At 45.2% G+C, this 143770-nt stretch overlaps 1 protein-coding gene and 2 long non-coding RNA genes across 6 annotated transcripts; 1 reads left to right on the forward strand and 2 right to left on the reverse strand.

Moving 5' to 3' along the window:
• Positions 1-9523: 9523 nt before the first annotated feature.
• On the reverse strand, positions 9524-12982 carry LOC140633570 (uncharacterized). Its single transcript, XR_012031151.1, has 3 exons — positions 12084-12982; positions 10827-10975; positions 9524-9827 (listed from the first exon to the last, which is right to left on the reverse strand). It is a non-coding gene; the product is annotated as an uncharacterized lncRNA (long non-coding RNA).
• A 1783-nt stretch (positions 12983-14765) lies between these two features.
• On the reverse strand, positions 14766-28626 carry SPRY4 (sprouty RTK signaling antagonist 4). Of its 2 annotated transcripts, none has more exons than XM_072826288.1 (2): positions 28406-28626; positions 14766-19436 (listed from the first exon to the last, which is right to left on the reverse strand). In XM_072826288.1, the coding sequence occupies exon 2, from the start codon at positions 19387-19389 to the stop codon at positions 18490-18492; it is 900 nt and encodes a 299-aa protein (XP_072682389.1). In that variant the 5' UTR covers positions 19390-19436; positions 28406-28626; the 3' UTR covers positions 14766-18489. The 2 variants fall into 2 exon arrangements, with proteins under 2 accessions (XP_072682389.1, XP_072682390.1); XM_072826289.1 differs by lacking the exon at positions 28406-28626 and adding an exon at positions 27475-28342.
• Positions 28627-28647: 21 nt separating this feature from the next.
• Positions 28648-121069, forward strand: LOC140633572 (uncharacterized). 3 transcript variants are annotated; one of them, XR_012031153.1, is made up of 6 exons: positions 28648-28915; positions 51362-51445; positions 84273-84367; positions 100308-100531; positions 100912-101013; positions 119751-121069. It is a non-coding gene; the product is annotated as an uncharacterized lncRNA (long non-coding RNA). The 3 variants fall into 3 exon arrangements; XR_012031152.1 differs by having other exon boundaries at positions 28650-28915; positions 100912-101018; XR_012031154.1 differs by lacking the exons at positions 28648-28915; positions 51362-51445 and adding an exon at positions 83441-83534 and having other exon boundaries at positions 100912-101018.
• The last annotated feature ends 22701 nt before the right edge of the window (positions 121070-143770 follow it).

Consider the following 143770-nt stretch of genomic DNA (forward strand, 5'->3'; position numbering starts at 1 on the left):
CCTACTCATCTTATTTCATTTAGTCTTCACAATAGTCCACAAGGCAAGTACTAGTGTTTTCTCTACTTTTCACATGTGGAAACCAAAGTACAAAGGAGTGAAGTAACCTGCCATGTCCACCCAGCTATTAGAAGCGGGATGGGGAGCCAAGGCGACCATACAGGATGCCAGAGGGGTGCCTGGCCAGCCTAGGGCTGGGTGGCTACATGGAAGAAAAAGATGTCTGAGTTGATCTTGAAAGTCTGGTAGGCTAATAATAATAAGGCCAAGCAGGAGGGAGCAGGGGAATAGCGCATGGAGTCCCTTCTACTTGGGGCTTATTCTTTCATAGCTGTGAAAGGTTCAGCACATGACTTGGTTTCCTTGGTGATCTTTTTTTTTTTTTTTAAGATTTTACTTATTTATTCATGAGACACACACACACACACACACACACACACACACACACACACACACACAGAGGTAGAGACACAGGCAGAGGGAGAAAGAAGCTCCTTGTGGGGGCAGCCGGGGTGGCTCAGCAGTTCAGCACCACCTTCGGTCCACGGTGTGATCCTGAAGACCCGGGATCAAGTCCCATGTTGGACTCCCAGCATGGAGCCTGCTTCTCCCTCTGCCTGTGTCTCTGCCTCTCTCTCTCTCTCTCTCTCTCTGTGTTCTCATGAATAAATAAATAAAATCTTTAAAAGAAGAAGAAGAAGAAGAAGAAGAAGAAGAAGAAGAAGAAGAAGCAGCTCCATGCGGGGAGCCCAATGTGGGACTTAATCCCAGGACCCCAGGATCATGACCTGAGCCAAAGGCAGACACTCAACCACCGAGCCACCTAGGTACCCCTCCTTTGTAATCTTTATTTTTTTACTTTTTATTTTTTTAAATTATTTATTTATTTATTCATGAGAGACACAGAGAGAAAGAGAGAGGCAGAGACACAGGCAGAGGGAGAAGCAGGCTCCACACAGGGACCCCGATGTGGGACTCGATCCCAGGACTCCAGGACCACACCCCGGGCCAAAGGCAGGGGCTCAACCACTGAGCCACCCAGGGATCCCCCTGTAATCTTCAAAATACAAGTCCCAACTGAAACAAACAAACAAAAAAACCCTATCTTTTGTTTTTAAAAAACCAAAAATTATTAAAACCTGATAGTGACTTCTAAGTGTGCATAATCCTTCCATCTTCATGGAATCTACTGATATTTTTCTAACCATTTCTTTCTCTATCAATCAAATCACTAAGGAAAATATTAGAGGACAAAGGAAAGAACACAAGAAAGATGTATCTCTCTCTAGATTTTGGAAATCATCATTTATTAATGATCTTGTTGTATTTCACTCAACCTACATTTTTCAGTTGTATCCAAAAGAATTTATGAGGCTTTCACAAAGGCCTTGAACTAATTCACACTTTTGTGATAGTAATTCTATCAAAGAGGAAGTCCAGTGAACTTGCTCTTTGTGAATCTCTGCTGGCTTCTGGACCACAGTTTTCTTTTCTAGATGCTTGTAAGTCACTAGTTTATTAATATAATAAAGAATTTTACCCAGGGTGGGTGCCTGGGTATCTCAATTGGTTAAGCATCTGTCTTTGGCTCAGGTCATGATCTCAGGGTTCTGGGATTGAGCTCCCTGTCTGTCAGGGAGCCTGCTTCTCCCCATCCTCTGCCCCTCCCCACTCCCTCACTCTCCGTCCCCTGCTCATGCTCTCTTTCAAATAAATTTAAAAAAAATTTTTTTTTTGCCCAGGACCAACAATGTATTCATTGGCTTCAGTTTGATGAGTATAAATACTTAATAAATTCTTTTTTAATATTAAAAAAAGATATGTCTTAATATGATAATTGTGAGGACTGAACAAAAGAATGTAGTAGTACTACATGTGTAGTATGTAAAGTGCCTTCTAAGTGGCAGGGTACATAAGTGTTCAGTAAATTCATTCTTTCATTCATTCATCCAACACACTTTTATTAAGCACCCACCATGAGCCAAGCATGTCCTTGACATTAGGAATATAGTGGTTAAAAAGACAACCTCCTTGCCTTCTCATAGAGTTTACATTCTAGTGGGCAAGACAGACAGTAAAAAAGTAACTAAAAACGTATACATAATATAAGAGCAGGTGGTGATGAAATGTAAAATAGGTTGAGGGGAGGTGGGAGGTTGAAGTAGGGACTGTTCTAGAGAGGGAGGTGAGGTAGGCCTTTCTGAAGAAGTGAACAAGCAAAATCCTGAATGAAGTAAGGGAATGTGGTATGCAGATATTTGGACAAAGAGCTTTATAGACCAAGGAATCAGCAAATGCAAAGACCCTGAGGCAGAACATGCTTGTTCTTATGCCATGTGGGAGGAAGAAGTGAGTATAGGAAGGAGAGTCAGAGGAGATCTAGTCAGGGACAGATCCTAGGGAACCCTATTCGCCTCAGACAGTGTTTTAAATTGGCCTTTAGATACTGTTTTAAATGAAATGATAAGGTAGTAGAGAGATTGTGAGCAGAGGGATGACTTCTGATTTTATGTTAGGAGTTAGTTGGTCCATGCCTTCTAGTAACACTCAATCTAGTGGGAAGAAATGATTCTTAAAAAGCTAGCATGATTAGTGAAATGACAGAAAAATCATTATACCAGAATTTACTATGTGCTGGGCACTCTTACCTAATTTAATCTTCACATGAGGCAGGTACTATTATTCTCCCTCTTGTTTAGATGCAGACACTGAAGCACAAAGAAATGAAATAACCTGACTAAGGCCACCCAACTGCTCAGTGTTCTCAGTAAATTCCCTCTGGCCACTGTGTCAAGAATCATCTAACTTGTAGGGGCTGCAAGGGACGGCAGGGAGCCGTGATAGGAAGCGGGTGCAATAATAAGATGAGAGAGAGGATGATGGGTAGCTTGGATGATGATGGCGGTGGTGACAAGAGATGAGATCCTGGATACATCTGAATGTAAACCAATACGATTTGCTGCTGGATCAGATGTGGGGTGGGAAGTAAAGAGAGAAGCCAAGAACGAGCCCAAGATTTTTGGGCTGAGCTATTGGGTAAATTAAATATTTACTGAGATAGAGGAAAGCTGCAAGGAAGGAGAGCAGGTTAGGAGAGAGTCATAACTTAGGCTTGTTTAAAACCTGTAAATTAGTTGGATGAAACTGGTCACTCTTTCCATGCTTTTATTGTAGTTGAGGGGCATCTTTAGTTAAAATAGTTAAAAATTGCTTTTCAGTCAGGTCCTTCCCCATCCCTTCCCTGCACCCCCCACCCCTAACTCCACCCCGAGGTTCCAGAGAGAGGCTATCCTTGTGTGACCTTCTCACATTGTTTTTACACCTTTAACTTTGTTTTGGCAGCTTTGACCTGAAGAGAACAGTTTCACCTCAACTTGTACTGGGGTCAAGGGGAGGCATCCTGCCTTGAACTCTCTCCCTGGCTCCCTCCCCACATCACCACCCCAGAAGCACTTTTTTGAATGTAGATTATCATCCCCCTGGTCCCAGGAAAGGTCCAGGTGGGTTGGGGGCCTGTGCTGGGAAGTGTGAAGTCTCTCTCCCCAGCCAGAGGAAGCCTTGGTGATTCAGTGAGCTGAGGTGCTATCCTTAGGAAGGAAAATAGCACACAGCAGGGAGATCTTTATCTGAACCATTTGTCTGCCTCCCCCCTGCCCCCTGTGAAGGGCTTCCCTGGGGGCTCACAGCCTCTTCCTGCTCTTGCCAAGTGAAGGGGGTGACTGAGTTGTAAAAACTGCCAACCCCCCTCATCTTAGCCATGCTTTATTTGGGCAGTTCTTACAGATTCCTCTTTGACTTTCTTTTATGGGGTGTGTGTATGTACATGTGTGTGTGTGTGTGTGTGTGTGTGTGTGTGTGTGTTGTAGGGACCTGGCTCGGGGAGAGCCTCCCACGAAAGACCTTTTCTTTATCCCATCGCTCAAACCTCAAATTTCTCACTGGGCTTTCAGCTCAAACATCACTTCCTCAGAGCAGTCTTCTCTGACCACTATGTGGGTCTTTCTCCACCAGGTCACCAGATTTCCCTGTAGCACTTTTCACTCACTAAAATAGTGGAGATTCACTGACCTTCCACCAGAAGAGGAATCTGCTCTGTCTGTCCCTCCTTTCCCCTCAGGACTTCCCAGGCACCTCAGACACCACACCTCCCGGTGTCTCTCTCTGGATCTGAGTGAGCTCTCTTCATCTCTCCCCCTGCCCATGTCTCTGCGATCTCTCTCTTCCTGTCCGTCTCTCTGTTTCTCTATTTCTTTCTCCCTCTTTCTTTCTTCTTCCTTGTCTCCCACTCATCCTCTCTCTCCTTGTTCTGGACTTCTTTATTGTGTTTTTACCTCATGGTAACTGTTGTATGTATGTACTCTTGCTGACCCCTAATAGGGGTCCATGTGAGATTGGTCATCCTTGTGCCCATTTTTCAGATGGGGAAATGGAGGCTCATGCTGACTTTGAGACTTGTCTGTTCTCACAACCGGTGTATGGTCCAGCCAGGATTTGAACCCAAGTCTTCTGATGCTTATGCCCTATGTTTGGCCATGGTTCTGACAGAAAACAAATGCTATCTTCTGAGGACATGCTAATCTGCATCCTGCTGCTCCAACAGATGAAGATAAGGCTGTGAAGACCAAGAGGGTGCCTGGATGGTTGGGCTTTTGAGGTCAAACCTTGCAGTTGCCCCTTATGCACACTCTGCCCCTTGGAGTAATGGGGAGCATTAGAAAGAAAATGGGTCAACCTCCACCACAGTCTCCCAGGCAGTGTTCTCATTCATTCATTCATTCATTTATATTCATTCATTCATTCATTCATTCATGAGAGACACACAGAGAGAGGCAGAGGCAGGCAGAGGGGGAAGCAGGCTCTCTGCGGGGAGCCTGATACCTACAGGACCCAATCCCCCGACCTGGGATGACGCCCTGAGCCGTAGGCAGATGCCCAACCACTGAGCCACCCAGGTGTCCCTACCAGGCAGTGTTCTCAAGACAAGTCTGGGGCAGCTTTGGAAGTAGTTCCTCCCCAGCTTGCCTGACCTGGCAGGGAGAAGTTAATGTTGGAGAGCAGGTGAGAAGCATTCACCTGACACTGTGCTGCTGGCCCCGAGTGGGCTGGTGATCATTCTAAACAAGGCTGGCTCATTCACACCACTGAAGCCCAGAGAGGCAGGATGGAGACGGATTCTAGTTATTTATATCTACATCCCAGACCTCAGAAGGAAAATTCCCATACTTAGACATTCCTAGATGGCCCGCGACACAGGATATTTAAAGTAACAATGGGCCAAATTCTTGCTCACATTTTTGGCAGTGATCCAGACTGAAAGTCCACAAGAAAGACTTGGGCTGTGTAGCTTCAGCAGAGGGGGGAAAAAAGACTGTTTCTAATTCGGGATTTATTTAAGATCTGACTTCCCCCTTCCTTCCTGGAATTACAAGGAAAACATGATTTTGATTTCAGAGACAACATTCTGTGTAATCTACTTTGGAAGCTTTTAGGAGTTGTAACTCTGTGGGTACCCCACTTGAAAAGAGGGGATGTTAAATCAACTAATAGGATACACTTTGAAAAACAGTAGAACCCCTCCTACATTTATTTTTTTACTTGAGGGCGGAAATAGCTACTACCTACGGGCAGTCTAGTAGCCAAACTCTCTGAATGCTGATAACTGTATAGAACTGGACATAGGGACTCCTGGGTGGCTCAGCATGTGATCCTAGTCCCACATTGGGCTCCTTGTGGGGAGCCTGCTTCTCCCTCTGCCTATGTCTCCGCCTGTGTTTCTCATGAATAAATAAATAAAATGTATTTTTTAAAAAAAAAGAACTGGACATAGCCCTCCACAGAAGTTATTGACCCATTTAAGACCTAACATGGTAGAGCTGCCTGGCCGACTCAGTTGGTGGAGTGTGTGACCCTTGATCTTGGGGTTGTGGGTTCAAGCCCCACCTTCACTGTAGAGATTATTTAAAGATAAAAAAACAATCTATGGGGATCTGGATGCCTCAGTCAGTTAAATACCCGACTCTTGATTTTGGCTTGGGTCATGGTCTCAGGGTTAGGAGATTGAGCCCCATGTCAGGCTCTGTGCTCAGTGTACAATTGGCCTGAGAATCTCTCTCTCTCTGCACCTCCCTCTGTGCACATGTGTATGTGCTTTCTTTTTTTTTCTCTCTCTCTCTCAAATAAAATCTTTAAAAATACATATAAATAAATAAATGTTTAAAAAAAAGACAGGAAAATAAAAGACATGACATGGTAGCATTAGTTCCAAGGAACATCTCAGACTTGAAAATGATGACTTCTTGTACTTACAGTTGTTCAGAGGATTTATAGTTAAGATGACTTAAGGCCTCTCCCAAACTTCAGATCTTTCTAAATGCCAATCTTCTCAAGAAGTATAGAATGTATGAACTCTGTCAGCTAGGATGCCTTCGACTATAAGTCATGAAAATTATCCAGCTCAAACTGGCTTTAATTATAAGAAAGATGTGTTCCATTATGTGAAAGAAGTCTCCACGTATAGTGGCCTCAGGACTGGCTAATTAGGCAGCCCAGTGATGTCACAGTTTCCTGGGTCTCTCTCGATCTTCTCTCTGCCATCCGGCTTTGGGCTCTTACCCTCAGATCGGCTGCCTTCATGGTACTAAGATTGCAGTTCAGTGTCCCAAAGACACTACAGTGTGTTCCTTTCTTCCTTGTTTCTCATTTTATGGGTGAAGAAACTTCCTAGAAACTCCTAGATTTTTCCCTTGCCTATCATTAGTTGTCACTGTAATCTGTGTCCATGCAGAATCAGTCACTGGCAAGGGGACTGAGGCCAACATGATTTGATTATACTTCTTAGGGTTTATCTGTGACTAGAATTACTTTTCCCTTAGTCAAACAGTGAAGGGATGGACTCTGGAAGAAACCTGGGGCAGGTCAGGCAGGGTCTTATAGTCTTTGGTAAAGAGTTGGACTTGCATTGAGTACAATGGGAAGAAACTAAAGATTTAAGAAAATTATGTATTAAAAGACTTTTTATTTTGAAACAATTTTAGCTCTATGGAAGAGTTGCAAGAATAGTACAGAAAATTCCCTGTATTCTTCACCTAGCATCCCCTAATGTTAGCATCTTTCTCAACCATAGTATACTGATCAAAACTGGGAAATAAACATTGGTACAATACTATATAAATTTTATTTAATTTTTCCTTTTTTCCGCCATGTTGTATTTAGTTCTCATGTCTCTGCAATTTTTCAGTCTTGCTTTTCATTGCCTTGACACTTTTAAAAGAACACGAGTCAGGTATTTTGAAGCATGTCTCTCAATTTGGGTTTGTCTGCTGTTTTCTCGTGATTCCACTAGGCTATGGATTTGGGGGAAGAATAGGAGAGGTGAGGTGCCCTTGTTGTCACATGATTACAGGGAGTATATGACATCAGTGTAACTTATTACTGTTGATGGTTAACTTTGATCACTCGGTCAAGGTGGCGTCTGCCAGATTTTTCTCCGCTGTGATGTTATTGTTGTTCTCTTTCCATGCTCTGTTCTTGGGAGGCAAGCCACTAAGTCCAGCCCACATTCAAGGGTGGCGAGAAACTGGAGGGTTTTAAGAAGGGCAGTGACAGGGGCAACTGGATGGCTCGGTCAGTTAGGTGTCTGCCTTTGGCTCAGGTCATGATCCCAGAGTCCTGGGATCGAGTCCTGCATGGGGCTCCCTGTTCAGTGGGGAATCTGCTTCTCCCTCTACCCTCTACCCTCCCCCAATGCTCATGATCTTTCTTTCTTCTCTGTCTCTCTGAAATAAGAAGGGATTGGATAAATAAATGATGGTTATTGTGGAATACATTTCTCTAAATAGTACAGACCTGGAGCTGATGGCTCAGCGAAAGCTGTGTATGTTAAAGACAGCAGGCTTTCAGGTCCTCTCCTGTTTACTTTTGTGGTCATCTTTAAGGAGAATGTCATACCATCTAGGATTTTGTCCTTACTCAGAGATGTGCGACATGGCAAGTCTTCTGGGAAAAGAGGAACTTCCTGTACCCGAGGAAAAGCATCAGCAGGCTGCCCTGTGTGCAGCCCCACTCCTTGCACCCACCATACACACACTCACAGGCCAGCAGGGCTCCTGTTCTTGACCACTGGCCTCCTTGGGCAGGGCCAGCAGAGGGTGTGTGTCCTGTGGTCCAGGTGAGGTTTGTGGCTGGATGTGGAAAGCAGAGCTATCACAAGGGGAGGTGGGAACAGGAATGGTAAGGCTGTAAAATGAAATGCCATGCAACACCACCTATTAAACACAAGAGTGTGGAGCTGTAGAGATGTGGAAGGAAGTCCATCCATGTGTGCTGTGTGGAAGAGTTTTCTGCAGTGTGATCCCACATACGGCTTGAAAGTTGGAAGGATAGTCTCTGCACCCTCATTGTTGAACAAATGAATGGTATACTCCAAAATGTCAAACCGAAGCTGGGAATATGGTAGGGGATTTTTTTTTCTGTTGTTTTCCTTTTGGCAAATGTCATGTTATTTTTTAAAAATATATTCGACTCTTTAAAATATTTTTGAAAAATTAAGTGCCGCCTTGATTCTTGTTCCTGAAGCTATTCAATAATAATTTTTCTTATGCTGGCCTGGTCTAAGTAGTTTATGTTCGCTATTGACTGTTAACAAACACTTCTGGTAACCATACCTGTTCTAGAAAGGCCAGAAGAACCAAGTGGCATAAGTTCCTAAACTGGCTTCTTCTTTTTCCCTTTGGAGATATCCCGTCTCAGGCAAATGGTGAAGGGAGCTCAGGGCTAGGAATTTACCAGATTCGTTTTTGCAAATTACTAGCCCCAGATACCTTCACAGTCCATGAGTGATTCTACAGCAGTATAGCCAGGCCGTCTTAGTTCACAGCTAGGGCTCAGGCCTCCCCCATTCTCCTCTTCAACCACCCCCAGTTGGCTGCCTAGATACCATGTTGATGCCTCTTCCCAGTGTCCATGGGTGGGCACACAGGTAGGAAGGCAGGAGTTCAGGAGTCAGGCCTGTGTGACCTTGGGCACATGACTTTAACTTCTTGAGCCTCAGTTTCTTCATCTGTAAAATGGGGGAAATAAAAGTACTAATTTGGAGTAAGGATTACAGGAAAAATGGGTAAAAAAGCACTTGATTGGTATGGTGCTAGGCATGTGATAAATACTAGAATGTCAACTGTATTAAGATGGAAACTGGTCTTATTCATATCATTATGATTATGAGATGGTACAACCTCTCACATGGCTAGCTTTAGGACAGAAAGTCTGAGGCCATTGTTCATCCCCTCCCACCCCTTTTTAAGTACGTTCCACTCTGGTGGAGCCCAGCCTGGGGCTAGAACTCACAACCCTGAGATCAAGACTGAGCTGAGATCAAGAGGGATGCTTAGCTGACTGAGCCATCTAGGCGCCCCTTGTTCATTCCTTTTTAACCGTCCTCTCAGGGTATCATTAATTGATTACTACACTTGACAAATATTTATTGACTGCCCCTCGTGTGCCAGATGCTGTGCTGGAAGCTTCCCAGAGGATGTGGGATATATTGAAAAATTGATCCGCTGGATGCTCAGGGCAGTGGGTGCAGCTTGAGAGGAGAGAGCCCCTGGATGCTAGAGTGCTGCTGCCCATCACTGGCAAGATACCTCATTGGTTTACCTGAGTGGACCATTTCTGTGTGTGCTGTGACAAAGACCAGGTAGCACGGAAGTCACGAAAACAAGAGGCCAAGTTTATCACCCTCACAGAACACGTCCTCTAGTGGGGATGAGACATGTCATAAACAAATAGACAGGTGGTCAGGTCGCTGCATACTGCAGAAGTGGCAGGAAGAACTAAGTAAAGATCAGAGAAAGAGAGTCAGGGTAGGACAAAGTGGGCTGCTTACTGAGGGTATCATTACAGTCAAGGCCACTTTTGGGGAATTTTTTGTGGGAGACACTATAGATTGGCTCATAAATACTTGAAAACAATAAACTGTTCCTCAGAGAGAAAACCCAGTTCCTATTCGTTTTATAGCTAACCTGTTGGGTGACCTTGGATAAGCCACTCAGGGTCTCCCATTCCCATCTATTTATCAGAGATGGGTGGCTTGAACCAGGGATTCTTCACATTTTAGGAGGGGCACATGCCCCTCTGAGAGACTAAGTGTCTCTCAGACAAAAAAGCACAAACATAGAGAAATTTGTCTAACAATGTCAACGGGCTCCCTTTAAACTCCCCAAATCCTATGCTCCATGAGCCTAGATGTCCTTTCTGGGATTGACTCTGTTACCTGTGTCTGAGTGACATGCCTGCAGGGTGGGCAGCCTTAGGAAGCCCTCTAGATGTGGTTTGGGATATGATTTGGGTTAAAGTGCCAAGGAGGCCAATCAGACTTGACACCAGCCAGCTTCAGGAGTGGACAGCCAGGCAAGTAGTATTTAAAAAAAGAGAGAGAAAAGCAGGCTGGACTAAGGGACACCATGGTACAAACATGACCCATTCCAGTGGGCACTTAAACCAACGGGAACTGGGCAGTAGAATGGGAGGGGATGCTGTGGGAAAAGTAAGGGGACCCTGCCCAGTTTGGAAAGGGCAGTTACCTTTCAGTTCCAGCCAGTTGTACCATGGGGAGGGAGGCTCAGAGGCACCAATTATTTTTATTTTTCTAGAGAAGTCTTATATCTGAGTTTGGAGACCTTATTTTTCAAGTGATAGCCAACAGTTATTGAAAAGACTTGGACGAGCAGTTTGTGATTTCCTCCCTCTATGGTCCAGGCTGCTGGTAAGATGGAGAAACTGAGGCTTAAGAATAAATACCAAAAAAAAAAAAAAAAAAAAAGAATAGATACCTAAATTCCTCTATTCCGTGTCCTCCCACATGAGCTCCGTTTTCGTCTCCGATAGTAGTAACAGCATTTATCATTTATCGAGGTTGTGCACATCCACTATCTCATCCTCCAACTGCTACTGGCAGGGCAGGCATTCTCTCAAGGTCACACTAGTAAAGATGACAGAACAGAGACCTGAGCAGTAGGGACCCTATGGCTCAGTGCTCTTCTCACCACATCACAGTAAGAGTGGCCTGTGGAAGTGGTAATCACTATCAGAGAACCCCAAGCCTTGTGCCCACTCTGGGGACTAGCCCTGCCTGAATAGATACCTGTTCTCTAATCAGATTAGACCTGGCATCTCCAAGAGCTTTAGTAATCTGGGGCTGGCTGGAGCACTGCCTGGAAACCAACCAAGCAATAGCGGGGGAGGGTTGGGAGGAACACTGCTTCTAACATGGGCTCCTTCTACCCTTGTCCACCCTGACTGCTTTGGCTCCCTGATCTGTGCCCCCTCTCTTTACTCCAGGACTGGCACAAAGCATGTGACTTTGCTGAGATGTGCAGAAAGGGCTGGCCTATGCCCTTACCTGTGTAGGCATCTCTCCCCATGCAGCTGCTGTGGCCGCACCACCCATGAAGCCAGCAGAACACATTTGTGAATTACATGGGGCAACTTCTATCTTCCTCTTTCCCCTTTAAGAGTCTCATGCCTGGCCGCTACAGCCCAAATAATTCCATAGTCTGGGTAAGTATTTCCTCTTTTAATGGCAGAAGAAATCAGGAAGGCTAGCCAGGGGCCATGTTGGGAGGGTTCTTGTAAGGTCATGTGGGAAGGAGGATCCCTCCTGAGATCAGTCTGGAGAAGTGGCCTCAAAATTGAAGTATCATGCTGTGGTGAGGTAGTTAGACCAGAATTCATCTTTTAATTAGTCTATGTAATCTTGGTTAAAGATTACCTACTTTGCCACCTTGTACAGAAGCACCAGTGGAAGAAACCTTTCTGGGGACATAGGGAAGCATCCTAGAGGAGAGGATACTTGGGTTGCATTTGGAAGTTAGAATAAGATGGGCCCACCACTTATCAGCTGTGTAGCCTTGGGCAAATGTCTTAACCTCTCTGAGCTTCAGTGTTCTCATCTACAAGACTGATTGTGTCACCTAACTTGACTATCTTTAAGACTGTAGACGATAACGCAGCATCTTTGCTCCGATGCAGTATCTTTTGTAATGATTTCATAAGGTCACTTAACTCTTGTTACCCTGTTGAAAGCTTACCAGAAGACTGCAGGTATTCCAACTACTGATCTCAGAGTATCATCTGGAGCTCCATTATCTTGCTTTCTGGATGGCAAATTTTTCTGACCACTCCTTCCCTCACCATTCCCCAGGAAGGGGAGCCAGTCCTAGGTTTACCTGAGTCTCTTCGCCTAGAGAAAGGAAAAAGGCCAGACCCAAGGGAGAAGGTAGAGAGGAAGGGAACACCGGAGGGTTCCAAACCTTGCAACAGTTAAATGTTAATGTAGGTGTCGGCATAGGAAGTGTCTTCTAATGACAGAAGGAAACGAGGGAGTTTGTCAATCATCTCCTGCTTAACAGATACAGATGTATTCATAATTATCCCTTGCCTCGGGCCTTGAGGCCCAGGTGGGCTCCAGAAGGCCTGTGTTCCTGCCAGACAAGAGTCCTTAAGGAACATCATGTAGACAATTGGAATGCCATTTATCGTGCAAAACACAATAAAACCCTGAGCTCTCTTCCTGTCTTAGAGACCCATAAATTATGAAAATTATACCTGCCCCAGGCCATGGACATATTGTTTTATTAAAGTTCCGATGAATAAACTTCAGGCTCTTAAAAATGTCCTCTCGGCTTTCATCTAGCACACACCTCCAGCATGGAGCTGTATGCCTGGGTTCGTTTGATTACCTCACAAACATACTTTGGAAAATGGGGCTTATTTCTATTCCAAGCTCTGGGTTCAGCAGGCCGGAGGGGTCAGCTTGGGGTTTCCTGGCCATACAACAGAGTTGCCAAGGGGGTATCTTGAGGTTTGCCCCCACGTCCCCCTGAGCAGGGATACCAACCCTCCGCCTTTGTGGCAGGAGCACCAGGATGGTGGTGCCCTCTTAGGAGTGTGTGATTATCAGCGTGGAGGAGAAATTCTGCTTGTTCCTCATTTATTTATTTTTTTTTTAATTTTTTTTTTTAATTTATGATAGTCACAGAGAGAGAGAGGCAAAGACACAAGCAGAGGGAGAAGCAGGCTCTGTGCACCGGGAGCCTGATGTGGGATTCGATCCCGGGTCTCCAGGATCGCGCCCTGGGCCAAAGGCAGGCGCCAAACCGCTGCGCCACCCAGGGATCCCTGCTTGTTCCTCATTTAAAAACTCAATCACTTGGGAGCCTTTTTACTCTATCTTCTGCTTCTAACCCAAAGTGAGCTAGAAGTCTTCAATTCGGTTTTCCCCACCCACTCCCAACCATGTACTGGGCATGCAGGCACATCTCTGAACCTGTGTCTGCCACATAGAGTTCAATTCAGCAAATGCTAACCCTTATTATTACCTAAAGCCACTTCATTACTGGGAGCCCAGGGGACAAAGGGCCAGTCAGGGAGGCTAGTGTGGAACCTTTTCTCTGGACATCAAATTTAAAAAAAAACAAGTGCATGTTCCTTCAAACAGCATTTGGATTAGTGAGATCCTAAGCACCCAACACCCTGCATAGGTTTTTGTTGTCTTTATTCTCCAAACCCAAGAGATGAAGTAAAACCAAGGGCAGGTCCAACATCAGGAAAACCCAAGACCGAATCAAACCTGATATACAGCAATCAGGACTGAGAGGATTAAAAAAGTACCTTCAGTGTGACACTTACCTTGTCAGCACAGGGAAACTTTGGAGCACACATTACTCTTCACCCATCATTTGGGAATGGGACAGGTTATGTGGTCTGGCCAAGGAGGCTGGAACCTATCTTTTAAGTTAGAGAGCAGACAGGACAACACTGAGGATGAACATCCTTTGTGCCTTCTCAGGCATTGACTGGGGGGATCCTGGGAATGGGTCTGGCTCTCTCAAAGAGGAGCCTGAGGCTTTAACTAAGAATTGGAAGAGGCCAGAATTAGACTCCAGAAAAAGCAAGAACTGGAGCCAGGGCTCCTCATTTTCCCCTCCATCTCCCTTTCTGCCATCACTGTTGCTTGTGTGCCCATGCTTAATGGCAGCAGACAAAAAAAAAATAAAAAAATAAAAAAATTCAGTAATCACTCAATTCCTTTTCTTTCAGAAAACAAGAGGCATGTGTTCACATGTTCAAAATAAAGTTCCCCCAGGTACATAAACTGAAAAGTGGCCAGGTCTTTACCAGTTATTTTTGAGGGGTCAGGGTAGGGGCAGAGGAAACTCACGGAAGGTCCATTAGAAGGGCAAAGGTAAGGCACTAAATGGATGGAAGACTTCACAAGTCAAAGTAACTGCTTTTGTACAATATCCACTAACCTGATAAAAATAAGGAACCCATCAAGGGCTTTCTGTTTGCCTTCTTAAAGCACCTGTGTGTCTGTGTGTGCTGAAATCTGCTTTGGGGGCACCAGGGCTTACCAAGAGGAGTTGCAGAATTTTTCTAACCTGAGCAGGCACCTTCTCTGCCTCCCACTTTCCCTGTTTGAGTTTTGTCATCTGTCTGTTACAAAGACACTCCTGTGTAGGCGAGGAAGATGTAGCAGCCTGTGGCATAAGTCATCTATACAAGAAAGTGAGGCTTTCCTCTAGTGGGTAGGAGGGCGTCCCAGAGGCAGACCGAGGGACCACTGTGGCAGGAGGCCCCCTCTCTGCCCCCTTGTCCTGCCAGAGCCAGGGCCGCATTTCCCCTTGATGTGTGTTCTTTGACAAACTCATGCGGAGTCTTGCTGGGGGAGGATGTTGGGGATGTGAACACAAACACACGAGAAACAGCAGTCCTGTGTATATTTAACAATATATATTTATATATATTTTCTAGATCAGTACATTCAGTTTTTAACTTGTTTTTTTCTTCACAAACAGAAGAACTCTTACAATAGTAGACTTTCTAAAATAAATACTATTAAAATAGAGCTTCAAAATAAATATTCTATACAAAGGAAACCTTCTGTGGTAACTTTTGTTGTGGGATGAGAAGGGGCTACATGAAGAGGGACCAGAAGAAGTAGGAAATGTGGTGAGGTGGGAACCTCGGAACAGCTTTTCTGTTTGTAACACGAAACCAGACTGTGGGGTGGTAAGAAGGAAAGCAAGAGAAGACACCACACAGACTTACCCACAGCAAAAATGGCAGCGCAAGATTTGTCATCAACTGTCACAGTAAGCAGAGGGCATGGAAGTGCTTACCGAAGGCATGAACCAGAAGGCCGGTGAAGCTTGGGAGATGCCCTAGTGAACTGGTGCAGTGCAAAGTCGTGCTGCCCGGCCTCCATCAGCCATCTCCCGGGGCAGCGTGGGAGACTACGAAGCTTCGAGACGATGGAATCTGGATGCTTGGTTCTGACCAGTACCTTCTGTGTTGTGCAACCTTGGGCCAGTCTTTATCTAACCGGGCCCCACTTGGCGTACACTTGGGGACGCACAGACTTCACAATGCTGAAATATCTAGACGTATCATGTGAAGGTCTTCCACTTCTGTTGGCTATCAAGGGGCCCACGCGAGCAGCAGGGATTGGTCTTCACCTCCTTCCAGCCAGGGACTATGAGAAGCCTTGGTTGCACTCCAACATCTATCTGGAAGGTCTTGGCTACCCTAGAGCCAGTTCTCAGGGTACTTCTTGGGAGTGTTGGGCCTTCACAGACCCACCCTCAGGGTGGGAGCAGCCACGGCCCTGTCCTGGACCCAGGCTTGTGGACCTTACCCTCTGTTCCAGGCAGAACCACCACCACCCATCCCAGGTTGAATGAAGTGGGAACCAGCTGGCTCTTTTCAAAAAAGGTTAAAACGAGACATAATCCAGCCAAGCAAGCCGCTGCTGACAAACACACAATCAGCCAGAAGCACCCAGAGAAATGTGTCAGGTTTCTGAGCGTTCAGTCCCTCAGTGGCCCTTGCCTGGCCCCCAGGGCCCACGGGCAAGCCAGTCTTGTTTTTTTGCCAAGAAGCCAAGAAGAACATGCTGAGGGCTTGCCCTGCAACAGAGCTGGGAGAACCAAAGCTGCTTCACTGCTTCCCTTACCACTGAACACAGGGGGCACCAGGAGCTCGGCACACATCCATCTAGCAGGTTAAATGCAAACCAAAAAGAACAAGCCAGAACAGGGGAAAGAAAAAAAGAAAAAAGAAAACCCAAACCAGAAAAATCTGTGTTTACAACTATGTACACAAAAGTCAGGGTTCATCAGGGGTCGGGAGGCTGTTTGCCAGGAAACAGGGTCTGTGTAGATAGAGGGTCGGTGGGGTCGGTGTGTAGTTTGTGTGTGTGTGTATACACAGCTTATGTAAATCAATTCTCCACAGAATGGGTGTGTAGAACACCAAGATCACCAAAGTGCAACTTGCCACTGGGTCAAGTTTCCCATGGAGACATTTGAGAGGGGCCGTGGGAAAACTTCTGAGGCCTTGCCAAGAGTGGACGCGTGCCCTTCCGTTTTGGGGGTGACCTCTGCACACCTGTTCTGAGGAAAACGTCTCCAGTCCCTTCAGTACGCATCTGATACATTCAATTAGCAAAAGTGGTTGGCCAAATGTTTTCCCTACCATTCCCTCCTATTTGTGCAAGAACATGTATACATCCATCATGACTGTGGCAAGGGTAGCTACATGAATCAGCTTTAGGAAACGCAGATGCAATATTTCATACTTTTTACAAGCTAGCAAATGTTACATAAATAAAGCCTAAAATAATAAGACCCTCCCCTCCTTTCCTCCAATCAATAAATACCTACGGTTACGATTAACTTATTCTAAATCATAAGATGTTACTAAGAGTCTTCAAGAAGGAAAAAAAAAGTCCTTGAGAAGCATTGGGTGCATGCCAATCACAGCTACCTGCCTCCTTGCCTCCTTCCTGGAGGCGGTTCTGTTCCTACAGAACAAACTGGAAATGCTACACATGGTCTGCCTTCCGCAATTCCAGGTTCACCTGGGGTAGCTTTATAGACCCAGGCCACTTCCTCTCACAGGGGTGGGGCGACACACAAAATATCACAGGAAGCAAAAACCCCTGCGCAATGGCTGGGGAGGAAGGACCAGACACAATACAGCTTTTGCATGCAACAAGTACCTACCCACTGGACGTGCTGCACTTTTGAGTCCTTTAGCACCTTGAGAGAGAGTTGCTACGTCTTTGGGGGCTGTTGGGAGGGGTGGTGTGGCCACGCACAGAAGCAGGGCTCAATCCCAAAAAGCCCCTGGAGAATCTCCCACCTCCCTTGCTCTTCTTCCTCCCCCGCCAGGGCTTCCTAACACTAAAATAGACTCTTTTTTATCATCTGTCTATTTACATTAAAGATACAGACACATCACTGTACACAAAAGGCTATGACAGCAAGCAGCAGAATCAGAAGAGAAGGAACCCACACCCAGCTTGGCTCTACCGTCGCTCTGCCAGTGGGAGGTGTTGCCTCTCTTCTTTGCTGTTAAAATCCTCTTCTTGGTGGGAAGGGGGACTGTGTTCCTTGAGGTTGTTTGCCCCCCAGATTTTGAAATCAGCCCTTCCTGGGGGTGGCCCAAAAGGAAGCAAATGTTTCGTTATTGTTTCTTTTAAAACACCGTTATAGCATCTGGTTTAATTGTTCTATAAAAACATAATGACTGGATCCAGAGACCACAGCCTCAGACTCATTGGCAAAAGATATTTGGTCTCGCATGTGCCGTCCCAGTCTTCTCTACCCACAAAATTTCTGGAAAGGATCTGGGTAAAGAGAACTTGGGACACATAGTGGCAGGTGAGTCTGTGACTCGGTAAGAACCGAAGGACGGTGTTATGAGCTGAACACCCCCAAGAGTTAGTGATGAAGTTGGAAGGGAGAAATGCACTGTGTAGTGGCTCCTAAATCCATTTGCGGCTTCAGGGAGGCGGAGTGGGGAAGGAGGCCTAGACACACTGGCCGGCCTCTGCTCTTGGCAGGGGGGTGGGGGAGTGTCCCAAGTATATACAACAGGGATTGCCATGGTCTTCGCCTTCCCCAAGCTATTGGGGCAACCTGGGGGGCTGGGGGAGGAGGAAAAGTATACACGTCAGGGTTTCAAGGGTCTTCTTCAAAAAAGGTCCCTTGGTCACTCAGTTAGTGATTCTTCCCAGGCAGCCAAAGAGAATGGAAGATAGGGAGAGAGGGGGAAGGAGGGACTGGGAAGGCATTCAAGCAGCTGCAACTTCCGGATATGTGTCCACATCTGTGTTCCGTCTTCTGAAAAAGAAAAATCCCCTCCCTCCCCCCGCTAACCACTCCACGCCCCTGCCACTGTCTGTCTACCATAAAGTTCCAGGACCCTGAAAAAACAAAAAAACAAAACCCAAAGTGCTTCTTCATCCTCTTGGGGAAGAGTGGGTGGGCAGTGGTGGTCTCCGTATCTTCAGAAGCTGAGGGTGGGAGTGGGCAGACCAGCAAGCAGCCCCAGGACACTGAAACCTCTGGCCTCGCCTGGCCCTGGTCTTCTCAGGTGTCAGAGGGAACCAGGTTTTCAGGGGGAGCGCGGGGGCTTCAGCCCACAGCGTCAGAAGGGCTTATCGGGTCTGCCGGCCGTGGCATCCCCAGCAGCTGCCTTGCAGATGACGCTGTTCGTGTGCTTGCAGCGGCAGCCGGGGCGGCGCAGGCGGTCGTAGCCACGCTGGGCCAGCTTCACGCAGCCGGTGGCAGGCAGGTAGCAGAGCAGGCACGGCAGCACCAGGGAGAGGGCGCCCATGAAGGACCAGCGGGCGCAGCAGTTTGAGCGGGAGCAGGAGCAGGGGTGGTCCGCGCAGGAACCCTCATCGTCCTCGTTGGTACAGTGGTAGAAGACGCCTTGCACCAGGCACATGCAGGTGCCGTAGTTGACCAGGGTCTGGGCTGAGCACAGGCATTCCTGGTTGCAGACCCAGCAGGAGGGCAGTGTCCGGGGGGATGCGCACTCCTTGCACTTACACTTCCCACAGGCCTCACACAGCAAGAAGTGCTTGTCCAGCTCAGGTGGCGCCGTCGGGCCCTTGAGGTCCAGTGGCTTGCAGTGGACCACCTTGGGCTGGATGCGCACAGCCCTTGGGGAGGCCTGATCGGCCACAGGTGGTGGTGCCATGTGGTCCAAGAGCCGCTGGTCGGAGGATGTGCTGCTGCTGCTGCTCACAGAGCTGGGGCGCCCGCTGAAGGAGATCCAGTGGTGGGTGATGTCCTGGTCGCAGCGGGCAGGCGTCGGGGCCAACTCTAGGGCTCCACCCCGGGTCCTCTTAGGGCCAATGGGGGGCACCAGGCCGGGGTTGTCTATGTAGTCATTCTCCACGTGGCTGGTCTTCATCTGGTCGATGGGGAGGATGGTGAGTGGGTGTTGGAGGCGGCCGTGGGGCATACGGCTGTCAAGTAGGGGCTGGACCATGACTGAGCTGGGAGTCAAGGGGACGCTCTGTGGGATCGGGGGCTCCATGGGGCTGGAGGTCCTGGACTGTGCAGAGGAACAGGCTTCTAGGGGCCCTGGGGGGGGGAGGAGGTGGGGAAAAGGAAGAAAGAGTGGATTCCAGGCATCAGTACTTGGCCTGTTAACACGCCCACCCCCCATCAGGTCCTGGGGGGTCCAAATGAAATGAGAACTGGATTCTCTCCGTGAACTCTCCAGCATCGAGGCTTAGATGATTAATAATAACAATTAATAGAGAGTGGTAGAAATAAGACTTATTTAGCACTTAATGAGCCATGTACTCTGCTAAGCACCATATATATTACGTCATTGACTCTTCACTCTAAAATGTAACTATTATTATCCCTCCTCTAGTTACAGAAAAGGAATGTTCAAAGTAACTTGTCCAAAGGCACACAAAAGTCAACAGAAATCAGCAGGAGTTCAAGCCTAGCCCGTTAAAACCCATTCTTGTGAGGGCTGTGAAATATACTCTATTTTTAAGATAGATAGCTCAGTGGTTATAAACACAGGCTCTGGAATCAGATCCAAGTTTGAATTCTCACTGCTGCCTTGGCAGTGTGCCTTAGTTTTGTCATCCTTAAAATGGGTTCTTGTGAGGATTAAATGAGAAAATACTACCCATTACCTAGCATCATGCCTGCCAGTAATCTGTCATTGTTCTAGAGTGCATCAGCTTTTTTTTTTCCTGAACACCGAAAGGACTGTGTCAGGCATTGTGCTGAGGATGAAGTGACCGTGACAGATCGCCCCTATAAGCTCCCACAGAGTATTTCAGCTTGATAAACAAAAGAGTTTATTTCAGATAGTCACAAGAGAAGGAAGGGCTGTATGTGATGCCTGCACATCCAGGATATTAACTTATTACTACCACTTCTAAGGGCAGCAACCTCCAGTGGCTAATAACCCCTGGCTAGGTGCACTTCTGACAACTTGGATGGGAAATCCTCTCGAGGGGCACTCACATCACCCATTTCCAAGTGCTGAGCTGAACCTTCAGCCTAAATGCTATTTACTAGAATAGCTAAGCCAACTCTGGATCAGTTTCTAATTTCACCGAGAGAGTGCAATTTTAAGTTGGAATCCCGCCAGAGATTCAACTGCAATGCCTGACACGGAACCCCAGGAAGTCACTTAAATCAAAGAGCGGAAACGACTTGGTTCAAATTTAGAAAGTGCACATTGTTTTCTATTAGAAGTGCCATTTCCTCGCCTGCTGACCTTTACATTCGGAATTCGGCTGGAGATCAATTTAAAGAAATAGCAGCAGAGGGCCAAGACCTCTGCCCAAGGGGACACAATTTGGAACCCAAGAGAAAAATTAGACTCTGGGAAGAGTCCACTAGGGGGTGGGGTGTGAGACAGAACAAGGTGTGAACAGAAGGGAAAGATAATGGTCTTAAAATAGGGGAAGGACACCTTGCCCCAGGTGAGTCATCCATACTTATCAATGTCTACACTGAGGAATGAAGAGGCAGGTGGAAAAAGGCATTTAGGGCAACTCAATTTTATACTCCCTTACTTGGAAACAGTATTTGATCAGAAGTGATAAAATTGTTGGGGAAGGGCTTCTAATGCAAGAAAGCATCAAGTCTTTTCCATAAAGCTCATTGCTCAGTCAACTGTTATTTCCCATATGCATAGGGCAAGTGCTATTGGCTTTGCTCCCATGGCTCTACCTACTTAAAAGATGCTGGGACTTCTATGCAGTTTTTTCCATGTTGGAGAAAGTCTGTTTAATGGCAACACCTGTCTCCTGTCTCCACATTCCCTCCAGGTGAAAGGAGAGCATCTTTTTCAAGTGGGAGACTTCCCTGTGCAGGGTTAGCTTTAAGTGTCTGGCATTTCTACCACCAAGAATGGCCATTTCCCAAGGCATTCTCCTGTGGAGACCTTGTGGTCAGGATCCAGGGCTGGATGGGGGGATATGAAATATTCATCTATGGAGAGGAGTTGTTTCAAGAATCCAGGCAACCATGCACTGGGCATAACTTCAAGGAATGCTACCTTAGCCCATTTATTCTTTGCAGGGACTCCAAAGCTTTGCTTCTAGAAATGGGTTTAGGGTCAACAGACAAGGGTTGGGGGCTCCAGTTCCCTGCCATGGGGACTTTGCCTAGAGGAAAAGGTGTGACTGGGCATAAGAATGCAAAATGCTGATGGAAGCATAGAAGACTCTCTGGCACCTTAGCCAGAATCCCCACCCTGGACAAAGACAACATGATTCTCTTTTCCAGAAGCTTGGGTCATGAATGCTCAGGGTCCTGTCAACAGAACTGTCAGTGGCAGTATTGCCCCATGTAGTTGGGCTTTTGTCTCTTCAGACTAGGATTGGGACCTACCATGCTGTTGGAAAGAGTAAGGGGAAAGAAGAGAATTATCTGCTCCCCAGTTGTATTCCTGGAATTCTTAAAAAAACAGCCACATATTTTTTGTAGATAAAACAAAAAGGATGGGCAGCCCGGTGACTCAGCGGTTTAGCGCTGCCTCCAGCCCAGGGCGTGATCCTGGAGTCCCAGGATTGAGTCCCACGTCAGGTGCCCCGCATGGAGCTTGCTTCTCCCTTTGCCTTTGTCTCTGCCATTCTCTCTCTGTCACTCATGAATAAATAAATAAAATCTTAAAAAAAAAAAAAAAAGAAAAGAAAAAGGGCATGGGCAATGCTCAAGGATTTTAATATGCCCTAGAATCAGAAGGCACATTAATGGAAAAGTCCCACCAGGATGCCAGGGTGGGTGCAGCAGCTGCAGGCAATAATGGGATGTTGGCCTTAGCAGGTTCCCATCACCCTCCAGAAGTAGGTGTCAACATCTGGGCTTGCAGTTGGGGCCAGACATGGAGGTGGGAATTTGGTCCACGATGACTTAGCTCTCTTGGGACATGCACCCAAGATGGCTCTAGCAGGCATATTCCAAAATGCATCTTCCCTATCATAACCCTGATGTCTGATTCCTTCTGGACACCAGCTCAGCAAAAACCCATGGCTGCCTCAGAGCGGCAGTGCTCAAAACCCTCCTCAAGCCTCATTGCCTTACTTCCCCATTAGCAGGGATTTCTAGAGGAGGGTTGAATTCATTTGGCTAACAAAGAAAAACTACTTCCCGGGCAGCCTGTTTGATAACCCCTCACATAGCTAAATGAAGTCTCAAAACAACAGCAACAACAACAACAACAAAAAAACCCCAACCCTCAGTTGGTTTAGAAGATCAATCTCTACTCACTGGGACACACCCAGCTTCCAGTCTTAAGCAGTGCTGATGAACTTAAGTGCAGTTTAATATGTACTCTCTGCTTCCCCTGCAAGGAAGGAAGAGATTTATAATATAAATAGGAGAGGAGGCTTTGCCTCATTTAGGCTTTCTGGAAGACTGATAGCCAATTTGGAAGACTGTGGCCAGAGAAACAAAGCCAGCACTCCACTTAGAGAAGCACCTCTATCAAGTTTTAGGTGGCATTATTATGGATTAGCAGGAGGAAAGGAAACTTTTACCTCCACTCCCAACTTCTCATAATAAATAGTAATAGTTGTGGAAGCAGCGAATATTTATGAAACATATCTTCAAATCAGGCGGCCTGTGTTAAGCCCTCAGTGATTTTCTCATTTAATCCTCACCCCATCTCACCTTGGAGAATAACACCATTATTATGCAAGGAAGAAAAGAAGAACAAAGGGTCATCCCTGCACGTAAGTGATCAGGACAAGATTCTAACCCAGACAGCAAAGGCTCCAGAGCCTGCAGCCTCAACCTCCCAGCCCTTACAGTACCCCGTGGGTATTCATGTGAAAGCAGGAAAAGCACCAATCACATTCACAGCCATGAACTCTACTAGTCTCCCCAGTCTGCCACCAGCCCTCAGGGAGCCTCTTCAGGCCGTTCGCGCGGCTCTTAACCAAACCAGCAGGGGTTACAGCAGACTGGCTTGGAGGCTGGGGGTTTGAAATCGGTCATCACAGATAGGCCCAGAGCTCAAGTTACCTTTGCTTCCATTTCAGTTTTCTTTGCCATCCCTTCTGTCACCTCATACACTGCTATGTTACTACGTGTGTTCATTTTCAGTTTTTTTTAAAAGTCTCACTTGTAGGATCTCACCACAAAGCAGTCTCTAAAAGGAAGCGCTGGAAACGAAGCGAGTTCCCTCCTTCTCCTACAAAGCTGAACGTAAGGGTCCCCAGGGCACATTCTCAGATGGGCTTTCTGTCCGAGGTCTGTGGGGAAGGGAGGGAGGGGCCTGAGTACGAGGAAGCCAGAGGACAGCCCCGGAATACTGAATCAGCAGGATATTAAAAAGCCCAGAGCACACAGTCCTGTCTTGGCCGCCTGGCGGGTCTGTGGTGTTCGTACCTGTGGGAGGGGCTTAGCATCTGGATGCAGACCTCACAAGACAGGCTGGCTGAAAGGAATAAAGGGACGTGTGAAAGGCTCATGCCACCCACCCACCACTTCCCCTTAACTTACCCTGGGAAGAGGAGTTAGGAAATACGTGGAAAACCTGACAATTGTGCTTTCAAAACTATAGGACAGCACATGACAGACCGGCAAAAGGCTCTGAATGAATGGGTCATTTCGCACTGCTCCATTCAGTGTCGGCAGGCAGGCAGGTCCTTCCAGCAAGGTTGCTTAACCCTTTATCAGTTCAGAAGAAAAGGCCTCTAGGCTGTCAGGGACCCCACCCACCACTACCACTTGATTCTTTGTGACACCATCCCGGGTTAGTTAATTAAACTCCAACCAAATCAGGACGTATTGCTTCAAAAAGACCTTAAAAGGTGTGTGTGGGGAGGTAGGGTGGTGGTGAGGAAAACCAGGGACCTGCCTTCCTTACACCCCACTGAGGAAGACCAACTCTGCATCTCTTCAGAGAACAGCCCCTGTGGAAAACAAAGCACTGCCGCAGCTGGATTTGTCTGAGAATCCTTGTGGCTCCCCCAGCCCTAAGGAGCTCACCTCTGGCCATAATCCGTTAGAGATCACCAAAGAAAACAGCTGCTTTTCGTCCCTTTGTCCCGTCACAATCTAGCAGTTCCCAACTCACTCCTATTCTCACCCACAACCAGTCAGCTGAGCAGCAAAGCCCCAGCACAAGCAGGGAGGAGTCTGAGAGGTCTTGCTGCACTTGGCTCTGGGCTGTTCTAACTGGCTTTAAAAGTTGGTTTCAAGATCCCCTTAAAGAGATACTAGAGGTCAAGAGTGAGGAAAGAACAGGGCTAGATGAAGCCTGTTAGTCACCAGCACGGTTTGTCCACAGTAAAGTTTGGAGGGGACCAGAAACCTAGACCCCCCCAGGGGAGGGCCCCCTCTCACACCAAGACCATTTATCTCACCACCCTCCACCATAAATTCCAAATAATAGATTTTAGCTTACTTCTGGGATGGGGCAGATGACCACTCTCTCCTCCTTCTCCTAACCAGAAAAAGAAAGACTACTGGACAAGGGAAAGCAGCACTCTTTCGCAAATGGCCACCTGCCCCAGAACAGCCTCTTCCCTTCTCTACTAGATCCAGGACATCTGTGCTCCCTCCCCAGTGCCCTTGCTTCCTCCACGGACTGTCCTTGGAAAGAACAATCATGATCACAGCTGAATGGTGGAGCCTCTTAAACCCAGCCACATATCCCGGATATATCCCCAGCCTTGTCAGCTGTGCGGATCTGCAGGGTAGCCCCAGACCCCTGAGAGCCAAGAATACCCCGCCTCTTACATCATGTAACACCCCACACCTCCTGTGTAGGAAGTGGCTCCCTTAGTACTAGGTCCTTGGATGAGGTGCCCAGCACAGCACAGCCCTCTTGGGAAGCCTCTACCCACCCTACCCCTCCCCAACTCTGCAGTGTAAGAGACTAAGGTCCAAGCCTAGCAGGTTTCCTAGCTCCTCATCTGCTCTGACCTGGCCTCTAGTGTGGTCTGAAAGGAGTAATACAGTTTTCTGTATGTTGCTCTTCTCATCACCGCCTCCTTTCTCCAGCTCTTTTTAAAGACCGAAAATATATCCCAGTGGGTCACTGCTATCCCTTCTATCAGGGGGAATCAAGGTATGCCATGAGATGGAAACTTTCCACTCTTGCTCTTCCCCCCTTCCTTAAGAAGGCTTTCATAGTTACAATCCCAAATCCAAATTTTTCAACTGTATCCCTACGTCCAGGTTTGTGTAAGACTCCTCCTCTAAGTTCTCCTCACAAAGGAACTTCCAGCACTGTAGGACCAACATGACAGGCACTCTGGATTCAGAACCAGATTAAATGCCTTGGCTCTCTAAGAACAGTTAACTTTTTTGACTAAAGAAAGTGGGCTCCTTTCCAAACTTCCTTGGTACACGCATCTGGGTCCTACCCAAGAGGATGGCCTAAGGAAAGAAAAATGCTCTGGGGGCCCCAAGCTTGGGGTTAGATGTCACACCAAGGGGTTTAGCATCAGGAACTGGATGAGAAGTCCCCATGTGTTATCCCAAACTATTAAATTGTAGGGTACAGTATGTCTCAAGGGCCACTTTTGAAGGTGTTAATGGGTGCCTTTCCCCCCCTTTCTTTTTAAATCACTTACTTTCAAATTTTGCTTTGGAAAGCTGCCTTCATTGGTTATTCAAGTCAGCCAAACCTCTAGGCAGAGGCTACTGTCAGTCAGGCTTACCAGAGTGGGAAAGGGACATGGGGATGGAGATGGAGAAGTGGGTCCAAGAATATGCCGCACAGAGTGTGGAATTCCAAAGAGCCTCACCTCTCCACCTATTCTGGCAGGATTAAAACAAAAATGGCACCTGTAAGCTCCCAATGATCACCAGTTCCTAGTTTCTGTTCTGCTTTAGCCAGGAATCATTCTAGTTTCTGTGTTCGGTCTCCTCCCATCAAGCCTAACCAAAGCTTTAAGGAAATGTTGTCATTTCAAAATGATGGTAATCTGGAAAAGGTCGTGGGAATGAGGAGGATTACCATTCCACAAAGAGGAATGACTTCTGAGTTCAGAATCTAAAAAAGGAATAAGAGAGGTCTTAGGAGTCTTCCTCACCCTAACTGGGCAACATTTGTCCATCAAGATTTCAGAAATATGCCATCAAAATGCCTCCTACCAGGTACTGGCCAAATGCAGCATCTTGGTTGATCACCGTGTGCATGGCTCACATTAATGGATTTGTCTGAAGCCTGCTGGCAAATGAGGTTGCTCCCAAGGGCTGGCAAAGAGGACTATAGATTTCACTGTAGACAAGTCTACATCTTTTCAACCCTTCTGCTGAAACAGAGCTGAAAGGGTCAACTGCAGCATTCCCTTTCCTAGTCCACCCTACACTCACAGACTAAAGGAAAAAAACTGAAGATTTCAGATGTTTATGCTCCATTCATGTGAGATCCAGAAAAATCTAAACATTGTGAAATCAGCAGTGCAATATTGGGTAGGGCCTCAGGCCAGAGTGAGCTTTACTAAGATTGATAAGGCCATATTTCTTTCAAATGCTCTAGGCCTTCACCTTCCAGCTTTTGTAGCCCCGAGAGGCTCGTCAGAAAGATCGGAGAGCCTTGGTCAGCTAACCAGACAGGCATGCACTTGCTCCCGCCCCTCCCCAAACTGGAGAATCACGCCATTAATTTGGAGGCAGGAAAGTGGGGGTTCCCATTGATCTGGGCACCCCACTGAACCCACACCTTTCCTCTCAACGCTAACCATGCCTGGGGGTTCCTGGAGCCTCAATGGGCCAGAACGCAGCCTCCTGCCCTCACCGAGCCTTGGCAATATGGATGCCCATCCAGCAGCTGGTGAATGAGGCAGCCAGCAGCTCTCCCCTCTAATCACCACCATCCAGCCCCTGCAGCCCAGTTTGCTTCTCCGTCCATCACTCAGCCGTCAAGCCGAGCAACCATTTTCGCCTCCCTTGCCTTCTCTGCCCACAACCCCCAGCCCCAATCAAAGAGAATTGAGAAACTGTCTTCTTGCACAAGAGCTGCTACTGTCTAAATGCTTTTTGATCATCTTCATGGAGGGGGAACTGGGCACAGCCCTGGCCCCAGTGATGAAGCCAAGCTCCAGCTGCCCTGGCTGCCCAAACCCGCCTTTGCCCCCCTTCTTTACCCCTGTGGCCTTGGAGATTCAGAATTTTCAGAACGTACCGTCTCTATCCTTCTCTCTGCTCGGTGATGTCAAGCCTGGTACCACCAAGAAGGAGGGAAAGCGGGAACCTTATCTCTCCTACGCATGTAACCTCTTTCTCCAGCTCCCACAGGCCCGGCGTTATGTAAACGCACCTTCAGCCCCCACCACAGCCCCAGCGCGGCCAGGCCCCGGGGCCTGGCACAGCTCGGTGCCCGGAGAAGGGAGGCACGAGGAGGCCGAGGAGCGTCTGGCCCTGCAGAGGCCGGGGAAGGGGAAGGCAACTGCAAGGTAGTTGCACAGCATAAAATGCAGCAGCAGAGCAAAGGTCAGACGGCGAGGAACCGCCTCGCCAGAGAGGGAGCAGAAATGCCCAGTCCTGGGCCATCCCCGTGTGACCATCGAGGGGGAGGCAGAAGGGTAGAAAACCCAGTCCTTCACGGCTCCGAAGGGAAAAGAAAAACCTACGTCGAGCATAGGCCGCTGCAGTGGGCTGGGGAGATCTGGGCAGAGCTGGCACCGTGGGCACGGAGCCCGGGGTGGGCAAGCCGCCCAAGGCAAGAGCGCCCGCCGGACCCAAGAGGTGGCTCCTGACCGAGCCCAGAGCCTCCCATTCCAGCGCTCGAGGCAGGAGGGAAGAAACCAGGCCAGAGGCAAACTCCCGGGACACGCACGGGGCTTTCGGAGTCTCGGAGTGGGGAAGCCGGGCTTGGCAATGCCCCGGGGTCGGAAAGTCCGATGCCAGGCTGTGAACACCCCCGGCGCCGAGCCGGCCCAGCCGAGGGCGTTGGGGAGCTGCGGCGCACCGCAGCGGCTCGAGGAGGCGCAGGGAGAGGGAAGGAACACTGAGGCGCGCCTAGAAATAGCGCACCATTTGCCCCAGCCGGCGGGGGAGTCGTGTCGCGACTCAGAGGGGGTACTTTCGGATCCCGAAACCGGCCAGGGACTTACTTTGAGGAGCCGCAGAACCACAAGCATTGCTCCACGCCTGTGTAAATCCCCGAAGCCGGGAGGGTCAGACGCCGCTGTTCACGCAGACGTCGGCGGGAGGAACCGATAGGACTCCTTGCGCTCCGCGCGCCAGCTCCGCGCTGTCAGCTCCTCTCGCTGCCTCCGCGGCGGTGTTGCAACCACTGCCTGGGAAAATGGCTTTTTTATGAATGGGAGGGAAGGGAGCTCCAGTGCGCACGCGCTGCATTCGCGATTCTATGAATGGGTGGGCACAAGAGACCCCGCGCGCGCATGCGCCGCGCTCCTTTTTTTATGAATGGGGGGCCGGAAAAGAACTTAACCCCTGATTGCTGGGGCTGATTCTAGCTCCTCCAGAGGCCGTCGTTCTTTTACAAAAAGGGGTGGAGGTTGTTGTTGCCTTTTTTTCTTTTTAATGAATGGAGGGCGGTGGCGACTGCAGCAGCTGGCTCAGCTGCGCGGGCTGTGCCCCCTCCCAGCCTGCGAGAGGAGGTAAAGGCCACCTTCACGCCACTGCGGGCCTCGGCAGGAACCGTCAGTGTCGTTGGGGGGCGGAGGGGGGGGGCACTGCGGCCTCTGAATCCCGGGCCGAGTGCTGGGTGGGGAGAACTCATCAAGATCTAGGGATCTCCTCCCGCCGCAGGGAGGGGGGGAGGCGGGGCGGGAGACGGGAAGACTCCTGCTGGGGGGCCTTATCTTTCTCTAGCCTAGGGGCCTGGGGGGAGGGGTCTTGAAGCTGCGCTTACGAAAAATTCAGGAAATGTCAAATATCCATAGCAAGGAGGGGCATTGTGGGGGTTGCTTGAGTGAATCTGGTTCCATTCCTAAGACTGAGTCTTCCTTGAGTGAGTACAGGCCACCCACCCCCACTCCACCATTTCTTGGGTGTGGACAGCGACAGGGCCGAGGCCTCTTCATCTCCAGTAGCCCCCCACCCTGCCCCCCGGCGGACGCTGGCTATTCGGCTTGAGGCCCGGCTCTAGCCTTGCAGCGCCAGCCCCCCACCCAGCCCCGCCGCCTGCCATACCCCGGTGTCATGTCCTCAGTGCCCTGGCGCCTACCCGCCCTAGACTGCCCTGACAAGCAGCTCCCCTCTCCACCCCTTTGCGTTTCCCAACTCTCAAGGGACGTGGGCCTGAGGAGCCTCTGTACACCAAAGGCTACGGCCTTTTGCTGCAGTGGGAGCCTTTCCCCATTCACCCCCATCACCTCCCCTCCGAGAAAGCGGGAACAGCCCAGAATTGGCCAGGTGGATGGGTGGAGCCGGCCGAGCAGAGGATGCTGCCGGAGTGGCCATAGGATTAAAGAACAACAGGGTTCTTGAGCCGCGAAAGAAATGGAAGTAGCCAGGGATCCTTTCTTTGCAGTTAATGATGCTCTGTCAGGTGGGGGGTATCGCATCAGCCCAGGCCCTTGAAAAGAAAAGCCCCCGCCATTAGGCCTGACTCTGGGAAGGCGGGGAGCCCTCATAACAGCAGCAGGCCCAGCTCCGCCCAGGAACCGAGGAGACTGTAGCCTGGGGCAGGGGTGGGGGGTGGAGGGATGGGAAGTGGAGGGGGGTGGAGGGTGGCTTTGATGCTGGGATGAGAGCTAGGCCAGGGCCTGAATTGCCCGTTAAGTTTGTCTTGCTGGTGTTCTGGCTTGACCGCGAGGTTGTGAGCTGTCTTTTTCTTTCTATGCCACCAAAGGACTGCGCTTGGCTGTTGTCAGAGGAGCCAATGAAAGGCTTCCAGTCCAGGTCAGAGGTCTGGCCTTGGGCTGGAGCTGGGACTGGGGCTCTGGAGATGGGCAGTGAAGGGACATTTTGCAAACCCAGACCAGAACCCAAAGTCACAGAGTCTCGGTCTAAAATGTCTTCGTGCTACTCAGAGGTAACTTTGCAGTGTGATTTACTTACTTAGCTCGGGGAGGCAGAGCCCCCCTCTTCTAGAGGACCACAGTCTTTCCGGAGCTAAGACCTTACTTAAGCCAAAAGAAAAACTCTTTGTATAGATAAGTTGATAAGGATAGTAGTTGTTCAGGTCTCACCTTTGCTGGTACTGAAGTTCAGTATCATTATTCCCATTTGTCAGATGTAGAAAGAAATTGAGGGCAAGGGTCCTATACCTTGCTCAGTGGAAGATCTAGTAAATGTAGAGCTGATTTTCCAGATCTTTGCAGCCAAGCTCTCTCTACTTTGCTACCACCCTTTCTCAGCATCACAGACTTAAAAACCTGTTTTTTTTTGTTAAGTCATTTAAGCACATTAAACAAGGGAAGTTGGAGTAGTGATTTTGCAGCCAGCACTCACTCTGGGACTTGCTTGAACAATTAAAAGGATGGCAGTAAATACATCCTTTCTAAACTATCAAAGGAAAGCAAGATGGTGGTGGTAGTGTGTTGTTTGCTGTCCTGTTTCCTTGATTTAGAGGAATTAGCCAAGAGACAGATGGGGTTCCATTCCGGGTCTTTTCTGAGCTTTACTGAAGGATGAGGTGAAGAAACCACAGCCCCTGATTTGTAAGCAGAATGCGATTCAGAGTGTCTGGGAGGTAAGTGAGGATTATATTATGTTTCTACTTGGAACCTAAAGAGAAGTTTGGGCAAGTGCTATGAGAAATGTGTGCACGTATTCACATACTGTTCTGTGTGGAAGCCTGCCCTGATTCTGGAGACTGGATGGTGAGAGGCAGACAGCCTTCTTGTTCCCTGCCCTTGTGAAGCTCACGATCTTTTGAGGAGACAGACAGGCCATGCAATTTGAGGCTGTGATAAGTGCTAGGAGGGGTCTGAGTTGAGACCTGAAATCTGAGAAGCGGTAAGGCTGAGGGAGGTTGAGACAGATGGGACAGAAGGAGCCTGGGTGGAAGCCCTGTGTGGGAAAGGCCTGACGTGGAAGTGCTGATGGTAGGCCTCTGCAGCCACAGCTTGGCAAACAAGGTAGAAGTTGGCCTGGTGAGGAGGTCAGATATTATCCTCTTAAGGATTTTTTTTTTTAAGATTTTATTTATTCATTCATGAGAGACACACGGGGGGGGGGGGGGGGGCGGGGCAGAAACACAGGCAGAGGGAGAACAGGCTCCTCAAGTGGAGCCCCATGTAGGACTCGATCCCCGGACTCTGGGACCACGCCCTGAGCTGAAGGCAGCCGCTCAACTGCTGAGCCACCCAGGCGTCCCTCTCTTAAGGGTTTTAAGCAGCTTGTGACACATTCTGGTTTGTGTTCTAAACCTCTGTAGCAGCCTAGAGGCTGGTGGCTGGGGGTGAGGGGACAGAGTGAAAGGTGACAGGGAATGCAGAATGTTTGCTCCCTGACAGGCTGAAGGTGCCATATTTGTTCTTTTGGATTGGGTGAGCAGTAGGCCTGTGCTTTTTTTTCTTTCTACTTCATCTGACTTTGTTTACTCCTAAGGGGTTATCCCCTGCCCGGGTGTAACTTTTCTGCTAGAGTCAGATCCTTACAGCCCTGCGTTTCTGCTTGTGCTAATTACAGTTCCATCACTCCAACGTCAGTGTAAACACCTTCACCCTTACCAGATCATGGCCAGGGGAGGAGAGTGGGTTCACTTCTTCTGGGCTTGGCCCTGTTAGTAAAGCTCCTGGCCTTCCCAAGACCTGGAAGCTGAGTTAGTGTGAATTGGGAGAGGCAGGAATTCCAATTCACTGACAGACATTCATGGAACGCTTACTGTGTGCCGTGCCTGTGCTCAGTATGTTTTCATATGCACTGTTGCTTTAAAAAGCTGTGTTCTGAGTCTTACTCTCCCTTTTCGTCAGATAAAAAGTCAGAAGCCATGTTTTTAATTATTTATTAATTCCACCAAAAATTATTATGCACTTCCTGTGAGTCAGGCACAGTGCCAGGTGTCAGGGTTATAGTGATAAAAGAGAGAGACACGATTTTTGCCTTTTTAGAGCTCTCAGTCAGTGGTACGGGGGCCGAGGCAGGGTTGGGGGGGGATGTGCTTTCCCCTGTAATCTTCATCAGGGGAAAGATCAGCGCCTTCATTCATTTCTATATTCACTTGACATTTCTCAACCTTATTGCACATACTAAACACTGGAAGCCAGCCCCCTCAATTCAAACAGATTACCTGCCTCCACCTGTAGCCAAGTAGGGGACATAAGACATTAAACAAACAATTGATCGAAGACTGATTTAATTACAGTTAATACCAGTGATGCAATAGAAACTGCAGAGAGCAAAGTAGAGGGACACTGCCTACAGGCCCTGGAGAAGCTTCCCTGCAGCTCAGATCTGCAGAATGCAGTCTCTGCCAAGCTGGGCTCAGCGGCAGAAGGCTCAGAAGCAGAAGGGAGTCTCAAGGAGTGTTAGAGCAACTGACGATAGCCAGGGGTACCCTAATCCTTTGAGGAAAGGAGGGTATGTCATACCTGAGTTAGAACTGTGTTCTGGCCCTTGCTCCTAGGCTTTGTGACTCAGTGTGTTCATTTGTTTCAACTTTGAGGGCTGGGGACCTCGAAAGACAGATGTGCAGACATTGACCGCAGACTGCTGAGGTTCAATCCTACCCTCACAAATTCCATAGCCTTGGACAAGTTATCCAAACTTCATGTACCTCAGTTTCCTCCTCTGTAATATGAAAACTAATAGTAGTACTTACCACAGAGGGTTGAGTGGAACTTGAATGGAAAAATGCACACAAAACACTTAGAAGAGGGATCCCTGGGTGGCGCAGCGGTTTAGCGCCTGCCTTTGGCCCAGGGCGCGATCCTGGAGACCCGGGATCGAATCCCACGTCGGGCTCCCGGTGCATGGAGCCTGCTTCTCCCTCTGCCTATGTCTCTGCCTCTCTCTCTCTCTGTGACTATCATAAATAAATAAAAATTAAAAAAAAAACACTTAGAACAGCATTTGGCAAATTGTAAGTGCCAAATATACATTTAGGTGATTATTCAACATATGGCCATTTTGATGCAGGGAATGAGTTAGAATTTTAAGAGGAGTCCATTTCTTGGGTGTATCAAAACCTCAGAAAGAGACAAGTAATCTAAATGTAAATAGGGTTTTCATTGTCAATGAATAGTTAAAGCAATAATACTGTGGCTGTCATCACTGCTTTAACTAGTACAATTCTTGCAGGATGAAAGTTATGGTGTTTTCAGTTGTGTGGCTCGGTATCTTAAATAGTTCACCAAAGAGTTGATTTTAACCATGGCCAATATAGATGCTTGAATTTCAGTGGTAGCACATGTGTGATATAATGCTGAATGTGTGCTGAGTGATGATTCTGTTGTATTAAGCACTTGGATGACTTTGCATAATTCTTTAATTTTTTTTTTTTTTTTTTTTTTTTTACTTCCCATAGTTCTTAATCTCTTCAAACCTCTTGTGAAAAAGGGGTGATAGTCATGGTATCTGCTTCAGAGAGTTGTGAGCGCTGAAGGACATGATGTTTTTCAAATAACTTAGCTCAAAACCAAATGCACAGATATTTTTGTGGTACTTGAATTAATCTGTGTAACAGGAATATTTCAAAGATTTTAACTTGGTTGTGATAATATAGGTCGCTAGCTTCCTTTGCCCCATTTTTCTGTCAAGACCCTTGGTTTTCACTGTTTGCTGAGCAGGGCAGTAGAATGGTATGAAAAAGATGCATTCCAGAAGACCTCACATAATTCAAGAATAATTTCTTCGTAGCTGACTGTGAAGTCAGATTTGCATGCTATCAGTTTTGGCTACTGAGTCAAGATTTCTGTGAATATATTTCTGTGGCACACTTCAGATTTGATTTAGTTCAAATTCACATAAAATGCAAGTACACCGTTCATTTCAGGTGTGGGAGCTAAGTCTAAAGCAATCACTGAGAGCAGTGAATAGAAAGAGAAGGAAAAAAATAGCCAAGGGTAGTTCCCTTAATTTTTGCTTACAAAACACAGAAATTCCCTAGTAACATTGAAAAATCAAGTAATAGGTGGTTGGCAAATTCTGGAATAAACAGACTTAGACTTTGTCCAAAGTACTGCCACCTAATTGTTGATGGATCTCAGGTGAGTTACTAATCTTTAGACCCTCAGTCTTATCTGTATAATGGGCACAATGATTCATTCCTACTCTGTAGAGTGGTTCAGTAAATACCTCATAAATGCCTATGTCCTTCATACAACAGAACGGGGACCCTGGGAAAACGTGAGGATAAGGAATAACTGTCTAGACTTGGGGGGTCAGCAACTTTTTTGGAGACCCAATATTGTGTCATGAGGGTGATGGGGGGGCTGTGTCCTTTTTTCTAACTTGGCAGTTGTGCTTTGGGCCACCTTTTCTCCCCTGCCCCCTACTGATGCCACTTCTTTTGATCATTTATTTGTTCACTAATTCACTCATTCAACCAATATTGAAACACTTTCTAGGTACCAGGTGCCATGCCAGGCCCTGAGGATACAACAGTAAGTAAGTTCTAGGAATCCCCTGTTCTAATGCAGCTTAGTCTAATGGTGGGAGCAGATAATCCAAAGTCAACACCCAAATGATAACAATTTATTTATTTATTTTTAAAAGATTTTATTTATTCATGAGAGACACACAGAGGCAAAGACACAGAGAAGCAGGCTCCCTGTAGGAAGCCCAATGCCAGATCCCGGGACCCCAGGATCACGACCTGAACCAAAGGCAGATGCTCAACTACTGAGCTACTAAAGTGCCCCCAAATAATAACAATTTTAGACGTCGGTAATATCTATATAGGGAATTACAAAGGGATGTGACAGCAATTGGGGACGGAGCTGGCCCCTTCAGGGAAGTTGGGGAAAGCCTCTCTGGGCAGGCTGAAGGCTAAGGAGCAGGAGCCATGGAAATGCCCAGGAAGGAGGAGGGCACCTTGAGTGCAGAGACTAGGGCAGTCAAGAACTGATGTGTTCTAGGAATCCTAACACCTTGGGCCCGAGGCTGGGGTTGTTCATCTCTGCTGGAGGACATTTCTGGCCTCCTCCAGCTGACTTGCATCACACTGGGGCTGGCCCAGGCTCTGGACTCTGGAGTACACAGCCAAGTGCACCAGCCTCAGGCCCTGGGAAAGAATTTACAACCATCCTGAGCCTGTTTACCACCTGCCAAGGAGCCCTTGGAAGGCACAGGCTCTTTCTCAAAACCAGTTTTTACAGAGCTGTGTACAAACCAATTCAACCGGATAGGATTTTTTTTTCCTTAGGTAATCTCTTTTTAAAGTATAACATATTAATTGAACCACATGAAATTGCCGACATTCAACCACTTCTCATGTATAAAGATGGCAATTTCATGCAATTCAACATAGATTTCATGTGATTCAACATTCATAGAACTGCATAAATCAAGTGTACAACTCAGTGAATTTTCCCAAAGTGAACACAACTATGGAACTAGTGGACAGGTCAAAAAAAGAAAATACTACCAGCATTCTGGAAGCCACGTTCATGCCCTTCCCATCTCTAACCACCACCATAACCCACAACAATATTCACGATCTTGACTTTTATCACCATAGATTAAGGTCTATTTTTTTTATCTTTCTATAAATGGAAATACATAGTAGATACTTTTTTTGTATGAGATTCATCCATGTGGTTTCCTGTAGTTGTAGTTTCTGTTTTATTGCTATATACTATTCTGTTGTATAATTGTACTGTAGTATATTTGTTCATACTATTTTTGATGAATATATAGTTTCCAGTTTTTTTTTTTTTTTTTAAGATTTTATTTATTTGAGACAGAGACAGAGTACAAGCTTGGGGTAGGGGTAGAGAGAGAGGGACAAGCAGACTCCCTCCTGAGTGCGGAGCCTGATGTGGGGCTTGATCCTGGGGCTCAATCTCAGGACCCTGAGATAATGACTTGAGCTGAAGTCAGATACTTAACCAACTAAGCCACCCGACACCCCTCCAGTGTTTACTTTTAAGAATATTGCTTCTACAGGGCCCCTGCTGGCTCAGTGGGTAGAGCATGTGACTCTTGATCTCAGAGTCCTGAATTCAAAACCTGCATTGGAAAAAAAAAACAAACAAACCTGCATTGGGCATGGACTCTACTTAAAAAGAATAAATAAATAAAAATTTAAAAATAATAATACTGCTTTTAGGGCTGCCTGGCTAGCTCAGTAGGTGGAGCATGTGACTCATGATCTTGGGGTTGTGAGTTCAAGCACCATGTTGGGTGTAGAGATTACTTAAAAATAAAATCTTTTTTTTTTTTTTTAAGATTTTATTAATTTATTCATGAGAGACAGAGAGGCAGAGACACAGGCAGAGGGAGAAGCAGGCTTCCTTCGTGGAACAAGGGACCTGATCCCAGGACCCAGGATCATGCCCTGAGGTGAAGGGAAGATGCTCAACCATTGAGCCACCCACCTGTCCCCAAAATAAAATCTATAAAACAAAACAAAAAAAGAGTATTGCTTCTGTTAATAGTCCTACATGACTTATGTTGAAGACATGTTTGTGTATCTATGGATGTACAATAAAGTAAACCAGAGGACTGGTTTAGCTTTAGTGAGTATTTCAGTTATCACAAGTGGTTGTAGTAATTCACACTCTCTGTACTTCTTTATTATGTTTCCTTGCTGCCTAGGTCTTGGGCCAGGTTCTATGTAAAGAATGAATAGAGGCGGTTGCCTGGGTGGCTCAGAGGTTGAGCATCTGCCTTTGTGATCCCGCAGCTCCAGGATGGAGTCCCACATCGAGCTCCCTGCAGGGAGCCTGCTTCTCCCTCTGCCTGTGTCTCTGCCTCTCTCTCTGTGTCTCTCATGAATAAATAAATAAAATCTTAAAAAAAATGAATAGAGGGGAGAGGTGTCTGGGTGGCACAGTTAAGAGTCTGACTCTTGGTTTCAGTTCACATGATCTCAGGGCTGTGAGATCAAGCCCCACACTGGGCTTTGTGCTCAGGGCAGTCTGCTTGAGATTCTCTCTCCTGCCCCTCCCAATCCCTTTAAAAAAAAAAAAAGATTTTATTTATTTATTCATGAGAGACACAGAGAGAAAGAGAGAGAGAGAGAGGCAGAGAGACAGGCAGAGGGAGAAGCAGGCTCCACGCAGAGAGCCCAACGTGGGACTGGATACCGGGTCCCCAGGATAACGCCCTGGGCTGAAGGCGGCGCCAAACCACGGAGCCACCCAGGCTGCCCTGCCCCTCCCACTCCTGTTCTCGCTCACTCTCCCTAAAATAAATAAATCTTAAAAAAAAAAAATGAATGAATGAATAGAGAGGAGATAATCATGACATGATTCATGAAATGAGTCTCTATTTGTGTAGTGATTAAGAGCACAAGTGGATTGAATTGTTACTCAGTGCTTCTATTTACCTACCATCTCTGTGATCTTGGGCAAGTCACCCAACATCACTAAGCCATAAGTTCTTTACCTGTAAAATTGGTTAAGCACGGTAGTTCTTATCTCAGAGTCTTTTACTCATTCCTTTACTTGAAAAACGTTTGTGGAATGCCTACTGTGTGCTGCTCTGTTTTGGACACTGAGAATTCAGGGGCGAAAAGATAGATGAGGATTTGCTCTCATGGAATGCATGTATGTTCTAGTTAGAAGATGCAGATAATAATGGAACAAACAAATAATTAAGGTAATTTCAGATAGTGATACAGTCAATGGAGGCAATAAAACAGGGTGCTATGACCAAGCAATGGGGGAAGCATAGAAGCAGAGTCAGGATGGTAGTGATTGAGCTGAGATCGATGATCAGAAGGCAGCTGTAGGTGGATCCGAGGGAAGAACACTGCGCAGAAGGGCCAGCTGGTGCAAAGGACATGAGGTAGGGACAGGTTTGGTGTATGTGAGTTGCAGAATGAAGGTTGATCTTGCAGGAACTAACTGACTAATGGGTGGGCTCTTTGGGATACAACAGCAGAAATAGGCAGGGGCCAGGTCATGCAGGGCCTTGAAGGCTGTGGTAAGGAGTTTGCATTTTATTTATTTAAATTTTTAAATTATTTTTAAAAGGATTTATTTATTTACTTATTTATTTGAGAGAGAGAGAGGTAATGGGGAGGGAGAGAGGAGATCCCAAGCACACTCCCTGCTGAACATAGAGCCTCTTGCAATGCAGGGCTTGATCTTATAATTCTGACATCTTAACCCGAGCCAAAATCAAGAGTCAGATACTTAATTGACTGAGCTACCCAGTCGCCTCTTACTTTTTAAAATGTATCTTAAGGTTTTATTTTTAAATAATCTCTATACCCAACATGGGGCTCAAACTCACAACCCCGAGAACAAGAGTTGCACACTTTGCTGAGCCAGCCAGGCACTCCATATTTTATTTTAGTATCAGTGGAAGTCATTGAAGAGTCTTAAATGGGACCACCATGAGCTACTTTATGTGAAGATTAAAAGAGATTTTATATATATAAAAATAAAACTTAACACAGAATCTGGCATGGAGTGATGTTTTGTAAATGTCAGTAGCTGCTACTGCTGTTATTATTTTTTTTATTTTTATTTTTTTAATTTTTATTCACCCATGATAGTCACACAGAGAGAGAGAGAGAGGCAGAGACATAGGCAGAAGGAGAAGCAGGCTCCATGCACCGAGAGCCCGACGTAGGATTCGATCCCGGATCTCCAGGATCGCGCCATGGGCCAAAGGCAGGCGCCAAACCGCTGCGCCACCCAGGGATCCCCTGCTGTTATTATTATTGATGCTCTTAAAGAATCTAAAAATTTTCATCCTCACTGAGGATCAGGAAGCCAAGGCATAGAGCCATTGCCATCCATGTGTAAATTCAATCCAATCGGAGAAGAGGATATAAATTTCATTAATCAAAGGAACTGCTTTTCATCGTCTCTTTTCCAAATGGGAATTTTAAGGCAGAGGATTTTCTTTGTGGTCAGCAATTGTTTGAAGCCAACCAAACTCAACTCTTTCAGTCCCATTCTGCCAAAATGCCCAGTGTTCAGTCACTTGGGTGCCATTGGCTGTGGCCCCATCCATCATTTAGGGCTTGGAAAGGCTCATGATTAATCATTAATCCATCTGCCTCTGCCCCGGGTCTGATGGATCAAGAATGGGGAGGGTATTCCCTGCCCTCCACCTTGGGTGGAGGTTTGCTGAGATGCTGTCCAATTGCCGGCCTTTGAAGGTAGCTGTGTTTAATTTTCTCTGAATGAACGCGAATTGTGTGATGAAACCAGGGAAAGTTTCTTAGGGTGTGGAACACTTGTTTCTGGGCAAAGTGCCCTTCTCTTAGTAAGGATGTTTTCAACCCTTTACTCATCAGTATTATTTGAGCTTGTGCTGGGTGCCAGGTGCCAGGCACTGCGTAGATGTGATATAAAGAGTGCCATTCTTACCCTTACAGAGTTTCCAGTTTAGTGAGACATACATTCACCAAACAACTGCACCAATATAAACATAAAATGACGGCAGTGATCGGTGCTCTGCAGGAATAAAATGAAGGCTGGGGCTTTGGGAAAGTTCCTCTAGTATGTAATGATACCTGAGCTGAGCCCAAAAGGATCACTGATGATAAGTGGGTTTAGAGGGTGGAGTGAGAAGTATTCCAGGCCAAGAACGGCACACACAAAGGTCCTGAGGTGGGAGGGAGCAGGCATGGTGAACCTGAGGATGAAAGAGAAAGCCACTGTGACTAAAGGATTGAAAATCCAGTAGACTCTAGGCCCAGAAATAGCTAGAGATAGGGGCGAGGGGACAGATCATAGAAGGCTTTGGAGGCTATGGAAAGATGTGCAGTTTTATCCTTCTCAAGGACCACAGGATACTATTAAAAGTCTTGAAGCTATGGGTGTAGGAGTGTGAGTGTGAGTGTTAGGGAATATGTCATTCCATCCTAGAGGTGATAACAGAGTAGTTTTTCCCAGTTCCAGGGTGTCGCACTATCCTTGTGGCTTCCTTGAAGTCTGGCCACATGTTTGCAAATAGTTCCTTTATCAAACTCTCCTCAGATGACTGAATTTCTTCTGTTTGACTTAACAGAGAAATCGCATTGGCTGGATGAAGCAGGAGGAAACTTCACCAGTTACTTAAACTCACTCCTTTGTTTTACTTGTAACAAGCACGCATTACTGGATTTTGGTTTCTAGCCAGTCTGACAAGCTCTGTCTTTTCAATGCAGAGCGGTACATTTCAGTTTTTCATGTATTTATATGAGAACTGAAAATTACTGAATTAGTTAGAGTTCTTTCTGTGTTATTTTTAGGGCTTTTTGTATTGCATATGTATATGTTGAGATTACCTTTTAGAGCAGTTTTTAGATTTTTTAAAAAGATTTTTATTTATTCGTGAGAGAGTGAAAGTGGGTGAGAGAGAAAGAGCACCAGCAGGGAGAGGGGCCAAGGGAGAGGGAGAAGCAAATACCCCACTGAGCAGGGAGCCTGATGCAGGGGCTCCATATGGGCCTCCATCCCAGGACCCTAGGACCATGACCTGACTAGAAGGCAGGTGTTTAACCCACAGAGCCACATGCACAGCCTCCTTGTGTGCTGGTTTTTATTTTTGTTTTTCCTTCTACTTTCTCATCCTGTGGACTGAAGTGTTTTGTTTTTTTTAAACATCCCATTCTTTCCCACTGGTTGCTGTGAAGGTTATAGTGTCCGAGATACTTAAATATCAATCACAATTTTTGACCTCTTAAGCAACACAATACAAGGAACTTAAATTAACTTAAATCCTTAACTTTCCACCTCCCTTCCTCCCCCCCTTTATATTCTGCTATTTCAATGTGTTCATTCTGTATTTATTTAATTAGTTAATTATTTATTTATTTTTCAGAAGAGATGAGACATTGTTGTTTCTTTATGTGGTCAAATACTGTTTATTGGTGGCTTACAGAACCACTCATCTCTTTGTTCACTGTTCCTTTTTATAAGTGTCTGAGATTGCTTTCCTTCTGCCTGAACTTCATCCCTCAGAGTTTCCTTCAGTGCCTGTTGGTAGTAAATTCTGTTTTCATCGGTTTGAAATTTACTTTCTTTCCCCTCATATTTGAATTCTTGGATAAATTCTTGAACAACTGTTACTTCGTCTCAGCACATTGAAGATAACCTTCTGGTTTCCATTGTGGCTACTGAGAAGCCTGTGGCCCCTCTAACTTCAGTTTCTTTGTCATCGATCTATATTAGTCCCAGGTCCTCTGCAGTTTCACTATGATGTAAGTAGTTGTGAATATATTTTTCTTTACCCTTCTTGGGATTTCTGGGTCCGGAATTTGCTGTCTTACAACAATTTGGAAAAATTCTCAGCATGGCCGGCACCATTGTGAAGCCAGTGAAGTGCCTAGGGCACCAAATTTAAGGAGGCCCTTAATTTTTATTTTATTATTTTTTAAATTTATATTTGTGTAAATGGAGAATTGGCCCTGAGACTGAGTGTCTAAAATAAATTTTATCCCGTAGGTTCCTCACTCACTTCACTCTAATTCTGGTCCTGACTCTACAAACACTCCTATTCCTTATTCTTTCCTTTATTTTCTTTGGTAAATACAATTAAATATATATTAGACCATCTTATTCTAACCTCCAGTGTCACATACACAGTTTTTGTATTCTTCATCTCTTTATATCTTTGGATTTTTAGATTTCTTCAGATCCATTTTCTAGTAAATGAATTCTGCCTTTAACAATATCTTATTAGATAAAACTAATTTATCTTAGTTTTAATTTTTTGTTGTTGTTGTTCAAAATTGGCTTGGTTACTTTTTATAGTCTTTTATCCCTAGTCCATCTATTTAAGGCTCACATTTATTTCTTGAAATAAGGCCACCTGGGAGGCTTATTCAGTTAAGTGTCCAACTCTTGACTTCAGCTCCGGTCATGATCTCAGGGTTGTGAGATTGAGCCCCAAGTTAGGCTTTGCACTGAGCATGGAACCTGCTTAAGATTTGCTCTCTCTGGGGATCCCTGGGTGGCTCAGCGGTTTAGTGCCTGCCTTTGGCCCAGGGCGCGATCCTGGAATCCCGGGCTCCCGGTGTGGAGCCTGCTTCTCCCTCCTCCTGTGTCTCTGCCTCTCTCTCTCTCTCTCTCTCTCTCTCTGTTTATCATGAATAAATAAATAAATAAAATGTTCTATGTCATATTTTTGTGGATTATGCAGGTCTGTTGTTCAAGCAGATTCTCACTTATGGTGGCTTATGTCCTTGTGTGATTTGTGATTTTTAGCCTTAGGCCCAGTTTCTTGGAACTTTATGGGCATTCCAGAATACATTGGATGAAATTGTAGTGTAGTCCTTTAGAGAGAATTTATATTTGTTTTTAACCATTCCTGAAGTTTATTTCTACCTGGAGCTACTTAAATGTTCTGCTTGAGGTTTTCAAATACAGAGCATATAGGTAGCATGAATTCAGTGTATAAACTCATGTGAAGGCAGGTTTGTAGGTATGAATTTTCATGGGAGATTTTAGTTTTCTTTGCTCATCCAATATTAGTGTTTGCCAAACAGATTTCCTTGAGGCCCCTTCTGTACTTTAGATATATTTCTCATTCACGCTTACCCTGAGGTTATGACTCTTTACGGATCCCCCTCCTCCTTTTTTTTAAAGATTTTATTTACTTATTCACGAGAGACACACAAACAGAGGCAGAGACATAGGCAGAGGGAGAAGCAGGCACCCTGAGCCGGACGTGGGACTCCATCCCGGGATTCCAAGGATCATGCCCTAGGCCGAAGGCAGATGTTCAACCGCTGAGCCACCCAGGCGTCCCTTTTTTGAGGGGCTTCTATTACACTTCTTACCTTGTGAGGTATTACCTTCTACTTACCTTTGTTTCCTTCTTACCTTGTATCTTCTCTCTTCCTCATTCCTTGTATTAATCAGGATGGGAGCTTCATGTCACCAGGATTTTGCCAATAGAGTTAGTGTAAAGCTGTCTTGTGCACTTGTGTTCCAGAGTTCCTCTCTTTTTTTCTTTTCCTTACTTTTCTTTTTGGCCTCTGCATATTTTACCTTTTTTTTTTTTATTCCAATTCAACAATGTATTTTTGAAAAAATTACATATTTTATTCACCATTTGGAATTGTTTTCATTGGGAAAGCCATCCAGGGTATTTTGACTATCATACTATAAGAAAGTGAAGCAATTCTTTTACGTTCCCAGAGAAAGAGGTAGAGTGGTATAGTATGAACAGTTTGAAGGCCAGATCATACGGAGTTCAAATCCACATTTAATTCTTACAAGATCAAGGTGCCTGCTGGCTCAGTTAGTAGAGCAAGCAACTCTTGATCTCAGGGTCATGAGTTCAAGCCCCCTGTGTGTTGTAGAGTTTACTTAAAAAAAAAAAAAAAATTCTTACAAGAACCCTGTGAGGTAGTTATCATTGTTGTCTTCATTTTATAGTCAAAAAGACATATCGAAAAAAAACAAAAACAAACAAACAAAAAAACAAAAAGACATATCGAAAGCCATAGGATAGAACCAGGAACCAAACCCATGTAAGAGACTGGAGCTTATGCTTTTACCTTCAGTGATATTCTGTCTTTCTAACACAACAGGCCACTGAGTCCTAAAAATTCAATACTTATCTAAATATAAATGCACTGAAATAGTTTATCTGTTGGGGGGACAGAGATAACAAAGATAAACAAGATAGAGCTGGGGTGCTGGCTTCTTTAGTTGGTAGAGCATGTGATTCTGGATCTTGGGATTGTAAGATTAAGCCCTATATTGAACATAGAGCTTAATTAAAAAAAAAAAAAAGGAACTAAAACACTAGATAACAGACATCATGATTTTGGGATCATGTTCCTTGATTGGCTATGAGGGAGGAAAAGGGGCAGAGTAAAAGATGATTCCACATTTTTTAGTGATCTGATGGATGGTACCTTTAGGAATAGGGAAGTCGGAAAGAGCCAAGTTTGTTTTTGTTTTGTGCCTTAGTTTCTTCATGTGTAAAGATATGTGGTTGGACTGACCTAAAAGGATTTTGTGGTTTTAGACTACCCTTGAGGCTTCAGGATTGGCAAAACAATTCAGGAATAATTGTCTGGTAGTCAGCTGGAATTTGGGGCTGGGATCTGGATGGAAGTTCAAGTTTCAGTGAATGGATATGTTGACCTGAGTGAGACATTGGGAAAGGGAGGGATGATAGTTGAGGCCATAGAGGTAGGTTAATAGAGGAGGATGGGATCTTTGGGGGTGATGATTGTGACATACACTACAGGGGGTGTATTAGTTTGCTAGGGCTGCTGTAACAAAGTACCACAGATGAGGTAGCTTAAATGATATAAAATTATTAGCTCACAATTCTGGAGTTCACAGTTCTGGAGGCTAGAAGTTGGAGATCAAAATGGCAAAAGGATTGTTTTCTTCTTAGGCCTCTTTCCTTTGCTTGTAGATGGCCGTCTTCTCCCTATCTTCACATGATATTCCCTCTTCCTATGTCCTGATAAATCCACCAGTCGTAGTAGATTAGGACCACCTAATGACCTTTAATTACTTTTTTTTTTTAGATTTATTTATTTATCCATGACAGACAAAGAGAGAGAGAGAGGCAGAGACATAGGCAGAGGGAGAAGCAGGCTCCTTGCAGAGAGCCCAATGCGGGACTCGATCCCAGATCCCAAGAACACAACCTCAGCTGAAGGCAGGCGCCCAACTGCTGAGCCACCCAGGCGTCCCTCATTAATTACTTTTTAAAGACCCTGTCTCTAGGGACACCTGAATGGCTCAGTTACTTGAGTATCTGACTCTTGATTTCAGCTCAGGTCATGATCTCAGGGTCATGAGATTGAGCCCTGCATCAGGCTCTGTGCTCAGCCCAGAGTCTCCTCAAGATTCTTTCCCTCCCCTTCTGGCTCTTCCCTCACTCGTACTCATTCACTTTCTTACTCTCTTTCTCAAGTAGAAAATAAAATGTTTATAAGACCCTATCTCCAGGGACGCCTGGGTGGCTCAGAGGTTGAGTGCCCGCCTTGGGCCCAGGGTGTGACCCCGGGGTCCCGGGATCGAGTCCCACATCAGGCTCCCTGCATGGAGCCTGCTTCTGCCTCCGCCTGTGTCTCTGCCTCTCTCTGTGTCTCTCATAAATAAGTAAATAAAATCTTAAAAAGAAAAAAAATTCTTAAAAAAAAAAAAAAAAAAAAGACCCTGTCTCCAGATACAGTCACATTCTGAGGTTCAGGGTGTTGGGACTATAACATAATGGATTTGGGAGAGATGCAGTTACACTCACAACACAAGGCAAGAATCAGGGGCAGAGGAGGGAGAAGGGAGGACAATGGAAGAATATGGTCACCCAGAGAAACCAAAGGAGGAGAAAGGTGCTGGGAGAGAGGTAGGTCACCCAGAGAAACCAAAGGAGGAGAAAGGTGCTGGGAGAGAGGTAGGTACTACCCTGGGAGTAGTCCAGAAGGGCACCTGGATTAACAGTGGGAGTACCTGAGGACTACCTACAGGAAAGGGAGGTGGGAGATCAGGCTTTGAGGGTTTGAGGCAGATGCCAGCATGGCAAGAGAGTAGAGGCAAGGCCAAGCAGCAAGCTTTTGGTTTCACTTCTAGACACAATAGATATTCCAAATATATAATTATTGAATGAATAAAATAGACTTTCTTTCCTCCCTCCTCTGATACTCCGTGATCCTAGGATTAGTTTCTCTTTAGAAATCCTGAGGTTGGGGATCCCTGGGTGGCTCAGCGGTTTAGCCCCTGCCTTTGGCCTAGGGTGTGATCCTGGAGTCCCGGGATTGAGTCCCACATCAGGCTCCCTGCCTGGAGCCTGCTTCTCCCTCTGCCTGTGTCTCTGCCTCTCTCTCTCTGTGTGTCTCTCATGAATAAATAAATATAAAAAAAAAATGAATAAATAAATAAAATCTTAAAAATGAATAAATGAAGGGTAAATTAAAAAAAGAAAAAAAAAAAGAAAGAAATCCTGAGGTAATGCTGCATTCCAAGACCTTGGCCCTGAGCTTATTCTTTGATGTGGCTGGATCTTGGGGACAGGCCAAGGAGAATAGAACATCTTTTCTCTGAGGGAGGGAAGGAGGAAGGGAGAGAGAGAGAGCACGAGAAAGAGAGAGAGAGAGAGAGAAAAAATGAATTGAGTGAACCAAACCAAACTGCATTATCAGTAAACTTCCATATCGTGAAGAAGAGAATAGGGTGACATGAGGTTGGAGAGGTCTTCAGGGTTATTTTGCAATTTTCCTGTCTGCCCTTCAGAAATGAAGAGGTTGTTCATTCATTCATCGAAAAAAAATTTTAATTAAGCACCTACTCTGAATTGGGCACTGAGCTAGGCAAGAGGGAGATATCAGTGAAGCAAGTATCAAAGATTTATTGACTGCTTATGTAATGCCATGTTCTTGTTAAGCACTTGGTATACCTCCTGCCTTCAAGGACAATGTAACCCAGGGACTGTTGGTGTTTCATTTACTTTTTTTACAGATGGAGGATAGGCTAACTGAAGCTTAAGATGGTTTGATGGCTCACTGTGGGTCATAGAGTTATAAGTAAGCAACTTGGATACATCCCAGGGGCAACTTTTTCCAGCCTTAGTTTCACCTAGGCTCCTGGAGCTCCCCCCAGGGTACAGTAAGGGGCTGGCTTGGGGTCCTGCGTGAGTCAGGCTGAACTGGGGATAAGCAATCAAAGTTCCTGCTGTTCCATCCTGTCCTTGGCCTGAGCAAGGACACTATGTAAAGGGACGGATGTGGGCTAGGATAATAACGCCAAGTCACTGCTGATGAAAGCCTTGTGTGTTCACCTCCCCCCAGCCACCACCTGAAGCCTGTCTCAGCTACTATCCTTGTTGTTACACTCACATCCCTCTCAGCTCCACTGACAACAGCTGGAATTGTGGCTCATGAGCCAAAGATGTGTTTCCTTCCTTCTTTGGGGCTACCTCAGAGAATACAGCTGGATTCTGAAATCTTATTCTCCAATGCCTGGGATGCCCCTCTGGTTCCAGATAAAGGGAGAAGCATGGGTTCTGTGAACTCTTTTTGAGTGGGATCGTGACGAAACAGTCCAGTGATCTCTTTCTTCTATTTTGAAGTGAAGAGGAAGATGGCCACACTACTGACCAGTGAGTCAGTGGGTATAGGGACTGAATACCATATTTGGGTGGAGAGTCAGGAGATAGAATGAAATTTGATGAATCACCCCCCTGACCAATCTAATCTGGAAATCAGAGAAGCCTGAAGACTTAAGGAGTACACAGAGATGTTTATACAAGGATGTTCATCACGTTGTTTTAGTAGTAGCAACCTACATGCCCATGTGTAGAGGATTAATAAAATCAACTTTAGTTGTTCACAAAAGAAATCTAAGGGGTGGCTGGGTGGTGCAGTTGGTTGGGCATGGTTTTGGCTCAGGTTGTGAACTTCTATTTGTGGGACTGAGCTCCATGTAAGGCTCTGCGCTCAATGCAGAGTCTGCTTCAGATTCTTTCTGCCTCCCCATTCCTCCTTCCAGCTCACTCTCTCTCTCTCTCTCTCTCAAATAAAGAAAAATTTTTTAAAAAGAAGTCTAAGTTGCCATTGAACAGTGTGTGGTGAAGCTATCAGGTATAGGTAGAGAAAGGTGTTCAAGAATGATAATTAAGTGAATAAAGCAAGCCACAGAAAAGTGTATGTGTGTATGTTTCTATAGCCATGGATGTTTTCTGGAAATACACATGAAAAACTCCTAACTGGTTACTTCTGAAGAGTATGAATGGAGGTTTGAGTGAGGAGTGAGACTTTAGCTCTTTATATTCTTATGTACTTTTTTTTTTTTTTTCAGATAACGAGCATGTATTGTTTTTGTAATACGACAATAGTGATAAAGTGGAAAAAAGAAATGCTTAAGGTTGACAATCCAGGGCAGCCCAGGTGGCTCAGTGGTTTAGTGCCGCCTTCAGCCCTGGGCCTGATCCTGGAGTCCTGGGATTGAGTCCCACATCAGGCTCCCTGCATGGAGCCTGCTTCTCCCTCTGCCTGTGTCTCTGCCTCTCTCTCTCTCTCTCTCCCTCTCTCTCTGTGTGTGTCTCATGAATAAATAAATAAAATCTTAAAAAAATAAAGAAATATATATGTATTTTTTAAAAAGGTTGAAAACCCAAAGGCATTGAACAATTCAGCACTGAATTCAGTAGTGCTGAGGGCAGGAGGAACCACCATGTGGGGCCTGAGATGACTTTGCACGATGGAACTTTCTCTTAGCCACTGCTTGCAGAAAATGCTTTGACCAGCCAAGGCTGGACACAGAGGCAGGAACTGGCAGGAAATCACTATTTGCAAGGCTGGCTCAGTGACAGAAAGTCTAAAGGAAAATCAAGGCCAAAGTTCAACTCCAAGAACAGGGATTGGAGTCTCTAATAACAATAGCTGACACATACTGAGTACTTATCCTGTATCAAAACAATGTGCAAATTGCTTTACTTAGCATTATCTCATTTAAATTTTCACAACAAACCTATGAGATAGCACTATTATCCCAATTTTGTAGATGAGAATATTGAGGCTCAGAGGGTCCAAAAACACACAATTCGAATTGGTAGGATTGGGATAACCCTGGTTTGTCTGTTTCTGAAGGCAGCTCTCTTACTACCTCCTGAATATTACTCTGTGTTGAAATCTAAGGCCCTGAGATCCAAGAATAGGACATCCTTACCATCAAGGAGCAGCCAGGCTAGCTGGGGAAGATGACATTTATGCATGTGGACTATAAAGATTTTCTTTATTTATTCATGAGACACACACTCACACACACACACACACACACACACAGAGGCAGAGACATAGGCAGAGGGAGAAGCAGGCTCCATGCAGGGAGCCTGACATGGGACTTGATCCCAGGTCTCCAGGATCATGCCCTGGGCTGAAGGCAGCGCTAAACTACTGAGCCACCTGGGCTGCCCTGGACTATATATTTTATATATGGCACACATCCGGATAAACCTGGGCTGCAAAGATGATAAATGCTATTTGGATCTTAAATTTAGGGAGATCTACAAGGCCTGAAGTTGTACATAAAGGCATCTTGGAGGAGGAAAGATGTAAATCAGGTCTGGGAAGGATGGATTGAATTAAGAGAGGGGTGAGGAGAACATTCCAGAGAAGAGAATGCATAAGTCGTGCAGAAGTCTGTTCTGTTGTTTCTGAGACAGTGAAGCATCTTGCCTAATCAGTGAGAGTTGTGTATGGGTGATAAGTGGGCAGTGTGTGTGAGGAGGGAAAACAGAGCATCAGAAGTCATTCTGAAGGGTGAAAACTTGTAGAAGAGTTGTGACTTAACACAGGAGGAAGTCAAGAGCCTCTGAAGGTATTTTTGGGCAGTGAGGAGACACTGAAAAGTGATGCTTCAGAGAGATTAATCCGACAGAGGTGTCAAAATGACTTGGAATGAAGGACAGAGCCATGGGAAAACATAGGTGTGGGGTGACGGAGGTGTCAGTGGGTACTATAGGAATGAAGCAAGAGGTTCAGGGTGAGAGCTGCTGTAAAGGGAGAGAGGTAGAGGAGGCAATAGAACTTGCTGATTGAAAATAAACAGACTATAAAATCAGGGGTCCAAACCAGATAATTGTGGGACTTCAAATCCATGTGTCCAAAGAAGGGAAAGCCTATATCTGGAACAGGGAATTGGAAGAGGGTTTGCTGTTGGAGGCAAGGTGGAGACAGATGGTGAATTGTGTCTTCATTAGAGACCTCTGTTTTCCCTATGACTGTAAGACAGTGTAGGGACTTTTTCTGTTTTCTTGATCGTGTGATGCATAGGACTTCCTTTGTTTGGACCAGTTCATTCATTCAGCAGTTCTTTATTAAGCTGTCATTATGGTATGATTGTTGGGAACACAGCATTGAGAAGTCAGATCTGGTCCCTGTCCTCATGAAACGCAGATACTGAACAAGAAATTATAAGTGTTCTTACTACGCCCTTAGTATCAAGGTGGCATTTCTTCTCCTAGACCAGTCCTCCTCCCTACTCCCCCAGCATACACCAGCTGGTAAGGGCATTTGTGAAACATTTTACTGTACATCGTGTCTTGTAATAAAAAAATATCATCTGGGGCGCCTGGATGGTGCAGTTGGTTGAGTGTCTGACTCTTGGTTTTGGCTCAGTTTGTGATTTCAGGTCCTGGGATTGAATCCCATGCTGGGCTGTGTGCTCAGCATAGAGTCTTCTTGAGATTCCCCTTCTCCTTCTGCCCCTCCCATGTGTGCTTGCATCTCCCTCCATCAAATCAATCAATCACTCAATCAATCTTAAAAAAAAATATCACAACCATTCATTATTTTCTTTTCAACAAATATTTATTTATTTATTTATTTATTTTAAATTTTTATTTATTTATGATAGTCACACAGAGAGAGAGAGAGAGAGAGGCAGAGACACAGGCAGAGGGAGAAGCAGGCTCCATGCACCGGGAGCCCGACGTGGGATTCGATCCCGGGTCTCCAGGATCGCGCCCTGGGCCAAAGGCAGGCGCCAAACCGCTGCGCCACCCAGGGATCCCCTCAACAAATATTTATTGAGTGGCACTGTGGCTTTGTGTTTTTAGCCCTCATGCTCACAAACTAGTGGAGGACACAGATAAGTAAGCAGGTAGTGATAATATGTTGTAAGAATTGTACCAAGGAGTAAGTACCAGGTTGTGGGAGCAACTAAGAGGGATATGTGTCTGGGCAGATAAGTTTCCCTGACAAGAATAATGAGATGTGAGGCACCCATCTGGCTCAGTTGGTGGAGCATGTGACTCTTGATCTCAGGATTATAGGCTCCGTGCCCTATTTTGGGTGTAGACATTACTTAAAATAATAATAATAATAAATTCTTTAAAAGAAAAAAGAACAATCAAGTATTAGTCACACAAGGGCATGGGGTGTATGTTCTATGCAAGAGGATCTTCTAGTTCAAACACCTGGATGCTGCAGAGGCCTAGGCTTGTTGGGGAATGATTTACAACCTAGATTTTTATACCTAGCAAAACTACCGGTAAAGATGTGAAGAGGGAACGAAAGGCAAGACAGATGCTGAAATGCAAGGTTTCAAAAAATTTACCTGCCGTGCATCTCTTCCCAGGGAGCTAGTTGAGGACCTGCATCACCAAAATCAAGGAGTAAATCAAGAGAGCAAACAACATGTGAATAACTGCATGAAGCTCAGGTAGGTAGGGGCTACATCAGAAAAGGGTTCTAAAGGCATAATGAGGACTCTGGACATGATTGTAATGACAAAATTACCTACTAGTAGAGTGATATTAAAAAATTGTTTGTTTGTTTGTTTTTTTAATCCCAAGGACCCATTTGAGCAACCTTGTGATTGGCTCCTACCATATTAAATCGATAGTTTTTTTTTTTTTTAAGATTTTTATTTATTTATTCATCACACACACATACAGAGGGAGAGGCAGAGACACAGGCAGAGGGAGAAGCAGGCTCCGTGCAGGAAGCCTGATGTGAGACTTGATGCTGGGACTCCAGGATCACACCCTGGGCTGAAGACAGGCGAAAAACTGCTGAGCCACCCAGGGATTCCCTAAAGCTATAGTTTTCATCTATTTTAACTTTGTGTCCTTTTGGAAAGTATTCTGCTGAGTTTTAAAGAGTTTGGAAACTATTGTACTATTAAAACCTAAAACTGTGTATAGCTACTACTTAAGCTGCCTTGTGCAATTTGGCAGGGCTTCCAGAAGCTCCCAGGGCTGTGCAGGTTTCTAGAGCAGAGCAGTGTGGGAGAGGAGAGAGTGGTACAGGGAGGTGATAAGGCACAGCTACCAAATTTCAGGAGGACTCTTTGCTGGTCATTCTTCCTTCAGCAGCAAAGGTGATCCCTCGAATACTTTTGTTTACCATTTAAGTGCTGAAGCTGCCTTCCCCAGTGACTTCCAGACTGCCAACAAATAAATTTTAAAAATATAAACTTGGGGTGGGGGAAACACAGCATGACCATGACTCTTCTCCTACTGAACTTTATCACAGCTGGAATAAGGCAGGGTATGTATGAGAGGGAGTGGTGTATGTGTGTGTGTGTATCTTCAGTGGCCTCGAAGAAATTTGTGGATATGTTGTAACAGGGATCCAGGTATTCCCTAAATCTGAAGCCAAGGAGAACCTTTTCTTTCTGGATTTTCTTCGATATCTGCTTCTTAAGTACTATGTTAAAAGATCAGCCCACAAACCAAGCCACTTGTAATGGTTTTGCTATCCATACAAAGGGTATTCCTGAGTTCCCCATCAGCTAGGAGAAATCCTTATCCACCCTCTCATGACCAACCTCTTTCCCTACTCCTAAGCAAGTGAATTTTAAATACCACTCTAAAGTTGTTGGCTGGTGACCTGGAAAATTTCTTTTGCTTTTTTATCGTGTTAATGGCCCATCAGTTTAAACGTCCTACCCCCAGAAACTTTCTTTCTAACTAGACTGAAGAGGGAACAGAGATTAAAAAAAAAAAAAAATGAAAGAAAGAAAGGATTCCTATTTCTAAGGGCCTTGGGAAGATTCCAAGATGGTCAGGCCTGATTGAATGGAAGGAAGGAATTTCATTTGTTTTGATCAGTCTGTACAGCACCTAGCCGATGTAAAGGCAAATGTAAATTAGGATCTTATTGAATGACTTTAAAGGAAAGTGATAATTTTTTTAAAGATTTTATTTATTCATGAGAGACATAGAGAGAGAGAGAGGCAGAGACACAGGCAGAGGGAGAAGCAGGCTCCACGCAGGGAGCCCGATGTGGGACTTGATCCCAGGACTCTAGGATCACGCCCTGGGCCGAAGGCAGGTGCTAAACCGCTGAGCAACCCAGGGATCCCCTTAGCTCATGCTCTTAACCACAACTTTATGCTGTTTATAAACTACAAAGATCTAAGGAAACCTAAAGTTGAAGCGGAGAGTGGCTAAACTATTCCCCTCTGGTACATGACAGTTCACCTTGTGCCATTCATGTAGGCCAGGAAGTTGCCAAGTTATCAGGTCCTCGTTGGAGGGTTCAAGCCTGCATATAATATTATAAGCAGACACTTGCCCCTAGCCTTTTGGATTTCTGGAATAAGGTTCTGACCACAGAACACTATTCTCTTCAGGTCTTGGTCTGTCAGATTCCATTTCTCAGTTTCCAGAACAACACACAGATGCACAGGGCAATCAGAGCCTTTATTTATTTATTTATTTATTTATTTATTTATTAATTATTTATTTATTTATTCATGAGAGACACAGAGAGAGAGGCAGAGACACAGGCAGAGAGAGAAGCAGGCTCCCTGCAGGGAGCCCGATGTGGTACTTGATCCAGGACTTGAGCCAAAGGCCGATGCTCAGCCACTGAGCCAGGTGCCCCCAGTCAGAGCCTTTAACATCATGCTACTTCCTTCACCTATGTTTATGGGCAAGTAGCACTTTGGGCAATTTTTCTCTCCCAAATAAGCTTTGTCATCTCTTATATCAACTCGGGCTGCTAGCTTTCAAATCCATCTTCTGTAACCCCCAAATCCCATGGGGCATTCCCTAACTGGGCAGGAAGCAGCTGACCAGGTCAGAGACTGCCATTGGAATAGCATGCTGAGGAGAGAGCAACTGTGGGAGAGCAATGGGAGTGCTACCACCAGCTGGAAAATTACCAAAGGTGACCTTGCTGGGGGACGATCCTGGATGGAATTCCCAGGGCCTAGGGTAGGCTTTTATGCTTCCTTTTAAAAATATTTATATTTATAAACAGAAGTCCCTTTATCAAAAAAAATTAATCCCAGTTGTTGTGAACAATTTAAATAATATGGTGATTAACAGAGAAAGTACAAGGATGCCATTAATAATACAACGCACTTCCCTGCCCCACACCTCCAACCCTATGCATCTGCCTAATCACCCCTGGTAACAGTTTGGAATCTGCCCTTCCAGATGGTTCTGTTAGTTTCCTGTGTGTGTGTGTGTGCATGAGAGAGAGAAAGAGAGAGAGATTCACATAAGCATCAGTGAGAAGATCCTATTCTGTACCTCATGTACCATGAGCATCTTCTGAGTCCATGGTATAGCTCTCCCCGTTTTAACAGCAGTGCAGTAGTCCATTGTAAGAATAGACAATCTTGGGACACCTGGGTGGCTCAGGAGGTTGAGCGTCTGCCTTTGGCTCAGGGCGTGATCCCAGGGTCTCGGAATCGAGTCCCTCATTGGGCTCCCTGCAAGGAGCCTGCTTCTCTGCCTGTGTCTCTGCCTCTCTCTCTGTCTCTAATGAATAAATAAAATCTTAAAAAAAAAAAAAAAAAAAAAGGACAGTCTTCCCTTTTTCCTAATTTCTCTGCTTTAACAGATCTTTCATTTCCTTGGGAACCTCAGCTCCCTGTTAACAAGCCCAACTCTGGGTCCTGCCTCAGGTTGCTGCACAAATGGGAAGGCAGTCAAAAGGTGGGAAGGGCAGTGGCAGGGGGGAATGGGGCCGGGCAAGTGTATTCCAGCCAGCCATACTGGGGTACATAGGAAATTCTTTCTCCCCACCCTGCCAAATGGTTCCCTGCTCTGCCTAAGGTCAAACTGCACATTTTATAAAATGGATGATTTTATGGGAATCATCTTTGAAAATGACCAAAATCAATGGGGAGAATCAGAAGGGTGTTTTCTTAGAGTTACACTGTATCATTTGGGACCTGCACTCTGGGCATGCACACAGGGGTCTACCAGAATGACCAGAGGCCTTCCAGGCCAATCCCCTGCCTCCATCCAAGATATGTTTGCTTGAAGCCCCCCATGTTCTCTCTTGGTGGCTCTCCTGTGTGAGCAACAACTCCATTAGGTAGAAATTTGCTTCTTGTCACCGGAAAGGTGCTCTAGCTTAGAGAATCCAAGCTCTTGACCAGATTTGCTCTCTGTACCTCAGTTTCCTTGTTTGTAAAATGGGTATAAGAATAGTATCTATCTAATTGGTAGAGTTTTTCATCTGTAACTTAAATAAAATATACACATGGCATATTTGTCATATTATATGGTATATGGCAAGCACTCAACGCTGTGAGTGATTATACCCTAAATCCAGATATCCCTCACTGCACTTTTTTTTTTTTCCTCACTGCCCTTTAAACCTAGACTTTCGAGATCATCTAGGTCACTGGCTCTTGACCCTGGCTGCGCAGTGAAGTTAGCCAAGTCAGCCGCGGAACCTTAAAAAAATGCCAGTGCTCAGGCTTCATTGGCAGAGATTCTGATTCTCTCTCATGTGGAATCAGGGGGATCACTGCTTTTGAAAATCACCCTGGAGAATTCTTGTTTGCAGCTAGGGTTAGAGTACTGAAGTTAGTTCAGTATTCTGTTTCTAGGTGAAGCAACTGTGAGGCCTGGATCCGGGAAGGGACTTGTCTTTCTCAGTCTGGACACCAACCTCCAAAGGCTTTCCCTCCCAGGGAGGGAGATCTGTCCCTGGGATGCCCTTCGGGCAGTCTTGGGTATGATCCGGGGTGCTGCCCCTGCTTCTGGTCTCTTTCCGGGTAATATTGCTGGACCCCTCAACCCATTATTTGGTCACAAACTCGAGGAGGTCTCCCTATAGGAAGCCACAGTTCTAGAATACAACCCTCTTTTATTAAAGCATTTACAGCGTTTGAAATAATCCCGTGCATCCATCCATCCATTCATTTTAAGAATCTAAGCCCCCTGGGGGCAGGGGCGATGTGTGTCCTGTTCTCGGGGTACCAGGCCTAGGATGGTGACCAGCACTTGGCTTAAAAATAATAATTAATAATAATAATAATAATAATAATAATAATAATACCCATTAGATGACTGGATGAGGGAAATCCCGGGAGGGTAGTTGAGTTTTTTTTATTTTTCTGGTACTAGCCATCTGATTCTCATTACTCCTACAGCTCGGGAAGCCTCTCTGCGCTTTGGCGTTTTATAAACCTCGTGTGCGTACGTCGACATTTTAACCATAAATCCAGAGTTTGGGGGCTGGAAAATTCGAGGCGAAGGGTTTGGGGGAGGGGGTCAGGACTACGCGGAGGTCCGAGCCGGGCCCGGGGTGGGCGGGGGCCGCCGGGCGGCCGCGCCTCCGCCCCTGCCTGCGCCCTCCGCGGGGGGTGGCCCCGGGCCGCAGCCTCCAGCGCGGGGCGCGCCGCCGCCGTCTCGGGGCCGCGGGGGGGGGGGAGGGGGCCGCCGCGGGGGGGGGGGGAGGGGGCCGCCGCGGGGAGGGCCGGCGGGCGGGTCGCGGCCGGGGGCGGCTCGGCCAGCAGCCCCGCGAGGCGGCCGCGCGCCCCCGGAGGTGGCGCCTCGGGGAGGCTGTGGGGGGAGCCGAGGGGGAGGGGGAGGGGCCCTGTGTGTGTCCCTTTAAGAGCCGGAGCGCTGCCCCCGCCTCGCAGGCGCCCGGAGCCTCACAAAAGAACAGGATGTTGTTGATTTGTCACCAAACCACAGAGAGGAAATGATTGTAAATTTCCTTTAAACATCCCCACCGCGCTCCGGCCGCCCCCGCTTCCTCCTCCGCCGCCCCCGCCCGGCCCGGCGCAGCGGGGCCTCGGCGCTCCCGCGGGGCGCCCGCGCCCGGCCTCCCGGAGGCCCCAGGCCGTGGCCGGCTCCGGGCGCCCGCGGGAGGAGCCCCCGCCCCGGCCCGCCCCGCCCCGCCCCGCCCCCGCGCGCCTCCCAGTTGCTTTCCTCGGATTTTTTTTTTTTTTTTTTTTTTCAACAGCTGCGGCAGAGAAAGGGCCGTGGCCTGGAAGCACCTTAGCGTGCGCCCATCCTGTTTAGCCTTACGACCGCCCTGCAGACGCAGTAACCATTAGTTACGGTGCCCCTGGGGGAAACTGAGGCCCAGGGGGCTTCCCTGAGTAGCCGAAAGGCACCAGCTCCTGAAACCTCTTGAGGGCTCTTGGAACACCCAATCTCGGTTTGGTTCTCCTCCGAGCTGGAGTTTGTGGCCAATCTGCCATAGAAATTCCCGTTCATCAAGTGTGGCAGCTTCTCCGGGCAAGTTCAAAAGCAACCAAGACTTCAGACCGCGTTATTTCAGGAGGGGCATCCCCACCATGTCCAGCTGGGCACCCATCTTTAAGGAGCTGTTTGGGTCTGGGTTCCACCTGTGCCTTTATGTGCTTTGATGCACCTTTACCTCCCCTGGCCTGCTTCTCGTTGTTTTCAATGATTTTTGAAAGCCTCTGGTGCAGTTAATGTTTGCTTCCAAACTGCAGTCCATGGTGGAGTGGTCAAATCTGGTCTGTGGTGCTTTGGAAGGCTTCTTTTGCTGTACAGAATGTTCTTTTGGAGCAATTAATGTTTCCGATTCAGCATTGGCTGCACTGGGGTTCTTGGCTTGAATATTCAAAGCAGCAGTTAATACCCCAGGCCTGTGCATTCTCTCCTTTCATCCTTACAGTAACCCCATAGACCTTGCTGCTCCCTTAGTACAGATGAGGATGCTGAGGTTCAGAGAGGTTGAGGAGTTGGACCAGCAGTGACAGGACTTATTCAGTGACCACTATCTGATTACTGGTGGTGTCTTTCTTTAGTACTTGAAAATTGATTATTTGGTTAGGAGAACGGGTAGGGATGGGAGCGCAGGATGCTCTTGTTGGATCCTTTGTCACCTCAACTTCCCCTGGGAACTCTAGGCCAAATCTCACCCTCTGCTGAAGGAGCACCTGAGTGACTCACTCTCGGGCTGGAATCTTCCCTTTTGGGGTCTGATGAAATCCTGAGTGCTTAGATGAAGAGGGGGACTTATGGAGTCTGAGTTTTTTCCGTTCTACCTGACCAGGAACACGGAAACTTAAAAAAAAAAGAAAAAAATCTAGTACTGGATTCCTAAGGCTGAATAGCCGCCTTCATGTGCAAGACCCTTAATTCTAAGCTCTAAGGGGTGGTGGGGTGGATGGGGATGGGGTGATAGAAAGTTGAGTTTGACTCCAGGTATCATCAATGTCACGTAACTATAATGTTATCATGGGCCTGCTATGTGCCCACGGACTGTTCCAGGGGCTATCTATGTGCTTTCTCATTTGATCCTAAAAAGGTCCTAGTGGATGGAAAGTCAGTACCAGAGAGGCTGTACACCTAGGAATGGTAGGTAGCTGGGTTTCGCATCCCTCTGCACAGGGTCTCTTGTGTCTGTGCCAGAGGAAGCATCAGTTATCTGGCGCCCCAGAAATGGGACTACAGTGCTTTCCTTCAGTCAGTGCAGAAAGCCAAGGTGATTTTGAGAGGGAAATGCAGTGGCCTTTGGCTCCTCTGTGCTGCAGCTGTCTTGCAGTTATTCAACTCTGAGCACATTTGTTGATGGATTTCCAGTGTCGCTGCAGCATCTCCACCTGTCTTTTTTGCTTTTATAGATTGCCAGTCACAGGGGCATCCGGGTCCTGAGCACTTGGGAGGGAGAGCCATCTGCTTAATTATTTCCATTCCCTAGATGAGAAACACAGGGCACCAACATGCCGAGTTGTTGTTCTGGGCAGGCTGGCTTAAAGCAGAGCAGGGCAACAGTAGTCAGGGCCTTCAGCCTCTACCCATCACTCAATTCTGGAGAAGCAGGAGCCAGAGGGTAGGTCACCTGATGCCTCTTGGCCTCTGTTTCCTAGGCTGTGCAAAACTTTGGCCTACTTGTCTCTGAGGCTCTTCCAGTCGTCCTCATCCAAAGAATAGTTTCTGTTTACTCATTCAGTTAATATTTATTAAACATCTACTATATGCCAGGCACCTCTGCTATATGGCTGGAGATACTGCAAAGAACGAAACAAAAGCTCTGTCTTCTTGGGATTTACCTTTTAGGTGGAGAACAAAAAATATTAAACACATGGATATGTAAAATGTCAGCTAGTGTCATACCACTTTGTGGTAAATAAAATAAAGAACATTAGGGGAGAATGCCGTGAGTATATGAGGGGTAGTGTTTTATTTAGGGTCGTAAGGGAAGGCCCACTGATAAAGTGGCACTTGAGAAGGAAGGGAGAGAGTGAGCCACACTGCCTTGTGAAGTTTGCTATAGGTGGTTGGACTGGCAAAGATAAGGACCAGGAGATGGGCATGTGTTGCATAGCACTTACCATGTGTCAGGCCCTGTGATAAATGCATTGTGTTATTTTATCCTGTTCTTGCTGTATCTTATTTGAAGAAGCTGAGACTCAGAGAGGTTTGGTGACTTGCCCACGGCCACACAGCTAGTAGGTAGTGAAGGTGAAATTCAAATGCTGGTCTTAACCTTCATGCTGCTTCCCACTCAGGGACCCTTCTTTTGGAGCTCGTGTTTAATTGATGACCTAGGTGTTGTGATTTCTTGGGGATTAAGTGTCAACAGTGGCCATGACCCCTGGCCCCTAGGCTGCCTGTTGTTGGGGAAAGAGCTGAGGGCCTGAAGTTCCTTTTTTGTGAGGGGAAGGCAATATGTTTGATGCTGGAAAACCCCATGTAGTGTTTATGGCAGAAGGGGGAAAAACACCTCCAGATTAGCGTAAACAAGAGAAATGGGAGAATGGGGTAGCCTGGATCCCTCCACCCCCCTCCTTCGTTTTAATTTCCCCATGATGGGCTCAACGCAGCATGTTGTATTATACAGCGATAATTAAAACACTTGGATTAGTGAGTTGAGATTTATAGGGCAAACAGGAGCCAGAGGAGAAACGACAGTCATGTCTTTTATTTGCAGGCAGATATCCAAATTGCCACTTGCTTGCTTTTTCTTCCTGACACTATCACCTACTCTGCTTAATTAGATTCTTTTTTTTTTTTTTTTTTTTTTTCTGTATCATTTCCAACACCCGCTTAGCTTGCTGCTCAGCAGAGTTTAGGAAGCCATATACTGAACCCTTTTCCACAGCCTGGGGAAGTTGAGTCTGGAATGAGGCAAAGAAGAACCAAGGAGGGTATCTTGCCATCTGGCTGTGGAACCCACCTGTCCATCAGCATCCTGGCGCAGGGGCCACCGAGTGGAAGTACCACGCTTCTTACAGTCCTGCTCAGCTTTCCATGAAGCATCTTCTTTCTTGTGAGGAACAGAACAAATTCCCCAAATAGCAGACCACCCCCAACACATTCCATTTCAAAACCAATAGGGTTAAATCGTGTTCCCAAATTGTTATTGAATATTTTACTCCCTTTAAAGTGTCATCATAGACTGATGGGGGTGAGGAGTAGGCAGGACTACGATGGACAAAATGCTGTCTGAGTTTACAATCTAGTAGAAAGAAGAGTTGAAAATCACTGATGAGAATTTTTGGCCAAGTTCATATGTTTGATTAGTATTTATTGACTATCTAGTGTGTGTCAGGCCTTGTTGTAGGCGGTTATGGGACACAATAGTGGCACAGCATCCTGAAAAAAATCTCCATCCATGTGAATTTAGCAGCACTGGGGGTGGGGGACTGGCAGGGTGGTGAATTTGTCACTGAAGAGCGTAAGAACTTGGAAGAAAAATTAAGTGGGGAAGGTGCTAGGAGAATGCTGGGGCTGGTCATTTTTAAAACCTGAAGAGGTGGGACGCCTGGGTGGCTCAGCAGTTGAGTGTCTACCTTCCGCTCAGGGTGTGATCCTGGAGTCCCAGGTTGGAGTCCCACATCGGGCTCCCTGCATGGATCCTGCTTCTCCCTCTGCCTGTGTCTCTGCCTCTCTCTCTGTGTCTCTCATGAATAAATAAATAAAATCTTAAAAAAAAATTAAAACCTGAAGAAGAAGGCGGCCCTTTATGTTTCTGTAATCAGCTGGTCTGAAACTTATTTTTCTCATCTGCATAGTAGGGCTAGTCATAGATACTCTTAAAGGTATTAAATGAGGCAAAAACCATACGCATGTAAATAATAAATACATAATAAATAAATAACATAATAAATTATAAAAAATATATGAAACACATACCTAATTAGGGCTCTGTGAGTGCTTGCTCTTTTCAGCACTACTTGCTTATGATAAGGTGACGGGGAGCTGAAGGGACAGTGAAAGGGAAGAGTTATTATCTGTGTCCCGCTCCCCTCTTCCAGGAATCACGATTTGCCCATCCACCAGGAATGCAAAAGTGCAGGTGAGCTCTTGTGGCAGAATTAGGACCACAGAGGGTTTAGGTTGGGGTTTGGTATGTGGAGTGTAGATGGGAGTTTGAGGCTGGTCGATTTTTGCCTTCTGTCTTAAAAATTATTTTCCACATGCTTGGTGTTAACCCCGATTCTCCACAATAAGTTGGGCAGGGGGGCAGGGGCTGCCCGCTTGACAAACGGGAAAACAGGCACAGGATGTGAGTGCCTGGCCAAGGTCACCTCCAGTCTCCAGAGGAGATCTCCTGCCGCCTGGAGATGAGTCATCCTGGAGTGTTGTTCCCGGGGTGAAATCACAAAGGAAGGAAGGCTTGGATTTATTGCAGGCAGCCCGGGAAGTTTCCTGTTCTTGAGAAATCTCAGAAACAGTAACTCCTCCACCTGAGGGGCTTTATTCTTCTGACGTTAGCCTACTGAGGAGCCCCCAAAGCTCCAGAAGATACAGTGTCTGATATCGGGTGAAGGAGAGGGTAGAAGGCCCTTGACATAAAGAGGAGAAAAAAGGAGAAGAAAGTGTGTGGGGGTTGAGAGCTTGGGTCCTGGGGTCAGACAGGTCTGGGTTTGGTGGTTCTGCCACTTAACCAGCTTGGGCAAGGCACATGACCCCCCGTAACCCTTAGTTTCCTCATATGTATCAGTCCATAACTCATGGGTTGTTGGAAAGTGAAATTAGATGGTGTGTGCCAAGCGTTTAGGCCAGTGCCTGGCGGCTGGAGGCTCTCGGAAAAGTGAGTTGTCATCACCGCAGCGGAAAAGGGAACAGCTGGGTAAGGGTGAGGGGGTGAGAGGGTGCCCAGGTTGTGCATCTGTCAATGCTGGACCACTTCCATGAGGTCTTGCTGAAGTTCCTTCCACCCAAGGCTTCTGGAGTCAGTCACCCAGTAGATGCCATCTTGGCCTTCTAGGAGTTTGTGCTGGGACCAGCAGAGCAGGGCCAGCCAAGTATCTGATGTCTTCCTGCCGCCGTTGCTCACCCCTCCCCGCGTCATGGTTCACTGGGCACGGCGGGCCTCACAGGGGCCCCCCTTGGTTCACTCTCTTCCCCTCCCTTTAACCTTTGCTTCTCTGGCTCAGACCCATTATTCGTCCTGTTGCTGTTGACTCCATATAATGAAAATAATTGAGCCTGTCTCCACCGATGACTGTCTAGGAACAAATCAAGCTGGCCCCAGTCATCCGCCTCTGATTGAACACACCCCGCCTGCTGCAAACGGTCTTAAACCCAGGCTGCAGTGCTAGATGCAGTGCTAGATGTACCCTACTGGACAGCTTCATAGTTTGCTGAAGGGTGTCTGGGGGTTCTGGGACGAAGGTGCAAAAGTTCTGAGAATACCTCTAAGCATTTATCCAAAGCCCTAATTACAGTGTTCTCCAATTATGCATCTGCCCTTCAGCCTCCAGCCTAGCTTCCTTATCACTCCCTGTCCCACTGGATGTAGAAGATTTCTAGAAAACAGATAACAGAGGGGGCTGAAGAGTTGCCTGAGCTTGGGGTGGGGAAGCTACTAAAGCTTTGGATTTTTCTGATTTTTATGTAAATAGTTCCAAAAGCAGACCTCAGAGGAGCTGTACTACCCAGCAAGAGTGAGAAGGGCAGGGTTGTTGATGTATTATTCTAGTCCAAAGCCCCATTTATGTTTGTATATTTTGTTAAGATACTATCACAGTCTTAAGTGAAAACACCGCCACCACCACCACCCTGTCTTATCTCTAGAAGGACCCTGCCCTTTTGCCTGCTATGCATTCTCCTTTTTATCCTTGCACATATGCACATATGCACATACTGTGAATTGGCTCTCTGGGACCAGGATTGTGCTAAATGCTTACATATTTTCCACCAAATTATTGTGTTTTCCATTCCACATTATAGACATTTCCCCAAGTTCCTTTTTTTAAAAAATATTTTATTTATTTATTTGAGAGAGCATAAACAGGGGGAGTGGCAGGGAGAGGGAGAAGCAGACTCCCTAGTGAGCAGGGAGCCTGATGGGGGGGGTTCCATGCCAGGACCCCGAGACTAGGACCTGAGCCGAAGGCAGACACTCAACCGACTGAGCCACCCGGGTGCCCCTCCCAAAGTTCCTTTATAGTCTTCCTAATTACTGATTAAAATAGGAACCTAAGATTTCCTGCTGTAGCACGGTGGGACCATTTTCTCCTTTTGGGCATTTGTGGGCAAGAGCATCAGCTAAGGGCTGCTGCACAGCTGTAGTAGTAAAGGGCACAGTGTGGAGGGCGGAGGACTGGGCTGTGGGAAGCAGGAACAGACTGCAGCAGGGGGCAGGTGGGGGGAGCACACGGAACTCCACTCGCTCTCATGCTGGACACTTGGGTCAGCAGTCCCTGCATTACTCGCTCTCCATTTTAGCCACATGAATTGGTGCGGGGACTGAGTCAGGGTGGCGGCAGCTGTCTGCTCAGGTGAGGGTGGTAGGGAAGGAGCCATCCTCTTGAGGTAGGTGGAAGAGGAGTTTCTATCCGCATTTTACAGAAAAGGAATCTGCGTCTCACAGATGTCAAAGGACTTGCCAAAGCATAGCTCTGAAGTAGCAAGATGCAGAACAGGGTGTTGGCATTCTGACTCCTGTGCCTTTCCCCTCCATCAGCCTGATGTTGGTTTTTCCTCCTCTGGCTGTCTCCTCCAGACTACCTTTCTTCCTGATACAGGGGTTCCTCCCCGAGAAAACCTACATATGCACATCCAGGGTAGCCACAGTTGGTACTACAGGGCTAGCCCCACGGAGGAAATGATTTCTTTCTTTTTCTTTTTTTTTAAGATTTTATTTATTGGGCAGCCCGGGTGGCTCAGCGGTTTTGTGCCGCCTTCAGCCTGATCCTGGAGACCCGGGATCGAGTCCCACATTGGGCTCCCTGCATGGAGCCTGCTTCTCCCTCTGCCTGTGTCTCTGCCTCTCTCTCTCTCTCTCTCTCTCATGAATAAATGGGTAGAATTTCTTTTTTTAAAAAAGGATTTTATTTATTTATTCATGAGAGACACACAGGGAGGGGCAGAGACGTAGGCAGAAGGAGAAACAGACTCCTTGCGCAAGGAGCCTGATGCTGAACTTGATCCCAGGACTCTGGGATCACGACTTGAGCCTAAGGCAGACACTCAACCATTGAGCCACCGAGGTGCCCATGGAGAAAATGATTTCTAAAGAAGGACAGAGTTGCTGGCAGGAAAACCAGGAAATTGTTCCTTAAAAACTACCCAGGTATGGGGTCTCTTAGGGTAGTGCAGTTGGTTGGGCATCTGACTCTTGGTTTCCACTCAGGTCGTGATCTCAGGGTCTTGAGATTGAGCCCCCTTTTGGACTCTGTGCTCAGCAGGAACTCTGCTTGAGATTTTCTCTCCCTCTCTCTCTGCCCCTCCCACTCATGCTCTGTCTCTTTCTCTTTCTAAAATAAATAAATCAATCTTAAAAAAAAAAAAAAAAACCTTCCCAGGTACAAGGTGTGGTTTTTTTTTTTTTTTTGGTTTTTGTTTTTGTTTGTTTTTGTTTTTTTGTTTTTGTTTTTGTTTTGTCTTGTTGGCCCAGGATGGAGATGTTGGCTCAAGTTCCTCCTGTAAATCTTTGGGATTTAATGCAGCCATTCAGCCTCTGTTCAGAGAAGTGTTGTGCTGCCAGAAACACCTTTTTTAAGTCCAAGCAATGATCACTGCACATTTTTCTTTCACAGTAGAAAGCCCTGAGTCTCTTAAAAGTGTTTGCAGATAGCATTGAGTCCTTAGAATAACAAGACAGTTTTAAGGGAAAAACAAAACCCACTGTTTATGTCAGCTCTGCAGCTTATCAATATGAAATGAAGATGAAGATTCATTTATGTGAAGAGACCATATTTTTGGTGGGGGGATTGTTAAAAATTCATATATCTTTGCTAATGGAATCATTTCCACACTTATCATGGAGGGAAAAAAAAACAAGGCTCATAAAATCTTTCCTGTAACAATCAGAAAAGGAGTGAATCTCTGAAAATACAAATTTGTGGTATTATCTTTGCCTTTAGCAAAATTCTTCGAGCTTTCAAATAGCATGTTGTGGATCTAGTCTGGCTGTTACATTAGTTTAGCATCTTCATTTTTGTGGGTGCGTTTTTAAAGATTTTATTTATTTATTTGAGAGAGAGAGAGAGCAGAGCTAGAGAGAGGGCATGAGTGTGAGGAGGAAAGGCAGAGGGAGAAGCAGACTTCCTGCTGAGCTAGCAGATCCATGAGGGGCTCAGTCCCAGGGTCCTCCAGTCAGGACATGAGCTGAAGGAAGACACTCAACCTACTGAGCCACCCAAGTGCCCCAAGCATCCTCTTTTTGTTTATCCTTTTCCTAGACCATGTTGATCTGCCCTCACTCTGAGCCAAGCCTATGCTACCCCTCTTTCCATTCACTATGGCCTTGAATCCCATCCCCCACCCGTCTTTGAAGTAGCCAGGGTTCCTGTGTGCTTCGCTCAGTGAAAACACTATGAGAAACTAGAGTTTTGCAACATACGGGCCCCAGAGCTGCAGTTATGAGTGATGACCAAGCTCTGAAAGCCTCCTAATAGGAAGTTAGTGGCAGAGGTAGGATTTGAATCCAGCTCTGAATGGCTCCTAACCCATACTGTTTTGCACTACCCAGTTCTGCCTTAAATTAGCAAACTGTGCTGAGCCCCTTCTGTGGAGTAAGGTGCCTTGTTAGGAAGGCACCTGGAAGGAAATGCCAAGGTGAATCAGAAGATCTTCAAGGCACTTGCAGTCTTGGGTGGGCTAAGGGTCAGCCTTCATTGTATGGAAACATTTGTTCATTTGTAATCTTCATTATACAGATAAGGAAACTGAATCCAAGAGGTCAAATGACTTGCTCAAGGTCTCACGGCTATGATGTGACAAGACTTTTATTAGGTGATTGTAGCCAGAAGTCCACAGTCATCCAGACTTATAACTTGTGTAGCCAGAAGTCATAAGTCATCCCTTATGTAGACCATTACATTCCTACGTGCAAGGCAGGCGAAGCTCAGAGCTGCACTTAAAGATCAGACAAAGGCCAAGGTGGCAAGTGTTTGGACGGTATGTGCCCAGTGCTCCCGAATGGTGTAGAGATTCCAAAAGAGCTTTATCCCTGCAAGGTGCCTGGAGGCTCCTGGGTCCATTGCCTTATATGCAGCAGAACTCATGGGCTCACCCACCTCTTTCCTTATGGCAGACTCCCTGCTTTGGCAAGCCGACTCATAGGATCTCCTATCCCCAGAGGTTTTCCAACAGGGTAGAAACCACTGAGGCCTGCTGAGGTCATCTGTGCTGTATAGAAATATTTGCTTTAGGCTGTGCAAGCTGAGGAAAGCCTGGAGGAGCAGAGGAAGGAAGGCAAGCTGGGAGATGCCCTTCGCTATTAGAGAGCAATGAGGCCCCGGGCCTGGGTTTTCCAAGGCCCCACTACCAAGGGACTTCTTGAACTCTCAGCTTGTCTGCTCAGCTTAGAAATGGGCATGAAGATGATATGGAATCCCTTTCATAGTGTTGGGATGGTGGCTGGAGAACCGTCAAGTCCATTGTCAGACTCAGTGTAGACGCTTCCTACATTTCCTTCCTTCCTTATCCTTCTCTGACTGCCTTCCTTCTGAATTTCTAGCCGTTAATAAGCCCTGTAGGGCTTTTCTGCCTCCTTCACATCTGCAGTGACAGCAGATGCCCCACACTAGGCTCCTTGATGATTGTCCTACTATACATGAATTTCACTGGAGATGTGCTTATTAAGAGTGAAAGATGCTGGGGCACCCACATGTTATACCAGGTGTGGAACCAGTGAAAACATTCTCTTGTTTGGCCTTTAGAATCACCACCCTATCCTGTGCTTCATGGGCTATATGACTTAGGTTATATTGTTTAACGCCTCTGTGCCTCTGTTTCCATATTTGCAGAATGGAATGAGAATAGTACTTACCTCACAGAGAGGCAGGGAATATGAAACACAATAGTGCATTAGAGCCACTGGCACTGGGCATCCCCAGTGGTGCAGTGGTTTAGTGCCGCCTGTGGTCCGGGGTGTGATCCTGGAGACCTGGGATCGAGTCCCACATCAGGCTTCCTGTATGGAGCCTGCTTCTCCCTCTGCCTGTGTCTCTGCCTCTCCTCTCTCTCTCTCTCTGAATAAATAAATAAACCTTTAAAAAAAATGAAAAGGAGGTCCTTTTAAAACAAACAAATAAAAAAGAGCCACTGGCACTGGAATGTGCTAGGAACTATTACCTAAAACAAACACCAAATCCGGCTGGAAGGGACTTTAGGCATCAGGGCCTACCTTTTAATTTTTTAGAATTGATTTATTTAAGTAATTGACACTAACAATAGCTAATGGCAATAGCTAATATTTTTGGGCGATTACCACATACCGGGCACTGTGATAAGTGCTGTCATGTGTTAAGTTGCTTACAATGTGAAGCTGCACCCAGTTCTTTTCCAGAGAGGCAGCCACCATCACCAGTGGTCTGGGTATCTTAACCTGTGTCCTCTGTGCACATACAGATATTTAAATCTCTTTTTACCCCTTCATTTTTAAATATGAGAAATCTTGAGCTCATGGTGAAAAGCACAGATGGTCATAAAAGTTCTTATTCTGTGTGGGGGGCGCTGCTCCAGACGCTATGTTTTGAATCCTCACTATAACTCTGTAGAATGAGCTCTGTTATTTGGAATAAATGCTCTAAGCCTTAGTTTACCTCTGTGGGTTGATTGAAGATTAAGTTAAATAATCCACAGAGAAGGATTTATCAGAGTTCCTGACACATCCTAACTGCTCAGGAGATGGGGAGGGCCAAGGTTTTATGGGGGTCCAAAGCTTGTATGATTTGAAATCTGTCTTTAAGAGAAAGAATAGAGGATCCCTGGGTGGCTCAGCGGTTTAGCACCTGCCTTTGGCCCAGGGCGTGATCCTGGAGTCCCGGGATCGAGTCCCACGTCGGGCTCCCTGCATGGAGCCTGCTTCTCCCTCTGCCTGTGTCTCTGCCTCTCTCTCTCTCTCTCTATCATGAATAAATAAATAAATAAAATGTTTTTTTAAAAAATAAGAGAAAGAATAGAGGCGCCTGGGTGGCTCAGTCGATTAAGCATCTGCCTTTGGCCCAGGTCATAATTTCGGGGTCCTAGGATGGAGCCCCATGTCAGTCTCCCTGCTCAATTGAGAGCCTGCTTCTCCCTCTGTCTGCCCCTCCCCTTGCTTATTCTCTTTCTCTCTCTCTCTCTCTCTCAAATAAACACATAAAAAATATTTTTAAAAAATTTGGGATTCCTGGATGTCTCAGTTGGTTAAGCCTCTGCCTTTGGCTCAGGTCCTGATCCCGGGGTCCTGGGATCAAGCCCCACCCATATCAGGCTCCCTGCTTCGCAGAGAGTCTGCTTCTCCCTCTGCCCCTCCTCCTGCTCATTCTCTCTCTCTCTCTCTCTCTCTCTCAAATAAACAAAATCTTTAAAAAATTAGAAAATTTAGGAGAAAAATAAAAATTAGGAATCCGATATTAAGAATGCAAGTGACTGGAGCACCTGGGTGTCTCAGTGGTTGAGCCTCTCCTTCTGCTCAGGGTGTGATCCCAGTCTGGGGATCGAGTCCTGCATTGGGCTCCCTGTAAGGAACCTGCTTATCCCTCTGCCTATGTCTCTGCCTCGCTCTCTGTGTCTCTCATGAATAAATAAAATCTTTAAAAAAAAAAAAGAATGTAAATGATTAGAGGGAAAAAATATAGTATTGTATGTCAGCTATGCTTACAATTTTTAAAAGTAGAAAAAATAAAGAGCTCTAATACTTTACATATTTTAAAAACTAACAAATACCTCAAACACTATAAAAATTCCAAAGAATAACATTTTTCTTAATCAACCGCCTGACACACCTCTATTATCCTTTTTATCCTTACATTTTCTAGCTTCATATTCTTTGATCATTTCTTCATATGACAATAATTTTCTTTCTTTTTTTTTTTAAGATTTTATTTATTTATTCATAGAGAGAGAGAGGCAGAGACACAGGCAGAGGGAGAAGCAGGCATCATACAGAGAGCCTGATGTGGGATTCGATCCAGGGTCTCCAGGATCATGCCCTGGGCTGCAGGCGGCACTAAACCGCTGCGCCACCAGGGCTGCCCGACGATAATTTTCTAAAATAGTTTTCTGTAGAGAGAATAAAAGAAAATTCATCCTTTTTTCTAGCATGGTTGATCAAAATTTGTCTTTTTTTTGATAATCTTATGGTTTTATTAACACACATATGACACGCATATCAGCTGTCTATTCATTTTTTTCACTGTGCAGCCTGGCATTAGGATTGGTGAATCTGATGGCCACCTAGGCTGTTCCTCCCACAATGGCTTTGCAGCTCATGGAGGAGAGAGACATTGTGAGCAGCACTTTAGGCTCCTTGGCCTCATGGACTAGGAACTTCTGGAAGCCACTGGACAGCATGCACTTTGCTTTCTTATTGCTCACGTAACCACTGTTGGGCATCAAGATCTGGCCCTTGAATCTTCTGTGCACCCTACAGCTAGTACCTCTGGGTTTCCACCACTTGTGCTTCATTTTGACATCTGACTGGTGCTGGATGAACTTCTTGGTCCTCTTTTTAACAATCGTGGGCTTCACCAGAGGTCTGAAGATGGCCATGATGACAAGTAAGAGATGGCTGCCAAAATTTGTCTTTTATTATTAATGGTTCAGATGCAGAAAATAGGTGAATTCACATAGACCCACACATTGTTTGTAGCATTACTACATGTTCGTGTCTCATAAACAGAGGAATTTTGGTAAATTCTATACTGTCTGATTCCATCAAAAATGAAAAAGGTGGGGGCACCTGGGTAGTGCAGTTGGTTGAGCGTCTGATGCTTGGTTTTAGCTTGAGTTGTGGTCTTGGGGTTGTGAGATGGAGCCCTATGTCAGGCTCCATGGTCAGCGAGGAGTCTCCTTAGATTCTCTCTTCTCCCTCTACAACCTCCCACTCATACTCTCTTTCTCCCTCGAAAATAAATGAATTAATCTTAAAAAAATAAAAGAAAAGAAAAAAGAAAGTAGGGGGCATTATAACTGTATGATCAAGTATATTTTTGACAAGAGAATTTCCCCTTTGACCATGGGAGCTGAATTCTCCACTTACAAAAACACAGGTCTCCTAATTGGAAGCATTTCTCCCAGGTTGGTGTCTGACTCTGTACATTTTAAACCTTTCTCTTTCCTCCCTACCACATACTTCAATGTTGGGCAATGTAGGACATGTTCATGTGGTCTCACCTACTGAGGTGGTGTAGGGAACTGGTAGGTGGGTATAGGAGTATTCTTGGGAGTTCTGGAGGGTTTGCAGTAATTCATCATATGTGGGGATGACTGTGAACCACATAAATATATCCTGCTAGAAACTCAGTGTCCTGGGACACCTGAGTGGTTCAGTCGGTTGGGTGTCTGCCTTTGGCTCCAGTCATGATCTCAGGGTCCTGGAATGGAGCCCTGCATCAGGCTCCCTGCTCAGCTGGGAGCCTGCTTCTCCCTCTCCTATCTACTCATGCTCTCTTGCATGCTCTCGCTCTCTCTCAAATAAATAAATAAATAAATACGTAAATAAATACATAAATACATAAAATCTAAAAGAAAAGAAAGAAAGAAAAGAAAAAGAAAGAAAGAAAGAAAGAAAGAAAGAAAGAAAGAAAGAAAGAAGAAAGAAAGAAAAAGAAAGAAAGGAAGGAAGGAAAGAAAGAAAGAAAGAAAGAAAGAAAGAAAGAAAGAAAAAAGAAAGAGAGAGAGAGAAAGAAAGAAAGAAAGAAAGAAAGAGAAGAAAGAAAGAAAGAAAGAAAGAAAGAAAGAAAGAAAGAAAGAAAGAAAGAAAGAAAGAAAGAAAGAAACTCAGCATCTCACCAGTTTGACTCCTGCTCAGGTGTTCCCTGAATGCCAGGCCACTATAACATCACACAGCAGGAGGGCAGGCATAACAGAAGGGAAACTGGAATGGGGAGAAACAGTGCTCTTTCCACTTGTGGTGGAAACTTGACTTTGGCAGAGCTTAGAGAAACCCAAGACCATGTGCACATGTTTCTTTCCGGGGCCTTGGAAGGGGCTGCTGTGAGCAAGGACTCTGAAGCTTGAGCTCTGTGAGCTTCACAGTGACCTGGTTAAGCTGTTGTTTGTATTTGTGGTTAGAGAGGGCCATGCAGCCATTTAGGAGTGGTGTGACCTTGTCTCTTCATAAACCTGGGTTCCTCAGTAGTAAGCATGATACTATTACTAGTATTTACTTCTTGGGAACATAAACACGAGGGCAGGCATGGGTCTGATTGTTTATTGCTGTCTCCATGGTGTCTAGAACACACAGCCCACACTCAACAAATACCTATTTTGTGGATGTCATGTGAAAAGCAGGATGTTGGGTGTTTAGGTCCAGGCTCTCAGAGAAAAAGAAACTGAGGCACAGTGAGCTTTCCTGTGCTGTGCACTGCCGCTGGTTAGACCCAAGGGAGACCCTGGGTCTGTGGGCCTCCTTTCTTCCCCCTGACCCTCCCACATGTGCTGTATAGGAAAGGGAAGCTTAACTCACTTCCGAGTGCCTGAGATAGTCATCTGAGTTGTTCCTTCTGTTATGGACATGAGCCAGGGTCTCTGGGTCTCATCCCTGGAATTTGCTCTGATCCACAGAATCCACTGTTGTAGAGGCTCCCCTGCCTTCTCCTCCTCCCTGACCTGACCTGGGTCTCTGGAAATGGTGGGAAGCAAGCAGACAGTTGAAAGAACAAAGGTGAATGGTTTTGAGCCATAAAATAGTGAGCCTGAAAAACAAGTTTAGAAGATGAATGGCTTTGGGCTTGCAGAGCTTAGCAGGGGCAACCCTTAGAATTGTTGACATTCCCGCCTAAGAACTCCAGGAGGCCCTGCGTGGGCCAGAGCCCATCTATGCACAGCTCCCCTATGTTCGGATAGGTCGAGCAAAACCAGAAGTCGCCCTGTGACGTAAAATATTGGAGATGTGGCCAGAGGGGGCCTCATCAGTCAGTGGTCATCTTGTCAGTACGTGACTGGAGCTGTGGTCTAAGGAGCCAGGTGGCTGCAGGTGGTCACTCTGCCAGACATGCAGAGCCAGTGACAGAACTGCAGTCTGGGCCCTATAGATGGATTGCACCTCTTTGTCCTACTTCTCTGCCTGCTATGGATTTCCAGCCAAGCTCTGCACCAGTTCCCACCTCTGTTTTAATTTAATTTAATTTAATTTAATTTAATTTTATTTTATTTTTAAAAGATTTTATTTATTTATTCATGAGAAACACAGAGAGGCAGAGACACAGGCAGAGGGAGAAGCAGGCACCTCACAGGAAGCCTGATACAGGGACTTGATCCCAGGACCCCAGGATCACAACCAGAGCCAAAGACAGATGCTCAACCACTGAGCCACCCAGGTGTTGCCCGCGCCCCCCGCCCCCCCCGCCCCCCCCCCCCACTCTGTTGTAGTACAAGCTACCCTGATGGTATGGGCCCAGCCTGGGATGCTTCCCCTTTTTATAGGGAGCTCAGACAAAAGATGAGGGTGCTCACTGCTCTTGTATACACCCCTCCCCCCATTAACAAGACAACTGGGATGTTGCAGCCTCTGCTTCCAGCCCGATTCTCCCTCCAGCCCTTGGATAATATTTATATACAAAAGCTGGCTCTGATCTCTACCCAGGAAAACACCAGCTGCTATTGAAAATCTTTTTTTGCATGTGATAGAGAGCAGAGCACTGGGCCTCACGTGGGCCCCTTTGAGCTTCTCTGAGGGTGTTAGGGAACAGCAAGTGCGTTTTATTTATGTTTTTCAAAATCATCCCAGGACTGTGTCCAGGCAACTGAAGGCCTGTCAGAGCCAAAAACGCTTCATTTCTTTTTAGAAAAGACAAAGGGATTAGGTGTCCTGGGGACTTTAACAAATGCATTGTTTGTGAATTTGATTGAGGTTTCATTGAGGAAAGGCGAATGCAGAAATGAGGATGCCAAAGATCCAGGCTGCCACTGTTGTGAAGATGCCTAGAGACAGGCATATATAAACAATTGGCCATGATGTCAATTAGTGCAGCCTCTTGGAGAGAAATTTGGCAACATCTTTCATAAAAGATGAGTATGACCTTTGATGCAGCAATTCCATTCCTTGGAAACTATCCTAGAGTGGTGTTTACCCATGTATACAAAGATCTATGTTCAGAAATGCAAAAATTAGGAAATCACCAATGTGTCTCTCACCAGGGGACAGGCTTAATAAATTATAGTTCATCCAAATGATGGAACACTGAGCATTAAGGAAGAGAACAAAGCAAATATAGTAGATCCCCCCGACCCCTACCATTCAAAGTTTTCCTTTTCAGAGTTCTAGATACAGCAGATGACCCTCCTGAAGAATCTGCAGAAGGTCCAAAGTAGCCTAACGCTATGCCATGGTGCCTGTATTGTTCACCTCACCTCATCTCATCATGGAGGCATTTTATCATCTCACTTCATCAAAGAAAGGAAGATGAGTACAGTAAATAAAATATTTTGACAGAAAGGAAGAGAACACATTCACCTAAATTTTATTACAGTATATTGTTATAATTGTTCTATTTTATTATTGGTTACTATTGTTAATCTGTTACTGTTCCAGATTCTTTTTTTTTTTTTTAAAGATTTTATTTATTTATTCATGAGAAAGGGAGAGAGAGAGGCGGAGACACAGGCAGAGGGAGAAGCAGGCTTCTGCAGGGTGCCTGACACGGGACTTGATCCTGGGATTCCAGGATCACGCCCTGGGCCAAAGGCAGGCACTAAACCGCTGAGCCACCCAGGGATTCCTGCTGTGCCAGATTCTTCTTTTTTTTTTTTTTTTTTAATTTTTTATTTATTTATGATAGTCACAGAGAGAGAGAGAGAGGCAGAGACATAGGCAGAGGGAGAAGCAGGCTCCATGCACCGGGAGCCCGACGTGGGACTCGATCCCGGGTCTCCAGGATCACACCCTGGGCTGAAGGCGGCACTAAACTGCTGAGCTACCCGGGCTGCCCAGTTTTTCTATTTCTAAATAGTCCTTAGAAAAAAGAGATTTTCCATAATCGTGGGCTCAGAGTAACCCTTGTGATTAACTTCAAAATAAAAAAATGCAGAGCCAAGCCTAATAGGACTAGTGATAAATTAGGTGAAGGTAGTCTAAGGAATTGTTCTTCTGATTGGCTGAAAGGCATCCTGAGATAATTATCTTTATTCTCATTACCCTTCAAAATTTTGCCTTCTCCTGGAAACCTTTGCCCAGACAGTGGAAGACTCTGGTGATTGTTTTTGACATATAGCCCCTCTGCATTCCATCTTTGCTTTCCTGCCCCCTGGATTTAATGTGTTCATGTAATGCATTATTATACCTCATATAAATACTCTAGGTATTTGGGCTTTTGTTCCATCATTGTCCCTTTGGGGTCATCCCATCCAAATGCACTCATGATGTATTACACTTTTCTATACTTTGCAATTTGCAAATCTTATTCCCATTTCATTATTTCAATTAACTGGGCATAGTGCCATGTCACTGTAATGCACTTCATACAATGTCTTTTATAGAGGTAAAGCAGGGACTTAGGAGAGGGTCTTATGACAAACATGAGAGCTCTCAAAATTTTGACCCCATTTTAAAGTCTCATTGTTTAACTATTGATTTGTGAAATGTGACCCATCACAGAGAATAGAGAAAAATAACCAAAACAGCTCTAATTATCGTGTCAGGTTGGAATGTACCCAGTGTTAACGCGTTTTAATTAATTAATTAATTAATTAATTAATTAATTAATAGATTTCATTTATTTATTCATGAGCGACAGAGAGAGGCAGAGACACAGGCAGAGGGAGAAGCAGGCTCCATGCAGGGAGCCCGATGTGGGACTCGATCCCGGGTCTCCAGGATCACACCCCAGGCTGCAGGCGGCGCTCAACCGCTGCGCCACCAGGGCCGTCCCGCATTTTATTTTAATTGTTGAATTAGGTTTAGGTGATAATTTTTATCTCCTATTATCCCCATAAGGAACTGAGGTTCAGGGAGGTTACATGAAGTCCTCAAATTTGTACATGTGGAGGGGCACTTGGGTGGCTCAATTGGTTAAATGTCTGACTTCATCTCAGCTCAGGTCTTGATCTCAGTGTTGTGAACTCAAATCCTGGGTTGCGCTCCACACTGAGCATGGAGCCTACTTTAAAACAATTATTGTACGTGTGGGAAGTGGGAGATTGATTTCTCACCCAGGTCTGTCCGTTCTTCCCCAAAATCCAAGTGCTGAGCACTCAACAGAGAAATGATAGAAAAGTTTCACTGAAGGGGTGCCTGGGAGGCTCAGTTGGTTAAGCTTCCAACGTTTGATTTTGGCTCAGGTTGGGATCTCGGGTCCTGGGATCATGCCCCACTTAGAGCTCCACTCTCAGCAGGGAGTCTGCTAATCTTCATTGCCTTCTGGCCACCCCCCCCCCCTTTCTGGTGCACATCCACTTTCTCTTTCTCTTTTAAATAAATATTTTTAAAAACCTGCAAGGTCAAAAAAGAGAGAGAGAGAGAGATGTTTCACTTAAATAACATCTCCGTAACATACTGTTAATAATTGAGTTTTATTTCCTTAGTTTTATCTATTTAAAAAAAACTAAACTAGAAAAATACAAAGTTGGTAATTTGAGGAGATGTGAAATGTTTATACCGTTTTCCTTTTTCACTAACATCATCAGAACTATCTTCCTTGTTGCTTCATAGTGTCATTTTAAATAATTGCATACTTCTTAAAACTCAGTAGTAAAAATCCCAATTTAACCGATTAAAGTGGGCTAGGGCTTAAGAGGACATTTCTCTAAAGAGGACAAAGAGGCTGACAGGTATATGAAAAAATGATCTATGTCACTAATTATCAGGGAAATGCAAATCAAACTGCAATGAGATATCACCTCACACCTGTCAAGATGGCTATTATAAAAGAAAAAAAGTGTTAACAAAGATACGGAGAAATTCGAACCCTTGCACACTGTTGGTAGGAATGCAAAATGGTGCAGCTGCTTTGGAAAACAGTATTTTCTTAAAAAAAAAAAATAGAAATACCCTATGATCTAGTAATCCCACTTCTGGGTATTTACACAAAAATATTAAAATCAGGATATCAAAGAGAACACTCCTGTGTTCATTGTAGCACTATTCACAACAGCCAAGATGTGAAAACAACCTAAGTGTCCATCAGCAGATGAATGGATAAAGAAACTGGCATATACATGTAATGGAATACTATTGAGCCTTAAAAATGAAGGACATTCTTCAATATGTGACAACATGGATGAACCTTAAGGACATCATGCTAAGTGAAATAAGCTGATCACAGAAAGACAAATAGTGCATGTTTCCACTTATGAGGTATGTAGAGTAGTCTTCATAGAATCAGAGTGGAGTGGTGATATTAGGGGTGGAGGGAAGGAGAAATGGGAATTACTAGTCAGTGGGCATAAAGTCTTAAACAAGATGAGTAAGTTCTAGAGATCTGCTATACAACAGTGTACCTATACCTATAAGTCATCAGTAATGTATTATACACTTAAAAAATTGTTAAGAGGATAGATCTGATGTTAAGTATTCTTACCACAGTTGAAAAAGAAAGGGGAATACCTGGATGGTTCAGTTGGTTAAGTATGGTGAAATCCAGCCCTACTTTGGACTCCACGCTCATCCAGGAGTCTACTTGGGATTCTCTCTCCCTGTCTTCCACCTCTGCCCTTCCCCTCATTTATGCTCATGCTCTCTTTCTCTCTCTCAAATCAATAAATAAAATCTTAAAAAGAAAAAAAAAAGATGCATAGATACTATTCCACAAGAGGGCTATTCTTGGGAGGGGTTCCTACACATGGAATTGATAGGTCTTAGAATACAGATGCTTTTATGATTTTTGATAATCACTGCTAAATTGCTTTTCAAAAAGGCTATATTGGGATCCCTGGGTGGCTTAGCAGTTGAGCACCTGCCTTTGGCCCAGGGTGTGATCCTGGAGTTCTGGAATTGAGTCCCACATCGGGCTCCCTGCATGGAGCCTGCTTCTCCCTCTGCCTGTGTCTCTGCCTCTCTCTCTCTCTCTCTCTCTCTCTTTCTCTTATGAATTAAAAAAAAAAAAGGCTGTATTAATTTGCAGTTTGATCAATAATTTTGAGGGTCATTTTCTTCACTTCTTGTTAGGCATAAGTTATTGTTAAAAAACGAAAACACACAGACAAAAAGTTGGACTTGTTTGCTAGTATGTACCAGGCCCTTCACACTGGTTAGTCTGGAGAAGTAGCATGAGGCCAGTGGTGGAGCTGGAGGGACAGTGAAGGGGGATGTCTGTTCTCTTTTCTTTCTTTAGTTTTTTTAAGATTTATTTATTTATTTTAGAAAGAGGAAGAGTATGGACGTGAGTAAGGGAGAGGGTTAGATGGAGAGGGAGAGAAGGAATCCAAGCAGACTCCATTCAGCACAGAGCCTGACACAGGTTCGATCTCACAACCCTGAGATCATGACATGGGCAGAAACCAAGAGTCAGACGGTGCCCCAGATGTGTTTTCTACTTTACCTAATGTGGGATTATTAAGAATATTTCTTTAAAAAAAAAAAAAGATTTTATTTATTTATTCCTGAGAGACAGAGAGAGAGAGAAGCAGAGACATAGGCAGAGGTAGAAGCAGGCTCCCTGTGGGGAGCTGGATGTGGGACTCAATCCAGGGTCTTTGGGATCACGCCCTGGGCCGAAGGCAGGCGCTCAACCGCTGAGTCACCCAGGCATCCCTAAAAATATTTCATTATAAGCACAGACTCCTTTTGTAATACGTATATTTTAAATTTTTTATTCTGAAGATAATTTATGTTATAAAAAAGTTGCAAAAATAATACAAAAAATTACCTGTATAGTCTTTGCCATATATATATATATATATATATATATATATATTTTTTTTTTTTTTTTTTTTTTTTTTAAGCTGAAGTAATTAGAAATGTTCCCCAAATGTCAGTCCTTACATCTGCATGATGCTGCATGTCAGGGTTTCTTAGCAGGTAGGATCCCATAGCAACTTGGAGAAAATGCTCAATAAAAGACAGACTCTTGGGCTTGAGCGGGATCTATGAAATCAGAATGTTTGTGGGTGAGCCTGAAAAATCAGTATTTAAACAGCCTCTCCCCCAGGCGGTTCTCATACCCCCCAAGGGCTGAGAAACACTGTTGAAAGTTTCTTCCTTTTCATTTTATTTTCTCCAGCAATATTATGGCTTCCTTACTTGGAAAGCTCTCCAATGTGCTAAAGATTGGGAAAAGTGAGTGAAATATGAGCATCTTTGTTGCAACTTTTCACACTTTGTGTTGCTACTGCTCTGCTGTAGCCAAGCTGTCTTGTAATTTGTTTTCTCAAAAGCCTTCTTTCTCCCTCCAACTAGAAAAAAAGCATCCCAAGGGAGGCCAGGTCCAGAATGGCCATCTGGATGGTGGTGGTCCTATTAGTCCTTGCCACTTATATCCTGGATGTCCCAGGGAGTGGTGGTTCAAGGCCTTCCTGTCTCCTGGCTTTGTTGGAGCAGCAGCCGGGAGGTCCTAAAACAGTGAGAGTGGCAAGCAGGCCAGAGGTGGATGGGGTAGGGAGGTGGGTTCCCATCAGATCCTGGCTCCTGGACTTCCTGCTATTTCTTTTGTTTATCGCTGAAGCTTTTCCATGCACGCTTTGTCTCTCTTGGACACTGTGGGCATGTCCTTTCCACATGTGTGTTATGCACTGGCCATGTCCCAGGTCATCTCCATAGAGATGCCCCTACCACTTCCACCTGCCTCTCTTTTTCCACCTCAGAGTGGTTCTTTCCAAACTGTAGATCTGACCAGGTCCCCTAATAGCTTAGTGACTTAACAACTATGAAAAAGGTGTGTGGGAAATGTGGCCAGAAGGACAGCCGAGAGCCAAACTGTGGAGAATTTAAGATGAAGCAAGACTTGTTGTTAAATGTTGTTTGATTCTAAGTTTATCGTTTCCTACATTAAAAAAGTAATACAACATACCAAGTCTTATAAGCCTGGATTACCTTTGAAATGGAAAAAAAAATGTTTAAACAGTGTCATCATGGTTAAGATAGACAATTTGGAAAATAATATGGAAAATCGAGGGAAACAGTTGCCAGCAGCTTACCAGCTGGCAAATCAAGCTTACTGTGTGCCCCTGGGTATGAAATAGTGTGGAGAATGAGGGCTCAGGCCCCGAATCAAGCAGATCTGAGCTCAGATCCCTTTTTCCTCCCTGTTAGGTGTGGGCAACTCTTGGGCAGCTTAATTATTTCCTTGGAGCTTGGAGTTTCTCATTGTTAAAGGGAGGATCAAAATAGTGCCTCATTTGTCATGATGGTTAGGTGAGATAGAAATGTAAAGCGTTTGTTAGCAGAATGCTTACTTAGTAAGTGCAAGTTCTCCTTCATGGCATTCATTTCCTTTTGGTCCTTTCCCTGCAAGTAGTATTTTGTTTTTACATAGTTGTGATCACACTGTCCTTATAATTTTATTTCCTGCTTGTTATGCTTAACATGGTAGCCCAAGCATTTTCCATGCTGTTTTCAACTCATTAACATACATTTTAGTGGCTCCATAATATCCAATTGAGTGGATATATCAGATACACCATAGTTTAGTCAACCATTTCTTTATTGTTAGTCATAGGAATTATTCCAGATTCCTTGTTTCATATAACCCTATGTATGAACACTTTTGATGTAAAGCGTTATCCTCCTTCTACCAGTTAAAAACCATTTCCTTGGGGAAAAGTCTTAGAAGGGAGACTGTAAAGTCAAAGGGCCTGTACTTGTATCAATGACCTATGCTGCCAAATTGGTTCCTGTAGAGTCAGCCTTCACTTCTATTTTCAGGGCAACAGAAGAGATTCGGGCTAAAGGACCCAGATTATTTATTTATTTATTTATTTATTTATTTATTTATTTATTTATTTATAAAATATTTTATTTATTTGAGAGTGAGAGAGAGAGTGTGCATGAGCATGGGGAAGGGTAGAGGGAAAAACAGACTCCTCACTGACCAAGGAGCCCAATGAGGGGCTTGATTCCTGGATCCTGAGATCATGACCTGAGCTGAAGGCAGACACTTAAACGAGTAAGCCACCCAGGCACCTGGACCTGGCTTTTATTATGCAGTGTATTTGTTGACATGCCAGATAGGGTTGGAGGTTGGGAAAGCTGTAGTGATGAACTGCCCATCCTGGGATGCTTGGTCATCCTAGCAGGATGGTAAAGTTGTCCAACAGAAAGAGAACCAAAATCTGGAGTATTTGAGAAGTATTGTCTTTTCCTTTAGTTAATGTTTGACAAACCCACTTAGACACTCACTTCACTTGGAACTTCTTGGGATGAATTGGCTGTGAGAAAGGAGACACACCTACCTGGGGTAGGGTGGCTGATAATTAAGTGCCTCCCAGGAAGCAGGGGCCCAGAAGCTTTAGTATCTTCCCAGACTCCGGTAAGTGAAGTGAAGGTTGTGTATAGTGCTCACCCTTTTTCCAATCCTGGCTGGTTGATCTGCTCTCCAGAAGCTCTCTTTCTTGGCAGGAAGGAGTTGGTAGCCCTCAGAGGACAGCTGTCGGTTCCCCCTTCTGCCCCCGGCGGCTTCCTAGGCCTGGGTCTTTCTCTGCACTGTACCCCTGACACAGAGGCCTTGGGAAGGGAAAGTGACAGTGCTTAGGCTGCAGGCTAGTGGAGGGGGTCAGAGACTGTACTTCCTCTTCCAGCCCTTTCAAAGCATTTTTAATCCGATTAGGTTTTCAACAAATACTTGAAGATTTGCCCTCCTCTGAGAGGCTCACAGGGTTGAGGAAGAGCTTTCCTCTGTTTGCTTTTCCTTTATGTGGAAACCTACTTGGGCGGTTTCTACAATCAACTCCCCGCCTGCCTGCCGCTGCACCCCCCCCCTCCCCCCGTTCCACCCCCCATGCTACCACCGACCCCTCCTCATCCCTCTCTCACCTCGGAGATTCCAAGCCGGCTGGAATTTACCAACCTCAGGGCTCTGGCCACCTGTGGCTTTCTGGGCCTAATGAACTCTCATGCCCTTCAGGAGCACCACTTTGAGCCGTGGGCTTAAGGCCACTGCTCTGACCTCTCCTGGCCTCGTAAGTGTGGTAGACTAACCTCCCTCTTGCAGGGCAGCCAGCAATATTGCATCTTGCCTCCTGTGGATGGAGAAAGCCAGGGAGATGGGGGCCAAGCTGGGCTTGGTTTTGGAGAGCAGAGACCTGGCTCTCAGCTCCTTACTACTATTCTTCCTCCCCCTTTTAATTATTTAGTAAGCTCTCTGCCCAACCTGGGTCTTGAACTCACTAGGGGTTAAGCAGTGTAAATGTGCTGGGAGGAGGACACACACACACACACACACACACACACACACACACAGAGCTATGTGTCTGGCTGTATATATGGAGCAAACACTGGAAGTGGGGTGATGTGGAAGGGAAGGAGGGCAGATGGTCAAGCAAATTAAATATACATATTAATGTATATGTTAATATACATATTAAACCAGAGAATAAATCCTTGGTGAATTCAGTACAGGATCAAGCCTTGGAAGATTCCAGAATGACTTCCCAGAGGAGGTGGCAGATAAATGGACAAGTGTCTCTTGCAAAAGACAAGTGCAAGGAACTAGATTTGTTCATCCAACAAATATTTGTTGAGCATCTGCTGGATGTCAGATACTGCTCTAGAGGCTAGGAGGCTAGTGGAGAGCAGGACACATACAGACCCTGCCAGTCCAATGGGGAGAGACAGATGAATGAAAAGATAATGTGTTAGGTGGCATTGAAGAAGAATTACTGTGACACAGGTTAAAATGCTTAGGAAGATTTGATTCAGGACTTTTTTAGTGGGAAAAAGAGAGTGAGTTCAACTCACTATAGCAGACAGCTGGACATCTGTAACAAACAAAGTAAAGGGGGTCTGGGGATGGAAGAGACATCAAGGGTGTGGGAATTCTTGTTAAATCATCAGGATTCTTTTTTTTTTTTAATGATTTTATTTATTTATGAGAGACAGAGGGAAGCAGAGACAAGGGCAGAGGGAGAAGCAGGCTCCCTGTAAAGAGCCTGATACAGGACTCAATCCCAGGACCCCAGGATCACAACCTGAGCTCAACCACTCAGGCACCCAGCTGCCCCAATCATCAGGATTCTTGCAGAAGGCAGGCCAAGCAGTTAAACATCACAGGTGGGGTAGAGGAGTTTGATCAGATAACATAAGAGTAGGGGCTGACTTAGGACTCTTTGTTAAGGACAGGCCAAGTGGAGGCCTAGTTGAGAAGGGTTCAGAGGCGTCTCACACAGGTTTGGTCAAGGAGAGTATTCGGTGGTGTTGAAAGGTGCTGTAAATTAAAATAAAACGTGTGGGAGAGAGCAGCTAGAATGAGATGGGGGCTGCTTTTTATTAGAGGCTGTTAGCAAGGCCTCTTGAGGAAGGTAATTTCCCAGCAGAAATCTAGATGGTGTCAGGGAGCCAGACCTTCAGACAACTCCAGGAGGTGTCCCAGGTTGAGGAAACAGCAAGTGGGAAGGCCCTGACAGGTGGTTTGGTGTGTTTGAGCAACCATGAGGAAGAAGAAGTCTATAGGGGAAAAGTGGTAGGAAAGATCAGAAGGGGTGTGTGTGTATGTGAGGGGGTGTTGGGGAGGGAGGGGTGTGTGTATAGACCCTGCAAGGTTCTTGTAGGATGTGGTAAGAAGGGGTGAGGGAATGGAGAGAGGGATAGTCTGCGCCCAAGGTAAGAGGGAGTTTTGCCCACCTAGAGGGCTGCAAGGGGTCGTGTGTTGCCCTGGCATAAAAAAGGATCATGTGCCAAGGAGAGTGCCTGGGGAGGCCAAGAAGGTGGAGGTGGAGATGGTTGGGGGGCAGAGGTGAGGAAGACTGAGAGCTGAAGGAAAGGGGCAGACCATGCCTGTCTTTCACATCTATTCAATCAGGGCTTCTCAGTCATTTTAATGAGAGACTCCTTCCCTGAGTAAAAATCAGGCAATAAAGGGAGGAATGCCTCCCCATTTAACTTGACCGAGAACTGCAGAAGACGAAAGGAGGGTTGGTTGAAACAAAGTTAGAGCTGGCCTAGTTTGGTTGGCTGCCGTTCCTATAAATATCACCCTCCTGGTCCTGGAAAGGCATCAGTGACGGCTGTTGGAGCTACTGGGGAACATCCTTCCTGTTCAGATGTCCAGGAGTTGGCTGTGTGTGGACATCCACGTGCAAAGTGCCTGGAAGCAGGGGGTGAGCACGCAGAACAAGAAGTTCAGGATTCTGAGCCCACCTCTCTTACCCTTGGGGCCGGCCCCACTTCCTCTGGGGGCCCAGGCATCCCTCTGGCAAGTCTTCAGCTAAGAAATATGCAGAAGTCATTGGCCAGACTTAGAACTAATCCTTTGTGCCAAAGGGGCTGGTGGAGGGGAGGGCGCTTTGCCAGAACCAGGATGTTCCTTGCTAGTGGTGAACCCTACCGCCTCCCAGCCATCCCGCTGATTTTCTTTTAGAAGTGGGGGAAATGGGATTGAGGGCCCAGTGTAATTCGGCAACATGTGAGTTAAAAAGCAGATGAAAACCCACAGAGTAACCAGACATTCTTCTCTTTGCATGCAAGATCCTGCTGAATGTTGGAAGAGGAAGGAATATTTTTCTTCCTTTTCAGACATTACATCCTGTAAGGAGAAGATTTGGAACAGATGGGGGCCACGGGGACCTCACTGTATTTGCTTATATCCCCCTACCCCCTCCCACAACCAGAAATGGTTCATTTATTTTTTTCGTAGTGAAGTTAATTTTTTTTCCTTTTTCTTTTCTTTCTTTCTTACTGTCTTTTTTTTTTTTTTTTTTTTAAAGAGAGAGTAGGAAAGTAAGATGTCAGGGGTCAGGGAGAAAAATCCACAAGGTTCCAGAAAAAAAATCTACTTTTTATCACAGAGGCTTCTTCAAAGTCTAAATATAGATAATGAACTCAAAATTTCATTTTAGGTTTAATCGCTGTCCCAGTGACTTCTGCATTAAGGAGAAGGCAAGATAAAGGATCCCTTACCAGGTGGAGAAAGAGGCTTTCTGAGTAGTGAAAGGTAAGGGCATGTTTCTGAAATTGTGGGTACACGATGTGGGAAAAACAAAATTGGTAGTGCTTTTTGGGGGCAGCTCAGGTTTTTGAACAATTTGTAGCCCCCCTTCTGTTGGAGTGATTGCATTAGAGAAGACGGTGAGAGTGGTGGTATCATGGGCCTTGGTGCACGTGACTGGCTGCAGCAGGGTCTCTGATGGGGTGGGGTCCTTGGCATGGTTGCGGGCAGCTGGATGCGTGGTGTGTGTTAGTCTCCAAACCACAGCCGGTCCTTTTTGCTAAGAGTGTCCAAGGCACAGTTCTCCTTCCCCTGAACCCTGAAGGGGGCTCTGCCAGTGGAGTCTGATGGCAGGAATTAGCCAGGGTGGGCCAGCCAAACTGCCTGCTGCTGTTTTATCGGTTCCCGAAAGGGAACAGGGGGTGGTTGCATGTGAAAAGGGAAGGGCAGGAGGAAGAGCACACGGCCTCTGTGTTTTCCTTTATTGTCCTTCCTTTCTGATTCCCTGGAGCCTATGTCGGGCTGTCTCTTACTTTGGGTGGGATTGTGAGTGCCCAGGTCTAGTCCACCGCCTGCCTCTGGCATGCCGTTTCTGAAGGATGTTCTGGAGAGTCGGTTTACTGAGTCAACAGCCACAGCAAGCTGATTCGGGAAGGGGAAGGGGGAGGTGCTAATGGCTATAAGCTCAGGTTCTTAGTGGATACTGAGAGCTATTGCTTTGGACTCTCTTCCCTGCCTCTAAGATACATCTTGCTAAGGTCAAGAAAGACCTAATTTAAAAATCAGTTGACAGGAGAGCAATATGGCCCACATGCCTAGAATAGGATCTCCCATCTTGATTCTTCATTCTTAACTTCTAGAACTAGATAATGTGGTAGATGATGTGCGATGGGAACAGTCGATTCTGCCTCCCTGTCTGTTAGTCTGGCTATTGGAGAGGATGCTGGAAGAGCAGCACCTGGTGCTGGAGCACCATGCATTGCCTACTGGGCACCGCAGTTAGGACTTCAGGGGGCACACCAGTGCATAAAATATAGGTCTTGCTTTCCCAGAACCCAAATGCAAATTTAAGAGTATTTAATTCACGGTGGAGGGAGGGGGCTGGGGGGTGGGGGTGACTGGGTGACAGGCACTAAGGGGGGGCACTTGATGGGATGCGCACCCCGTGTTATTCTATATGTTGGCAAATTGAACTCCAATAAAAATAAAATAAAATAAAAATAATTCATGGTGGAGTCACCAGGGTTAGGCAAGCATATATACAGGAGACTGAATAATTTCAGTTAGCAAGTACTAAGCAAGCACCTGCCATTTGGGAGACCCTGTGGATACAGCAGAGGATGGGACAGAGTCCCCACCTTGTTGGAACTACAGTCCCATGTGATGGATGGCCTAGTCAAAGGCTCTGGAGCTACACTCTGGGAATTGCTCTGTTAGAGGACACAAGAGGGGCTGGAGGTCCGTCAGGCAGACTTGGGGAACTGAGAATGCCCTCCTGGAGAAGTGATGTTTAAGTTAATCCATGAATAAGAAGACCTAACATTTGTTGAGTGTTTACTCTTATTAGTTGACGTGGTACAGTCCTTTAGTCCTGGCATCATTTTTATTTGTTCCCTCTTTTATTCTGAGAAGTGTTGTGTTGGGATGGTGAATCGTATGGAAATCTGCTATATGCCCAACACGGCTGTCAGAGCTCCACTACTAGAGTAGTGCCGGCTCATACTAAGTGCTCAAAAATGGGGATCCCTGGGTGGATCAGTGGTTTAGCGCCTGCCTTCCGTCTAGGGCGTGATCCTGGAGTCCCAGGATCGAGTCCCACGTTGGCTCCCTGCATGGATCCTGCTTCTCCCTCTGCCTATGTCTCCCCCGCCCCCCTCTCTGTGTCTCATGAATAAATAAATAAAATCTTTAAAAAAAAATAGTAAGTGCTCAAAAATGACCTATTTCCTGGTCACTTGACTTAGCTCATTTAACCCTCATAACAACTCTGGACTGGGTAGTAGTTTACTGGTTAGGGGTTGCTTTTGGTTGCAATAAGAGAAACCTTTTGTAACAGTGGTTGTAGTCACAATGGCATTTATTGTGGATGAAACAAAGAATATAGGCTTTGGTGGTTTGCAGGTTGGCAGTGGCTCACCAATGACATTAAGACTCAGATTCTTTTTTTTTTTTTTTTTAAGATTTTATTTATTTATTCACGAGAGAGGCAGAGACACAGGCAGAGACACGGGCAGAGGGAGAAGGAGGCTCCATGCAGGGAACCTGATACGGAACTTGATTCCGGGACCCCGGGATCACCTCCTGAGTCAAAGGCAGACATTCAACCACTGAGCCACCCAGGCGTCCCAAGGACTCAGATTCTTGTTCTCTTTCTACTCCACCATCAGGGTTGGCTATATAATTTATGGGGCCCAGTGCAAATGAAAATGTGGGATTCCTTGTTTAAAAAGCAGGAAAAATTGGCAGGCCAGGTGGCTCAGCAGTTTAGTGCCTGCCTTCAGCCCAGGGTGTGATCCTGGAGTCCCGGGATTGAGTCCCGCATCGGGCTCCCTGCATGGAGCCTGCTTCTCCCTCTGCCTGTGTCTCTTGCCCCACTGCCCCCTCTCTGTGTGTTGCTCATGAATGAATAAATAAAATCTTAAAAAAAAAAAAAAGCTGGAAAAAAGTGCCATTTAAGGTACTAAAATGTAAAGCTTTTTACTTTCTTTGTAATCTTTCTTTTGAGTATGGCAGTTTATTTGCTACTTAACATTCTAAAAAAAGAAATAACAATATTAAATTATTACCTAGAATTTTACTGTTTATATTGTACAGTGCTGGTTTTAAATGCAAGCATAAGAGCATTTAACTGGTATGCAAAATTATGCAATTATATTCAAATGAGATAATGTTCAAATTATCTTTTTTTACCAAGCCATTTTTCTTCTAAAATGCTCACATTTATTGATGAAAAGTAAAAAGCAAAATACAATTTATAATTAGTGTTAAATGAGATACCACCTCACACCAGTGAGAATGGTAAAAATTAACAAGACAGGAAATACAAATGTTGGAGAGGATGTGGAGAAAGGGGAACCCTCTTGCACTGTTGGTGGGAATGTGAACTGGTGCAGCCACTCTGGAAAACTGCGTGGAGGTTCCTCAAAGAGTTAAAAATAGAGCTACCCCACGACCCAGCAGTTGTACTGCTGGGGATTTACCCCAAAGATACAGATGCAGTGAAAAGCCGAGACACCTGCACCCCAATGTTTATAGCAGCAATGTCCACAATAGCCAAACTGTGGAAGGAGCTTCGGTGTCCATCAAAAGATGAATGGATGTTTGAAAGTTAAATATTAGGTTTTTTTTAAGAATTTAATATCTGTGATTACAGTGCTCAGTTTTCATTTCATTTGCAAAATAAAGAATTAGTATTAGGCTTCGTGCATGCTCTGTTCATAGGTATGTGGGAAGAGTATTTGCATGTATGATACACATACAAGCAATAGGATGTAATTTTGCTAAGTGTTTTTCAACCACTATGTGCAAATGGTGTTAATATAGCTCTGATTTGTGAGTACCTCTGGAACCATGAATAGGAACAGAAGCAAGAAAATGGATATTCAGGACTCTTGAGTTCCTATCCTTCCTTTGGCAAGAAGTACTGCCTTTGTGCTGAGAGGCAGGACCCAACAAGCTCATTTGTCCTCTCTCTTCCATGAGGGCTCCTGCCACCCAGGTCCTCCTCACTTTCAGAGCTGTGTTGGTCTCTCATGGTAGCCAAAGCACAATACACAACTCTCTCATTTGGGATGTAACTCCCTCTTTTTTTTTTTGAGGACGTAGGGCAAGGGAGGGGAAGTGTTGCTGTGGCATCTGAATGGTGCTAGTCATCCCAGCAGATGTTGAAGGTTATAAGTAATTCTGTGTGACCCTCAGGGACAGAGATGCCCATGTTTTCTTTAACTTGTAAATGTGATTTTATGATAGATGAGACCCTCTAAAGCACAGGGCGCAGGGCTCTCTTGCCTGGTTCTAAGAGTAGTGCTGTGTTTCCAGAAGTCCTGAGCTGACTTCTTTTTAAGTTGTATTGACCTGGATTAATCACTGGCAAAAGGAAGGTGGGTTTCTATAACTTACTTAAACCAATCATGGTAAGTTCCCTGGAATGAGCATGTGGCCTCTGGACAAAATTGGGGTTCTGTTAGTAAGGCAGAAGAGAGAGAGCTGGGTACTCAGCCAATGATGTGTCCTCAATTATTCTCATTTTTCTGAAAGGGACTTCAAAGTTTGGAAAGGTTAAAGTCACACCTGGAAAGAGGTGGATCTCTGGTTGGAACTCAAGAAGCCTAACTTGGAATATGTCTTGACCATCGTCCTTACTGCTTCCTGTGGCTTTTGAGCAGGAGGTAGTCTTGTTGGCGAATGAGGCAGGAAAGAGGGCTGGAAGGAGCCTTCCAGGCAGAGGAAATAGCAGGTGCAGGAAGCCCAGAGGGAGAAAGAGATGGTATGGTCTAGCTGAGAATTAAAAGATATCATGAGAACCTTGAGCATATTATGTGAAGGGAAGCCCTGGGGGATGAGGCAAGAGAATGGACAAAGCTAAGGCTGCTGGGTGGAGGCAGGAGGTGGCAAGATTAGGATCAGACATGGGCCAGGAGGTTGTTGAAAGATTCTAGTAGGGCAGACTTAGTAGTGACTGAAACAGGGGAGGGAGGAGGTAATGTGTGCGATCAAAAGATACTTAGAAAGTAGAATTGATAAGGTCTGGTGATATAAAGGTGGAAAAGAAGGAAGAATCAAGGATGACACCTGAATTTATGGCTTGGAACTGGGTTGGTGGACCTGCCATTCAGATACAGAAAACAGGAGGTGGTGCTGGGGGAGAGTGTGGAGGAGAATGAGTACCCCCACCTTTTTTAAAGTCTGATGTTGGACATGTTAAGTTCGGGGACATAGAGTAGAGCTGTCCTGTAGACCTTAGAGTCTGCAACTCAGGATAGAAGGCTATACTAGAGAGATGTGGGCTCCTTCATATATAACCTTTGGATTCCACTGTGGGTGAATGTATAACATGTGCAAAGGGAGTCTAGGACAAGCCTCAGAATCCCAGGATATAAGGAAAGCAGGTCTACAGGGGAAACTGAGTAGTTGTTGCCTCTAATAGAAGAGTTCAGGAGAACTTGGTATTATTAAAACCAAGGAAAGAAGCTTTAAGGAGGATAAGGTAAGACCTGAGTACTGAGGAAATTGACAACTGTGGTGAGGGGTGTGTCAGGCCACAGCTTGATAAGCAGGAAGTTGACAGGACACTGGGATGTGGGAGAGTAGAGGGGATGTGGATGGAAGGGTAGTGGTAACTACAGAGTGATGGGAGGATCCAAGGAAGGTTAAAAAAAAAAAAAAAAAATCCACAACGGGGAAGACTTGGGCATCTTGACTGCTGGTGAGAAGTAGCCTTCTGGTAGACCAGAAGCTGCAGAGACAGAGAGGAGGTGGGTAATGAATAGTGCAAGCACCTGCGGGGGGCAGGAGGGGTTGGGATTCAGGGCTCAGATGGGATAGGTACTCTGCCCATTGGAACAAGTGGGGAAGAGGCAAGGAGGATGCCCATGTGGGAGAGTGTGTGGGAACAAGAATTTGAATTTCCATTTGGATGGTTTGCTCTGTAAGGCAGCGGAAAGAGGAGGCGGTAGGTCAGATGTTTAGGAAGGCTGAGCTCTGAATTTTCTGCCATAAAGACAAGAGAACTGACCAGCAAGAAGGGGAGCTCCTCTATTGTGTGCAACCAGCATAGCCACACATGTCCTTGTACTTGGAAGGATTTCATGCTTTAATGCTCTGCTGCCACTATCTTGAAGTTCTTAATTATTGAATAAAGAGCCCCTCATTTTCATTTTTTTGTATAAATATATCCCATGTAATAATATTAGGGTCATGCTTACATTAAAAATTATTCATTGTGGCTGCACCAGTTCACTCTGAAAAACTGTGTGGAGGTTCCTCAAAGAGTTAAAAATAGATCTGCCCTACGACCCAGCAATTGCACTGCTGGGGATTTACCCCAAAGATACAGATGCAATGAAATGCCGGGACACCTGCACCCCGATGTTTCTAGCAGCAATGTCCACAATAGCCAAACTGTGGAAGGAGCCTCGGTGTCCATCGAAAGATGAATGGATAAAGAAGCTGTGGTCAATGTATACAATGGAATATTCCTCAGCCATTAGAAACGACAAATACCCACCATTTGCTTCAACATGGATGGAACTGGAGGGTATTTTGCTGAGTGAAGTAAGTCAATTGGAGAAGGACAAACATGATATGGTCTCATTCATTTGGGGAATATAAAAAATAGTGAAAGGGAATAAAAGGGAAAGGAGAAAAAAATGAGTGGGAAATATCAGAAAGGGAGACAGAACATGAGAGACTCTTAACTCTGGGAAACGAAATAGGGGTGGTGGAAAGGGAGGTGGGCGGGGGGTGGGGGTGACTGGGTGATGGGCACTGAGGGGGGCACTTGATGGGATGAGCACTGGGTGTTATTCTATATGTTGGCAAATTGAACACCAATAAAAAATAAATTTATAAAAAAAACAAAAGAAAAAAATTATTCATTGTGCATCTGACATTCAGATTCCACTATATTTTATTGGGTGACCTTACGTGAAAATTATGTGGCTGGTCCTGCTGGGAGGCTGAGGATAATAGTGGTGGTGTCGCAGGTCCCAGGAGGTCTTCTCTGTGAAGCGCCAAGTGGTGGTGGGGTGGGGTGGAGACTGGATGTGTTGTCGATGTTACTTAGAGGCTGTGTAACCATTTCCTGAGATTCTAACCACCTGAAAGTCTGTGTGGAGGAGGCAAATGGTGCAAGGCCTCTAGACTCCGTAATTTCCCATCTCATTTGGGTGAAACCCAAAGGCCTTATCTTGGTTTGTGAGGCTCTACCTCCCCTTCCATTTCATTTCCCACCCTTGCTGTGCTCACTGTAGCCTCTGGTCAGCTTGCTGCTCCTCAACACTCCAAGCTGGGTTAGCCCCAGGCCTCTGCTGTGATGGTTCCTTCTGCCTGGAATGTTCTTTGTGTAAGTAACTTCAAGGCTTATGGTCCTTGTTCTCTCTGGATCCCTCAGAGGCTTTCCCTGACCACTTCTTTACAACAGTACCACCCCCTCCATCTTTTGTGTTGTTCTGTTTTGCCTCATATCATTTCTCACCTCCTGATATACATTTATTTTGTTTCTTTTCTTTAAAATGAAAGCACCATGGGAGTAAAGACTTTATCTCGCTTACTGATGTAACCCATGTTCCTAGGCACACAGAAGAAACTTAAACTTTGTTGAGGGGCACCTGGGTGGCTCAGTTAAGTATCTGCTTTTGACTTGGGTCATGATCCCAGAGTCCTGGGATCGAGCCCTGAGTCAGGCTCCCTGTTCAGTGGGGAGTCTGCTTCTCCTTCTTCCTCTGCCTGCCAATCCTCCTGCTTGTGCTCTCTCTGTCAAATAAATAAATAAAATCGTAAAAAAAAAAAAAAAAATCAAACATTTGTTGAAGTAATATATAAAATGCTATATCTGGGCAGCCCCGGTGGCACAGCGGTTTAGCGCTGCCTGTAGCCCAGGGTGTGATCCTAGAGACCCGGGATCGAGTCCCACATCAGGCTCCTTGCATGGAGCCTGCTTCTCCCTCTGCCTGTGTCTCTGCCTCTCTCTCCCTCTCTCTCTCTGTGTTTCTCATGAATAAGTAAATAAATACATCTTAAAAAAAAATAAATAAAATGCTACATCTTATCAGTATTTTAGATCAAGTATTTTTATTTTTTATTATTTATTTATTTTTAAAAGATTTTATTTATTTGTTCATGAGAGACCCACAGAGAGAGGTAGAGACACAGGCAGAGGGAGAAGCAGGCTCCATGCAGGGAGCCTGACGTGGGACGTGGGAGATGGAACTCGATCCCAAGAATCCAGGATCATGCCCTGAGCCGAAGGCAGATGCTCAATAGCTGAGCCACCCAGGTGTCCCAGATAAGGTATTTTTAAAGGAGAATTTTTAAAAATCTTGGGATATCTAGCTAGCTAGCTAGCTATCTTAATGGTGCTCAACAATAAAAGGAATGAACTAATGTTATATACACCAACATTAATAAATCTGAAATGCATTATAAGTGGAAAAAGCCAGAGTCAAAAGGCTACACACTGAATAACTTCATGATATTCTAGAAAAGGCACAGTTATAAGGACATAAATCAGAGGTTGCCAGCGGCTGAGAATGGAGGGAGGGGTTGGCACAAAGTACCTGTTTGGGGTGATAGAAATGTTCTCTATTTTGACTGTGGTGGAGGTTCCATAACTCTGTGCCTTTATGAAAATTGTTAGCTCTTTACTACAAGGATGAATTCTACTGTATGTAAATCATACCTTAGTATTAACTAAAAGATACCCTGTTCTCATCTGGGTTTATGTTATAGTATTTGAGCATTTCTTGTGAGAGTTAGCTAATAATTGACTTTGTCTGGTGGCAAAGTGATCCCAGCCGTATAGTGTCACTCCTGCTTACTGCTCCTGGTAAATGCCTGTGCCAAGAAACTGACTTGTTCTTAAAGTGGGAGAGATTTGTTTAGGTGGAAGTCAGTTGTAGATTTCATTCCCAGGATCTCCCACTCCCTTCTAGGAAGAGAACACCTTTTCCTGTGTAGTTGGGTGGTGCTGACCTTTGCCCTGTGTCCCTAGGAGTGTTTATATGATCTGAGCCACTTGAGTCCTCTCTGGCACTTTGCTGCCAGAGCTCTTGAGTGAGATGGTGGTCTATTTTTGCTGAAATTGGTAGGACATGATTGTGAGGCTTTTAGTGGATATCTTGTTCACCAAATGGAGAAAGCAGGACAGATAGAACACTGAGTATTTGAGCTTCTGGATCTAGCCATACCTGAAGCTAGATATGCACCCTGGACTCTCCAATGACATGAGCTAATAAATTTCACTTTCCCCCCACTTAAGCTAGGCTGACTTTGGTGACTTCTATCGATCACAGCTGAGCAAGTTCAGACTCACAGTATTCTGGTTGAAAATGAGAAATAGGAGAGTGGAAGATTAGCCCATTTTAACTAAATTAATGAGTTGTGAGAGGAAGTTCTAATTTCCCTGAACCTTTTTATTATGGAAGCAGGAGAGGGGACAGAAGGTTGAGAAGGTGATGAATGAGGGAGACTGAACAATGAGCAGACAGAGCATGCCTCTGGCCAAATGGGGCTGGGGACACTAGGGTGGCATCCCTTCCTAGCAGGGGTTCCCTGGTTGGTTGAGGAGGGCCTGGAATCAGCAGGCAGAGGGATTGGGGTAGCCCTGGGCTATAAGCCAGCTCCAGGCTCTTGCCTTCAACTTGGTAAATCTCAGTGCTGATGACCTGCTCACTTCAAGGGTTATGAAAGACTCAAGGAGGTAACAGCCTCCTTTTGGTGACACGGTTATGAAAACCATCAGCACTGTATAGCTTCATTTGCTTGAAGGTAGAAGGCAAAGACTGAAGAATCACTCAGTGTCTCTTGTGGACTTTGGGCTTTGATCTGACTTGCATGAATGGCAGATGACGGATCATCTTGGGTAAAAGAGGGTGAGGGGAAGGAAGCATAAAAGTAGGGCCTAGGGACTGAGAGTTCCTTAGGGGTCAGAGATAGGGTTGTAGAAGAAGATTTCTGAATGCTAACCTGAGCAAGGGGCCTGGGGCAGGCTTCTAGCTGGAGTTGTTCAGTGCCTTTACATGTTTTGGAAAGAATGAAAGACTCCCCTTTTCAAAAATCTGTTTCTTTTTCAAAATAATGTAGACTTTTTCTGAATACAAAGTAATCACTTATCTGTTTAAGAATTTTTAAAAAATGGCATAGTATGCAAAAGGAAACACAGTCACCTATGATCATGATACTTCCAGAGAGAATACAGGTTGCATTTTTGTGTATTTCTTTCCAATATTGATTTAAGTGTGGCTGTGTGTATTTTTAAATATATGAGAGAGAGAGAGACTATAAATAAAATTTGACTCTACTGTATATATAGGTTTAGATTCTGTGTTTTTTCACTTAATGTATGATAGAAACATTTTCCTATATATTTTTACATCTTTTTTACAGCCTGATTTTTTTTAGGCGTTACAATCCACCATTTAAATGTATTCCTTTTATGAGGTAGAAGACTGTTTCTAATTTTTTAGTATTATAAAACAATATTGTGGTTAGATCTGTACAGATACCTTTGTGTTCATCCTTAAATAATTTTGTAGGACAGAGCTTTAAAAGTGGCGGGGAAGGTCAAATGGGTTATCTACTTAAGAATTTATGTCTTTATCTGGCCAGCTTACCCCTGATAAGTTAGGTGGTGTTTAGGGCTTTAGAATTCTCAGAATCTGGCCCTTGCTGATTATTACTGGATTTTGAGGAACTTGCCAATTGATAGGTGGGAAAAGCTCTTTCAATTTTATTTTAATGTGCCCTTTTTTCTGGTTACAGTAAGGCTGAACTTTTTTTTTTTTTTCATAGAATTGATAGCTATTTATGTGTTTGGTTTAGCATGTGTGTGTATGTGTGTGCGTGAATTGCTCCTTACAGCCCTTTATTCGTTTTCCTGTTGGAGTGCTCATATTTTTCTTACTGATTTATAAGAACTCTGTTTATAGTAAAAATATTAGCCATTTGTGGTTACCGATATATTTTTAAGAGTGTGGTGAAATGTTTTAATAATAGATCTTTTATTGAGGTCAAGATAGAATGCTTGATCGAGGCGGGAGAGGGAAATCTGATGCTGCCCACCTCCTTTTCTATGTGGTATAAATCCAGAAATATATAGTACCTTAGGATGTTAAAATGTCCTAGAGCACAGCCTCGTTTTGCCTGGAGGGCTAACTGGCTCAAGCCCAGGAGGCTCTGGCCACATGCAGAGCTGAGGCCTGAGCTCCAGCACCACTTTGCATTGCCTGGGCTTCTGGATCTTTTCTGCCAGGCTTCCAAACCCTCCCTGTAGGCATTTGGTGCCCAGATGATGAGTGTCTCTATACAAGCCACTCTATTCGAAAGCAAAATCTTTTTGAAAGCTGTTACAGGTTTTTCCAGAAGTTCCAGTTTTTCAGAATTCACCTGCTCCCTTTGCCCCCAGCAATTAACATTTGAATTTCCCAATCTGCAGCTTCCTTTGTACTTACTGGGCAGTGACTGAGTCCAAAGGGACCTTCTGCCAGGAGATTTAGCTCCGTGGGCTGGGTGGTGGAGCCCTTCCCCTGACCTGGGGCCGGGCTGCTCAGGAGAGCTCCTTTTCCACCCTCATTCTGTGAGGTAGCAGCTGGTCACTTAGGATGTGGATTCTCTCTGCCTCTCAAAGGTTCCTTCATATAAATATGTTCATACATTCTCCTGCTGCTCTTTTTCCTGAAAGAGTGAAGTTCGAGGCTTCAGTTGCTAAATTTAGCTCTTGCTGACGCACTGGCTCTCTCCTAGCAGTCTCCTCGTGTCTCAGTGTTGCTGTTAGCCTCACTCTTTTGCGGGGAGACGAACACCATCACATCCTACATAATACTTAGCTCTGAGGCATTTCCAGCTGGGAAATGCATTTCTGTATTTTCATAGCTGTGTTCTCTGCATGAATGGACTGTCGTGAAGCCAGGCTGACAGCCAGGGGGCAGGTCACGGGCTGGCAGCCAGCCTATGGGAGGCAAAGATCCCTTGGGTGGTGGCAAGGAAACCAATGCAGTCCTGGCCACAGGTCTGCTTGCGGTCAGGTAGAGAGAGCGATGGCTCTTGGAGGAGATCTGAGGGTGGTATTTGACTGGGATGGGAACGGAGACTTTTCACGAAGGTAAAGCCTTACTCCTTGAAGCAAATTGTTAAAATAATTCTGACACTTGTTAAAATAAGGCGGATTTTTTTCAGGGCTCTCACAAAAAGGGGTATTGCATTAGGGGAGAGAGATGGGGCTCAGCTCTGAATACAAGGACCTGTGGGGATTGATGGCCAAGGAGCAGAATGAGAGGCTTAGTGGATGTAAAATGGCTAAAAGGAGATCTCAAGGATCGGGGAGACTGACACATCGAAGGCAGGGGATTCTCTCTAAACCAGGGGAGCAGATTCTGGCCAACTGGGTGGTGCAGGCCCAGAGGAATGAGGGCAACACCGAGGTCCGGTAGAGAAGAGGACTCAGAGAAGCCTAACTCAAGTTTGGCAGGGAAAGAGTCTTGGTCAGTCCCTCCTGTGTTTAAGGACAAAAGAGACCCTGTTCAGTTTTCCTCAAAATGATCTAAGTTCATTTCTCGTTCTGTTGCCTTTTGTTCGTTGAGTACCAGCAGAGCCATCTGTTGGGCCTTGTGGTAGAAGGCATTTGCTGGACGGTGCAAACTATTTAAACGAAGAGGGAAGAGGACTCGGGATCTGCAGTGGTGAGGAGTCCTTTGAAGTTTTTATCAGGTCATCCAGCTTCAGCCTGCCAGGCTTCTTTAGATCTTGGCAGAGGAGGCTGGCTACGACCCTCCCTAGAGTTCTCATGAGCAACTCAGCAGTCAGGTGGTAGTTCTCTCTCAGTGAAGCTAGGTCAGAAGAGTGGGAGAAAAATGGGAAACAACAAGAATTGAGAACTTGGTAAGAAGTGAGAAATGAGAAGTGAGAAGTGAGAAAATGTGCAAGATGGCAGGATGTAGTTCAGTTGACAGGTAGGTAACAAAGTAAAAAGTAATTTTTAAAAAAGATTTTCTTTATTCATAAAAGACACACAGAGGGAGACAGAGGAAGAAGGAGGCTCCCTGTGGAGAGCCTGATGTGGGACTTGATCCCGGGATCACGCCCTTAGCCAAGGGCTAACGCTCAACCACTGAGCCACCCAGGTGCCCCATAAAAAGTAATTTTACCAAGAGATGATAAATAGCTCCAGGACAGCGAACCAGACCACAATTTGATACCCACAGAGCTGTGCTATAGTTTCCTATTTTTTTTTTAAAAGATTTTATTTATTTATTCATAAACACAGAGAGAGGGGCAGAGACACAGACAGAGGGAGAAGCAGGCTCCATTCAGGGAGCCCGATGCGGGACTCGATCCCAGGTCCCCAGGATCACACCCCAGGCTGCAGGCGGCGCCAAACCGCTGCACCACCGGGGCTACCCTATAGTTTCCTATTGAGAGGTAAAATTTCTCCAGGGTCTAACAATGGTCATTGGGTGAAACATAAGGATGGAAGGTGGCCCGGTGTCAGGCAGGCCTGGGTTCAAATCCCTGCACCAGTTGTGAGACGTTGGACACACTGGTTTAATAAATCATGTAGTTTGTCCACAGGTGATACTGACATGCAAGTAGAGATCAGAACTCATGTACTTAAATGGGTTTGGTGCTTGGTAGGTACTGGTGGAGTGCGTGCACTGTGTCCTTTTTGGTGGAGGAGGGCCCTCCTGTGCGGCAGAAAGGGAGCCTCTGTTCTAGGCCTCAGTGGCCACTAGGCAGGACCCAGCTGGAAGAAGTGCAAGGCTAGCTGTGGCCAATAGAGGCTTGGTCCTCGGATGCTATGGACCTCAAATCACAGCTTGTGAACGTGTGCACTCACTTGCTATGTGTTTTGGTCACTTTCCCCATCTCACCATCTCAGTTAGGTATCCTTCATCCTACTATGCAAATAAAACTGAAGCTTCAAGAAGGTAACCACCTGCTCGGCCACACAGGAAGTGGCAAGGTGGGGATTTGAGCCTAGGTCAGTCTGGCCCAGAGCCCAGGTTCTTCTGTCCTCTTGGGCACCATTGATGACCAGGGAGGCAGACCCACGCTAGGGAGAATATTGTGGGCAATGGTGTGGACTTTGAAATCAGACAGACTGGGGTTCAAATCCTGACAATGATTGTACTTTTAGCTGTGTGAGCGTGGGAAATGACTTAACCTCTGTGATCTTTGGTTCTTCCTCTGTAAAATGAGGGAGCTGTGAGGATGTCATGAGAGAAGGTCTGCCAACCTTGGCACAGGCCCTGGGGTGTGATGAGCATTCAGTCAACAATGGCTGGCTGCTGGCTGCTGGCTGCTGGCTGCTGTGGTTTATATGGGGGGTGCTGAGCCCTTTCTCATTCCATTGATCTTTTTTTTTTTTTTTTTAAGATTTTAAAAAATTTATTTATTTATAGAGACACAGAGAGAGAGAGAGAGAGGCAGAGACACAGGCAGAGGGAAAAGCAGGCTCCATGCAGGGAGCCCGATGCGGGACTCCATCCCAGTTCTCCAGGATCACACCCCAGGCTGCAAGCAGCACTAAACCACTGCACCACCAGGGCTGCCCTTCCATTGATCTTCTTGTTTGGTCCTTGGGAAGGGTAGACTCTAGAGAGCAAGTCTGTCAGGCATGGGAGTGACCTTTGGCATTCTTGTCGGTCTTGGCATGTATTGCTGGGAGCTGTTTATCAGAAACATAACCTGATGGACAGGTTGGAAGGACAAGGAGGTTGGAAGGACAAGGAGAAGAGTGGCTGGGTAAGGTGTGCCCAGAGTGGTCCAGTTCTGCTTTTCCTAGTGATGGTCCAAAAGGAGAGACAGGAATAGGGGCTCATTTGGACCTAGTGGGCCCTCCTGAGGGAACCCAGCCTGGCAGATGTTTGCAGGATCTGGAGCTCCTGGGGCAAGAGGGACTGTCGGTGTCCCTGTCAGTCTCTACTTGAACCTTTCATATCAGCTTGACCTACAGTAGGGCCTATTTTCATAGACCCTGCCCTCCAGAGATGTTTGCGTGCTACCAGTAAACCACTGGCTGACATCATCTCAGCACCTGCCTCATAAGGATGTGCCAAGAATCAAGTGTGGATGGACATAATGCTCAATTCCTCACACTTTGCATGTGAGGAATGCCTACCCTCTATCTGTAGCTCATTCATAGTTGGTTGATTCTGGCACTGTTTTGGGTTCAAAGGTCACAGTGATAAACAAAAAAATCCACACACTCACAAGGGGTCATATTCTAGTAGGGAGACAGACAGGAAACATGTAAGCACAGAGACTTGGATGCGGTATCGGGGGATGAAGAACAAAAAAGCAGTGGAAGGAGTGTTTCAGGGTGACCAGGAAGGGGACCTGGATAAGCAGAGACCCTAGTGAAGTAAGGGTGCCAGTCATGAGCATGTTGTGGGGGGCATTCAAGGCGGAGGCCCGGTGGTGGAACGAACCCTGGGACAGCAAGTAGGCTGTAGGAGAGGGAGCGAGGGAGGTGGGAAATGAGCTACTAGATGACGTTGGCCTTCTCACCATTTGCAACAGCCATTATTTCCAGGTCTTGGGGAGGATTTAGCCTCTCCTTTGCTCTCCGCATCATATGTGCACGTGGCTGTTGTGGCAGTTGTCACACAGGGTAAGAGTGTCGGTCTGTTTTATCCCCTGCCATGAGCTCTTCAGGCCGAGAACCGAGTCTCTCTTGCTGATGCCTAACACCTAGGGTAGAACGTGCACTTCACATAGTGAAAAATGAATTTGAGTAAGTGGAGTGTTATCTGACAGGGTTTTCTCAGTGCCAGTCACTGCGGGAAGAGCTTTATAATATTTGTCATCCCATTTAATCAGTAGCCTCTCCCCCAGGCGTTGCCCCAGCTTTACCCCCAGAGGATACACCCCAAGTTCCTCCTGAGCTGGGATTTGCAGTCAGGAGTGGAAGGGCCAGGCTTTCAACTATGATAAAGCCTGAGGGTTGGCTGCGTGCAGCGGCTTCGTCAGGGGTGCGGCTGTGACGGCCCTGCGCGGGGACTGGTGTGTGCTGCTCAGGGGCCTTCTTGGACCCGGAGGAGACAGCTGGCCCTGGGGCCTGCACGGCAGCCCTTAGACCCCCTCTCGGCCTTGTAATCCACGACTGGAGAAGTGGCGCTTAAAACGAATTTATTCAGGTGGGACCAGTGTAAGACATGGAAATAAGGCTTTTGAGCTGCTGCACATAAACTGGAGTGTAAATGAAAAGCTTTTTATTTGGTTTCCGAGCCAGACTCTGAGAAGCCAGTGGGCCGTGTGGTCTGGGAGCGCTCGGCGCGGGCCGTGGTCGGAGCAGGGGCCACCTTGACGGACGCGGGGACGATCGCTGTCGCGCAGCTGGCAGGGCCCGGAAACGCAGTGGGGACCAGAAAGCCCTTTCCGAAGACACGGAAGGCGGCGGAGGAGAGGAACGGCAGCGCCCCGGTCCCGGCGCATTTGAGAAGGAAAATGCTTGAGGTAACCCGTGTTGGCAGCTTTTATAGCTTCCTCCCAGTAAAGTGCCGGCCGCCCCCGAACAGCCTCTGTTTTCTCTCCGTGTGAGGCGGCCGCTCTCCAGCCATGGCGGCCCGCGCCGGCGGGGAGCCCCAGGGCGGGCGGCGGCCTCCTCAGGACGCCCACGTTGGGCCTGTGGGCCGGGCCTCCAAGCGGAGGCTGGCTGTGGTGGGGGCCGAAGAGGGAGGCGGCCACCGGGAGGGCAGGCCCGCCGCTACCCCCAGGCCTTGCCCACGCCCACGCCCACGCCCACGCCGCGGCCCCTGCGCCTTTGGTTGCCGCTTGCCCCGCCCTTCCGTGACCGGCTTTAACCTGCATTTATAATCTCTTCTCTTTGGTAATAGGTGCACATGTGTGAGGTATATTTGGACACTGGATGACGTGTGTGGTGAAAAAGACGTCTCTATCGCTGCTCTGGGATCCTAGGAAACCCAGACGGCCCTGAGGTGAGGTACGATCTGCTGCTTGACGTTCTCGCTAGACTCCTTCTCCCTGTTTTCTTTCAGGTGATTATACAGAAACCAAATACATATCTTAAAAAAATTTTTTTTAGATTTTTATTTATTTATGATAGTCACACAGAGAGAGAGAGGCAGAGACACAGGCAGAGGGAGAAGCAGGCTCCATGCACCGGGAGCCCGACGTGGGATTCGATCCCGGGTCTCCAGGATCGCGCCCTGGGCCAAAGGCAGGTGCTAAACCATGCGCCACCCAGGGATCCCTTGATGTCAATAACTTTACGTTCACAGCATCATTCAAAATGAGCAGACTGGGACCCCTAGGTGGCTCAGTGGTTGAGCATCTGCCTTTCACTCAGGGCATGATCCCAGTTTGGAGATCAAGTCCCACATTGGGTTCCCTGTGAGGAACCTGCTTCTCCCTCTGCCTATGTCTCTGCCTCTCTCTCTCTCTGTGTCTCTCATGAATAAATACATAAATAAAAATTTAAAAACAAAACAAAATGAGCAAGCTGTGAAGCATGCATTGCAAAAACGGAATGCTATTTTCTTATGTGGCCATTTTAGGTAATAGTAATTATCATATTTAAACATTGATATCAAGGGATCCCTGGGTGGCTCAGTGGTTTAACGCCTGCCTTTGGCCCAGGGCGCGATCCTGGAGTCCCCGGATCGAGTCCCACATTGGGCTCCCGGTGCATGGAGCCTGCTTCTCCCTCCTCCTGTGTCTCTGCCTCTCTCTTTCTCTCTATGTCTATCATAAATAAGTAAATAAATAAATCTAAATAAATAAATAAACATTGACATCAGGGCCCCTGGGTAGCTCAGTCCATTGACCGTGCAACTCTTGACATTGGCTCAGGTCCTGATCTCAGAGTTGTGGGATCAAGCCCTGGCTCCAGTGCTTGCTGGGGGGGGGGGGAGCCTGTTTAGATGCTGTATCTCTCTCTCTCTCTCTCTCTCTGCCCCTCCACCTGCTGGAGCATGTGCTCTGTATCTCCCTCTCTAAAATAATAAAAATAGCAGGCATCAAGGCTCTGCCTCATGCTGTACTAAGAGCTGTGTGTATATTATCTAATTTAAGCCTCATGCAACTAAGGCTTCTTGCAGGGGAACAAGAAGGGTCAGGGGTAGATTTTGCAGGGTGTATCTCATTTCCATGAAGCCTCAAATTTAGACTTTTTTTTAAGGTAGCCTCCATGCCCAAAATGGGGCTCGAACTTGAGACCCCAAGATTATGAGTCACATACACTGACTGAGTCAGCTAGGCGTCCCTCAAATTTAGATTTTTGACTTTATCTTCAAATAAATTTATACATACAGTAATAATATTTTTGAGTGTTAATTTTAAAAACAACTTATTTCAAAATAGTTTGACTCAGAGGAAGTTGCAAAAATAGTACAGAGAATTTCTGTATATCCTTCACCCTGCTTCCCCCAATGATAATATCTTCCATAACTGTAATATGCTGTCAGAACCAGGAAGTTGATGTTAGCATCTTCTATTAGCTCAGGTTCTCTGTTTGTTATTAAAGTTAATTTTAAAAAAAAATAAGTACAAAATACATCATACTTGATAATCTAGTTTGGTAGTTCTTTGTTGTTAAATATATAGGAGTCTCTAAGTGGTGAAGGCTGGGGCCTCTCTCCTGGCTCACAGAGGTGAACAGTGGTAATTAGCTCAACAGGTAAGGAATGGGGATAAAATTTTTTAAAAAATTTATTTATTTATGATAGTCACACACAGAGAGAGAGAGAGAGAGAGGCAGAGACACAGGCAGAGGGAGAAGCAGGCTCCATGCACCAGGAGCCCGACGTGGGATTCAATCCTGGGTCCCCAGGATCGCGCCCTGGGCCAAAGGCAGGTGCTAAACCGCTGCGCCACCCAGGGATCCCAGGGATGGGGATCAGAGAGGGCAAGTCACTTGTATGAAGTCACACAGCAGTAATAAGCTTCATAGCTGAGGCTTAACCCCTCTGATTTTAAGATCCACTCTTGAGCCCCCACACTTCCCAGCATCTCTTCTGATTTGCTGCTGTTCAGGGCAAGTCCCTGAGTATAAGTATGTATATTTACCTGCATCCATGCATGCGTATGCACATGCACAGATTTTTTTCTTTCTCCCATTCTCCAGAGTTCCTTCTCTGAGACTAGAGAATGCCAGAGCTAAAGAGGACCTTGAGTTGGGCATTTAGCACAATGCCTCATTTAATAGAGAACAGTCATGCTAGCATGGGGGCCCATGTGCTGTGTCTCAGGTTGGCCCAGATCCCAGGGCTACAGGCCACATTCTTCCATAAACCCAGTCATTTTGTTGGTTATCTTTGCAACTCTAACCCAGTTGCTCATTTCCACATTTGCTGACTTCCATCTTTTTTGGATTTTATGGGTAGAGCCATGGGAGTGCAGAAAGGATTGTTCCAGACCTTCCACCTACCCCACTTCAGAAATCTCAGGTGCACCTTGCACATTTAGTTGACCTGATGTGTGTGTGTGTGTGTGTGTGCATGTGTGTGTGCGCATATGCACATGAACCTACGTAGGTATGAGAGAGCATCTGGTGGTCTGCATGAATCTTCTGAGCAGTTGGGACCAAGCCCCTCGCTGGCTGAAGCTTTAGGCCACATCTGGTGGAGAAGTGATCCTGGGATCAGGGCTGCACCAACTAGGGGCCAGGATGGGAGGGGATGCATTCACAGGAGTGCTGTCTGAAAATGCCACAAAAGCTAGTCTTTAAGTTACACAAGGCTTTCTGAGTGGCATCACTACCCTAACTTCATTAGTTTTGGGGCCTGTCCCTGCCATCTTCACAACCATATCAAGAGACTGTGTTTCCTCACCTGAAGCCTCTACCGCCTGAGAGGAGGGAGGGAAGAGGGGATTAACTTGCCTCACCTTCGGACCTGCCCAAAGCTTAGTCTGCAGTTGAGACTTCTGGCATTTAGGAGTGAACAGCTATCCTCCCTAAACATAGGTGTGGGCTACTGAGAGAACAATCTTGGCCAACAGGTGCCTGCCAGAGAAGGTCTTTGTGAAGGGTAACTAAATGATAGAAACAACGGTATTGGGCAGCCCAGGTGCCTCAGCGGCTTAGCGCCGCCTTCAGCCCAGAACATGATCCTGGAGTCCCGGGATTGAGTCCCATGTCGGGCTCTCTGCATGGAGCCTGCTTCTCCCTCTGCCTGTGTCTCTGCCTCTCTCTCTCGCTCTCTCTCTCTCTCTCTCCTCTCTCTGTGTTTTTCATTAATAAATAAATAAAATCTGAAAAAAAAAAAGAAACAACGGTATTTCACTTGCCCTAGTTTTAAAAGTAGATTCCAACATTTTAATATTGATTCATTCTTCCAACTTTGTACCATGCAAAGTATAATACAAATGTGAATAAGATAATTTCTATCTTAAGGGATGAGCTAGCAGCATCAACAGCCCCTGAAAACCTGTTAGAAATGTAGAGTCCCAGGGCTCATCCCAGCTTACTGAAGCACAACTGGCATTGATTGTCACAGGCATAGATTGTCTCCAGGTCTCCTGGTACTGCACATGCCTGTTAGAGTCCACATGCTCTGCCCCTTCTGATTCTTCCACCTGTAACACCTCACTCATTGATCAAATAATTTTTCACTAACTGTATATTGGAGTTGGCACGTGTGATGAAATCTCTTTGTCTTTCTGTTGGAGTAGGAGAGAATTCAATAAAAAATAATTTCAGTACAGTGTGATCAGTTTACTAAGTGAGGTATATAGGCTGTGGGCTACAAAACTTTTTCATTCTCTTGGTAAAGTTTTGCTACATACCGTGTGCCTGGAGCTCTGCTAACAGAGGGGTGTAGTGTAAGGTCAGACAAGCTAACTGCCCTGAGGAGCTTAAATTCCGTGGGAAGAGTGAATGATAAACAGTAAAGAAACATACAAATAAGGTAACTACCATGGTGATAAAATGCTTTGCAGGGAATAAATGGGGTGATAGGAGAGAGTGATGGTACATAGGGCAGTCGGGGAGTTGAGGATCACGGGAGATAACTCCTGGACAGCATATGAGAGGTACTTGATAAGGTTATTATTCTTCCTACAATGGTGAACATTTGATCTACTAACCCTCCTGATTCTTAATTTGCAGCGGTACGCACGATGCATTTCTGTCCCCAGACAAAACCTGTCTTTCCTCTTTATGTGTGCAGCAGCCTAACATTTGTCTTACCGCAGTGACGGTCAGTGGACTTCCCAGCCTCTCATCACAGAGTCCACCTATGCTGTCTTCTCTGCCTAAGACAAGATTCTAAACTAAGCAGACAGGATTTCAAAGCGCTCCAGTGCTCCTCCAGGTTCTGTAATCAGCTCTCTCCTAGAGTGGTCTCTGGTGCCTGAGTTAGCCTAGCTCTTTGCTTTGGAGGAATGACATCTTTTCCTTTTATTACATGCCCTTCCTATCTTCCTTTGGAATCCAGATCTCCTTCTCCCTTTCGAATTGGACACATATCTCATTTGACCATCTTTATTGCCATACCTGATCACACTAGTGCCTGGGAGTCTTTCTCGTCCCTGATCTCCTACTTATCTGTTGAGTGCTTGTTCTTTGCCAGGTCCGGCCCTTGGTGCATGGAGGAAGGCCATGGGTGAAGGGACATGATCCCCACCCTTGGAGTGCAGGTGAGTAGACTAATAAGACTCTGGTCACTGCCTCAAACACAACAAAGGAAAATGGTCTTGGGACCTATGCTGGGAAGGAGACAGGTTACTTGAGAGTCTATGGTGAGGGGATCTGGCCTTGTTAGGGAGGGGTTCCTAGGAGAAAGAACCAAGGTCAAGATGCTAAGTAGACCTCAACTCAAAAAGGGGCAAAGCAGCAGCATATGCAAAGGTGCGGTGTTGAGAGAACTTGTGGAAAAGAGAGGGATGAAAGCTTTCTGGGCTCATGAGAGATCCCTGTCTCCATGCCTTACAGCTCCCACGTAGCCTGGCTGCTTTCCCCACTTCTAGCCTCTGTGGTCAGATTCAATGGTCATTCTCAAACCTTGTCTTACTTGACTCATCAGCAGCATTTGGCACAACTGATTATATCCTTCTCCTTGAAATGTTTTTTTCGCTTGACTCCCTGGAAACCGCTTTCCTGGTGGTCTTCCTGCCTGCCTCATGATTCCTTCTCAGACCTCTTGCTTGTCCCTCTTCGTTCTGAGCTTCCCTGTTGAGGCATCCCAGGCTTTTGTCTTTGGATCTTTTATCTCTTTCCTCACGCTAGCTGTAAATACCATCTCTGAGTTCATCGTCTGCAGCTCTGACCTGTCTCCTATCAGATTCGTGTATCCATCTACCTGCTTAGCACCCTCCCTCAATATCCATTAGACATCGTAAAATTAATAAGGCCCAATCAAATTTGCCTGCTTCTTCCCCACCCCCTCTCCCCCCAAATTTGTTCTTCTCAGTCCCCCCTCACTCTACTAAATAGTTATTCAAGCCAAGGTGCATTCAAGCTGTAAACCTTGGAATCATCCTTGACGTCTGTCCTCTGATCACTCCCATTCAATGCTTCAGCAAATCCTGTCTTCTCAGCCTTCATCATATATCTGCATTCTTTGCACTTCTCATGACCATTGCTACCTGTGGTCTGAACCGCCACTGTTTCTTGCCCAGACCATTGTGGTCAACTCCTCACTGCGCTTCTGTTACATGCCATTCTCAACATGGCAGCCAGAATGGTCCTTCCCTAGTAGAGTCAGGTCATGCCACTCTCTGCTCAAAATCCTTCAAAAGCTGTACCATGTCACTAGGGTAAAAGCCAAAGTCTTTACAATGACCCATTTCCTTCTTCCCTTAGACAGTGTTCCACTGTGTATAATGCATATTCTCTTTTATGCATTCTTAGAAAATGTGTATAGTTAATTTGTATGCAAGTTTCTCAAAATTTTAATTCTATAATTTTAATATTTTAATATATAAATGGTATGGTTATAGATGTCATTCTGATTATTTTTTTCACTCAGCTCAATGTTTTTAATCTCCTCTTGTTGCTAATATATGACAATAGAACCAGCTACACACATGAGATAAAACATTAATGCCATAATTGAATTAAAAAGGAGAAATGAAAGGAAATTAGCGTATAATAAAAGATGTAATTTGATATGTAAATGCACAGGCACAGATATGCTAGAAGACAGAATGAAATATGCACTTCTAAGGAAAAACTCTAGATTTAAGAGAAGGAAAGATTTAAGTACTGTTGTGGAAACTTTCTGTAAAGCTTTTGGCATTTTCAAGTAAGAGGTAAATAGATACCCACGTGACAAACAGTTTTCTCGTGTGAATGTTTAGCAAGACATTTGACAGTTCTACGGGGCATGTGTGTGTTTCCAGACCATTGTGGGACCTCTACTATTCCTGTCCCATTCTCAACTGCGACATACAAAAGTGCCCCCACTGGTGTACAGAATACCTCCTGGAAGTGGATCACAGTCCTAAATCTAAAGCCTGAAACCATAACATTTCTCAAAATACATATTACTTTGTGACCTTTGTTTAGGAAAAAAAAAATCTTAGCTGCAACACTAGAAGATGAGTCATAAAACCAGAAATGGATAAATTGGACTTCACCAAAACTAAAACCTTTTGCTTTTCAAAAGGCAGTTCTGTTTTTGTTTTAAAGATTTCATTTATTTATGAGAGACACAGAGAGAGAGGCAGAGACATGGGCAGAGGGAGAAGCAGGCTCTCTATGGGGAGCCCGATGCAGGACTTGATCCAAGGACCCTGGATCCATGACCTAAGCCAAAAGCAGACACTCAACCACTGCGCCACCCAGGGGCCCCTCAAAAGGCAGTGTCAAGAGAAGGAAAGGATAAGCCACAGAGTAGGAAAAAATATTTGCAAAGCATATTTCTGGTAAAGGACTTACATCTAGAATATATAAAGAACTCTTAAAACCAAGTAATAAGAAAACTACCCAATTTTTAAAAATGATGAAATGACATGAAAAGATATTTCATCAAAGATGTATGGGAAGCAAATAAGCACATGAGAAGATGTTAAACAGCATTAGTCACTAAGAAAATGCAAAATAAAACTACAGTGAGATACCAGCAGCACCTGTTGTAATTTCTATAGTTAGGAAGACTGACCACATACCAAGTGTTGGCCAAGGTGTGGGTTCCAGAACTCTGACGCACTGTTATTGAGATGGTAAACGGGCACAGCCACTTTGGAATACAGTTTGGTAGTTTTTTAAAAAGCTAGGCATATATCTCCTATGTGATCTATCCATTGTTCTCCTAGGTATTCACCCAAGAGAAAAGAAAAGTAAGCTGACTTGTATACCAATATTCATAGCATGATTATTTGTAATATAGTTGACCCTTGAACTGCACAGGTCCAACTAGACAAGGATTTTTTAAAAGATTTTTTAAAATTTATTCATGAGAGACACAGAGAGGCAGAGACACAGGCAGAGGGAAAAGCAGGCTCCCTGTGGGGAGCCCAATGCAGGACTTGATCCCAGGATCACAACCTGAACCAAAGGCAGACACTCAACCACTGGGCCACCTGGGTGTCCCTAGACATGGATTTTTTAAGATATTGTATTAAATATGAATTTTTATATTAAATTAACATGGGTTAATTAAACATGAACTTTTAAAGATACTGTATTGCAATAAAATACAGTCTAGTGAGGTAAATGTGTTTCCCCTTATGGTCTTCTTAACTTTTACAGTTGGTGGGATAAACACATTGTAATATATCCAGAATTCCCCTGGTAGGGGTATTTCCCCTCTGACAACCTAAAGTCCAAATTTCTGACCTTCATGATCGAGGCCCTTCAACATCAATTTCCTTTCCACCTTTTCTCCGGATGTTCCCCTCCTCTATACCCTGTACATTGAGCCCTCTACGTGCTCTACATACTCTGTATGCCGTTAAAGATGAAGCTTTGCAACTGTAGCTATTATGTCTTGGCTGTACTGTCCTTTATTTTGGGGTTCTTCATTTCTTTCTTTCAGTTTATGTATGTATGTATGTAATGTCTACGCGCCATATGGGACTTCATCTCACGACCCCAAGATCAAGAGTCACATGTTCCACTGAGTGAACTAGGCAGGCGCCCCTATTTTGGCTTTCTTATCCTGTCAGACCCCTCCTGAAGGCACGTTTATATCCTCCAGAGTTAGATGCTCCTTGTAAACCTAGCAGGACTCCTAAAGAAGTTATAGAATTCATTTATGAGTACGTCTGCCCCCTGAATTGTCATTTCCTCAAGGCCAGGAAATGAGACTTAGTCGTTTGTTTTTTTTCATCCTTGGCACTTAGTACAGAGCTTGGTAGACCACAAATGCTTGAATGAATGAGTGAATGAGTAAAAGAATGAATTGGTGTTCAGTTCTGCTTTTACTATTGAAAATAGTAATCTCGGGCAGCCCGGGTGGCTCAGCGGTTTAGCTCTGCCTTCGGCCCAGGGTATGATCCTGGAGACCCGGGACCGAGTCCCACGTCGGGCTCCCTGCATGGAACATGCTTCTCCCTCTGCCTGTGTCTCTGCCTCTCTCTTTCTGTCTCTCATAAATAAATAAATAATAAAATCTTAAAAAAAAAAAAAAAAAAGAAAATAGTAATCTCAGCAGCTGGGATGGTTTTACATGGTGAGTGGTATCTTTCCTTTAACTGAAGGGAAGCTCCATTTCCCCACCAATACCAAAGTTGTAACCCTAATCATCTCATAGGTCACTAGGACATGTACCATCGACCAGAGACTCTTAAAATGAGCATGACTGTTGCAGCACCATAAATAATAACAACCCAAATATTCTTCAACAAGGAACTGATTAAATAAATCTCAGTTTCATATAATGCAGTTCTTAGTGTTGGTTTAAAAAAAAAAAACAACTCAGGTCTTTTCAAACAAATGTGGAGATATGTAAATAAGTACAATTTTGAATAAAAAGTTTCAAAACTGTAGGATAGGATCCTGATTTTGAGAAAGAAAACTGTATATGCACATAGATCTATATATATACCATGTTAGTATGTTCTTAGCAAAACCTGGAAAGATAGGGTAGCCTGGGTGGCTCAGCGGTTTAGCGCTGCCTTCAGCCCAAGGCATGATCCTGGAGTCCCTGGATCGAATCCCCTGTCAGGCTCCCTGCATGGAGCCTGTTTCTCCCTCTGCCTGTGTCTCTGCCTCTCTCTCTGAGTCTCTCATGAATAAATAAATAAAATCTTAAAAAAAAAAAAAACCTGGAAAGATATTCACTCAGAGAGTTGGGACATGATAGGAAAACAATCCCCCTTTAACTTTATATGCTTCAGTATTTGAATGTATTATGAGCATGGTTTGTTTTAATAATTAAAAAGCCCACACAGGGAACCCTGGGTGGCGCAGCGGTTTAGCGCCTGCCTTTGGCCCAGGGCACGATCCTGGAGACCTGGGATCGAATCCCACGTCGGGCTCCCGGTGCATGGAGCCTGCTTCTCCCTCTGCCTGTGTCTCTGCCTCTCTCTCTCTCTTTCTCTGTGTGTGACTATCATAAATAAATAAAAATTAAAAAAAAAAAAAAGCCCACACAGATTAAAAACATATACCTGACTAGTAATACTTACTGTTAGGAATTTATTTCACATACCTCCAAACATTAACTCTTAGGATAATTCTAACATTTTAGATTTACATAGCATCTTCCTAAATTGCAAGGTGTATTACCTTGTGATCTTATTTTCAACTTCAGATGTCTTTGGGGAGGTGGAGAGAGGAGGGAACTCCCATGTGGGAAGGGTGGATCCAGCCGGAGTGTGGACCACAGTTTCCTTCTGCTCCTAGCCCAGTATGCTTTTTAGGAAAGCTTAGCTACCACCTGGATTAAATAGAGAGATTGAATTCCTTGGATCGGGCTTTGCGGTCACAGATCTTTTTTGACCTCTACTTTTGGTGCCTATTAGCTATGTGACTTTGACTGAGCATCTTAACAGCTTTGAGTTTGGTTTCCTGGTCTTCAGCATCAGGATGCTGGTGGTATATGTGTCCTAGGGTGGTGGTGAGGCTTGGGTGCAAAGTGTCACAAACAAACTCAACAAAGGTTTGCTTTTGTTAGTCTGGTTATTGTATGAAGGAAAATCTATTGCCTGAGAGAAATGAGGCCAGATTAAAGGAAAACAGGTGACAAAAAAAAAGGACAATTAAAAAAAAAAGATTATATTTACTTATTCATGAGAGAGAGAGGCAGAGATAGAAGAAGCAGGCTCCGCGCAGAGCAGGGAGCTCGACACAGGACTCATCCCAGGACCCTGGGATCAGGACATGAGCCAAAGGCTTAACCAACTGAGCGCCACCACCCAAGCACCCAAAAAAGGACAATTTTTTTGGAAGAGTATTTTATGTATTTACTTCAGAGTGTGTGTGTAAGTGTGAGCAGAGTGAGGGTCACAGGGAGAGAGGGAGAGGCAGCAGGATGAGAGGCTGAGTGCAGTCTTTTGGGGGCTCGATCCCAGGACCCCGAGGTCATGGTCTGGGCCAAAATCAGGAGTCAGCTGCTTAACCCACTGAACCACCCAGGTACCCCAAAAAGATAATTTTTAATATGGGTTGAAAATAGAACTTGATTTCTGTTATTCTTCCCTGCCTTCCTTTGTAAAAATTAAGCCTTCGCGGGGTGCCTAGGTGCCTCAGTTGTTTAAGCATTTGCCTTTGGCTGAGGTCATGATCTCAGAGCCCTGGGATTGAGCCCCAGTTGGGGCTCTCTGCTCAGCGGGGAGTCTGCTTCTCCCTCTCTTGTGTTCTCTCTCTCTCTCTCCCCCCACCCCTTGCTTTCTCTCAAATAAATAATATTTTTTAAAAATAAAAAAATAAAATAAAAATTAAGCCTTTGCTAAGTGCTAGCAGATGCATCACTACTAGCTCAGTAGGAACTGTAGGAAGGCCTGAAGCAAATATTTTGTACTGTGAGCTAGGTTGAGAGAATTGCATGGACTGCTGAAAAGCATTTATAGGCCAAGAGGCTTGGAAACCCTCTTTTGCAGTGCTGCAGTAACCCAGAAAGCCAGATCCACTCCTGTACACCCAGTGGGGTGACTGGTCAGCAAAAATTTTATTAGTGAGACTGGTGCATTAGACCTGGGGCTAAAAGCTCCATGAATTCCCAGGCAGGGTCAAGCTTTCCAGTACCCAAAACATCTCCTTTGGGTACCCAAAACATCTCTGTGACTCCAAGTGCTTCTGCGAAATGGTCCTCAGCTACTCTGTCTGCCTGGCAGAGCCATCTCAGCCTGCTGTCACTGTGGGGATAGAGGAGATGACTAAGGAGAGGCAGTTGACATGCCATTAATGTGTCAGTACCCCCAGTAGTCTTTGGGTCTTGCTGTGTGGTATCCCTGAGTCTCTTGGGCTGGCAGGTGCAAGCACAGGGCCTTCTAACCCAACCTTTACAACCATGTGAGGCTGAGATGTGTGGCTACACAACGTAGGGACCAGCAAGGTGTTGGCTAATAGAGGACCCTCTTAAGAGAAATGTTTAGTTTGTTATAGGTCAAGTTTGCAAAAGTGATGATCATGGCAATAGCTAAACTTTACATATTGCTTACTGTACACCAGGCACTATTATAATTACATGTGAATTTTATGTAGCTATACATAGAATTGCTGTATATTACATAAATTATATATTAAAATTCAAATATATCTTTTATTCCTCACACTAGCCCTATGAAATAGGCACTAGTATTATCTCTCATGGTAGCGGTTTTTCAATTGGAGAGCATGAGGCATGAAGAGGCTTATTAGTAAGTTGTCCAAGGTCACATGCAGGTAAATGGCAGAATTGGGACTCAAAATACAGCTGCTCTGGCTCAAGACCCCAAGCTCCTCTTAATACACTGTTGCAGCTTAATTTGTTTGGGCCAATATTTCAAAACTGGGAAATTTCATATCAAAATCTAGAGAGCTGACTTCTATAGAATGAAGAACTGGGGATACAGGGCTGCATCCCCTGTGGTAACAGCTGACTGGTAACCAGTCACGTTTGCCTCTTATGTGGTCTCTGCTTTACCCCTGTTTGCGCCTGCCCAACTCTGAGTCCTGTTCTCTTAACCCAGTTCCCATCCTTATTTGTATTGGCATACTTGCAGATACTTTCATTTTCAAGCCCTGCGTTAAGGTTGTGTAGTATTCACAGATGGGGACCTTTATAAAAATGTCAAGCATTTTTCCTCCAAGATAGGGACCGTTTTCATCCTCGTTTTCTGTGCAGGGTCCTAGCAGCATGGAGAGGGCAAATACTCATGTGAAATAGTGCAGACAGAGTTTGAGCTTTGCCTTGACTCAGAGTCTGTGCTTTGGTAACTGTATTAAGCCTTGTTCCCTTAAGGTCTGGGGGTTTCTCCCCCTATGTTAGAAATTCTGGGGTAAAGTTGGTAATCAGAGCAGAAGAAATTGTGGTACTATAGAAACCAAGTATGAAAAAGTCAACCTAACAGCCCATGTCTGTTTCTGTCTGTACACAGAGTGGATAGCTATCGAGCATAATCATTTCTCTAGACCTATGTATGGGCTGGAAAATAGACCAAAGAGAGTTGGTTTATTTAAGTAAACTGTATGTCCAATGTGTGGCTAGAACTGAAAACCCCGAGATCAAGAATTACACACTGCCCTGACTGGAGCCAGCCAGGCACTCCAGAAAGAATTATTCTTGAAGAGAGAAATCTGAGAACAGTTCGAGAAATGAATTGGCCCCTAGTATATGTTTAAAAAATTTTAATTTACCGAACCTTTTCCCTTCACCTTTATTATGGGACGAAATGGCCTTTTTCTAGCCAGGTATCACTGAGGAATTTTTTTTTTTTTTTTTGTAAGAAAATGATACAATCCTGGCCCATTTCTAGGAAAGTTTATTTTAAAGTTCCCAGAATTCTCTTTAAGTGATTTGAAGTTTGGAGCTAGTGATAGCAAGCACAGCTGAGAAATGAGGTTTTGGCCTGGTTATTGTCTAACCAGGTGGGCTGGGGTCCTTGAACTTTAAGAAGCTTTTGTGTTTCCAGCTGTACCAGGGGATTAGTGGCTTAGTCCCACCTCATGGGAGCAAGTTTTATTATTACCTCTTATAAGGCTGAAACCATAATGCTATGGTTTTTTACACAGCACCATCTGCTTCAGGATCTCAACATGCTTACTTAGAGTTTTTTTTTGTCCCCCCCCGAGTCCTTCTCTCCAAATAAGTTCAGTATCTGGAAGAGTGAATTCACTTTGGACATAACAACAGATGTGCCTGGTAATATGTAAAATGCAATCAGTTGGTTATCAATCAATTATGTGGTCATTGAGCATCTAATACAGGCCAGGCAGTGTGCTAGAGTATGCAGCAGAAAGATAATCGAAATGTGGCGCCTACCTTAGGGAACCTGGCTGGACATGTCAGACAAAAGCATACAAAAAGTATGACAGCCACAGAAAGTAAAATAAAACGTAGTAAGGGTAAGTAGAAGGGAGAGCATGCAGCCACGATTCATTTCCAAAGGAAGGCTGCCGGTGTGGAGTGCCGGAGGTCTGAGTTCTCTCTGCTAAGGTCCCTCCGTGAGCAGCAGCACAGCCCAGAAGGAGTGTGTGCAGTGCAGTTAGAGGGGCACTTCGAGGGGGAACAAAGCTGCCTGTGTAAGCGTAAGGGGGAGTGCTTGTCTCTCTAGCGAGGTCCGGAAATTCATTCTGTAACAAAGAACTGTAATTCCAAGTCAATGACACCTTCTAAATCCTCTCAGACTATGCCCAAAATTATAGAGAAGGAATGGCGAGTTAGTTCTGTTCAGCCAGAACTGGATAGCTGTGTACTTTGCTTAAATGCCTGGGATCTAATGGAGATGGGACAGCAGCCAGGAGATAGAGCAAGTCAATACAGGACCGGGAGAACTCTGATGCTGGAACAGATAATGAGGAAGGGCCAGGGTTTGAAAGCGTGACCTCCAAGTCTTCCTGTGTAATGAACAGAGTATAATGGAGGGCTGAGATCTGAGACCCGGGCGCACCTGTGTCTATAGCTCCCCAGCCTGGCTGCATCTTTGCATAACTTGAATAAGCTCTGTGGGAACCCAGCAGCCTCAGGGCACATTTAGAGCTTACTGAAAAGAGTAGATGGCAAGAGATCTTCTCTAAAGTAGATAGGTGTGTGGCTTAGTGGTTAAGGACTTGAACGTCAGTGTCAAGACCAGGCTCCTCCATTTACTTAGCTGTGTGGGTTTTGAGTAAGTCACTTACCCTTTCTGAGCCTCAGAAATCACCCATAAAATGGGGAGAAAAAAGATGATAGTACCTATAGGATTATTGTGAAAACTAAGTAAGATGGAGGATAAGAAACCACTTAGTGTATATGGCGCATGCGAGTGCACAGTAAATCAAATCTTGTATTATTAAAGGAGATGATCATGAAGATAAATATTTTATTTTATTTTAAAATATTTTATTTATTTATTCATGAGAGACACAGAGACAGAGAGAGGCAGAGACACAGGCAGAGGGAGAAGCAGGCTCCATGCAGGGAGCCTGATGTGGGACCCAATCCCGGGTCTCCAGGATCACGCCCTGGGCTGAAGGGGGCGCTAAACCGCTGAGCCACCCGGACTGCCCTGAAGATAAATATTTTAAATGGCTTTTTCCTTCTCTGAATTCTGGACCTGGACTAAAGACAAAGTAGGAATTATTCCATTCTTCTCCCTTGATTCTCATCTCAGTCTTTGAGAAGATAAATAACTCATGCAGTGCAGTAGGGGGAGGGATGAGGACTTAGAGAAAGGCCTTTGACTCTGCCCTCAAAACCCATACTTACTTAAAAACCATAGAAGATCAATTGTCCGAAGACTTGAGTGGAACACTGCTGCTGAAGCATCAGAATAGTTTATTTTTTGCACCTTAGAGAATCTTAGAAATCCTAGAGCAATATTTCTTAAACACTGACGTGCATATGAGTCACCTGAGATTCTGCATTTCTAACAAGTTCCCAGGTGATGTTGCTGGCCCTCAGACCACATTTTAAGTTGCAAAGGCCTGAGTTCTCAAGTCCTGTAGCATGGTTGCAACCTCTCTACAGCATTTTGGTGAAACTGCTCATTCAATTCCTGCTTGAATACTTCTAAAGATGACAAGCTCTTTCTGTATCCAGATGGCAGGCGTGATGAGAATGTGTATCTTTTACTGGGCTGATAGAGCCATCCATTGATCCTCATTCATTACTTTGACAGCAGTAGGGGTGGGGACATGACACAGATAATGCCTAATCCTGAGGAGGCTTTTAACCTGGTTTTGTCTTCTATGGGGGAAGTCACGGATGGGCTTCCACAGGGCGGTGGGAGGTCAGGGCAGCACCCGCCTGAGAATATCTATAGAATTTTGTTTGCATGTACATTTTCCTGGGGAGAGTTTCCATAGTTTTCAGTGGTATTTCAAGGGTGTCTGTTTGTTCTCTCTAGAAGATTAAGAATCATTGGATTCTTTTTCATAGAATGTTGTATCTCTCACGAATCTGTTTGGAAGGCTAGACCTTCAGTCTCCATATCTCTTGTCTCTTTTTAAATGTGTTTTACTTGTGGCACCTGGGTGGCTCAATCATTGAACGTCTGTCTTTGGCTCAGGTCATGATCCCGGAATCCCGGGATGAGCCCTACATCCGGCTCCCTGCTTGGTGTGGAGCCTGCTTCTCCCTCTCCCTCTGCCTGTAGCGCCCCCCTGCTTACTCTCTCTTTCTCTCTGTCAAATAAATAAATAATCTTAAAAAAAAAAAAAGACCATAGTCCTGATTGTACCGTCTCCTCCTCAGTCTCCGAGTCCTGTTTAGGATCATCTTCAAATCTGATCAGTGTGCCACCAAATTAAGGATGTTGAACCAGATTAAGTTCAAGGCCAGGGCCACAACATGCCCCCCAGATGCTCCTGCCAGTGTTGATGTTATATACCTTTGAATGTGGATGAGCATATCTCAGAGTGCATTCTGAGGGAATCTAGTCTGTAGGATGGCCCTCAAAAATGGACTCCTATAATCAATCAGATTTGGATATGCTACATACCTTTCTCAAGGACCCACGATGCTTAGCAGTATATTAAAAATTCTGATGGAAGAGAGTGTTAGAAATAGTTTTCCAACTATATGTGACCATGAAATTCTCCTCCCCTGCCCTGCTATGTTACTTCTAGTAATTGTAAACGTATGTTCTAGAGAGCACAGTCAAACGTTCATGTAGATATTCCAATGATCAGTTATTTGTTTTATCATCTGGCCCAGATCCTTCCATTCATTGTTGACCACAAGGTTAAAATGAAAGACGTCGTAAGTAGCCTTGCTGAAAACTAGTTGATCTTGACGGTCTATCACCCATTCAGAAGGGAGATTATTCTCAACTGAACACTGTTTCCCCCGGGGGCTGCCCTCATCCTAAATAGATGAAGTGAAACCTGAGTGTCTTGAATGGGTATTTTTCAGGTATTTTGGTAAAAGCAGAATCCAGATGTACTTGAGGGTGCTCTGGGAAACCCAAAGCCAGGGGGAAGATAGTCTATCATCATTCACAATAAGTGATTGAAAAGACTAGTAATAATAACTCACAGTTCTGAACATTTACTTTGTGCCCAGCACATCACTTGGTGCTTCTTAGGTCATACCTTGCTTTTTCCTCATAGGAACCGTATGTGAGTTGGGAAATACTGTTGTCCCTATTTTATGAATGAAGGGTCTAAACCATCAAGAGCATGGAAGACTTATTAATGTGGACACAGCAAACGAGAGACGGAGCTGGGCATCAAACCCACCATTGACTGACCCCAGAGAGTCTGTGTGTGCTCAACCATTCACTGTTTTGTTTTTTTTCATAATTATGTAGTTTATTAAATGTTGACTTTGTTACAGCATCGTATTTGGTGAAATTGAAGTCATAGTCCATTCCTTTAAGGGAGTGACACTTTATTTGGGGGAGGTTTTGCACTTTAATGAACAGAATACTTACTAGGCAAATGAAAGCCAATGCTTGAAAGTAGAATTCCAGCTGCCACATTAGTGGCCTGCTCAGACCCTGACAGCCAGATCTCTACAGCTTGCTTTTGGAAATCCACTTGCCCATGAATGTCTCCCTGCCATTCTTCTCCTTTACCCGTTGTCACAAATTCCCTTCTTGGTCTTCATCTTCCCCTTGTCCCCTTGACCTCTGCTTATCCCCAGGGGAAACCACTGACCTCTTGGCCTCTCGGTTCTTGGTCTGTGCAAATTCCCAGCTGACATTCACAGCACTTGGAGGTGACCTAGTTTGAGTGAAATGCTGGCTTTTCAGTTATATCTTCAATAGGCTGAGTTGGCAGCTTGTCAGTAGGCTTATGTCACCTAATGACTGTGTCAATTCCCTTCTTGTCTGGCTTCCTGTTAGTAAATATCTTCAGGATGCTCTTGGAACCCAGAAGGTGTAGGAGGCCTGGTCAGGGAGCCAAAAAGAAAAGAGGGAAAAGAAAGGGGGAGAAAAACCAAGAAAGACCATCTTTCCCTGGGGGAAAATTTTTTTTACAAATACAAACACAGTAAGTACACCAGGAAAAAAAATTCTTTAAAACAGAGGGAGACTCACTTGCCAAGGGGTGTGTCTCCACACAGAACAATTTTTGCTCCCAGAGGAGTTTATTTCTTTAATTTTTTTTTTTACCTGCTCTGATCTCATTTATCTCCTCCCCCTGCCCCCCATCCCCCAGGCTCTTCCTTCCTGTTTGGCACTTTTAAAATGGTATTACTTCTCTTCCACAATAGTGACCTGCTGGGAGTAATAGCAGAGACATTTCCTCTCCTGTGGCTCTAGTTGTCTTTTTAATAACAATTTGTATCCCACCCCCTTCCCCTCTGCTGCTCTTCATAAACATTTTCCTAAGGCTGGGTGGAAAAGCTTCAGGTGTGCCCATTATGTCTTGGAAAGGTTAGCTCTGTTTGAGGCTTGAGCCACCCAACCCCCCTCCCTCCGTGGGCTCTTTCCTGGGGGTGAGGGGGGGTGGCAGCCTCCAGATTTCTGCACTGTGACCTCCTTTTTGCACCGTGAACTGTAGCCTTGGGTTTGGATGGTACACGCTCATAAGTTAGGTTTGAGGGTTAATGGTGATTCTGTGAGCTCATTCTCATGGGAGTTGATCTAGAGATTCTAGACCCTTCCGACCCTGTGGAGTTGGATTACATGTTTCAAGCAACAGTGGGGATGCTTGCCTGTTGAGCCTTGCCTGAGGCCATACAAGGTCATCTTTGGAGGCCCGGGAAACTCCATGATCCTAAGGATTGTGTCTCTGCAGAATGCAAAGTTCATGTTTGCACAAACCCCCAGAACAGATGAACTGGAGAGAGTTCTCCCTATGTCACTTCTTCCAAAACAATGGATTCATAATCCTGAATTTTAGTCTCAAATTGTTCTACCAAGGGTAGCCCGGGTGGCTCAGCGGTTTAGTGCCACCTTCAGCCCGGGTCGTGATCCTGGAGACCTGGGATCGAGTCCCACTTTGGGCTCCCTGTATGGAGCCTGCTTCTCCCTCTGCCTGTGTCTCTGCCAATCTCTCTCTCTCTCTCTCTCTCTCTCCTTGTCTCATGAATAAATAAATGAAAATCTTTATTAAAAATAATTGTTCTACCAAAATGCCACTATTTTAATGAATCTATCTCTCCCAGAGTTGAAAAGCCCAAGGTGGCAATTCTTCCCTTCCTTTCTTTGGTTAATTAGTTCATTCTTTAATTCATCCATTTGTTTCTTTATTTAATAGGTATTTCTTGGACACTTCATTGCCAAATGCTGAGTGAACAAAACAGAACACTTCCTGCCTTCATGATGCTTACTGTGCCATCAGGGAGACAGACAATCAAGATGTGGAAAGCAACCCAACCACTGAGAATCCTGCCGTGGATAGAATGGTGGAGTTGCTGGGACAGAGAAGCAAAGGGAGACCCCAAGAGGGTTGCCAGGCCAGGCCCACCGGAAATAGTGATGTGTAAGCCCAGATGGGAAGGGTAAGGAGCTGCCAACTGGAGAGCTGGCAGGGTCTGTAGAGCATTGTCAGTAGAGGGGTGTGTATGTGTGGAGTTTCCTTGGCAGAAATGAGCTTGGCACTTTCCAGAAACAGAGGAATCCAGAGTAGAGTAGAGAGGGAGGTGGAGAAGAGTTTGGAAGGGTAAGCAAGGTTTGAATGTTGAAGTCTTGTATTTTCCAAAAAGCATACAAAATGTAGACCTAACTCCATTGTCTTTTTCTATAAAGTGGCTTTAAGGACATGTGCAGAAGCCTGGAATATAGTCAATACTCAGTAAACGTTAGCTATTTAAAGGAAATTTTAAAGTATTAAATTGATTGTGCAAATGCCATTTTGAGATGGATAGTCCCTGGCTAGAGTGGCTGGGACAGCTGACCAGGCTTGGGGCAGGTTCATGAATAAAAGTGGTTTCCCCATCAGGTGATACTTGGATATCCTCCTGTTGCTCTGAACTTCTAGGCCCAGGGAACCCTAGGGCCACATGTGGGCTCCAACAACTGGGAAACTTTCTGTTTTTTTCTTTCCTTAGATGGAGTGGGCTCTCAGCTGAACTCCCCATTGTGGTTCTCTTTGGGGATTGAAGTTTGTTTCAATACAGCAAATATTTATTGGACATCTCCAATGTTTAGGCACTGTGCTAGGTGTTGGGGAGCCATACAGGATCAGCCCACTCATTCCCCCAGGGAAGGAACCGTCTAGTTGAGGACTCAGGCTGAGGTAACCACAACTCCACTTTAATGTAGTTAAGCTGGGTTCTATGAGACCAGAGGAAGGGTCATAGCTCAAACTGGGGCTTCAGAGAGAATATTCTAGAGGCAGTGATGCCTGAATGACTCGTGAAGATAATAAGAATTAACCAAGGATGGGAAGAACTTTCCAGGAGGGAGGAAGAGTTACTAAGGGCTTGGGAGTGGGGGAACCACAAGCAGTTTGATATGAGGGAGGAATGTACCATGTGGGGGCTGAAACTGCAGAATGAGACAGGGCTGGTTTGCCTTCCTGGGGAGTGTGGGATGGAGCCTGTGGGCCGTGGGGATCACTGAAGGATTTCAGCAAGGGAGTTCTGTGGTCTGATCTGGGGTGGGGGGTGGGGTAATGGCATGCCACACAAAGGAAGACTGTCAGGAGGCTGTTGCTCCCATCTAGATGAAAGATAATGAGGGCAAACAGTAGGGCTGTGGTGGTTGGTGTGGAAAGGAGGGGATTGATGAGAGAAGTGCTTGATGGAGAAAGGCTCCATGGGGGACAGATCCCATGGGAGGTGGACTTTCAGGGATGCTGGAACACTGGGGACATAGGCACTATTCCATGACCTTGGCATTGACTCGACCCACCCACTCTCACTCTGATGTGTCCTGAGTTCTGAGTTCGGTTCAGGAACCAAGAGAGCCTCATGTAGGCAAACATTTCCTTAAACAGAAACACAAAGCCCTAGGGGCTAAATTCTGGGTTGCTGATGTATGCTGGTGTGTGTGTTTCTAAACAGACAGTGATAGGCAAAAAATCAGTCCTTTCAACTTGCTGGGACCTTGAGGGAAGAGCATCACCTTGTCAGCTGCTGGGCTTGTGAAAACCTGGGACCCAGGAAGGAGGAGGGGGATGAGAAAAAGATATGCAGCCTCTGCCCTCACCCTGTGTACCACCTACAGGGGAGAGTTCTTGTGTGGAGTCCTTGTGGGAAGGGATAGACAGTGAAAAATCACTCCTCAGTCAAATCCACAAAATCCAAATAATTTGCATCCTGCAAATCTTATGCCCCTACCTCAGCCCATGAAGCCCATTCTGTTTGTCCCACCCTGGTGAGACTCCAGATACGACCCTTGGGCTGAAATGACTGAATAGACTGAGCAGTGTGTATTGTGTTGTTATTATTTAATAAAGCGTGTGTTGTTCTCTGCTTGGCATTGCGGCCAAGTTGCTGTTCTAGCAGGTGGTGGGTAACTGGACCCAAGCCCCCTGATCTTCACTCAGGAACTCCCTGGTCCAGCCTTTGATATCAGAACAAGAGGAGAAAACAGTGACACAGGACACTTCCTGTCCCAAAGGGGATGTGTGATACAGGACACCTGAAACAACAGGCAAAAGGAAAACTTCACTAGAGCTGTTTTGGGAGAGCTGGCCGCAGCCTGCCCTCCGCAAGTCAGCTAAGATCTGGTCAGCAGCGGGTTGGGCCAGCTGTTGCAGTAGAGTTCAGCTCAGTGGATTATCAGGTGTTCTGTATGGGTTGGGCACAGGCTTGGCAGACATCCCAACTCCTGCCCTTGTGAAGGCTATGGTCCAGGGATGAAGTTGGATAAGCAAGCAGACAATAAAAATAAGTGTGATGAGATTTAGTTTTTTCTAGAGAACAGAGAGGGGTTGAGGAAGCCGAGGTGAAATGCTCCTAAACTGTCCTGGAAACGTCCAGGAAGGCTTCCTGGAAGAAGCAGAATCTAGGCTGGGACTTGAAGGATGAATAGGAGTTGAACCACACACAGGCTCCAAATGTCTAGGTTGAAAAGAAAATGGAAATTTAAGCTTAATATTTTGATAAAAATGGAAAATTAAAACTTTGGTACTAGACTCCCTTCCTGCTCCCCATAATTCTCTAGATCCCTATTGATAGAGTTGTTATTCATAGAGCATGTGGTGGATTCAGGTGGAAAGTGCTGATATTTGGTTGTCTCAGGTCTAGATGTATGCACACCAGAAAGCTTTTATCTTGTAAGGTGAAATGCCTGGAAGTCAAAGTCCCAGGGGCTCCTGGAGGGCTCAATCGGTTAAGCTTGCTTCTGCCTTTAGCTCAAGTCATGATCTCATGATCTTATGGTCCTGGGTCCGAGCCTCTCATCAGGCTCTCTGCTCAGCAGAGTCTGCTTCTCCTTCTCCCTCTGCATTCTTTCCCTCTCTTGTTCTTTCTCAGATAAATAAATAAAATCTTTTTTCTTAAAAAAAGTTCCAGATTAAAATTACCTAGGATTGTTTTGATTTTTTTTAAGTTGATTGTGCATATCTAACTAGTAATATAATTCAGGGCCCTGAAAGTTACTTTTTTGAAATTGTCAGAAGTCCACCAGGTGAGTCATTTTATGTAATGAAAATTCAAAAAGTCTGGGACTTTGGAATATTGGTTATTGTTTCCATTGCCAAAGGTTATCCACATGATCTTGGATATATCACAGCCCTTCAATGAAAAATAAGTAGAACTTTTTTTGCTTATTTAAGCTGTCTATTATTTGCCTTCATGGCCCTAACTTTTTATTTTTTAAAAAATCTGGGGATCCCTGGGTGCCGCAGCGGTTTAGCGCCTGCCTTTGGCCCAGGGCGCGATCCTGGAGACCCGGGATCGAATCCCATGTCAGGCTCCCGGTGCGTGGAGCCTGCTTCTCCCTCTGCCTGTGTCTCTGCCTCTCTCCTCTCTCTCTCTGTGTGCCTATCATAAATAAATAAAAATTAAAAAAAAAATCTAAAACCTGTGGGGAAAACCATAAGACTAGAACAATATCATATGTAGGTATATGTAGACACAGACACACACACACACACACACACACTGATTTTTGCTGAACAGTGTGAGAGTAAGCTGCAGATAGCATGACATTTCCATCCTAACGTACTGTAATACACATCTTTGTGTCTTCTCTAACAGTGGCGGAATCATCAAACTCAGGAAATCTAGCTCTGATACTCTTCTCTCACATACAGTTCAGATTCAAATGGTTCTACTGTCTCAGTCACGTCCTTTATTATTAGTATTTTTTATTTCCAATCATCCATTCAAGGACACTTACTGCATTAAATTGTCATCCTTCTTTGGTGTCCTTTCATGAAGAGTGGGTCCCTAGCCTTCTTCCTTCCTTCATGAGCCGACGTTTTTGAGGAGCCCAAGCCAGACATCTTGCAGATGATCCAGCTTATTCATTGAGGTTAGCAGTGATTGCACACCACGTGGGGGCCAGTGCTGGGGATAGGACAATATTGTGAACAAGGTGGATATGGTCATTTCCCTTTTGGAGCTCACAGTTTAGTGGGAGAGCCTGATGATACACAAGCAAGTTACAGAAAAGTGAAAAGTGCTGTGAGGGACTAAGAAGAGTTCCTGGTTAGACTATCTGTTCTAAAAAATGAAGAAATAAAATAGACCTGACATAAGACAGAGAAGAAAGAATGTTGATGAATGATGGAGGGAGGGCATCTCTTTGAGGTGGTGATATTTAAGTTGAGAGCTGAAGGATGAGGAGGTACCAATGAAGAAGAAGGTGTAGAGTGTTGGTGACATGCTGCCTGGAAGAGGGAACAGCATGTGCAAAGGCCTGGCAGCTGAGAAGTGTGTGGCTTGGTTGAGGAACTTAGAAGAAGCATTTTACCTGCAGAGTGGTGAGCAGGGGGAAGGAGTTATGACATGGGGTTGACCCTGTGGGTAGGGGCTGGTGGGGCTAAATTTAGATGCTATGGGAAGTCCCTGGAGAGTTGATAACAGAGGAGCATCCTGAAATGAAGTATTCTTTCCTTCTTTGTTTTTTTTAAAGATTTTATTTATTCATTTGGTACAGAGAGAGGGAGGGAGAGTGAGTGCATGAGCACATGGGAGAGGTAGAGGGAGAAGCAGACTCCCTGCTGAGCCAGGAGCCTGATGTGGGGCTCTATCCCAGGACCCAGAGATCATAACTTGAGCGGAAGACAGATGCTTAATTATCTGAGCCACTCAGGTGCCCTAAAGTATTCTGCTTTTGAAGCACCTCAAGGGTTGCTGCCAGGTTGGGATAAAATCTCTTCTACAAGTTAATGAGGGTATTATACATTCAGGGTATTGTTTGCAAGTACTTAGAGGTATCACAAAGGAAGATTTAAATTTAAAATTTATTTTTATAATTGAAATTATAATTAGGCATGCACTTGGCCTTTTGGAGAGGTTGGTGGAGCCATGTCTTATTTCCTTATTTGCCTTTGGTTTGTCGGTTAATAGAGCCAACATTATTATGCTCTAGAAACAACCTAGTGGTCCTGTCACCTGCTAGGTACCTTGTAATTTGGTGGTGGGCTAGCATCTCTGGGGAGTCCTGCCACCCTTGTCTATGAGGCCCCTGCCTCCCACTGGCTCTCCCCCCACCCATGTTTTCTCAGTTCCTTCAAGTTGATCACACTGGAACTGGAGCAAAGCTTCAGAAGAAACCCAACAGCAAGGTACCCACCTGTTCTTGGGCAGGCCCAGAGCAGCCAGAAGCTCCAAGTCAGTGGTGCCAGGTGCCAGGAGCCACAAGAACCTGGCAACCAGCTCAAAGCTTCAGAGACAGAGAGAAAAGAATCCTTCTCTGTAGAAGATGGTCTCCGGAGTTTAGTCGCACTGAAGTTAAAGTTACCTTTACCATCAGCTCCTGACATAAGACAGAGAGCCGCTCATACTGGCTTTATGCTGGATATCCAGTTTTATGCTGGATATTTAATTCACAGATGTGCATTAATTCCTCTCCTCATGTGCCCTCCACAAAGTCTGTCCTCAGTGTTGATTTTCTATACTCATTCTGCTTATCCCTACTCTGGACTGAGGACTGTGTTAGGAGCTCGGGGAGGTCACTGAAGAATGAGCATTAACTCAGAATCTGGGGCTGGTTAGAACAGCTAAAGTTGAATTGTAGGCAGGGAGGGGTCTATCAGCTGTAGAACCTACCCCCTGGCTTGTCAGATGAAGGGCTCCCCCACCTCCCATAGCCACACTCAACTGTAGTAGTCATATCTCAGGTCTTGGAACATTCCATGCTCCCTACTTATTTAGACTCTTGGCACCTGCTCTTCCCACTGCTAGAATACTTTTCTGCCCCACCCCTTCAACCAGCCAACTCCTACCCTGGGAAGCCTTCCTTTTCTGACCACCCTATGTCTGATGGATTGATCATATGCGTGCATGGGACTGTTTACTTCAGAGTACATTGTTCTGTTTGGTTTGTTTTATTTAATTTTTATTTTTATTTATTTTTTAAATATTTTATTTATTTATTCATGAGAGGCACAGAGAGGCAGAGACATAGACAAAGGGAGAAGCAGACTCCCTGCAGGGAGCCCAATGTGGGACTCGATCCCAGGACCCCAGGATCATGATCCAACCCAAAGGCAGAAGTTCAATCACTGAACCACCCAGGTGCCCATTTTATTTATTTATTTATTTATTTATTTATTTATTTATTTATTTATTTATTTATAAATTATTTATTCATGAGGGAGAGGCAGAGACACAGGCAGAGGGAGAAACAGGCTCCATGCAGGGAGCCTGACGTGGGACTCGATCCCGGGACTCCAGGATCATTCCCTGGGCCGAAGGCAGGCGCTAAACTGCCGAGCCACCCAGGGATCCCCTTTATTTTATTTTTAAAGTAATCTGTGCCCAATGTGGGTCTTAGCTCAGGACCCCGAGAACAAGAGTTGCATGCTCTAACAAGTGAGCCAGCCAGGTGCCTCCATAGTTCTGTTTTGAATAACACATGCATATATGCGTGTAATTATTTCATAGTAATGAAAAAATTTGTGTTTCCTACTTGACTATAAACTCTGACTGTGGCAGGAACATGTCTATGGTTGCTCATCATGTAACCCCAGTGTAACCCATGCTTAACCCTTTAGTGATTGAGCTCTCCGGGGAGTTGCTAGTTGCTGGTGCTTATGCGGATGCTTAGGGATTGTGTGCACAGTGGGCAGCTCCTGAGGGCTGCAGGGCAGGGCTCTCTGTTCAACCAGTATGAGCGACTCTGTTGTCACAACCTCTGCAGATATGAAAGAATCCAGTCCGATGGAAATGAGAGAGGGCTGAAACGCTGAACAGGAGAAAGTGTTGGCAGACATTGGGCATTTCCTGACTCTCTAAACAGCAAGAACTCAGGCCCCCCGAAATAGTAGCTACCCATTTACCTTCAGAGAAGGCCACAAGGCACTTTGTTTCACTGATGTCTCAACCCCATCACCTTCTACGTGTTGGCTCCCCTTGCCCATAGTAGGATTTTCTAGGGAGGAGCAAGGGGCATGCTTCACTTTTCTGCTCCATGCCAAGTCTCAGCGAGGGGAAGGAAGCTCTGTAATCAGATGGTGTTCTCTCTCCTTGGCTCTTTTGTTAGGATACTGCTCTGAAAGAATGTCCCATTTCATTGAATACCCAAGCGAGCTTCAGCATGAGCCTTTGAATTGTATTTATTCCCAAATGGTTCTGGGCAAATACACTTCTGTGACCCCACTGCCCTGGGATGTCCTTTTGAACATTTTGAATTAAGTCTTAGAATCTGTGTGGCAGCAGGCGAATAACTCAGGAATTGGGTGGAGATAGGGTGATTGTAACACGGAAAAAGAGACTGTTGCTGAGTGGTCCCAAGCAAGCTGGGTGTCAAGCACGGGCCCAACTGGCCCTTCTCCTTTACCATCTAATACAAATAAATTATCAACAGTGCACAGGCTCAGTCAGAGACTCAAATGACTATAAGGACTAAGGTAGATAGAGCTCTCCTGCAGGTGAAGAGTGTATTCTCCTGTTCAGCAGACCCCCCCTTCCACGCCCCTACTCCCGTTTGTCCCTAAGATTAAAAATGACTGCCTGTTTCGAAGGAACCAACTTCTTAGGTGGTCACACATCTCAGTTTCTATTTTGGTTGTTAGATGTTTGGGGTGGAAACTATGGTGAACTAGAAAGCTTGTGGTTACTCAAGAGGGCTGCCGCTTTTCAGCTGAGATTAGGGACCCATGTCACCAGATGATTTAGGTTTTCAGAAAAACTTGATATCTGGATTTGTATATAAAATTTTCTAATTTGGGGCAGCCCAGGTGGCTCAGTGGTTTAGCGCCGCCTTCAGCCGAGGGAGTGATCCTGGAGGCCCCGGGATCAAGTCCCACGTTGGGCTCCCTGCATGGAGCCTGCTTCTCCCTCTGCCTGTGTCTCTGCCTCTCTCTCTCTCTTCACTGTGTATTCTCATGAATAAATAAATAAAATATTTAAAAAATAAAAATACAATTTTCTAATTTTTAAGTGTTGACAACAAACCCGTGGTGTGAAATACTCTGTGTGGTTCAAAAAGAACTTATCTGGGAGTTAGGTTTTGCCCAAGAGTTAGCAGTCCCTGGGCCAGGGCAGGGTGAGTCATTGGAAAGGCGCCACTTCTTCAGATAGCAGAATACAAGCAAATGGATATAAATGAGTGAAGGATTTTAGCCAAAAAGCTGCAGGGAAGCTGCATGGGGTTGTAGAGGGAGATGGACTTTGGCCAAGTGGTGCCATGCACGAGTGTGTGAATTGCCCAGCCACTCCACCTCCTTGAATCTCACCTTTCCAAAGTGGGAAATGAGAAGGTGACATTTGTTTCTTAGAGCCCATCAAGGTGCCCTGCATAGTGCCCAGTGGCTGTCACTCCAGCAGGCCTCACCTGCAACATGATCAAACAGAACTGGTCGTGGCGCCCAGTCTTCCTGCTGGTTGTTCAACATCCCCACACTCCTAGTCACCAGATTTGACTCTGCCTTCTTCCTTGACCTCTAGGCCTTGTCCAGGTCCTGTCCCCCATTTTACCACTATCCCTTAAATTCCTTCCCTCCTCTTTACATTTCCTGCCATCATTCCCTTGAGGTACTCATTACCTTTTACCTGGATTATGTGTTTCTATACCACCAGTCCTGCTTCCTCCTGAATTACCTGACGAAGGTCTCCAGACCACCTTCCTAAGGTGTAGCTCTGCTTATGATGGAAGTCTTTAGTTCCCCATGACCAATGGGTAGAGGTTTCCTAGACTGGCCTTAGGAGCTCCCCACAACCTGGCTGCATCACTTGCTTCATCTTCTCACCAGCCTGTCCAGACTCCTCTCCTCTTATCCCTGCTTCCCTCCTCTCATGTACTGCCCCAGGCCCCTTTGGTCTCTTTCACTTCCTCATGTCTGCCATGTTCTTTCCAGGATCCTGATACTTGGCATGTTGGTGTCCCTTTTCTTCACTCAGCTAACCCTTAAATGTTTCTGCCTCAATTGAGATTTCTCTAGTCAACCCCTTATCTGCTTATTGCACCTAAAACTTTTCGCTTTTACTCCAGCAATAATGAATTATTTGTGTGTGTGTCCGTTTCTGGCTTTCTTTTTGCACTAAAGTGCTGGGAAGATGGTACCAGGCAAAAAAAAAAAAAAAAAAAAAAAAAAAAAGATGGTACCAGGCCTGGCTGTTCTGTGTATGTTTCATGTTTACCGAATGACTGTAGCCTCTTCACTACTTGAGCTGCTGCAGAGAAATGGAATGGCTCACTGGTCCATGCACACACATTAGAGTCTTTAAATGCATGGACTCTGGCATTGTCTACCTTGTTTAAATCCTCTCTCTACCCATTATGGGCTGTACCATGTTGAACAGGTCACTTTACTTCTTTGTATTCTTCATTTCTTCAACTGTAAAATGGGGCTGGTAATAGATAGTATCTATTTGGCATCATCCCTGCCTCACCTTGTATTAGCTGTGTTCCCCTGAGCCAAGTAACCTCCCTAAGCTTGGATGTCCCTTTAAGTAAAATGTGGGTGGTGATGGTAATACCCTCATCCCCATTCAAATCCTTTGTAGGGAGATGCAGTGAGGGAATATACAGGAAACATAGAGTGCTACTCAGGGAAGGATCATTGCTGTCATGATTATTATTAGTCTCGTGGTGGATCTGGCACAAATTTGAGAGACCTGTGTTTCTGGTAATGCTGTTGGGCTATCTGTGGGGAGAAGTAGACATTCCTGCACTGTTACGTGAGTTAGTGGTGGCAAGGGAGCATTACAAGGAAAGACATTTGGTTCAGTACTTCTCCTCTTACCTGGTTCTAATGCTTTACTTACTCTTGTGGGCCTATTTTTTGACCTTGAAAATAAAGCATTAGCAAGATAACCTATTGATCATGACTGGTGCAGGCTGGGGCCATCTGTCACTTCTTGGGGGCAGCTTCCTTGACCATCCTATCTGAGGTGCTTCTCCATCCTTACTCCTTCTCCATGCTGTCCCTTGGTTTGTTTTCCATCACTCCTCACATTATGTATGGTCTGTTTTCTTCCTTCCTAGACTGGAAGTTCCATGAAGTCAGAGATTTTTGTATGGCCCTCTTTAGGGAGAGGGGTAAAAGAAAACCCGGTTAAAAGTTGAGGATTTTATGGGCAGCCCCCGTGGCTCAGAGATTTAGTGCCGCCTTCGGCTCGGGGCATGATTATGGAGACCCGGGATTGAGTCCCACGTTGGGCTCCCTGCATGAGCCTGCTTCTCCCTCTACCTGTGCCTCTCTCTCTCTCTCTTTCTCTCTCTGTCTTTCATGATTAAATAAATAAAATTTTTTTTTTTTAAGTTGAGGATTTTAATCAGGTTTCACATCTGATTGTGAGTTGGAAACTGTCAGAAATTGAGGCAGGCTGCTCTCTCTGTATCAGTGTGGTTTGACTTGGTCATGAATGGAGTCTCTTAATTTCACACAGAACTTTCCATCTGTGTGGCCTATCAATCTCCAAGAAGGAGACAGAGCCTTTTCATCCCATTCTAATTCCAGTAGAGGATGTGTTTCTCCTTGGGCAGCTGGTCACCACTCGGAGCCTGCTGGCCTGGCTGTACCCAGCTCATCTCTGGATAACCTGGATCAGGGTGGGGACAGAACAATAGTAGAAATAGCAACCAGCATTCATCTGCAACCCTTTTTCCATGTGCCAGTAACTCTGTGAGTGCTCTTATTGCCCCCATTCTACAGAGGAAGAAACTGAGGCTTACCCTGGATAGCCAGAGGAATATTGAAGAAGAAAACCAATGCTGGGGGCATCACAATGCCGGGTTTCAAGCTGTATTACAAAGCTGTGATCATCAAGACAGTATGGTACTGGCACAAAAACAGGCATATAGATCAATGGAACAGAATTGAGAACCCAGAAATGGACCCTCAACTCCATGGTCAACTCATCTTAGACAAAGGAGGAAAAAATATCCACTAGAAAAAGGACAGTCTCTTCAATAAATGGTGTTGGGAAAATTGGACAGCCACATGCAGAAGAATGAGATTAGACCATTCTCTTACACCATACACAAAGATAAACTCAAAATGGTTGAAAGATCTAAATGTAAGACAAGAATCCATCAAAATCCTAGAGGAGAACATAGGCAACAACCGTTTTGAACTTGGCCACAGCAACTTCTTGCAAGATACATATGGCAAGGGAAACAAAGGCAAAAATGAACTATTGAGACTTGAGATAAAAAGTTTCTACACAGCAAAAGAAAGTCAACAAAACTAAAACATAACCTACAGAATGGGAGAAGATATTTGCAAATAACATATCAGGTAAAGTGCTAGTATCCAAGATCTATAAAGAACTTATCAAACTCGATACCTAAGAAACAATCCAGTCATGAAATGAGCAGAAGACATGAACATACGTTTCTCCAAAGAAGACCTACAGATGGCCAACAAGCATATGAAAAAATGCTCCGCATCACTTGCCATCAGGGAATTACAAATAAAAACTACAATGAGATACCACCTCACACCAGTGAGAATGGTGAAAAAAAATTTTTTTAAAGATTTTATTTATTCATAGACACACAGAGAGAGAGGCAGAGACACAGGCAGAGGGAGAAGCAGGCTCCATGTAGGGAGCCCGATGCGGGACCCGATCTTGGGTCTCCAGGATCACACCCCAGGCTGCAGGCGGTGCCAAACTGCTGCACCACTGGGGCTGCCCAGAATGGTGAAAATTAACAAGACAGGAAACAACAAATGTTGGAGAGGATGTGGAGAAGGGGAACCCTCTTGCACCATTGGTGGGAATGCAAGCTGGTACAGCCACTCTGGAAAACTGTGGAGGTTCCTCAAAGAGTTAAAAATAGAGCTACCCTACAACTCAGCAATTGTACTACTGGGTATTTACCCCAAAGATACTGATGTAGTGAAACACCGGGACACCTGCACCCCAATGTTTATAGCCGCAATGTCCACAATAGCTAAACTGTGGAAGGAGCCACTATGTCCTTCGACAGATGAATGAATAAAGAAGATGTGGTCTATATAGACAATGGAATATTACTCAGCCATTAAAAAGGATGAATACCCACATTTGCTTTGACATAGATGGAACTGGAGGGTATTATGCTGAGTGAAGTAAGTCAATCAGAGAATGACAATCCTCATATGTTTTCACTCATATGTGGAATATAAGAAATAATTAAAGGGATTATAAGGGAAAGGAGGGGAACTGAGTGGGAAAAATTAGAGAGAGAGACAAACCATGAGAGACTCCCAACTTTGGGAAAAAACAAAAGGTTGCGGAAGGGGAGGTAGGTGAGGGGATGGGGTCACTGGGTGACGGGCGCTAAGGAGGGCACTTGATGGGATAAGCACTGGGTGTTATACTATATGTTGGCAAATTGAATTTAAATTTAAAAAAAAAGAAACAGTCTTGAAGAGCACAAGTTATTCACATAAATCATAAAACACATAAGTAGCAGGGCCAATGTTCAAGCCGTGTCATCTGTTGTAAAAACAACTGCTTCACTGCAGTGCTACTGAGCTGTGGAAGACTTCATGTCCTTCAAGTTTGTCTTTGAAATCCATTGTGGGCAGGTAGAGAGAGGGAGAAGGGAAAGGAAGTGCTGTAGATTTATCTTGCTAATTTTACTAGGCTTAGGCTAATACTAAAATTATTTTGAGCGCTCCACTGACAAAGGAGGAAGAGAGAACCCAGTTCAATATTAAATATTTGCAATGGAAAATTCACAAAGTCTTTTTGAATGGAAGATATTTCCGAGTCATTCCCATGGGACTAATTCAGCCAGTTGTTCCTTCTGCAGCATGCTTCCTGTGGTTGCTTCACTGTTCTCAGAAATGAACATTCCTGACTTTGAAGTCCTGGGGTTATGCCGGGCTAGAGGCTGAACTCTGCCTTGGTTTCCCTGGCAATGAGTGAATCAAGGGGAGAGGGCTGTGCATTGCGTTTAATTGCCTGTGCTGTAATTCTGTGATACATAAAAATTACACTAAGCCAGGCGCCTTGAGTCAGGCAAGCAGGATATATCACAGTCATAATAACCATGGTCGTGATGCTGAGTGAGCATTTGCCATGTGCTGCACAGAGTGCTCAGCACTTCACATGCCCTCACTCTTTTAATCCTAACAACTACCCTGTAGTCAAGGTCCAATTAACTCTCTTTTATAGATCAAGGATCAGGATCACAGAGGTTAAGTTCTGGGCCCAGCTGGCAAGTGGCAGAGTTGAGACAAGAAGCCAGGACTGCTTGACTCAAAAATGCCACGCTGCCAATCATGATGCTCTGTATGAGAATGATCTGCAGAACTTAGAACTGGTCAATGGAGAAGCTCAGAATCATGCCAGGCCCCTTGCCATGGTGAGCCAGAATTACTACCAGCACAGAGGGTAGATGATGCCCATGTCTGCTTTGGTTGCCCTGTAGCCTACTGCATTCCTTGGTGATCTTGGTCTGGTGTACCTCTGAGCAGGTGAGGAATGAGAGTAGCTGTTCCTTTTAAGTTTGGAGGCACACGCTGTGAGCCTTTCAAATGAGAAAACCCTGTAACATATGAAGTAGCCCTGTCCTTTCCCTCCTCATGGCCATGTAGCCTGAATTAGTGGGAACTCTGCTAGAATCTGGTTTCTGAAGAGGTAACATCTGGGAGGAAAACTCTAGGAGGACAAGGACTTTGTGAATGGTGTTTGGTGCTATGTTCCCATTTCTGAGAAGAGCATCTGGCATGTTGGGAGGTGTATTACACATTTGTTCAATCCTTACTCCTAACTGGTCCCTGGCTTCTGCTGTTGACCCTTCCTGTTTCCCCTTGACCTAGACCTTCTCATATGCTTTTGCATTAAATGCAGTTCCAACTGCATAGCATAGTGTTCCCTGCTCTTTCCCTGCTGAGCTTACTGTCCCCTTCAGGTCTCAGCTTAGATGTCACTCCTTTAGACAGGCCTTCCCAGATCTCTGTGGAACCTAACCCCCATGTCCACATGCTGTCTCTCTGCTAAATGTTCTCATAACACCCTATTTATACTCTTCCTTCAAGGCATATGCCCTAATTTATAATTACACATAAATAGGTGGAACTGTTCAAGGTCTGACCTCTCATTAAACTGTTAGCTGCACGAGGGCAGAGACCCCATCGCTTTTGCTCACTCTTGCACTCCCGCTCCCAGAGCTTATCAGGCCGTCGCTAACATTTATGAATGAGTGAGTGAGTTCTTCACCCTCCCCATGACAGTAGAATCCTCCAGAGTGATAGGTTCTAACGTGTTTAGTATTTATAAGTGGATGAAGGCTTTTCTTTTCACCCTGACCCTCATAACTTCTTCTTTGGCACAACTCAGACTCACTGCATCATGGCAGAGAGCGGTTTATTTTCCCTTTGGATCTAGGAACACTCAGGTTCAGGGAAAGTTCTTGTCTGCCTTCACCATAGTTACCCTACCCCAGGTCTGGGGAGTCAGGGCTGCTGCTTTGAGGGCCATGGCTATTTCCTGAGTATTTTAGGGTTCTCGAGAGTCCTATAGAGTCTTAGTTCTCAACCATTAATTTCATGGGCAAGGAAAAGAAAGACATGCCTGTGGGCCTGCTTGTTTGCTTTTTCTCTCTCTCCTTCCTTTCCCTGCCTCATGGTATCTTGTTAGCATTGAAATGAATGAATCTTTTGATAGGGAAAATGGGAAAAGTTGGGAAAAATAAAAACTGATAGTACTTTTCATCTAGGGGAAGCTGGGTTATTGCAGTCCTGGGGTTAGCAGAGAGCTCTTGTGTTTGAGGCCAGAGCTGGAGGGAAGCCTCCGAACAAAACATTTTGCAGGCTGTGAACTGTTACTGGGCTGTGGTACCTTGACCTTTCTCACAGGTGGACACCTTTGAAGGGTAGGGCATACAGGCAAGACCAGAAATTCTGCTTGGTCCCTTCTGGTTTCATTCTTTCCTTCATTCTCCTTTCTTGTTATTGACAAATGCACCTTGGGCTCATCCTCACTCGGCCCTTCCTCATCAGTGTTGGCTTTCAGCTCGCCTGCCTGACATCCTGTGGACGCTGCAGTTCAGACAAACAGCAAGATCATCAAAGAAAAGAGCATGAATGAAAAACTGCTTTATGACGTGCCTTCAAAGTGTCTTTTTAGAAGTTCAAAGGATGTGGAGAGGAGGCAGGGGAATCAAAGACGATGGGGGAGAGTGATGAACTCTCCAAGGGATCACTGGGTTTTTCATTGTATATTTTCTGTGACGCTTGTGATGTAAAAATCAAATGTAATCTCAGCTCTCAAGGGCTGTGTGTGTGTGTGTGTGTGTGTGTACATCTGATGCAAAGAAGGAGAAAACTCATCTTGCTGGTAGAAGGCTTTACTCTGGCATCCTAAGTCACACGTTTGCATCTGCATTTCCTATTTGGACCTCGATCGAATATTTTGATCTGGGAAGACTGTGTCCAGAGATGGAGATTGAATGCTGCTTATGTGGTTCGATGGAGATGAATAATTTAGTCTGTGCAGAAGTCCCCCATTACCTTTTCCATTTAAAGACAAATAAGAGTTCACTTGTAGCAGTGGATGTACAGAGCTCAGAAAAGATGTGGCATAGATCATAAGATCCCAGAGACTTCTGTTCTGACCGAACAGAGATTCCATTCGAGGTGGGAGTGGGACCTAATTGATATACTCATGGAAACACAATTGATACTTTGATACTTTAGAATGCTTTATGCCCAGTCCACCCAGAGTGTTTGGACAACTAACTAGTGCCTGGCACATGGCAGATGCTTGGATGAAATGAATGAATGATGGAACAGATGAACAGCTTTGTTTTGTAACCCTAGAGTAGATTCCTTTATGAGAATGTTTCCTGTTGTTGTCCTTGGGCCATTGATGTCCAGAATATGAGGATAGTCTTTAGGATAAGATCTGAATTGCTATGTTAGGCAAGCCTTTGAGTCTGGAAGGGATTTCATCTCAAGAGACAGATACCTCAACTCAAACTGGACTGAGATAGAAGGAATTTTGTTGATGAAAGTATTCAAAACTTCAAAGGTAGATTTGACTTCTGGTTTGACTGATGAAATAGACTAAATGTGTCCCTGTAAAATTCATACATGACAACAATCCTAACACTCAGTGTGATGGTATTAGGAGACGGGCCCTTTGGGATGTGATTAGGTCATGAGGGTGGAACCCTTCTGAATGGGATTAATACTGTTACCCAGGGACCTTTCTAGTCCCTTCTGCCCTTGGAGGTTACAGGGAGAAGATGGCTGTTAGTAGACCAGGAAACCCTCACCAGACATTAAATTTGCCAGCACCTTGATCCTGGACTTCCCATCCTCAGAGCTGTGAGAAATAAATTTCTGTTGGTTATATGCCACTCAGTTTATGGTGTTTTTGTCATAGCAGCAAGAACGGACTAAGACAGCGGATTCAAGGGCTCTGACAGTGTCTCCAGGACTCTGTTCTAACCTGTCCAACTCTCAGGTCTGCTTTGTGCATGTTCTTTGTTTTTGGCCAGACTCTTCCCTAAGGTGCTGGAGCATAGGAAGTATTGTTTCACGGTTTAAAATACAGTCTCAGAGCCAGAAGCAGCCTTGATTCAAATCCCCAGTCCATCACTTACTAGCTGTACAACCTTAGATTAGTTTCTTAACATCTCTGTGCCTTGTTTTCCTCGTCTTTATGCTGGAGATGATGATGGTGATGGTGGTAGTCATAGTTAAAATTTACGAACCCTTGGTGTGTGCCTGGTATTCTTCTAAAGACTGCAAAGAGATAAATTGACTAATCTTTACAACAACCTATGAGATGTAGGTACTGTTATTAGCCCCATTATATAGATGGGGAAACTGAGGTATAGAAGGTTTAAATAACTTGCCTATTACACAACTAATACATGATGTAGCCAGAATTCAAGTGCATTACTATTGACCTCCAAACTGTGCTCCTCATATAATAGAACTTGCAACTCCAGGGACTGATGTAGGAATTAAATGAGGTAATAATATATATAGAGAGACACTTAAAACAGTTCTTGGCACTTAGAGTTATTTAACTTAGAAAACAGCTGCCAGTAACTTTAGGCCTCTATACAGTGTTCTCAGTAACCCCAGCAGAGAATGATTCTCCTAGGAGTCCCACAGAACTCTCAGAATTGGGTCTTGTTGATTCTTTTCAGTTCACATATCCATTGTCAAACCAGTTATGGTGGCCAAGAGATGGTGATGTTCCGACAAGCCAGGCAGGTTCATATGTGTCTACCCTGGGGCTAGAAGTAGAGTTGGCACTGCCTGAACCATATCAACTGAAAAGTGAAGGAAGGTGGTTTCTTCAGAGCAAAAAAGTAGAGTTACTCAAAGTAATAGAGAAACGACATTGAGTGTCCATACTGGCAGTAGAAGCTATCTGGATTGCTTGGGAAGAAGAACATTGCAACTGATAAAAGAAATGAGAAGGTGGTCAGAGGCCCCACCCCTAAGTCCTATTGAATCCTTTAGCATGGAATAGTAAGGGAAGAGGGATGAATAGTTTTGGAAGGCACCATCTTTAAGGCACTCACTAGCATTCAGGGCAACAGTAAGAGAGGTTAAGTCCGGAAGTCAAGTACTAGTTCTTCTGGATCTACAGGAAGGTAAATAGGACGTAATTATCCAGATGGCATGTGGGCAGGCCCTGAGGCCACCTTGTGAGAAGTGCTAAGCAAGCATTCACAACCACTAATGATGCCCCTCAAGGCCCTGGTACTGCTCAGAGATGGCGCCACCAACCCGAAGTACCCATTCCCATGGTCCTGGGTGAGTCAGGCCATGCTGTAGTGGGGCCCCTGCCTGATTCACCAGTCCCACTTCCTCCACTTCCCGGTGGTCCCACCCACACAACCACCACACCCAGGTTAGCACTGACCAGTAGGACCAAAATTAGCATCTGAGGCAAAATGCGAATCTTGGTCTAAGGTCCTGTGGGTGGTAGATAAATTACAAAGGGACCCAGGGGCATGGATACCAGTTTACCAGTTTCCGTTTAGGTCCCTACCACATTCTACCTCCTGGGCCATCTCTTGTCTACAGTAGACATTAAGAGACTTTTCTTTGAGTGGCCAAGTTTGAGCCACTAACTCCAGGGAACCATTTCAGAGTTAGCTTGGAAATGTGAGTGTGTGGTAGATTACCATTGCCATAAAAACAACTTCATGATAGAAGCTCAGCTGCTTTCTTACAACTAATTATCTACACATGTGTATGGATCGCGTCAGTTTACATATTATTGGCCGTGCTGGTTCTTCTAAAGACTCCTATCCCAGATTCTTCCATGCATTGATGACCTTGCTTAATAGTTTATTAATGAATGAGACCATCAAGTTGATAACCTTCCTGTCCCTCTGTTCTGCCCAGAGGTCCCAGAACCATCTCTTTCTGCAAACTGTGGTTATTTTATCCACAATTTTTTCTTCTCTCTCTCCCCCTACTATATTATTGATTTATTTTTTCTGACTTCTTTCGTTAAACCTATGTTGAAATGACTCATTCTACAAATAATCACCTTCTCTAACTCTCTACTATGCCTGTGGCTATACCCTTTCCACCAAATCTCTCGAAAGAGAAATCTGCTTATTATCCCCAGCTTTCTTTTTTTTTTTTTTTTTAAAGATTTTATTTATTTATTCATGAGAAACAGAGAGACAGAGAGGTAGAGACACAGGCAGAGGGAGAAGCAGGCTCCATGCAGGAAGCCTGACGTGGGACTTGATCCCAGGTCTCCAGGATTATGTCTGGGCTGAAGGCGGCACTAAACTGCTGAGCTACCCAGGCTGCCCAACCTATCCCCACTTTTCTTTTCTTTTTTTTTTTTTTAATCCCCACTTTTCAACAGCAGTTACAATTTGGTTTCTGTTTCTACCGCATTACTGAAATTGCCCTTCTAGGTTTACAACAACTCAAAGGTCTCCAAATGTTTTTATTATTATTAGTAGTAGTAGTACTAGTAATAGTAGTAGTAGTAGGTTGCTCCAGTTTGGAGCCCAACATGGAACTTGAACTCGTGACCCTGAGATTAAGACCTGAGCTGACATCGAGAGTCGGAAGCTTAACTGACAAAGCCATCCAGGCACCTCTTTCCAAATGTTTTAAATGGTTAATCCCTATCAATGAAAAAAAAAATTGAGTATGTGTCTCAGTGTATGAATATTCATTTATAAATTATATACATATGCTAGTATAAAACATATATACTATAAAATATAAATCAAAACAAATGACTTAAAAGATGATTTAAATGTAGAAGGTCAAATATTTTCCCTAAGAGGATAGTCTCCTGCATGCTTTGGTCTCATTACTGATTCCAGTGTATTTTATTTGATTTTGTTGTCAACTTTATTGAGGTATAAATAAGTAAATAAGATGAATTTTAAGTGTACAACTCATGTAAATTCAGTGAGTTTATTTTTTAAAAGATTTTATTTATTTATTCATGAGAGACTCATACACACACAGAGGCAGAGACACAGGCAGAGGGAGAAGCAGGCTCCATGCAGGAAGCCCGAAGTGGGACTCGATCTGGGGACTCCAGGGTCATGAATGGGCCGAAGGCAGGAGCTAAACTGCTGAGCCACCCAGGGATGCCCAAATTCAGTGAGTTTAGGTAAGTGTATGCAGTCTTAAAACCACTAGCCCATTCATAATACAAAATATTATACCACCTCAGAAAGATTCCATATTCCTCTTTCTTAGTTTCTCCTTTCCCTGTTACCCTGGCTCCTGGCAACCACTGATCTGCTTTTTATTGCCCGAATTTTGCCCTTTCTAGAATTTCATATAAGTTAAATTGCATAGTAGGTAGTTTTCTGCATATCCGGCTCCTTATATTTGCCCTGATGCTTTTGAGATTCAGCCATGCTGCTGAAAGTGTTGGCAGGTCATTCATTTTCTTTCTTTATTTATTTTTATGTTCACATTTTTAAAAATATCTATTTATTGAGTCATCTCTACACCCAACATGGGGCTCAAACTCATGACCTAAAGATCAAGAGTTGCATGCTCCTCCGACTGAGCCAGCTAGGTGACCCGGTAGTTGATTCATTTTAATGGCTAAGTAGTTACCACTATATGAATACCACAATGTGTTTATCCATTTACCTGTTGATGGGCACTTAAATGGTCTCTAGTGTTTGGCTATGAAGGCTAAAGCTGCTATGAGAATTGACGTGTTAAGTGTTTATTTAGATACTTGTTTTGGTTTTTCTTGGATAAATATGAAGGAGTAGAATTCCTGGGTTGTCTGCTAAGTGTATGCTTAACTTTATAAGAAACTGTCAAATTTTGTAAAGTGGCTGTACCATTTTTCATCCTGATTAGCAAGGTATGAGACACTTAGTTGCTTGCATATCCTTGTCAACACTTGATACTGTCAGTCCTTTTTTTTAAGTAGGCACCACACCCAGCGTGGAGACCCTTGGACTCATGGCCCTGAGATCAAAACCTGAGTGGAGATCAAGAGTTGCACACTCCACCAACTGAGCCAGACAGGTGCCTCAGAGTTTTAGAGAACTTAGAGTTATACAACCATCACTACAATCTAGTTCTAAAATATCTCTGACACCCCAAAAGGATCTCTTGTGCCTATTTGCAATCAATATAATTCCTTTTTTATCTCCTTTACTGGTTTAATCAGCTGTATTTGTTTTTATTTTCTTAGAGATACCTGTAGGGTTTACTAAATCCACCTCTAACTTACTACAGTCTTTCTTCAAGTAATATACATTTAGTATAAGAGTCATATGAAAGTATATTTCCACCCCTTCCTCTCTTCCTTCCCTTTTTGTGCTCTTGTTACTCATTTGTTTCTCCATGTGCTATGAACCAACCCCTCAAAAGCATTCTTGATATTTTTTCCTTTGAACAGTCACTTCTTAAAAGAGATTTTTTTAAAGTTTTTATTTTAAATCTAGTTAGCATACAGTGTTATATTAGTTTCAGGTGTACAGTATAGTGACTCTAGTGACTCAGTACTTCCATACGTCACCCAGTGCTCATCATGACAAGTGCCCTCCTTCATCCTCATCACCTTTTTCACCCATCCCCTCCACCTCCTGTCTGGTAACCATCAGTTTGTTCTCTATAGTTATGAGTCTGTTTCTTGGTTCCCCCCCCCCCCGGCCCCCCAACGCCCATCTATTTTTTTGTCCCTTTGCTCCATTGTTTTGTTTTTTAAATTCCCCATATGAGAGAGTTTATTTATTTATTAGAGAGAGAGAGACCAAGAGAGCATGAGTGGTGGGAAGGGACAGAGGGAGAAGGAGAAGCAGACTCTTCTCGGAGCCCTTCTTGGGACTCCATACTAGGACACTGGGATCATGACCTGAGCCAAAGGCAGACGTTTAACCGACTGAGCCACCCAGGCACCTTGAGAGATTTTTTTTTTTAAGTAATAAGAAAGTATATTTACCCATATACATTTTATGTGTGGTGTTCTTGTTCCTTTGTGTAGACCTCACATTTCCATTTCTTATCACTAACCTTTAGTCTCAAAGACTTGCTTTAACATTTCTCATAGTAGAGGTCTGTTTATGATGATTTTTTTCATTCTGTGCTCAAAAGTGTCTTTATTTTACCTTTGCTTTTGTAAAATATTTTTGCTGGGTACACAATTCTAGGTTAAGAGTTCTGTTTTCATTTAGCACTTTAGAGGTATTACTATCTTTTGGATTGTATTGTTTCTGACAAGAAGTCTGCCATCAATCTTTATTCCCTTTTGTCTTTTTCCTCTGGCTATTTAAAAAATTTTCTCTTTATCATCAGTTATAAGCAATGTGATTCTGATATGCCTTCTGTTTGAGATTTCCTGAGCTTATGCATCTGTAGGTTTATAGGTTTCATCAAATTTGGAAACCTCTTGGCCAGTATTTCTTCAAATATATATGTAAAATATTTATAAAATATTATTAAAATGTTTATAAGATTAAAAAATTTATACTTAAAAGTAGGCTCCACACCCAATGTGTGGGGCTTGAACTCACAACTCTGAGATCGAGTTGTGTGTTACACAACTGAGCCAGCTAGGCATCCTCTCTTCAAATACACACACACACACACACACACACACACATATATATATATATATATATATATATATATTTAAGATTTTATTTATTTATTCATGAGAGACACAGAGAGAGAGAGAGGCAGAGACATAGGCAGAGAGAGAAGCAGGCTCCATATAGGGAGCCCAATGTGGGACTCAAACGTGGGACTCCAGGATCATGCCCTGGGTTGAAGGCAGATGCTCAACTGCTGAGCCACCCAGGCGTGTATCTGGTGGATTTTTCTTTCCTGTCAGTATTTCACTTTGGATGATTTCTATCACTCTGTCTTTAAATTCATTATTTTTTTTCCTTCAATGTCTGATCTCCTTGATTCCATCCAGTTTGTTTCACATCTCAGATACTGTATTTTTCATTTCTAGAAGTTAGGCTTAACTTTTTCTATCTTTCATGTTTCTTCTTAACATGCTCAGGCTTTCCTTTAACTTCCTGGAACTTACATAGTTAATAATGTTTGAGTGTTTTGTATGCTTTTTCTGATTCTGTGATGTTCCTTGTGATTGATTTTTTTTCCCTTCCTCATAATGGAGTATATTTTCACTTCTTTGCATGACTAGTGATTGGATTCCAGATACTGTGTATTTCATATTGTTGAGTGTTGGATGGAGTTCTTTGCATTCTGTATATATTGTTGGGCTTTGTTGCTCTGGGATGCAGTTAAGGTCCTTGGAATTAGTTTGATTCTTTTGAGGCTTCTTCACCAGCTTTGTTAGGGTGAGTCCAGAAGACTGGCTTTAGTGTAAGCCAGGGGTTGGCAAACTGTGGCCCACAGGCCAGCTGCCTGTTTTGGGAAATAAAATCTTACTGGAACACAGCCACTCGCGTTTGTTTACATATTGTTGGTGGCTGCTTTTGTGTTTCAGCTGTAGACCTGAATAGTTGTGGCAGAGGCTGTAAGGCCTATAAATCTAAAATATGTAGTGTCTGATCCTTTAAGAAAAAGTTGGCAGTATCTGTTTTAAGCTAATTTGGGCTCAGTTTTGAAACAGTATCCTCTTGCCCCACCTGATGCTCCATATATCAGGAGGTCTTTTCATTTTCCCTGGTTACACTGTGGACTGTGTTTCTAACCTACTGGTTTGTCTGCAGCAGTGCATCTGACTTGCCTATCCTGATTTTATAATTATTCTACTTCCACAATAATATCTTCTTCATCTGTGATCTATTTCTTCTCTTCTTCTTTGCTGCCTCTGCCTCTTTTTCCTGCCTTGAGGGTTATGTTAGCTAGTAGTGCTAATTTCTTCCATCCTCCCCTAACTTGAGCCACCATCTGGATGGGGATGCAATAAATGCTTAGGCATCCAGAGTATGGAGTTGTTCAGGCCTGGCTAGAAGCCTCATTTCGACTATTTGTTTTGATGTGGGGGAACTCAAGTTTTGGGGGAGTTAATAGGAATAGTTTCTAACATTTTTTTGGTCCTCTTATGATATACCTGGTGATGTGACAAGTACTTCATACATATCATCTCTAATTTTCCACAACAGTTCTATGAGGGAGATATTGGGGGAATTGTTATATTCATTTTATAAATGTGGAAATTGAGGTTATAAGAAATTTAGCCACTTTTACCCTGTTTACACAAGCCAGATTTGGGGCCCAGGTCAGGCTGATAGGACTAGACTGACCAACTGCCCTGTTTTCCTGAGATTTTCCTGGTATTAGTACTGGCAGTCCTGCTCACCAGGAAACCCCTC

The sequence above is a fragment of the Canis lupus genome, chromosome 5 (genome assembly GCF_048164855.1).
Source record: "Canis lupus baileyi chromosome 5, mCanLup2.hap1, whole genome shotgun sequence".
NCBI classification, from domain to species: domain Eukaryota; kingdom Metazoa; phylum Chordata; class Mammalia; order Carnivora; family Canidae; genus Canis; species Canis lupus.

Coding starts and splice junctions, on each gene's coding strand:
- SPRY4 (XM_072826288.1), bottom strand. CDS start 19,389: ATGGAGCCCCCGATCCCACAGAGCGTCCCCTTGACTCCCAGCTCAGTC.